The sequence below is a fragment of the Peromyscus eremicus genome, chromosome 3 (assembly GCF_949786415.1).
Source record: "Peromyscus eremicus chromosome 3, PerEre_H2_v1, whole genome shotgun sequence".
In the NCBI taxonomy this organism is placed as follows: domain Eukaryota; kingdom Metazoa; phylum Chordata; class Mammalia; order Rodentia; family Cricetidae; genus Peromyscus; species Peromyscus eremicus.
The window spans coordinates 102,084,230-102,225,294 of NC_081418.1; the positions used below are offsets into that span (position 1 = coordinate 102,084,230).

Below are 141,065 nucleotides of genomic sequence, written 5' to 3' on the forward strand. Positions count from 1 at the left end.
TATCTGACCCCTTCCTGCTCAAATGTCAGGGAGGGGGGTACAAGGGACTCGATTCTGTAGAGTTTGAGCTAGGTTCAATGTCACATGACTCCCCATCATCAAGACACATATTCCAACCTTGCTACCTATGTGACATCCTCTAAGACAGAAAACCTCAACCTCAGAACCCACCAGCCCTCCAAACTCCATCTAACTTTAGCCTGCCCATAAAGGAGCCTCTCCTCCCAGTAATACTCAGGCAGCCTGCCTACCAACCAGTGGCCCAAATGACCTGCCCTTTGTGCCCTCTCTGGACCCAATGAGAGGCTGGAGGAGGTGGCCCTGGGGCTGTCTATTCCCACCCTGCTTTCCCCTGACTGCCCAGTCACTTCGTGCTGGCCTCCACCTCAGTCTGCAGACATGTCCAGCCTCCAGGAACTGTGCTCTGGCCTGCCCCTACAACCCCTCCCTGAGAACCGGGGGCGCTGGGCTGGGGTGCCACACGCTCCGGTCAGGACTCCCGGCCTCAGCCCTGCAGAAGAGCAGGTAACAGCTGCTACCCAGTCCTCCAGGGCTCTGGGGCCCTTTGATGTCTTTTAGACAGTCAAGGTGTCTTCTCTCCACACCTCAGCTGCCCACCCTGTCCCCACCAGCTCCCAGAGAAGAGTGAGGGGATGTGTCAGGGTCTGTCACCTGATATTCTTCAGGTGAAGCCACCCTGGAGTTACCTTCGGCTTGGAATTGGGCTCCCCACTTCTGGGTGAGGTCACTGGGGCTCAAGGTCACCCAAACATTCTGTGGTGGTGTTGTAGCCACCTCTAGTGAGGAAGAGGAAGCGGCAGGGTGTGAAGTGGCCCTAGCTCAGCAGCTTCACATGAACCTTGCCCAGCCGCAAACACTGAGTAATTCTCATGTCCTCTGTACCAGTTTTCTGTTGTCCCTCCGCCAAAGCTCCCAGTGACTGCAGCTGTGTGGTCTCCATCAAGGACACAGCAGGGCCGGGAGGGATGACAGTTCAGGTAGGGCCTCACCTGATGGCTCTCTTTGCCCAAAGGATGTAGACCCAAGAACTTCCCAAGCTGTCAGGGGGAAACAAGTCCCTGAGCTGTGGCGGGGGGTCAGGGAGCTGCTTTTCTGAAGGACACAGAAGTATAGAAGGCTGAATGAGAACCCCCACACCCACCCTCAGCCAGAGACTGCTGTCCTGGGGGAGACCACCCCCAAGCTTTCTCCAAGCTGCCCACAGGCAGGAAGTATGCTTAGGAGCTGCTAGGGCCGGTTACTGGTGGACAGGAGCTGGGAGAGAGAGCAGGAAAGGAACTGAGGGTCTTAGAAAATGGGGTGGCGCCAGGAGATTCTACTGAGCTCCTGTCTCTGTTGTCATTAATGTTCCTCCCCCTTGGTCACCTCCCTGCTGACACCAGTGCCTTGACAATCAGCCGCAAGGGCCTCTGCTGACACCCTTGTGGCTGACAGTGATCAGCCTCCATGGTGTTTTGTGATGGCAGGAGGGCAGCCAGGAACTGAGAGATTGGGCCCCTTCAGTTTCATTCCTGAGTGTCACCATGTGTTTGAAGGATGTAGCACCCTGAAAGGAAAGGTGACTTGCAGATCTGGGGTGTTAGAGTAGGGAAGGGTTAAGTCTTCCCTCTGATATGGAGCCCCAAAACCAGTAACAGCTTCTCTTTCATTGACTTGCTTCCCATATGGGGTGTGTGTGTGTGTGTGTGTGTGTGTGTGTGTGTGTGTGTGTGTGTGTGTATGTGTCTTGTGTTTGTGTCTGCATGTCTCTGTGTGTGTCTGTGTGACTGTGTGTGTATGTCTGTGTGTGTGTCTGCACATCTCTGTGTGTGCTTGCACGTGTGAGTGTGCATGTTCCTGTGTGTGCCCATGTGTGTTCAGGTGTGCATATTTTGAGTTCTCCCTTGTTTCCACTACTACACACTATTCTGTTCTTTCATCATTTGGATGGACTGGGGGCTTTGTTCCCTGCTTTTCTTTGGCACTTCTCTATTTAAGTAAGAAGTGTTGCCTGTTACACTTAATCAGTGTACACTCAGCACAGGCTTGTTCAGCCTTCACGGTGTGTCTCACAACACGAGCAGTTCTGATGGAAGCACCTTCTCGTATACCCTGTGTGCAGTTTCTCTCAGGGTTCTTCTCCCCCAGATACAGCCTCATCCACTGCACTGTGCTGGGCACTAAATGCCACAGCTGAGCCCTTCACTATGGTGGGTCTGAATGCCTGTCTCTATTAACACACTATCCTGAGGGCCCTTCCCCATGGTGGGTCTGTCTTTGCCAACAAACCATCTGAGCTTGAGTGTGGGACTCCCTTGGATGATCTCTAGGTTCCAGCAACACCAGCATGTGTGTATTGAATCCATGAACAAGAACATTTGTTAAGAAGCCAACCCCATATCCTACAAGGGACCTAGGAGGACTTTTTGGCAGAGGTGACTGTGGCACTTGGACACGGTTTCTAGAAGGGAAAGGAGGCCCATTTGGAGATATGAGAAACAAGTGCATGGGAAGGCGGAGATGGACCTTCCAAAATGTGGAAATTGGAGGAGACCCCGTGCAAATAGAGCTGGGAGAAGAGCTGGGAGAGTCAGATGCAGCGTGACTGAGAAGACCCAGAATGCCAAGGCCACTGTGGGTGTCGCCAGACAGGCAGTGGGGACCCATGAAGGTTTTTGAATAGGGGCATGGCTTGGTGATTAACACAACCTCTCCCATGCCAGGATTGTATAAGCATTTCTGTAGGGACCCCAGGCAGCATGGGGCAGGGCAGAGGTCCATGAGCGTGGCAGGTGACAGTTCTGGGATCTAGCACTCACAGGGCCCATGGGTGAGCCCAACAGCATACTAACCATGCCAGTTCATTAGTACCTAGGAGGTGGGTTCTAATGTCACTCCCACTTTACAAAGACAGTCAGGGAAGAAGCAGAGTACACAGGTGCTGCTGGGAAAATTCTCTGTGCATACGGCTTTACCTCTAACATTACCTTCTCAAATCTACATGGCGCCGCCCCGACACTCAGCTTGGTCCTCACATCTCCTCTGATACTAGCTGTCCCTTGTCCTCTGACAAGGACCTTCATGATTATGGGATTTTCACTTGGATATTCTAGAACATTCCCAAGATCCCTAACCAAGTTATTTGTGAAAAGTGCCTTTCACCTTGTAAGGCAATGTGCAAGTAGGTGGATGCGAATGTGGACATGGTGGGGCCATTAGAGTGGCTACCATATCACTATACACACTGCCCAAGTCTGCCTGTCCCAGAACGCAGCCTCTGTACCATTTACCAAGGTAGGTGCCTCCCTGGTCTTACAGCGGCTTCTGCTTTCTTCCTCTGAGACTCCAGGGGCAGATGGGACCAAGAAGAGAAAGCTTGGTGTCTGCCTTCATATAAGGGGCCAGCAGCCATCAGGGAAGGCTTTCCAGAAGACAGAGCAGGTGTTCTCAGAGTGGCTGAACCAGTTTCTGAGTGGAGCAGAGGCAATCCAGGTGGGGAGGGAAAATGGACGACACAGAGGGCCTCAGGGCCCTTAACCCAGCCACCTCTCACCCCCTCCTCCCCAGCTGGCTCTGAAGAATGCTCTGCGCTACTTCCCACCCACTGTCCAGAAGCTGTTGGCCCAGGAGTTTGCCCAGGAGCTACGACAATTTGGACACATCTACATGTACCGGTTCTGCCCCAGCATTGAGATGAGGTGAGCCCTCGTGGGTGTCGCTTCAGATAAGGCTGTACAGAAGTCAGGAGCCTCAGGGAATCCACGGCTGAAGAGGAGGTCAGTCTGTATGAGCTGGGGAGGGACCTATGGAGGTAGCACAGTGAGTTGACACCCTTGTGCAGAGAAAGTAGATAGTGGGGTGTCTTTGGGGGGATCTGGAGCTGACCTGCCTGGCCAGAGGATGGGGTCCTTATCAGATAGGCCTCTGGCCTGCACCCCTAACCTGCATTCATTCCTGTTGACTCTGGAGCACAAAGTCTCTCTGGGACACTGTGTCTTGCTCTGCAGGGAGGAGCTGGCGAGAGGGAGATGGGGTGTGGTGTGGCTGTCGGTGACTTCAAATCTGTCATGTTCTCCATTGAAGTTCTTACACTGTGGCACGCACGGCATCATGGGAAGCTTTCTGACAGTACAGAGTGCTGGGCCTCACTGGACTTAAGGCTCAGCAGCCCTGAGGCAAAGCTAGGCATCTGCATTTTGAGTACTGCAGCTTGTGTCAGAGAGAACCATTGTTCTGAGCTTGCCAGAAACCCAGACTTGTTCTAAATGGCCCAGGAAGTCTTGTGTCCCCCTGAGACAGGAGCCACTGCCCTTCTGCCCCCGCACCCCCTGCACCCCCTGCCCCCTCCATGGAATTGCTGCCCAGGAGCGTTTGATGAGTGAATGAAAGAACAAATGACTAAGCGCCCAAAGGTAGAAGGCTCTGGAAAGCAGTCATTCTTTGGGGTCAGAGTCCTCCCAGGCGTGAAGTAGAGAGGCACAGTGACTGGAGTGGACTGGACTTCCCACTGTGGGCATGTGGGGACTCAAGATGGCTCTAGTGCTCCATTTCCCCCTGTGTTTCCAAGAACTGCTCTCAGGGGCCTTGTCAGCTCAGCCAGGGCAGCATCGTAGTGGGGTGGGAGGCCTGAGGGTTCCCTTGCCCCCTGATGCTGGACTTCCCCTTGCAGGGCCTACCCAATTGATCAGTACCCATGCCGGACACGAGCAGCTGCAGCCATCATGCACATGATTATGAACAATCTGGACCCCGCTGTGGCCCAGGTAATGGCAGGGAAACCGAGGCCAGCATAGTCCAGAAAAACATGACCTGAGATCCTGAGTAGTGTTAGTAAGCCTTCAACGCACTTACAAAGCTGGCATAAGACAGCCCCTGGACCTTTCTCTGTAGCTAAAGGGCAAAATCAAAAGCAAGAAACAAATATAAAATAGCAATATATTTATATAAATGCACCCATAATTTTAGCTTTCTAATGGCCACCTGAAAATAAACAGATTTAATAATAGTTACCATAGTGTCTCTTAACATTATTAGTGAGATTCCTTATCCTTTTACACGGAATCTTGACTTGGAAGATGTATTTCACTTGGGCAGCCATGCTCCGTAGCCAGCATGGCTGGTGGCTGCTGTGTGTCCCTTCAGGCTTCTTGCCTTGTCCCTATATGTCATTGCTTCTTTGAGTCTAGCTGCAGGTAGGGGCCCTGCTTCCCTCCGTCCACAGCCCCATCTCAGATGATGCCACATCTTCTCCAGTTTCCACAGGAGCTGGTGACCTATGGAGGAAATGGGCAGGTGTTCAGCAACTGGGCTCAGGTATGGTGGCCTGGAAGGCACTCGGTGGTCCATGGCTCTGCCTGATGCCTGATTCTTCAGCACTGGCAATCACCTGGAGATGCTTCACTTATAAGAAGGGGTAGAGTGGCATTATGGGATGTACCAGGATATCCTGGAGATTAAAGAGGATCTAGGCAAGCAAGGCCACTAAGATGGACCAATTGAGACCTGTAGAGATCCCTGGGTCTGGGTGTAGGGTACGGGGTCCATGTGGGTGCCAGTTGGCACTTACCGAGTCCTGCATGTGCACTGTCCGTCCAGTTCTGGCTGACCATGTCCTACTTGTCGAAGATGACAGAGGAACAGACTCTGGTCATGTACAGTGGACACCCGCTGGGCCTCTTCCCCAGCAGCCCTGGTGCCCCACGCCTGGTCATAACCAACGGGATGGTGAGTCTGAGGCGGCAGGCGTGAGGCCTGCCCAGGACTGGGCTTGGAAAGGGGATGCTGTGGGTGAGGAGGAGGTCCAGACGACACTGCACTGCTCACACTCGGTTCCTTCCTCTTCTAGGTCATTCCCAACTACTCCTCCAGGACAGAGTATGAGAAGCTGTTTGCATTGGGAGTGACTATGTAAGTCCCAGTGTCTGCTCACTGCTGTGGTGTCCACCTTTAGCTGCATTCCACAATAAGATAACATGGCTGTGTTAAGCCTGATTTCAGGAAATACTTACCACGTTGTAACAAAATTATTTCATTCTCACACAGCTGCACCCTGGGAGCTTGTGTAAATGCTTACTGTTCTTTATAGACACGGAGCCAAAGAAATATACAATTTAGGATTCCATTGTTACCAAAGATTTTGTTAAGTAATCCCAAACATACAGAAAATTAGCTCACAAATGAAAACATCACACAGCTGATTTAAGAAACACACACAAACACTTGTCCAGGTCTGGACCCTGTGCAGCTCAAAGAACTTTTATATGGTTAGAATAAGGTGATTTTATTAATGAAAAAAATTGAAAACAATTTTCAGGGAATACCACCAAAATCCTGTGGTAAAAGTACAATTGCTGAGGCCAGGCTTGGTGGCACATGCCTTCAGTCCCAGCATTCACAAAGGCAAAGGCAGGTGGATCTCTGTGAGTTCAAGGCCAGCCTTGTCTGTAATAACAAATTCCAGGACAGCCAGAGCTACATAATAGAGAGACCCTATGTCAAAACAAACAAACAAACCAAAACAAGTACAACTTCTCACTCTAGCATGTCTGTCTATCTGCCATTGATGCATCCACCAGCTTGTCTTTGGATGAACTTCAGAGTCCATTGCGGATATTGCTGGCTGGGATTTGATCTTTGTTTTGGGTCTCTTTTCCTTTTGAAAGTATATGTACAGTCATCCAACTGCTGATTTGAAATCAAATTCCACACTGACCAGATGCAGGCATTTTCTTGCTGTTGTCCACTGAACAGCAAGTGTGGTTACCATAGCCACCTACAACAGCGATTGCATGATGTGAACTATGGCAGGTTCTGTGCACATGTGGACTGTTTGACATGCAGAATTTACATATCAGAGGATTTAGGTGTCTTCTGGGGGCAGTGCCTTGGAACCTGCCCCTGGGAAGGATTTTGATGGATGATTCTCCCATGAGACACACTCATCCCTGTGCCCTGTGGAATGTGCTCAGACAAACTGTGCAGCCATGTGACATGACTCAGCCACGTGACATGACTTGTCAGGACAGGACCCTGTAGCCAACCTGAAGAGCTTCCAGGACACTGATAGGGCGTGAAAGCTTTCCATGTGCTGTAACGCTAACTCAGGCTCTGCATCTAAAGGTTTCATCAAATGTCATGGAAGGGGCTGCACTGAATAAGGAAAGCCTGTCCCACATGGGACCCCAGGGGACCGTGTCTCCTGTATCCTTCCATTCTTCATGCCCATGAACCCTGGGCTGGGGTCACCATTGTGGCAGCCTCTGCACTTGACCTTTCCCTGTTGACAATACAGTGTGGGGTCTGTGGAGCACCAACCGGGCAATTCACTCTCTTCTGTGGTATTCAGTGGCACCGCGACCTTTCTTGCAAGGTGTCCAGTCTTTAGCATGGTACAGAGGGTGTTCTGATGCTCACATCTTTGTGGACCTCTGGGATCATCACTCAGGGAAACACCACATAGAATGGAATCTGCAGAATGGGGAGCCAGCGACTTAGCCTCCAGGTGACAGTCCATAGTGTGACCACAGCACAACCTCACTACCACCACCAAGATGTGCCCTGGCTTTACCAGCCTTCTGAAATAGAACCCTTTAGTAGAGGGGGAAAAAAACAGGGCTTCAGAAAAACTAGCCGCTCTGTTGCTGGCTATAATTAGCCTCTGTGAGTCTTGCTGATGTTATTGGGTCTGGACATTTTTTCTGCTCCAGTGGAAGCAGCCTGGGGTCAGAGGGCATCCTGGCCCACTACTCCCTCACCATGGCCTTGGCATTGTCCCCACACTTCTGTTTCACAGGTGGGACTAAAAGTCCAAAATGGTAGAGCTATAGATGTCGGACCGTGTCTGGCTGTGGCTCTGAGGGTTTGCCACAGGGAGATGTGGGGCACCAATTGCAAAAGGATAGAAATTAGGTCTGGTGGCACATGCCTATCATCCCAGCCCCTTGGGAGGCTGAGGCAGGCTAAGGCCTGGCTGGAATACAGTGTGAGTTCAAAGCTAGCCTGGGCTAGCTAGTGAGAAAAAAAAATATGTTTTTCAAAGAGAAGCTGAGGCTGTAGCTCAGTGGTAGAGCTCTTGCCCAGCATGCATGGGGCCCTGGGTTCAATCCTCAGTACAGAGTAAAAGTAGGCAGTGTGGCAGAGATGGGAAAAGGTTTACTGTGTAAGGAAACTGAGAAGACCTGGACACCAAAACCTTCCTGCCATCAGGATGGCACAGGTAGCCATACAGGGAACATCCCGTGAGGGAGGGTGGGGAGCAGGCTTAGGCTGTTGGTTGAAGTGGTCAGCACTTTGGGCTGGGGGCAGGGGTGCCCCTAAAGGCTCCTGCTTCAGCTGCAGAAAGCTTTTGGTCCAGCAACTCTATACTGTAAGTTGGGTGTGCCATGCAGCCTTTTAGTTGAGACCCAAGGACCAGAGTCTATGCATCCCTGGGCCTGTGTCCTGTGCAGTCTTAGGATCTGGGCCTCGTCTAGACAGAGGGGACATTCATAGGTCCTGTCACAGTGGACTGTGTGAGAATTATCAAGTGACAGAGGTACAATCTGCAGGACTGGGATATTCCCATCATGCCTGGGATCTCAGTTCCAGAGCTCCATAGAAAGCTGACCCCACGGGGTTCACAGTGGGTTTCACCATCTCCAGATGAGCTCTTTTACGCCAACATTGTCCTCTTACATTTATGATACTTATGCAGTCTTTCAAGATAAGGAACATGGCCTCCTTTGTGTTTGCTTATCTTTTTGAGACAGGGTTTTGCTGGAAGCAAGAATCCATGATCTTTCTGCTTCAGCCTTCTGAGTGCTGAGATGATAAGTGTGTACCATGCCTGCATATCTCCATTTTTAGAAGAGAAAACAGAGGTTCTGGGTGGTCGGGTGTATTGTGTGGTTGTGTGGTAGACTTGATATTCACTCACAGGCTTGTGACAACACATCCTCTAGCCAGAGGAGAGAAGGGGCTGGGGAAAGCCACTGAGAGGCAGGGATCTAAGAGAAGAGATGATGACCCTGGCGTTGAGAAACATGCAGCAGAGGGTCTTGAGAGTCTCCTAGTCTTCAGCAAAGAGTGCAATTAAGCTAGCAGCAAATGCTACTGTCCCCATTACACTGCCCCAAACTGTTTGCTGATTATCCAGTGACAGCAATGGCCGCACTCAGGCAGTACTGATGACATCACTGGAATTTGTTTGTTTGTTTGTTTGTTTTTTGTTTTTTGAGACAGGGTGTCTCTGTGTAGTTTTGGTGACTGTCCTGGACCTCACTCTGTAGACCAGGCTGGCCTCGAACTCACAGAGATCCACCTGGCTCTGCCTCCCGAGTGCTGGGATTAAAGGCATGCACCACCGCCGCTCGGTGACATCACTGGAAATTTGACAACATCTATTAATATTAGATGACCTCGCAGCCTTCCTGCCTGCTTTCTGCCCTGTGGACAGAGTCCTCCCTCAGGTGGAGGGAGCTTATAGGAGGCCACGTCACGGCACTCACATAGAAAATCAGAGCCGACAGGCTTCCCGGAAGGGTGGAGAGAACCATTCCTTTGAATGTCATCTGCTGTGAAGCCATGGCCTGTGCTGATCTGGAAAAGACCCGAGGGCAGGCTGTGGGGGGCAAGCTACTAAAACAACACCTTCGGAATGGAGCCCCATACTCACGTAATTCAACAGCAGGCATCTCTCAGCATGGCAGCTGTGGATCTGGTGTGCACCACACAAGGATTCTCACAGACATGTGTTCGCTGCTACCACCTTGCCACGTACGTGTCCAGCACCACACCCAGTTTAGCTGCAGTAGGAAGATGCCTCACAGTTAAGCCTACTGGATGTCACCTGGATGGAGTCTTGCAGAACATGCTTTCTCACGCCCCAACGCCTTCCCTGGGTTGTGTGTGGCAGAAACACATCCTATCCTTTTTTTCTCACGCTGTTCTTACATCATAGTTCACTTCTCTCTTCCTCCACGTGTGGACATTTCAATGGCTTCAGACATTGGCCACTGTTGATAAATTTGCCATGAATGTCTTTGTGGGTGGCTGAATAGACACTAGCATGTGGCATGGGCATGCTGGCCCATGTTCAGTCTTGCTCCGCCGAGCCCAATCATCCCCATGATGATTTTTAAAAATTAATTGTATGACAGATTTTAGGGGAATAAAATCAGTTTGTAAAATACCAGGAGGCTCTAGCTTATTATATCCTTACCTTTTTATTCTTACTTTAACTTGTTAAATGTTTTGGTTAGAACACAGTGAAATAGGTTTCACTATGACATTTTTATACACGTATAAATATGTATTATGTACGTAATTTTCTTTAAGTTTTATTTTTACTTTATGTGTATGAGTGTTTTGCCTGTGTGGATGTCTGTGCACCCCACATGAATGCAGTGTCCAAGGCAAGAAGAGAGTGTTCAAGCCTCTAAAACTGGAACTATGGATAACTGTGAACTGCTATGTGGGTGCTGGGAACCAAACCTGGGTCCTCTGCAAGAACAGCCAGTGCTCCCAACCACTGAGCTTTCTCTCCAGCCCCATTATAGTGACTTCTTGCTCATCTTCCCGACTATTCCCTGATACCCCTCTCTCCCTCTTGCTAGACCCCTTTCTTCCCTAAGCAGCCCCCTTCTGCTTTCACGACACACACACTCTCATTTCCTCCCTTTTAGATCTCCTCCCCACCCCCATAGTCCTCTTTCTACTCAGCACACACACACACACACACACACTACATATAAGTGAAAATATGCGATGTTTGTCTTTCTGACTCTGACTCTGGCTTATTCTGGTTAACACAATGATCTCTAGTTCTAACGAAGGAGAATGTAGGAGAACATTTGAAGGTGGTTCAAGGTTTCATCTAAAGATCCTAAGCACTGCCCTTTTCTTCTCTGCTCAGGTATGGCCAGATGACAGCGGGCAGCTACTGCTACATTGGTCCCCAGGGAATTGTCCATGGCACAGTGGTGAGAGACGGGCACACATGATGAGTGGCGGGTCCCTGCAGGTGGATCTGCCAGGAGTGGACAATAAGCACCCTGCCTCCCCTGCCTACAGCTCACTGTGCTGAATGCTGGTCGGCGGTACCTGGGCATCGAGGACTTGGCAGGGAAGGTCTTCGTCACCTCCGGGCTCGGTGGGATGAGTGGGGCTCAAGCCAAGGCTGCAGCCATCGTTGGATGCATCGGAGTGATCGCAGAGGTGATCTGGGGAGCCTCCGCCTGTCCCTCCAAACTCTCTGATTCATTCATTCACTTCTCTGCTTGCTTGCTTTCCTCCCTCTCCATCTCCTTCTATCCTTTCCATCTCTGCCCTCCACACCTTTCCACTCTTCCCACACCCCACTCTCTTCTTGATTTCTTTTACCGAACCCCCTCACCTCCTCCACAAAGCCTTGTACTACCTCACTGGATGGGGCCCTGTGGCAACACACAGGTCCTGCTTGCACAGTGCCCACCACCCTCCATGTTCTATGCCCACTAACTTCCAGCCCACGGAGCTGTACTGGTGTATGTACAGCCATTGCTTCCGGGGTCCGGCCCCTTCCGATGAGGAACCTAGATGACAGAGAATAAATATTTGTGAATTGAATTAGTATAGAGCACCCCTCCCCCAGCTTTAGCAGCTGACATTGGATGGATGGAGGAGGCAGATAAGCCACTCCTTCACGGAGGTGTGCACAGGGGCCTTGCCCTAGTGATTCACATCTGTTCAGAAGATGCCAAGGTCAAGGAGGGAAGCAGGGGCAGCAGGAGGAAGGAGCTTTGAGCTAAGTCTTGGGGACATACCGTGTAACTGGGCTTAGTTGACACTGCCTGTGTCTTGCTTATGTCTGAGCTTTGCTAGAACTGTGCTGGGCTGCAGGTAACAGGCCATCTGTAGCCGCTTACGTAAATAGGAGTTTTATTTTTCTCATGTAGCTATCATGTAACTGACAGAGCCGGTATTGACTCAGCAGCTCAATGATGTCAGTGCTAGCTCCTCTAGATTCTTCTGGGTTTCTCTCACGGAGCTAAAAATCACTGCACCAGCCAGCCGTGCCATCCACATGCAAAGCAGGAAGAAGGGGAAGAGACGTGTCCGGTCTGGCTGACTATCTCAGTAGGAAAATCTTGTCTCGGAAGCTCCTTCTTTGCTCCCATTGGCTGTAGTGACTGCCCTGAGGCTGCATCATGAAAGTGGGCTGGGAGTGCATAGGGTGGCGCCTCTCAAGAGGTTGTTCAGGAGTGATGTGTGTAACGGATGGCCTGTGTCCTGTGACCTCAGGTTGACAAAGCTGCACTTGTAAAGCGCCACCGGCAAGGCTGGCTGATGGAGGTGACTGACAGCTTGGACCACTGCATTGTGAGACTCAGGTACAGTTGGCTGCACAGGACTCAGAGCACTTGACCCTGGGCATTGGAGGCAGGGGAGGAAGCATGGCTAGACCTGGTGTTCAGCCACACGTGCCGTCTAGAGGCTTCACTGGGGAAGCATCATGGGAGGGGTCTCTAGAGAGTCCATTTCCCAGGGATTACTGCTGCTGGCTTGTGGGCAGCCATGGGGCTCTGAACTTGAGACTCCTACATTCCCCTCCAAAATACTGGAATTGAGATGTGTGTACCGTGCCTGGCTTAATTATATTCATCCTCTTATCTATTTCTATTTCTCCAAATTATTTTGAAATCATCATTGGTAAATCCTACCACTTCCATGTCCTACCCCAGAAGTGAGTTCTATGAAGAGCTTATTAGGGTTGAGACACCCATTTTCCAGTAACCACTGCAGCTCAGCTCGACCAACTGGGACATTCCAGCATGTGTTTTTCCTTTTCTTGTATCATGGAGTATGAGAGAACATACCTCACCCTAGCACATGCCTCCAGGCCCACACTCACACAGACCCATGCAGGCCCACACTTACACAGACTCATACTCACACGTAGACCCACAGTTGCACACAGGCCCATACACACACACACACACACACACACACACACACACTCACACACACGCCATCAGTCACACACAGGCCCATAGTCACAGAGGCTCATACTCATACACAGGCTTCCAATCACACACAGGCCCACACACTCACATAACCCACTCTCACATGGTCCCACTCTCTCACACAAGCCCACACTTACACACAGGCCTAGGTGACCTCCTGTGTCTGTCACATCCGGCCAGCATTGAGCTCCCTGTGTATAGGCACAGCAGCTACATCCAGAACGGCTGAGGACAGGTGTGGGTCAGCTGATCTGCTCTTGTGTCCTTCTAGGGAAGCAAGGAAAAAGAAGGAGGTGCTCAGCCTTGGCTACCATGGCAACGTGGTGGATCTTTGGTAAGTGGAAATCGGTGGCTTGAGTCCCTCAGGGGTGCTAACCAAGGGCTTCCAAGCCACAAGCTCTGAACCTCAGCTCTGTCACTCCTAGGAAGGTCCTCATCCTCACCCAGACACACAGCCTTTCTGTCCATGCATGTTGCAAAGGAGAAAGTAGACACTACCTACAAGGTGTGGCCGGGGAGATATGGGCTGCAGTTTCAGCTGGCTGGCTCTCCCCAACCCATGCTTGCCTGCCCTGTTCTGACCACCCCACCACTTCCCCAGGGAGCGCCTGGTCCATGAACTGGACACCACGGGGGAGCTCTTGGTGGATCTCGGGTCGGACCAGACATCCTGTCACAACCCGTTCAATGGTGGCTACTACCCTGTGCAGCTTAGCTTCTCAGAGGCCCAGAGTCTCATGTCCTCCAACCCAGCTGCCTTCAAGCACCTGGTGCAGGAAAGGTGGGTGCAGGGCAGGACGGTGGAGCCTGCAGGATCCTAACCTGAGTCTCAGCTTCCTTCTTTCAGAGGGGATTGTGGCCACAGTACTTTTGGGAATGATGGGACAATCTGAATTGATATTTATCAAATCAAAAGCAGCTTGCATGTCTGTGCTGGGTACACACTGGAACACCCGCAGTACATTGGACCTCAGGGTCCAATGGAAAACTCTGGTTTAGAGGGCACTACAAGACAGGGGGTTTTGAGGGTTCAGGGTTTTAAGTAGACATGGGAATTAGTGGCGCTGGGAGGAGTCACAGTGAGCTAAAGGAGGTTGGTCCTAGAGGGGACTTTGCTGGCGCTGGGTTTAGAAGGCCTTGGGAAGTTTGATGAGGTGGGGCTGCGGAACTGGAGGGCAGGTCGGGGGCTGATCACCTGTTTGTTACAGCCTGAGGAGGCATGTCTCAGCCATCAACAGGTTGGCCCAGGAGAAGTTCTACTTTTGGGACTACGGTAACGCCTTCCTCTTGGAAGCTCAGAGAGCAGGTAGGCAGAGAGAGAGGCTGGCCAAGTGGTGTCTGGGGCCTGTGTGAGCATACCTGGGTAAACTGTTTTCTCCCCATTTCACACCCATAGCTCAGGGACATGGTCGCCCAGTGAGTACCCAAGAGATCTCACTGTGCCTTTACCCAGTTTTCCCTTCTTGAAGCTGGGCCGGCCAGGCAGCTGGGCCTCTCTGGGCCTCAACTTCTCCTTACATTTTAAAAATATAAAAGGCCCAGAGTCCGCAAAAGATTGACTCCTTCCCGGCCTTTTTTCACGGCCATTGGCAGGGCCACTTGCAGACCTAACGGGACGAGGTCCTCAGCGTGGTGCCTCTAGGGTTGACACTGAGTCTGTGGGCTCATATGTCTGTACCCTACACCTAGACCGCACAGATGGCAGTGTACCATCCAGGGCTGCACTCGGCTTTTTCTCCTCCTATTTTGCCTAAGGAAAGATCTTGAGACTCTGTTCCCAGCCTCTCCCAGGGCCCCTTGTTTAAGTCACTGTCTGTGTGGCCATGGATGCTCACACAGATGGACGACTCCACAGGAGCAGATGTAGAGAAGAAAGGAGCCAACAAGACCGAGTTCCGCTACCCCTCCTATGTCCAGCACATTATGGGGTGAGTGATGGAGGTTCCATTTTGGGGTGTCTAGTACCTTTTCTGCCCCCCTCAGGACTTAGGAGCTCCAACACTGATCACCACAGGGCTGTGTGCTGAGACCTCACCCAGCTGGGAAGTAGCCAAGCAGTGGTCACAGCATTTCCACATAGCACACAAGTGCAGAGGTGGCTTCTGCAGGGCCTCAGTGAGAGGACAGGGAACCAAGGGGCCTGGTGACCAAGGTCACTCCCTGTGCACACCACCCTGCCAGGTACCCACTCATTTTCCTAAATGATGTGGCCAGGAAGCTGTCCTTTGCATGATGATTCAATCCTGAAGACCAGGACCTACCGTGGCTTGAAGGCCTTGTGCCATCCGGCTGTTCAGGGCCAGTCTGAGCAGGGCCAGCACCCCAAGAGAAATGGGGAAGTAGGGGGACCCTGCAGGAACCAGAGCCAAGGTAGACCAATCAGGGAGTCTGGACTTTTAGACTCACAGGTCTCAGTGTGCACAGAGAAGGATGTAAGACATATCTGGATGGAGTCCAGAGAAGCAGAAGTTGCCTTCTGACCTTTACTGCTGTGGGTGGGAGCAGAGCCAAGGGTGGGCTGGGACACTGGGGTCCGGAGCGACTGGATTTTCCCCAGGGAAGAGAAGCAGGAAAGAGACAGCAGGGATAAACTCAGCTGTGCTTGGCAAGTATGGAGCTAGCATGGCCCAAGGCTATAGCATCCCTCTGTCCCACTTCAACTGCTGCAGAAGCTGAGTCACCAGGGAAGGCCAGGCCCAGTCTACACATTTACCTACTTTTCTCAACTATCTACTTTAGGTGGCTGGTTTTTATGTAGTCTTCCTAAGAGTAGTGTGAGAAAACATGTTTATCTTTGTCCCGTTTCCCTGCTTCTGACACTGGAGAAGTACAAGTTTAGAGATGAGAACAGAGGCCAAGGAGGAGGCAGACGAGCAAGGAGGTCCTCTAAGACTCTTTGCTTAGAGGCTGACAGTTTTGAGCTCATTCTGGATGCTGCCCATCTCCCCTAGGCATGCCTACATGCCACTCCCCAGCTCAGCAAGAAGGTACAGGCAGCCCAGGAAGTTGTGGCTAAAGAGACATTTGTCCTTGCAGGGACATATTCTCCCAGGGCTTTGGGCCCTTCCGTTGGGTATGCACATCAGGAGACCCCCAGGACCTGGCTGTCACCGATCATCTGGCCACATCTGTGCTGGAGAAAATCATTGATGATGGAGGTGATTCTTTTGGGTGGGTGGTACTCAAGAGCGGTTGGTCTCCCAAATCCCCTGCTTCTGTAGGATACCTGGTGGCTAGTGTCATATTCTGCATGAATCTCAGGACCACAGGTTGCTGCACAAGGGGACCTCAGGCACTTTCAGGTCTTGCTTTCTCAAAACTGTTCAGAGCATGAAGCCTATACACACACACACACACACACACACACACACACACACACACACACACACACATCGGGCTCTGCCCTCCAACCCTCTGCTCACCTCTGCCTCTGTCCCTGCTGGCTGCAAGGCACAAGGAACTTTAAGTCAGTTGGCTATCCGTCACTGTGACAAACACCTGAGTGAGCCAGCCTTCTTTTTAAATGGAGGAGGTTTTCTTTTGGCTCTTGGCTTCAAAGGCTTCCGCAGTGGTCAGTTGGCTCCACAGTTTTGGAGTGGAACATCCCTGGGAGCCAAAGGGAAGAGTAGCCCCAACATCTCCTTCAAGGCTACACCTCCAAAGATCTCACTTCCTTCCATCTCTTAAAAGTCCCATCATCCTCCAATAGTGCCCCAGGCTGGCAACCAAGCCCACAATCCCTGGGGTTTGCTGGATATTGATAAGCTGCTGGCCCTCTCTGACCCAGCCGCTCTCCTGCAGGTCCCGTTCTCCAGGAGTGGGGGAGGGAGTCACTGGAGCCTTGGCCTTGTTGGATGCATTTCAGGAACACTTCTCATTCACTTCGGCTGTCTTTTGTGAGCCTGCTACCCCCATTGGCACTCACCTAATGCTCAAGTTCTCTGAGCACTGGGCCCTTGAGCTCATCTTAATCATAGATGCAGAGGTTTGGTTCTGCCTCTTAGCTGGGTGACTGTGGTCTTCCTGTGTCTTCATGTCCCTGCTGCCTTCTTGAAGCACATTGTCCTTTCTAATGGACTTGACATTGTCAGTCAAGTACAAAGAGGAGGCCAGACCAAGTTGTAGGAAGTAGCTGTGGTTTTACACAGGGAAATCTGGTCCACTGCCTTCCCAGCTTCTCTAGCTTAGAACAGCTGCCTGTCCCTAAGCAGGACAGCTGGATGTCAGCTGGGTGGCTACCACCCAGTGCTCCGCAAGAAGCAGAGTGCTGTCACACCTACAGAGGTGATGACTAAGAATCCCCAGCACAGCCAGCGTCCAGCTACAATATGACCTGCTCTCACCGAGCAGGGACACTCTAGCCTGAGGAGCTTCCATCAGGCAGAGCAGACAGATGCCGAGGACCTCCAGGGCACAGACCACAGCACAGGGCCGTAGAGTAACAAGCAGTGATGGGGGCAAGAGCACCTTCACCCCAAACATGATGTTTAAAGTGCGAGTTTGTTTAAGTAAGATACCGATGTTCTCTGTGCTGTCCACTGAGTCTCGGCTCTCACCTTTACCAGTCTGCTCTCATGAGCTGCTCAGACGTGCTGTCACCATGGCCACCCTCCTCCTCTTGCCTCCTCCTCGGGTAGGCCAAGCACTCCCACTTTTGAACTTTCGTGCTGGATACTCCCTCTAGAATTCTGTTCCCACAGAGCTTCTCAGCACTGAGACCTCTGACCCATCACCCCAGTAACCAGCTCATCACACTCTTCTTCATAGCCAACTGTGGTTCTTGTTCCTGTGCCTGGCTTGGTGTCTGGTATACAACAGATACTCAATAGTTGTTCTTTGAGGGGTAAATGCATCAGGGATGGGCTGCACAGGCCCATACGTTAGGTGCACTGGTTCCTAGATTCAGGAAGGCTAGTGTAAGGGGAATCACCTGAGGTCTCCAGGTACCTGTGGCAAACATCCAGCAGAAAAGAGTTGGGGCCCCTAGCAGCAACTTCCAGGGCCTGAAATACCCCTCCCCTTTCTCCCTCCAGTGAAGGCATCTGTTAAGCTACAGTATATGGATAACATCCGCTGGATCCGGGAGGCTGCCAAGCACCAGCTGGTGAGAGCTTGACTTGGGGGAAGATGGGTACTGCAGAGTCATGAGGGAGGCTGAGCTGTGAAGAAATTGCCCAGAAACAAGGTGCAGGCATAGAGGTCTCAGCGCAGTCGCAGCTTGTCATGCCCTGACAAGGTGCAGACCCTGCATCCATGTGACTGTTGACAGCAGCACCGTGGTGGCCACCTTATCCAGGAAAAGGCTTGTAAAGGGATGTCTGGGTAGCAACAGGAGAAACTGGAAGCCTTAGACAGTATTGGTGGGGGTGTAAAGCAATGTAATCTAGCCAATCTATGCTATCTACACACCCAACAGGATCGGAACCGATTTCAGGGTGCTATAGGTACTGTAGATAAAATGCCAAGGCAATCCAAAGGGCTCTTGGCAGACAAATGGGTCAACAAAATGCCTCTCCTTACAAAGCAACAAGTAACGGCATTCCGCCAGTCACTGACACCGGGGTAAAACGGAAGGACATGATGTCAAGAGAGATAAGCCAAACACAGAAGGACAAACCCTTGCCAGATGCCACTCACATGCAGCCCCTAGAGTAGGCAAGTCATAAACAGGGAAGTAGCAGGGTGTGTTCCTGGGCTGGGGAGGGTGTGGGGAGTCAGTGTTTCATGAATACTGAGTTTTGGCTTGGGAGAATGAAAATGTCCTGCAGCTGGACGGTGGGGCCTGCTGCACAGCACTGCGAAGTGGTTCATGCCACCAAGCAGCATGTTGAAAAATGATTAAGGTAGTCAAATTTATGTTGTGTGTATATCTTAGCTAGGGTTTCTATTGCTGCGATGAAACACCATGACCAAACGCAGGTTGGGGAGGAAAGGGTTTATTTGGCTTACACTTCCACTAGTATTATAGTCCATCATTGAAGGAAGTCGAGACAGAAACTCAAACAGGGCAGGAACCTGGAGACAGGAGCTGATACAGAGGCTATGGAGGGGTGCTGCTGACTGGCTTGCTCATCATGGCTTGCTTAGCCTGCTTTCCCATAGAACCCAGGACCACCAGCCTAGAAATAGCACCCCCATCAATCACTAAGAAAATGCCTCACATCTGGATCTTTTGGAGGCATTTCTCAGTCGAGATTCCCCCCTTTCAGATCATTCTAGCTTGTGTCCAGTGGACATAAAACTAGCCAGGACCGTGTATTTTACTGATTTTTTTTTAATGAAGAGGATAAGAAGGGTGGCTTGGGACTCTGAAGCAGCAAACAAAGTCATCCTTCATCCAGTCAGTCCCCAAACAGTCTCTGGAGTTCCCGTGGTAGGTGAGAGCTCAGGCACCTGAGCTGGCTCTGTGACATTCTCAGCTGAACGCCCTGGGTGAGTGGCTCAGCCTCCACCTATGACATGGAGGCAGTGGTGCTGGATCTTCCAGTGGCCTCTGTGACCCTCCCTGGGCACAGCTCTGCCTGGCCCAGAGCTGAGCACACAGTGAAGGACACTGACACCGCCAGCAGAGGGACAGAGGGTTGGTCTGAAAAGGTGTCTGATGATAGAGCAGCTGCCAGGCCCTGGTTAGCGAGGACAGGAGGATGGAGGAAATTAAATAAAGAAGAAACATTTGGTCCACACATGACTATGCTAGCCAGCAGCTCCCGGGCCAGAGGTCTCAGGGCCAGGAGGGAACTGTCCCCATCTTGGCCCATTCCATCCTGGGGCCATATTTTTCATGTGTGCCTCCATAAAACCCCCATGTGCCAGCCACAGTCTCTAGGGGGCCCTGGGGCTGGGGACAGGGCAGAGGGAGTGCAGTAGACAGAATACACAGCCATCCTGAGAGGCGGGGGGAGGAGAGGCAGAGCTGCAGCAGAGATGCAACTGTCTGGGCCTGCTACAAGGGGTGGGTTCAAAGCCAGCAAGCAGAGCGTGCTGTCCGCCTTTGAGTGGAAATGGTCAAACGCTGCTTCAAGATGCTTTTCTCTCGAAGGCCGGCGATTCTTTTTATATACGACATTCTTGACAGACTTGGCACTGTGTTCACTGCCTTTCTCAGTGTTGTGACCGAATACCTGATGAGTACTCACTGAAGGGGAGAACATTTATTATGCATGGCTTGAGGGAGCAGTCCATCTCAGCTGCGAAGGTATAGTGACAGGTGTGTGAGGCAGCTGGTCACACTGCATCCCCAGTCAGAAAGCAGAGGGAGATGAACACTGGCCTTCAGCTTGCTTTCTGCTTTTCACGGTCACAGAGCCCAGCCCGGGAGATGGTGCTGCCCACCTTAAGGGTCCCCTCTTCAATTAGTCTTTCCTAAAACTCTTCCTAGGATACCACAGACGTGTTTCCATGGCCATTCTAAATCTGGTCAGATTCACAGTGAAGATTAACTACCACAAGCCATTTTATATCTGTTCTTCCTCATTTTTACCAAGAAATCTGAACACCTCACAACACTGATTCACACTTACAGAGGCCCCTGTAGTTCCTAAGGCCATTTGTGGGGCCGTTGCTAAACAGTGAGGATCCTGGCCCCACTGCCCAGGCCAGCTCTGAGCTCAGGAAGACATGAGTGACCCTGTCGCCTGTCCTTGACACTTTCTGCAGTTTAGGCCAGATCCTCAGGTAGGAGGAGCAGACACACGGCACTTTCTTTAAAGAAACTGTGATTTTTTTTTCAGCCCAGGCACTACCCACATTTGGGAAGGAGGCATTTTTTAAATTGCAGCAAGATACACATAAATATGCATAAATCTTATGATCCTCCTTTTAAGCATTTTCAGGGTGCAGCTCTAGAGTGTGGAGCACATTCGGTGCTGTCTGGCTGCCCTTGGCATCCATTTCTAGAACTTTCTCATCTTCCATCTGAAACTCTGTTTCTAGTAAACACTACCCTCCCTCCCCAGCCCTGGGTGCCCTAGGGCACCACACACACACACCCCACCCCCCACCGCCGCTGCCCTTAGCGCAGGGCAATGTTTGTCTATCCCAACTGGCTGGCTCCAGCTGGCATGTCTCAAGGTCTTTCTGTGCAGCATGAGTCAGAATCCTCTGTCTTCCCAAGGCTGGAATGTTACAGTTTGCCCTCTCTATCTGAGGTGAGGGGTTGGCTTCCACATCCCGGTGGATGCTGCAGCCCACTCAGATCCTTAGTACACATGACCTTGTGTTGGCACAGAACCGACGCAGGCCCTCCACATGCCTTTTATTGCTTTCTGGATGACTTGTTAGACCTAAGACAAGGTAGAAGCAATGTAAACATTAAATATTGAGTCACTTGGGAAATATTCGCATGCACATTCAATACAAGTGGGTTTTTTTTTCCTGAATGTTCTTTTTTCTTTCATGTGTTTATGTGTGATATGCATGTGTATATACATGTTTGCTCGTGTGGGGCACCTGCATGTGCTGATTCATGTACGTGTATGTCTGCGTTTGAGGCCAGAGATTGACACTGAGTAGCTTCCTTGATCACTTTCCACTTTTTATTTACTGAGGCGGGGTCTCTTGTTGAACCCAGGGCTTGCTCTCTAGCTCAGTAGGGTGCTCCAAGAATTCTGTCTCAGCCTGCTGAGCACCGAGATTACAGGTGGGCTGTCCAGCTTTTCCGTGGGTGCTGGGGATCTGAACTCTGGTCCTCATACTTTCACAAAAAACGTTTTATGCTCTAAAGTATCCCCTAACCCCTTTCTTGACCTTTTTTAAAGATGAGGTCTTACTATGCAGCCCTGGCTGCCCTGGAACTCACTATATAGCCCAGACTAACCTCAAACTCACAGAAATCGACTTGCCTCTGCTTCCTGAGTGCTGGGATGAAAGGTATGTGCCATCACACCCAGATTCCCTGAATGTTCTTGATCAGTAGCTAGTTGAATCTGCCAGGGCAGAAGCTGGAGGTACGGGCTCCATTCCGCCACGTGAATAGACCACCTTTGTCCTGTCCACGCTTTAGCTACTGGACATCTGTGCTGTTTCCGCATCTTGCTCTTGTGAATGATGCCACTGTACTCATGTCTATGCAGACACCTACCCCCGGGAATTCTGGATTAGTCTCTATTTGGTCCACACACCAAAATTATCTGCAGCCATCCCAAGTAGCATCCCAGTTGAGAACCACGGGGCTAAGAAATGACTCGTTTTCATTTCTGGAAGCTCACTGGCATTCCCTTCCAGATGTGCAATACAAGAGCATGAGATCCAAGTATCAACCTATAGGGAGGTACCCTTCTGTCTGGGCCTTAGTCTCCTCATCTGTGTGATCAAGCTCACGGCAAGAATGCAGCATCTTCCTGGAGACTCAGCTGTGGACTGTGGGGAGAGTACTCTCCGTAAGCCAGGCTTGATCAAGTCTCACACTGGTGGTACTGTGATAATGTGGAAAAGGCTCAAAGAGGCAGGGCCCACAATAGGAAACGTCCATGGTTCACATGGAGTCAGTCTCTGAGGGGTCCTTCAGGGATGGACCCTAAGGAAAAGGACGTAGAAGGGAATGAGATGGCCCAGACCTCATGAGAAGTCCATTTGTGGGCATGCAATGGCCCACCAGTGTGGTAGCTAACGGCACCTCAGCCAGGTAACATGGCTGTAGTATCACTCACATCTCTCCCATACCACCAGTTCTTGGATGCTTGCTTTTGCCTGAGGGGCTTTCTCTTTCTCTCCTCTGCAGGTGGTGGGCTCCCAGGCGAGGATCCTGTACTCAGACCAGAAAGGACGTGTGGCCATTGCTGTGGCCATTAACCAGGCCATCGCCAGTGGGAAGATCAAGGTGACGTAGCCTGTGTTGCTTCAGGGAGGCTTCATAAACACGTTATCACACAGGCCCTGCTTGGGCCTTCCTGACGGGGACTTCCTGCTCACGCCCCAGTCTGCCCTCCCCACCTCTCCAACCTTCTGAGAGCTGCTCACATCAGCACCCTGACCTTGCAGCAGGGAGATTCCACCCTCCCCTGGCTGAGTTCCTCTGCAGGGAGACGAGGTTCCCCAAAGGCCTTGGACTCTGTGGGGCAGATAAGCAGAGGGGCCTAGGGAAGAGCTGCTCCAGGAGCCAGGCCCTGCTTGAGAGGCAATGGGGAGGGAAGGAGAACATGGAGGGCCTAACATCCTCCCGGAGTCCCAGCCCTGATTGTACGTCACTGTGGTGGGGGAACTAGAGACAAAGACCGAGCAGGCTTGTTCAAACACAAGTCCCGACAGTGTCTCTTTTGCTGTGACCTGGGTCACTCTGACCTTGAGTTTTTCAATCTGTGGGAAGAATAGCATGCTGAAATGCCCAGTGTAGGTGTGAGGATCAAATGAATCACAGTCCACAGAAGTAACGCCACACATCTTTTCCGAGTTATCTTGTTCAGACTGTGACAAATGTCCCCAAGTTCGATTACTCTCCTCACACCTCTGGAGACCCAGAACCCTGAGCCTTGAAGAAGCCGGTTGCTCCTTTCCTTCTTGTTCTGGGTACTTGTGTCCTGTTGCTGGTGGCATTGCTCTGCCAGGAGTACTGGGAGTGCTACTCAGAGGTGAGGGTGAGCTAAAGAAAGGTGTGAAGTGTGGAAGGCCATCCCTGCAGATGGTTCAGGGTCAGAGCCCAGGGTTCAGGGTCAGAGCCCAGGGTAGCACCGGCAGCAAGAACAACAGCCTGAGCTCTTTGGGGTACTTCCCAGAATCCCACTGTGTGTGAGGGCTGCTGAGAAGCCCCTGCTGGTATCCATGCTAGCACTCTCCCTCTTTAGTTCATTGGATAATTTTGATAGAGTTCTACTGTGCTGGTGCCTTTCTTGGGACACAGCAGAGGGCAGGATGGACAAGGTCCCAGCTTTAGAGCTGGTCTAATGAAGGGGAGACTGATATTTAACTCCTGCATACGTAACTGCATAGCTCCTACATAACTGCTAGGAGATGTTTACAGGTGTCATGAGCCCTGGGAAAACATGAGCCAAGTGGTGAGGTAGAGATCCATGGTAGGTCAGGACAGACCTTCCTGAAGTTCTGGCATTTAACTGAACCCTGAATAAGCAGAGAGGCCAGAGAGCAATTTCCCTGCAGAGATGAAGTCATAGGCACAGCAGGACCTGCTCAAGAAAGACAAGAGCAGCTGGGGGGTTCTGCAGTGCCAAGGAGTCCTCAAGCCTCCCAGCAGGTTGCATCATATTTGGTGAGCCTCTGAAACTCCAAGAACCGCTGTGGACAGTTGAGAACTTTAGCTGTATCTCCTTCATTGTACACTTCGAAGAAGATGCCTGGGCCAGGGCTAGGAATAGCATTACCTCACTGGAGCCAAGTGGCAGTCCCCATGGGCTGTGGGAACCAAGGACCACACTTGACAACGCAGGTGCCAACATCTCTGGTGCCATCTTGCTAGCACAGAGTCCCCTCTACCCACTTTTTCCACTCCGACCTCATATGGCTCTGGGAAAAGCTTACTTTGATGATGGGACTGCTAGTCACAGCACGAGTGACCTGAGCCCACCTGCCCTCAGCCACACCTGCTGCACCTCCAGGGTTAGTGGCACTCCACCACATGGGTACAGGCAGGAAGGCCACCCACTGTGCATCCTGGGTCCCCAGGGGTCCTGAAATCTTTAGACTAGCAGGAGCACTATTGGCACAAGTGTGACTGATTTCACCATGTGGTCTTTGTCCTCACAGACACTGGCTGCACAAAAAGGACCCCAGCAATTACCTACTCCAGATAACCAAGGCCCAGGGAAGGGAGGTGACCTGCTTAACATCACACAAGGAGATTTGTCCATATCCCTGCTTCCCAGGTCACTAGAGGGCACTTCCTAGTTGTGCTTACCCACACCTACACCCACACACCTAAAGCTGTCTTCTAGCCCTTTCCCTCACTGCAAAGGCTCAAGAATCAAACTTCCTAAGGGTGGAGCCCAGACTATATATAGCATGTATAGACTTACACCCCAGCTCACCAGCTTTCAAGCTCTTTGGTGTAGGCCAAGTCCCTTAGCCCTTCCTTGCCTCAGTCATCTTGCCTATGAAGTGAGCATGTTAGCAGTCCTGTTATCTGGGTAGAGTTTTGGTGAAGACCTATGCTCTCACGCTAGTGTATCACACCAATGCTACCTGATACACAGGAGCCCACTAGCAGCTGCAGATGCTTCTTGCTAGAGTGTTTAGCAGGACTTTCTTTGGACCCAAAGAATGTGAGATACATCTGTATCTCCCAAATAATGACATGGAAATTTCTTATTAATTATGAAAGCTTGGCCTTAGCTTAGGCTTGTTCCCAACTAGCTCTTAAAACTTAAATTAACTCATATATAGTAATCTATGTTCTGCCATGTGGCTTGTTACCTCTGCTCTGTACCATGCATCCTACTTCCTCCACATCTGGTTGGCAAATCCCCTGCCTCTCAGATTCTTTCCAGTGTTCCTATCTTTGCCCAGAAGTTCCACCTATCCTCTCTCGCCTAGCTATTGGCTGTTCAGCTCTTTGTTAAACCAATCAGAAGATGCCTTGGCAGAGACACATCTTCACAGTGTACAAAATCATTATCCTACAACATTTCCCCCTTTTTGTCTAAATAAAAATGAAAGGTTTTGGCTTTAACACAGTAAAACTATATATAGCAAGAACAAGTATCAGGTAAAAATTATATTCACAATGTCCAATCCATTTGTATTTGACAACTTTGGAGAAAGTATTTTATTATCTATCCTATCTTGGTGAGTCCAAAGTCTTATACTTAAACCACTTTCTATCATAACTTGTATTACCAACCTAAAAATATCCTTTTAGACCTCAAAATTTTTTCTTAGATAAGCAACTTAAGCTTTTATGTCTCTCAATCTTTATAAAATTTACATCTCTTTTATGTTTCTTTTTGAATTTGGTAACAAGGAAAACTGTAAAACTATAACTATCTAGTCTTCAACTCCCATCAGAGACCTGATAAAGATGAAATATTACCTGAGTAAACAGGAAATACAGAGCAAACAACTTGCAAAACTATAGAAATGATAGAGACAGCCGGCTTCCTGGACAGTCACCCAGTGTTCCTCTGTAATGTTGGGGCATCTATCTTCCACCTACAGACATAGAATATCTGACCAACTTTTCCATGAAGCAGGAATTTTGAAGGACTGTCCTACCTGTCTTGGCAAAGTTTGAAAGTCATCTTCTTTTGTGTCTTGCTTGTCCAGTTTGGACAGTCATACTGTCAGCAGTAGAGGCAAGGGCAGTTTCTTACCCAGTGGCAAACTGTAGATGTAATTCAGTGTAGATGTAGCCAATGGTTTTCTCAGACAGAAAACACAGAGCCGATTCAGAGAAGAAAGCCAAGAGGTCAGAGCCAAGCGCCTCACCCTTCCTGATTCAGGGATCCTCCTCAGCCAAGAGAGCTCTCCGAAAGAGGAGCCCTCCTTCCTGTGTGTCTGTCTCTATAGTCTCTCTATTCTGGCTTCTGATTGGTTGTAAACCCAATCATGTGACTGCCTCATCACTGCCTGTATGTACCGCCCTCTAGGTCCTTAAAGGCGTATACCACCACTGCCACACACTTGCTATGGCTCTAATAGCTCTGACCCCAGGCAACTTTATTTATTAAAATACTACCACAGCAAACTTTGCCACAAATGAAAGCAAACTCCATATAGAGGTTCTTCAATGCCCATTGTCTTCTCTCAGGTAGATTGGTGCTGTCAGGAGCAGATGAATCTCACAGTCATGAAAAGCCTTATGTTATTAAACATCTTAAATGTCATATTCTGTAGGTCTCTGAAGTGTTTGAAGACCACCTATCTACCTAAAATATATCTGTTTGACCTTGAAAACATATCAAACATGACTACAAGTCATGACTATTAACCTGCATTTCTTAATTATCCTAAATAGTTTGTAATAATAGCTTTCAAGGACTAGAACTCTACATTTTTAAATGAGTTGCATAGACATAATACCTTAAACAAAAGTAGAAACATATATACAGTATGTTATAACAAAAAATAGCCTTAAATTTGTATCAATATACAAAAATCCATACCAATGTAAAATATTTGAGATTAGTAATTGCTTTTTAGTTTAAAAATTGATGCAATAATCTACGCTTTTATCCTATCATTCCTAAGAGTGGGTCTATCTCCAAGGGGAAAGAATTCAAACGGTACCTGGAGTAGCCCCACTTTCATCCTCTGCCTCATGCCAGCAAGCCTGGTAGACACTACTGACTGATATACCCTTCCCTGTCCCCTGCAGGCACCAGTGGTCCTGAGCCGTGATCACCATGACGTGAGTGGCACTGACAGCCCCTTTAGAGAGACTTCCAATATTTATGACGGTTCTGCCTTCTGTGCAGGTGAGGAAAACGAAAGGATTGTTGTCACTTAATATTAGCCGGCTAAGGAGATGCACATCCATAGTCCCAGCACCTCTGGCAGCTGAGTGGGACTGGGAGCTTGAGCTTAAGAATTAGAAGCAGCCTGGGTAACACAGAGAGACCTCATCTCAAAGGGAGGAAGTAGATTCCCTGTCTTCCAGGTTCTGGGCTGTAGGCTTTCTTCCTCCTCCTTCCCCTCCTCCTCCTTCTCTTCCTCCTCCTCCTCTTCCTCACCTAGCACCAGGGAAAGCCTAGGTTCCCTGATCTCTGTGAGAACTGGGGATGGGGGGATGGAGGTGGATAAAGAGCTAAAGAGGAAGCTGCAGCCTTATGCCTCCAGGGTGGTGAAGCAGCAACAGTCACAGACCGACTCACACCTGTCCCTCAACATGTTAGAGGCTTAGAAGAAAACCAGCTGGGGCTCTGCTTCCCCATGGGTGCCTGGTTCCATAGTTTGTTGGGCAGATGGCTGCCCTGTAATGATGGGCTCTGCCCTGGTGCAGCAAAACAGCTGAGGAGAGCCAGAACTGGGCCTGAAATAGTGAGGACCGACTAATTACTTGTAGCCAATGGAGAAGCCCGGTACCGCAGCCAAAGCACCGTCCCCCAGCAAAGGAAGCCAGAGGCTCTGCATCGGGAAAACACATACATGTACCTGTAGGACAACACCTCACAACTGAGCATGCTCAGACAGAGCCCATGCAGCTTCATACACTGCCCCTTCAAAAAAAAATGTTGGACAAAAATGCCTCCTGGGTAGAGGAGTGTGATAATAAGCAAAATTTTCTCTAAGTCATCTAAAAGAGTTGAGCTAGAATGACTTCTGGGTTTCTCTGGAAAGTCTTATCTGAAGCAAAAGTACTTCTTGGAGGAGGGCTAACAGTATTTAAAGGGACAGCACACCCACTGTGCAGAGGTGATCACCTCTCAAATACCTGTCCAGCGGCCAACATGGAGACCTCACTTCTCTGGTGGAGGCAAGAAGCATCTTTTATCTGCAATCTCTGCCCTAGGCATGAATGTGCATTCAGTGCCAGAGAATGTGGCTGTAGGGAAGGCTAATAGGCATAACTGGGCTTCATCAGTTTCCCTTACTTCCTCTGTTTATAGACCCCGCCCCCCACGTCTCTGTTCCCCACTTGCCCAATGTCACAGTGTTCTTCAGTCCCAAGAAACAGCATGTGTCTGTCTGGCCCTCAGACCCCCTGGGAATGACAGCTCATGCTTGCCCTGTTTCTGCAGACATGGCCGTGCAGAACTTCGTGGGAGATGCCTGTCGTGGTGCCACCTGGGTTGCACTTCACAACGGAGGGGGTGTAGGCTGGTAAGAAGACATCGGAGAGCAAGCTGTGCACTGATGTGGAGACGTGGGGACCTCTTGGGACAGGGACAGGTCCAGGGACCCGGGGTTCTTGGACTTAGATCCCTGGCCATTTGTTCTATTGAGGGCTTTATGCAAATGCATTCTTCATGTGAACTGGGAGCCAGAGGGCCAGTATGTTGGGGTGTGGAGGATGGAGGAACAGAGAGGACACTTCCATAAAGCAATTCCAGCAGTTTGGCCCATACCTATCATATAGGACACAAAGGCCAGCATGAGCAACAGCCATGTTGGTTTCCACATTCCCTTTCCCACCTTAACGATCTCACTTGAAAGAATGGGAGCCCATGGTTGCCAGGACAGCAGGTTCTAGGCTCCCCACTCTCCCCAGCTCACAGCTATGTTCACACAGGTCACTTTCCAGTCAGCACCAGGGCAGGGTCATTAAGGCCTCCATGATGGCCTCTATATTAGTCGTCTTTTTATTACTCTAGCTTGTACAGAGGAAAGGCTTACCTGGTTCACAGCATCACAGGTTGCAGTCCATAGTCAGTTGGTCACACTGTTTTTAGACAGCACAGCATGACAGGAGCCTCTAGGGATGGGGGCAGAACCATTCATTTGTGACAGGGAAAATAAGAAGAAACCAGGATCCCTTATGATCCTGCAAGGGCACTTCCTCAATGATCGGAAGACCTCCCATGAGGCCTCATTCATTAAAATTTCCACTACCTCCCTGAAGGGAACATTTAAGATCCAACTATAGGGGTTTCATTCTGACTGGCATTGGGCATTCCTCTGTGGCTAAGAGCATTAACTCAGATTCATCAGACATGGAATATCCAGCAACATTTGCTGACCCCTTTCCATCTTCCCTCTCACAGAACCAGACAGAACATAGGCTTTACAGAGGAAGTTTGCCTCTGCTGGGGAGTTTCCTGTCTGGAATCTCCAGAGTAGGCCAAAGCTGGAGCCCTGGCTGCTCTGAGCAGCTAAGGGCACTATGGTCTCAGAGAGGGAGAAGACCTCTGAGCCAGTATGGGCTGGATCCCAGCAGGCCTCTGTCTTGATGAGCCAAGTCCCTCTGTTAACCGGCTTCCCAGAGCATTCAGATGACTGGCTGGGCCTCATGCCCACCAAGGCTGGCATTCCAAGCTGCAGCCCTGTCAGGTGGCTTTAATTAGTGGAAAATGTGACCATAGTGCATGTCCTGGCTGGAGAAGAACAAGACAAGAGTTCCCTGGGTATGGGGTGCCTGGGAGGGGACGACTGTGACTGTAAAAAAGACTGAAGTTTGTCCAAAGCCTCACAAGACCAAATAAATCAGCAGGCAGCCTAGGGATTCAGTAGGGGGGATGTGGGAAGCCCCGGGTTCTAACATTATTGCAGAAAGGGTTGAGGAACCTGGCTCACGCTGTTGCTTCTCCAAGGACAAGCCACACCCAGTTCTGTGGCTTTAGTGTCTTCCTCATTTGACAGGAATCTATTTTTCTGAGTTGTTTGTCCTCAGGCTTCTTGACTTACTTCTTCACTTCCTGGACAGTCTACCGGTGCCCTGGGGAATGGCTCTTCTCTGTGCAAGGTCGTCACCCACAGCTGTGTGCATGGGTACATTCCATTTTAGCGTACTCCACGGTCCCTCTTTTGGAGCGTCTGCTTGATGATCTCTTTTGTGCTTGTGTGTCCACTGGCCATGCTTAGTGAGAGCACCAGCTGGCTTCAGCTCCATGTGCTCCAGGCTGTGTCTGCAGGGCAGGGCCATTTGGCCGAGTCACTGAGTGGGAGAGATTGTTGTACCTTAGCAAAGACTTCTCTGGGCTATTTCTATAGGAAAGGGTTGCAAGGGGGTAGACTTTATGTGTCACAGAATCATTTCAGAGACCAGGTGAGTCAACTCAGGCAGACTCCGGGCAGTCAATGCATCTGGGCAACTAGCAGCCCACATGGGCATGGCAGCTTCCAGGCAGCCTTCGGTGTGCCCATTCACTCTTCATGGCCACTTCAGAGGGGCCTGAGAAGCAACCTCCCTCCCTTCTCACAGCACGTCCCAGACCAGAGTGTAGCTCAGTAACAGAGCACTCGTCTAGCATGTACAAAGCCCTGGGTACAACGAGAAAGACTGCTTCCCGTTCTGGTGGGTAAGCAGGCATCACGCAGAGGGTGATACAGAGAGGGTCTCGGAGGTTTACGTGAAGTGGACAAGACCAGCTCAGAAGCCAGGATGTCGCCATTCTGTGCTGCTGACCACATGGCTCTGTGATGTAGAGTCCAGTGTGACAAGCCACACACACACACACACACACACACACACACCAATGCTGATATCTTTTCAAGCCAATGCCTGAAGCCTTGCACGATGCCTGCTCCAAGAAAGTCAACACAGGGAGTGAGCTGGGAACCTCTTTGTCTCTTGCAGGGGCGAGGTGATCAATGGGGGATTTGGCCTTGTGCTGGATGGGTCTGCACAGGCTGAGCAGAAAGCCAGGATGATGCTCAGCTGGGATGTCTCCAATGGTGTAAGTCCCCTGGAACTCCTCAGCTTCTCACTGTCTCCCCTCCTCCATGGCTCTGCCTCCAGGTTGGAAGTCTGGGCTAGAGTTCTGGCCCTTCCCTAGTAAGGGCCTCTACTGTCTTTCTAGCCCTTTTCTGCTCCCTCTTTTTTTAAAGATTTATTTATTTTTATTTGATTTTATGTGTGAGTGTTTTGCCAGCATGTATACACACTCTGTGTGTGCCTGGTGTCCTGAGAGGTCAGAAGAAGGCATCAGAGCCCTTGGAACTGGAGATACTGATGGTTGTGAGCCACCATGTGGGTGCTGGGAACTGAACCTAGGTCCTCTAGAAGAGCAGCCAGTGCTCTTAACTGCTGAGCCATCTCTCCAGGCCCCAGGACTCCCTTTTCACCACCCCTTCCCAACTATTTCCACACTTTCCTTTGGGTCTCCTTGTCTCTGGTCTCATTCTGAAGTCTAGCCTCTGTAAATGCAGCTAGACCCTGGCAGGCTCAGCCCTTCCTCCTGAAGCACCCCCTATACTGGTATTGAGGCCTTACTCTTTGGGGGTTGGGATGGAACCCAGGGCCCCAGGCATGTTGGCCTCTGTCATTTTGCTGTGCCTTGGCCTCATGATCTCCCTTTTAAGGCTCATCTTTCCCTGCTTCGTGTTGCTGTCTGGGTGGCCTTTGCCCATGTCAGGCAGGTGCTATACCCCAGCTACACCAGCCCTCACTGTCACCTTCGAAGGCAGCCAAAGAGCATATGTCAGAATCCAGATGGGCCTTTCATCCTGCAACTATGACCCATCTTTGCAGTAACACAGCATCCTGAGAGGGAAAGGGGGCAGATTCCTCCCCCAAACCACATCACAGATAGCCCAGAAGGGTCGACCTGAGGTCAGAGGTCAGGTAATGATGAGGAAAGGTATATAGGGTGTGAGCAAACCGAAGAGGGATTCCAGAGCAAAGGACCAGAGTGAAGACAGTAGCTCTGGATGACTGAGGTTGCACCCAGAGGCAGGGAGAAGGGAGGGTCCTCTGGTAGGGCCACTCACCAAGAACCACTAAACTTCAGCACTTTAACAGGGGGTAGGGGGTGGAGGGGAGCTACATCCTGGCACTAGGAGTTGGAGTGAGCCAAGATGGGGTTTCCTCCCAGGAGACCTCACTGTCAGTGGTGTGGATATAGGCCAGGGGTGGCTTGGGGATGGTGGGTGGCAGCTAGATGAGGAGGTGCCATGGCCACCATTTAGGACAGACCAGGCATAAGAGAGGAAGCGGGCTAGGGAGGGATCACATAGCCGATGATGAAGATTCTGAAGGGGGAGAGGATGGATGCTAGGGATGAGCTTGTTCTATCCAGGGAGTGCCCTCTATAAACGCCAGGTCATTCTTAGAGGTGGGGATAGGGCTGGGTAGAATAATAACTGCTTTCAGATTGAAAAGAGGGTAAGTCAGTTACATGTTCCAGGGAAGAGAGCAGGGATTCTAAGCCTGGCAGATACAAAGGAGGCTCTGAAATCCCCAAGTAGAAGAGGACATGGAGTTTGGGAGCCAGGATGCCATGTGGAGAGCCCAGTGGTGCTGACACCAGTGCTGTCTGCTCGGCTTCCGCAGGTGGCGCGGCGCTGCTGGTCTGGGAACCCCAAGGCCTATGAGATCATCTGCCAGACAATGCAGGAGAACAGTGGCCTGGTGGTGACACTTCCCCACGAGGTGGTAGATGAACGAGTGCTACAGCAGGCCCTGCGGCCCTGAGAAGAGCCAGGGTCCGCTTGACCTCCTCCTTCCCACTGCCCTCCCCTCTCAGATCACCGCCCTCCTCCCGCACTGCACCCCTACATAGCTCCCCTAATGTCCCACACGGTGAACCACAGCGGCCTATCAAGGTGGAAGCCCTCGGCTTTGACCAGTGGATTGAGAGCCCTCCCATGACGACAGTAGGACACATCTTGTTTACGGGCAGGTCCTTAAGACTGCAGTAGAGTGGACTCCAGCTTAGATGGTCAAGCTGGCACCAGCCTCCCAGGATTCTGTGACCTTCTCAAAGTGTTGTTCAGTCTCCTGTCCATCACCGTCCCCACACTGCTTTCCTAGCTATCCTCCCATCCCTTGTCTGTGCCATCACTTCTGGTTCTTCAGAGAACCAGGGATGGGTACACAAAGTGCCCACACCAGGTCCCTGATACTGAGGAGTATGGGGAGGAGAGAGACAGGAAATAAAGAATAACGGAGAGGCGAGTGCATGGCGTAAACTGGGCTAGCGGGAGTGGGTAGCACAGTGTCTGAGGCAAAATGGCCCGGTGCTGGGACATGTGGAGAGAAGACACTTTCCAGGTCAGCTGTGTGAACCTGAAAAACAGAACCAACCACTTCCTGAGGTCCCTGGGTGTCTGTTTGGGAACTGGAATCCTGCAGGAGTTGCATTGGCCTAAAGCTGGGATCTTGCACCCTTCCCAGACCAACCAACCAGATCTACACCAGACTTGCCTCTGGAGCAGGGGCCCTGGCAAAGAGAATTGGGTAGCTGTGCTTCCTTGGGCCTGCCTCTGAAGTTGCTACTACTTTATAGTGCCTCCTACCTCCCAACCCCCAGCTTCAGGGCCCTCCCACCACGCTGTTCCCTGTGCCCTCTCTTCAATTCTCCCCAGGCCCCTTGATGTGTTTACTATGGGCTTGTTGTCCCCTACACTGAGTCAGGGCTAAAAGGAAAACCTAAAGGTGGATGAGAGAAAAGAAGAGAAAGAAAGACCCCTGAGACCACTGGCCTGGCCCTAGATAAGTTGTGCTGCTGTGGAAATATCTGCCATGTTTGGCTCATACTGACATAGGACCAGACAGAAGGAACCTTTTGTCTTCCCTAGAGTGTCACAGGAAGGACATGAGGGTCCTCCAGCAACCCCTGTCCAGGATAGACCACGATGCCCTGCTGTGGGAGCAGGACTGAGAGATTTGGGTGTGCATAGTCCTACTTCACTGTCATGAGCAACTATGATCTTATTTAGACTTAAGGAGACACCGGGCCTTAGGCAAATGTAATTAAGTCTGATACAAACACAAAAGGATGTTTTATTATGATGTTACCATAATCGAATATGCAAGGCAATTAACAAAGAGAAAAGCGTTTTTTTTTGGCTGACAGTTCTGGAGGTCTCTACCAAAGATCAAGAAGTTATATTGCTTTGGGCTTCTGGCAACAGTGCCAAATGGCAACATCAGGGGGCACATGGCAGAACAAAATGCTTACACTACGAGCCAGGAGGCTAAGAGGGAAGTTTGGACCCAAGCCCTACAATCCCTCAAGGGCCTGTTCCCAATGACCTAAAGACCTCCCACTAGCTCTGCCGCTAAAATTCCACCACTTCCCAAGATCCCCTCTGAATAAGACGAGCCACAGCAGAGGTCAACACTTGCTTCCTGTTCTCTTGGTCTGTGTTTCTTGCATAAAATAAAAATTTTCCTAAATCCAAAAAGTAAGTGTAGAGCCAGACATCCTTCAGTGAGGGGCCAGGGCCTCTCAGCCTCAGTTTCTAAATATGCCCTGCACAGCCATAATGCCTGGATCTCTGTTGAGAGGTACCCTTGGTTTTCCTTTATTCTCCAATATCACAGCAGGGAATCAGGCAGAGGCTGGCACTGGAGTAGCGCCCTCCACACCCATACCCTGTGTGTGCTGTTGTCATGTGGAGCCCCAGCCTTTCCCTGCAGAGGAACTTTCCTGCACTGTGAAGGGTACAGCAGGTAACAGTCAGCACAAGCGGCTGGCCCTTGTCTTCCGAGAGAATGGATACCTCATGTGGCACATCCAGCATTTGGATGTGGTTAGTGTGACCAGGAAGCTGAATTGTAAATTTTGACATTTTAATTCATTTAAAGTAAATTTAGTTCTAGTTCATATAAGAGTAACTGAAATATAATGAGATTATAAGTATAGCCTGGGGCTATTCTGTTTTTTTTTTTTCTCCTAAAAGCCGGGAATATGTTTATTTATAAAAATGCAATCCTTATAAGACATTGGGGGAGGCTCAGTGGTAGAACATATACTTAGTACACACACACACACACACACACACACACACACACACACACACACACTAGTATATACACACACTAAAATAAAATAAAATTTAGCTGGACAGATAAATACATATGACAGCCTTCAAAAACAACAAGCCACCATCTTGTGATGAGATACTGAAATGTGCCTACCAACACAGTAGTATGGATAGTCAGGGCTCAGCGGTGTGCAGTAGCCCTATCCTGGCTGGCCTCCTCTGTTGCCTGTGGGGCCAGTTTTGCTCATATTCCTCACCAGGTTCCCTGCCTCCATTCTCAGCCTAATTGCACTCCTGGGGAGATCCTTGCAAAGTGCAAGAACAGCGTGTCATACCTCTGCCTGAAAACCACAGTGGCTTCTCTGATCCTCGCTGGAGCCAGGACTTGAGCACCCCAACCTGGAAGGGCTAACAGAGAAAGTGTTCCTCAGAGACAGTCCAGCAGAAGGTAGAAGGAACACCGGGTCTGGAGGGTTAGAGAAACCAGAGGAGAATGAGTAGTGCAGGTCAGCAAGATGAGTCCTTGCAAACCCAGGAGGATGAATCCACCCCATAATAGATGTCCTAAAAGCTACTGAGACACTCTTGAAACAGCAGAGAACATAGAATAACGTCTACATGCTATCCGCTGCTTTTCAATACATCTTCTTTTTTATTTTATTGTAGTAAAACACAACAAAGTTTACTATCCCATCCACTTTCCAGGCTGCAACACAGTTATCCGAAGCATTCCATGATGCAATGCAGCAGTCCCCACCACCCAGGTCTAGGGGCTTGTCATCACCCCAAGCTGACACTGTCCCCTCCCTGCTGTCTTCCTATGTATCATGTGCTCCAGAGGCCTCACAGATGGAGACTCACATAGTGCGTGTCCTTCTGTGGCTGGCTTACTCACCCAGGGTCATGTCCTAGGGTCTATCCACGTGGCAGCATGTAGCAGAACACCCTTCCATGCTAAGGCTGAGTAAGACTGCACTGGACCACATTTGCTTAGCCATTCAGCCACCGAGGGACGGACTCCTGGGCTGCTATGAATGTTGCTGTGGGCACAAGTGTGTGTGTGTGTGTGTGTGTGTGTGTGTGTGTGTGTGTGTGTGTGTCTACCCGAGGTCCTGCTTTCAGCTCTTTCGCACCCAGAACTCTAACTATTGGATCACATGATAATTCTATGTTTTTAAGGAGCTATCAAAACATTTTCCATAGTAGAAAAATAATTTCTAATCTAGAATTTAATTTCTAAACTACTTGCTTGTGATCTAAAACAAATCAACTAAGGTCAGTGAGATAGATCAGTGCTTAAAGGCACCTGCTACCAAGCCTGACGAACTGAGTTCAACCCCCAGAACCTACATGATGGAAAGATTCAACTGACTGCTGTGTCCTCTGACCCCCATATACCATAACACAACACACACACACACACACACACACACACACACACACACACACACACAACTAATTAACCATAAACTCAATAGTGCCAAAGGGAACCTAGGGTATACTCAAAGCCCTTCTCCCCACCCCACAACAGAAGTGGCATCAAGGATCTTTCTGGAAATTTTTTTTCAGAGTATGTATGCATATGCACAGATATGCAATGTTCTTTCCATACAAACAAATGGGATCTTCCTATTTCTGCGTTGACTTTTAAACGTTTTTTTAACTGAAACATACATGAGTCATTGCTGTCAAGTTTATTGTTAGTAGTTTTTGTATATCAGAAGTGCTGTTTAATCAGCACCTCTAATGCAAAACTTTTTGCTCCATAGAGAAGCCATCACTATTATAAACTAGTCCTAATTCCCCATCTCCCTGTAGCCACCAGTGGCCACTAATCTACTGTCTGACAGACTTAGCTCTTCTGGACATTTCATATACACGACATTATCATAAGACAGCTTTCATAAATTTTTCATAGGTTTGGGCATGATAAATTTGCAATATTTTATGCTATAGTTCAAAAATGTTCCACTGTATGAACACATATTCATCTGATGATGAAAAATTGGGTTGTTTCCCCTGGGGAGTTGTGATAACTGAGGCTACTATGAATATTCATGTGTGGACATATTTCCATCCCTCTTGGAGTAGATACAAGGGGAGGGGCATAGTCTTGCATATTAAGGGATAGGCTGGTGGGAAGTGGGATAAATCGGGTGTGGGTGCAAAGGGCAGGTTGGCAAGGTTTTAATAGTATTTACACTTTCAGAAGATTAAATCCTGCTCTGCAGAAAACAGGGTGGGGATGGGGGGCGGTTGGGTGAAGGGAGGTTGAGGACTGACCCCTTAGTTATTTGAGAATGTAGGAGTGAAATGGGTTTGAATTTGGGTGGTGATGACAGAAATGGAGGGACTCCAGATAAACCCGTAGGGCAGAAGTGGGGCAGCCGACTCCAGGGAACAACTACCAACGTAGTAGGCTCACACTGTCAAGGCAACAAGGGAATGCCCTTGGTGGCATAGACAGGGATCCATTCAGGACATGCTTCGGAGCAAGTCAGGTTTGTAGTCCAGTAGTACCAGGTAGATGTGCACTTCAGCAAGGTCATAGAGAAGATGTCAAGCAAAGCGGAGTTCAAAGCCTGACTGCAAGTTCTAGGCCATATGGCCCCCAGATAAACTGGACATCTGTTTCCTCACACCTGGCAATCACAGATTGAATTAGCTCATATTTTCAAAGCACAGAAGGCTGGAGGAACGCTGACGAGGTGCGACTAGCTTCCATGCCTTTGCGCTACCCAGATGCAAAAGGAGGGGCTGAAGACCCTCTTCTCTCAATCTGGGACTCACACCAAAGTACACAGAAGTTGGAGGCCCCGCCCCTGCCCCTCCCCCGGAGCCCTCGTGACTACAGTCCCGGCAGCCCTCGCGCGCCACGCCCACGGCTCTTGCGCACGCGCAGCTGGAGATGCGACTCGGGGCCGTACTCTCCGCGGAGCTTTGACAGAGACTCCCAGAGGGGTGGTGGGGCGGACCCTTGGTGTCGCGCGCATGCCTGGCAGGGCCGGGCCGCTCTTCTCCTGAGGCTGTGGCCCGGACGCCTCAGCTGGGCCTAAGATGGACCTCCCGGCCGTGCTCGCCGCCCCGGTCGCGCGCGGAGACCAACATGGCGGTGGCCCAAGCCGACTTCGCCGCGGCGCGGGGCCATCCCTCGGTGCGGGCCCCGGGCGCCGCCGCCTGCTGCTGCTCAGGGGCCCGGAAGATGGCGGGCCCGGGCCGCGTCAGGAGGAGGCCCCGGGGCCGAGCCCGCCGCCTTCCGAGGACGGCGGCGACTCCTTCGTGGTACTGCTGGAAGTGCCGCGCGCCGCGGCCGACGCCCACGGACAGGAGGAGGCCGAACCCGGCCCCTGCGCGAGCCCCCCGGAGCAGGTCCCGGCCGCCGCCCCCGGCGCGGCTCTGGCGGGCACCGTCACCATCCACAACCAGGACCTCCTGGTGCGCTTCGATCGCGGCGTCTTCACGCTGGCCGCTGCGCCCGCGCCAGCTGCCCCGAGCCTGCATCCCGCGACTACCCCAGGCCCGGAGCCCTCGAGCGCCTGTGTGTCCCGCCGCGGGCCGGCGGCCGCCAGCGCTGCCTCTCCAGCCTACCGCTGTCCGGAGCCGCAGTGCGCGCTGAGCTTCGCCAAGAAGCACCAGTTGAAGGTGCACCTGCTGACGCACGGCAGCCTCCAGGGCCGGCGGCCCTTCAAGTGCCCGCTGGATGGCTGCGGCTGGGCCTTCACCACCTCCTACAAGCTCAAGCGACACCTGCAGTCGCACGACAAGCTGCGGCCCTTTGGCTGCCCGGTGGGCGGCTGCGGCAAGAAGTTCACCACAGTGTACAACCTCAAGGCGCACATGAAGGGCCACGAGCAGGAGAGCCTGTTCAAGTGCGAGGTGTGCGCCGAGCGCTTCCCCACACACGCCAAGCTCAACTCCCACCAGCGCAGCCACTTCGAGCCCGAGCGCCCCTACAAGTGTGATTTCCCCGGTGAGCGGGAGCCGCGGAGCTGCGGGGGCGGGCGGGACCCGACGGTGTCTGGATCGGGGGTCAAGCTCTGTTGTTGTTGTTGTTGTTGTTGTTTGGGCAGGGTTTACCGGGGATGCCCTAATCTAAGTGAGAAGCGTGCAAAAAAACACTCCCGTGTTTGTGTTCACGTTCCTTTCAGGTAGTTAGATGTGAAACCTTGGGTTCCTACAGCGAAGTGGCATGCATAGTCACAGCTGCCCCTGGGGGAGGCCACGAGCCCTTTGTTAAGATGCTTTCTATGAAAGTGACCACTTCTTCTCAGAGTTGAGTTGAGTCGGGACTTTATTTTTCTCAATCTACTCAAGTACATGAGATGAGTCAGAGATCCAAGACTATAAGGCCAAATATGCCACCTTAAATTACTGAGGGAATTACAGTGCTTCTCTGGACCTTCTCCAGCCTCTGTGGAAGCCCCACGGATTAGCGGACACAGAGCCCCCAGGGATACCTCATGCTTTAAATAAGACCTCTGTCCTTCCCAGTATTATCCAGGGTGATGCTCCTTCACCAGAATGAGCCTCTGCCCCCACCATCAGGTGTGTAGCACATCTGTTTTTGTGTCTTTCATACTTTATTTTTGTCAGACTTCTTAGTTTCTGGGATCATGTCTATTCTCTTCTATACTGTTAGCCAGCACCTAGCATGCACATTAACATGTATACACATTCTGTTCTCTTAATAACATGCGTTATTATAGAGTATGCTCATATGTAGGATTTAGCAACAGATTCTAGTATTGTATTCTTACATGCCCACAGACTATCTGATACAGTCTGATTGAACACCTGCAATCATTTCCTGATGTGAGAATGGTGTCTGCAGGCCTCACCCTGGTGAAGGTAGCATCATTCTGTGTGTGTTGTACTGTGTGAAGGACAGGGATTCACTTCAAAGCATCAGGTGCCCCATCAGTTGGGCTTTCCATAGAAGCTGGGAGAGGGACTGGGGGAGCACCATTAAGTGTCCAGTCGAGGGATTCTTTTGACAACATGGGCCAGAAAGTGGTGGTGGGAATGGTAGAGGGCTTCAGGTAAAAGATCGCAGAGGGAGGAAGAAAGAGCATGGCTATTGATTGGGGGTGATGAGGGCTTTTGCTAAGGCAGAGAATGCTAATGTTCAATTACATCCTAAGTAGCAAAGGGAACAGACTGAAGCTAACTAAGGAAGAGGACTTTTGGATGGGGCAGAGATTCCCTAGGCTGCTACTTTTATTCAGGGTTGTGCAGTGCTTTACAGTCTAATGATAGCATTTTAGGGACTCTGAGGAAGAGCTGCAACAGAGATAGCTCCTAAACATTTTCAGCTTTTTATTTTCCACCCTGTTTGAGCACCAGACATTTTTGTCAAAGAAGTGTTGATGTAGGAATTGCTGAGGTGTAAGTTGCTTGGGCTGGTATGGTGGGGTGGGGTGGGACTATGAGGATGGAAGTGAAGTTGACAAGGACCTGAGGAAATAAGTAAAAGAAAAAGAGACCAGATGATAAATGTGGGGCTGCCAGTTGGAGAGGCTGGAGGAAATTGAAAAGTGTGGGGGATGCAGTATCCTCCAGTGGGATAGAAAATCTTAGCTAGCAGGATGGTTGCAGCCTGCAAAGCTGTGGGAGACTAACTCTTGATCGTTAGTGTTTTTTGTCCGGCTGATTTCTTGGGTTTCACTCAGACAGCATTGCCAGCTGGGTTTGTGGAAGACATGCCTAGTTTATGCAGAATTGGCTACAGAACTGGCTGGCCAAGGCTGTGTTTGGAGGACATCCTCTTAATCACTTGTGTCATCTCCACATAACACTGGGGCAGGTGGCCTGTGTGTGCTACCCCTACTGTAGCTTCTAGAAAGCCAAATATTGGTGGACAGGGCTTTGCAGAAATGGTTTCCGAGTCATGTCTTTCCTTGTCTGCTCATTGTGAATGTGCCCCAGGCTGTAGACAATGTAAGCTGTACTGTGTGCTTTGTCGTCCTATGATCTAAGTTTCTGCTTCCTTCATTCAGGCTGTGAGAAGACTTTCATCACAGTGAGTGCCCTGTTTTCCCATAACCGAGCCCACTTCAGGGAACAAGAGCTCTTTTCCTGCTCCTTTCCTGGATGCAATAAACAATATGACAAAGCCTGCCGACTGAAAATTCACCTGCGAAGTCATACAGGTACGAGCTGGAGGGTGCACCACAGGGTGGACCCACCATACTTTGTGGTAGCTATTGTGTTCATAGTCATGCTGTGTCATTTTTTCCTTTTACAAGGTGAAAGACCATTTATTTGTGACTCAGACAGTTGTGGTTGGACCTTCACTAGTATGTCCAAACTTCTAAGGCACAAAAGGTAAATTTTACATTTTGTTATTTATGTTCTGAAAGCACATGAAGTGTGTGTCACAGAACACTTTGAGTTATGTTCAGATTTCAAGCTATTTAAAATGAAGCTCAGTGTCAATGTTTTAGAAACTCAGAAAACTGTAAAAAAGGCACTAAGAACCTCCTCACTTGACAACAGTTGTTTCCTGTTAGGCTTGGTTTGGTTGACTTAGCATACTGTCAATACAATTACATTTGTTTCCTGTTAGATGTTGTAAAAATACTTTTCTTCATGTTATTACTAACTTTTGGTAGTGATAATGACAACTTGGGGTCTGTGTACCCGTAATGTTTAATATGTTGTCTCATTCCATCTTGGTCACAGCTGCAACGTTGGTATGTTACACATACTAAGGGGATAGATGACCTGTGTCTGTTTGCGTAACTGGGATCTGAGGTGCTCAGAATGAAAACAATACTTAGAAAAAGACAGACTTTATAAATTGACTTAAGAGAATTCTTTCCCACTGCTGCCAAGTTCCGTGTGTGTGTGTGTGTGTGTGTGTGTGTGTGTGTGTGTGTGTGTGTCTGTCTGTCTGTCTGTCTGTCTGTCTGTCTTCTGGCCATCTGTGGCTTGGAAAGCACATTGACTATAGATACTTCTAAACAATTTAGATTGCTTCATTTACTCCTTTGGGACTCATCCTTTCCTAGATTGTTGTAGCACTAATTGTTCTGTGTCTGGCTCTGGGGCCACCTTAATTATCAAAGTAGAATTTCTGACTGTGGGGCAGCTAAACAAACCCTTTGTGGACATTCTGAAATGCATTAATTATTCTGATGGAGAGAGCATGCTGTTTTTGTGTCTAAAGCCTCATATTTGTGAGTCTGTGAGTAGTAATTGTTCCTTCACTTTTGTTTCAGGAAACATGACGATGACCGGAGGTTCACCTGCCCTGTGGAAGGCTGTGGCAAGTCATTCACTAGAGCAGAGCATCTAAAGGGCCACAGTATCACCCACCTGGGAACAAAGCCATTCGAGTGCCCTGTGGAAGGTAGCATTTAAAATGGTGCTTTAGCTGTAGACAAAGTGCTACACCAGCACTCATGTTGAGCTATAAGTTTGATTTGCAGAAGCACTAAGATAATTGCCAGTTACAGCATTGTGTTTATTGGGTTAGTTGAAAGTACGTGCACACTGTGTAAGGAGTGTATTGGAAGAAGTACAGGTTTGCCTTCTGCTCTGCCACTTAATCTGAGGTTCTAGTTCCACTACCTGTTCAACGTGATGATTATGAGGAATGGGTGAAGTGAGGAGAAGAATGCTTCTTTATATGTGGTCTGGCACATAGCTTGGGTTCACTAAATGACAAATAACTAGTCTTATTGCACCTGGACCAAAATAAAGTCTGTCTGATTTTTTATAAGGGTATTTATGAGACTTTGTCTTAGTTACGGTTTCTATTGCTGTGATATAACACTGTGACCAAAAGCAACTTGGAGTGTATTTCAGCTTATACTTCTGTGTTACAGTCCATCATCAAAGAAAGTCAGGGCAGGAACTCAAAGAAAGGACCTGGAAGCAGAAGCTGATGTAGAGGCCATGGAGGAGTTCTGGTTACTGGCTTGCTTCCATGGCTTGCTCAGCTGGCTTTCATGCACCCAGGACCTTAGGCCCAGGAGTAGTACCACCCACAGTGAGTTTAGCCCTGCCACATCAATCATCAATCAAGAAAATACCTCATAGATATGCCTACAGACCAATCTTACAGAGATACTTTTCTCAATTGAAGTTCCTTCTTTCAAAAAGACTCTAGCTTGTGTCAAGTTGACATAAAACTAGCCAGCACAGGCTTTTTTCTTTAAATGTTGAAAGTGTAATTTATTTGCCAAAAATTTGTATGGCCCATTCAAGACAACCCTGCTGTTCACTAAGGAAGGAGTAGTCCAGGGTGAGTCAGAAGGGCCCTAAATTAGATGGCCTGACCTAAATCTGTGGACTTTAGTTATCTTAGTTGGAGAAGGATGATAAAGGCCACTTAAAGCCAACAACAGTTCTTACAACATACTGAATATAATACAGATGATATGATCAAGTTCTCCCTCTTACCAGCCTAACAGCTGTGAGTATGGGCAGGTAAATAGGAACACACAAGCTGCTGTGAGATGTCCGAACTTCATCCATACTGCTCTTGGGGGAGTGTGAATGTCCTGGTCAGCTTGAAGAAGAGCTAGCCAGACATTAAAGGGTGGCTGTTGGAAGCAGAAAGACCAGCAGAAAGAATCCACAGGGCAAGAGCAAGGTCTCTTGGAGCCAAAGCCCAGTCTGGTCTTTGGAGAGGCACCGCAGTCATCCTGGGCTGAGGGCTGGCAGAACAAAGGAAGAGAATCCCAGCAACAGCAAAGACAGAAGTCAGAGCATGCTGTAATGATTTGGACTTGGATGAGGGAGGCACAGTAGTTGAGATCAGTGTCTCAGCTGAGATTTGGATGGGAAAAGAGTTTGGTCATATGGTACATAAAATGATAAAATGTACCTTCAGCTTGGCCTAAGGTACTCAGAAAGCAGACTGTGTGTCTGCTGCTGGCTTAAAGAATAGGCTGGACTACAAAGGAAGCAGGTGGCATGCAGGTCCTTGCTTAGACCCTGCAAGTGGATGGAATTCTCAAGCAATTGAAAGTGTGAATTCTGGATTCAAGTCCTGAGTCTTCCACTTGCATGGCTCGGAGAAGTCCTGGAATGAGCAGCTTAAGCTCTGTGTCTCTTTTTCTTACCCAAAAGTAAATAAACCCTCATAGGGTTCTTGTAAAGATTCAACTAATTAAAACTTTAAGATTCATAAAAGCATTGATACTTGTCAATTCTGATGATTGTAGTGATTGCTGTTAGGTAGAGTTTTGTTTTCTATTTAAGCCCAGGTGGAGAGCCACATATGGTGGTAGAACTGGAAAGGCTGACCTGGTGGGAGCTCTAAAGGCAGGGAGGGTGCTGAGCCAGAAGGATGTCTGTGGAGGGCCAGCTCAGCTCAGAATACGGAGGCCCACTAGTGTCATTTGGTGTTGGTGGGCAAATTTTGGTAGAGTAACTCAGGCAGAGCTGCTGAGCAGGAGGCAGGGGACTGCTTATTTTCACAGCTCTTCTGGAGGTGATTGGGGAAGAAGAAAGGGCAGAAGTTCACTGTTAAAGAGAGAGCATTTGTTTGTAAAGTTCTCAAGGAGCTTTGAGCCATTAAGATAATGAGCCTCAGCAGAGAGAAGAGTGACAGGGTTTGGTCAAGGCCTCTGCACCAGGCAGTGGAGCCTGCCTGGTACAGAGAGTCCAGAACCCCTTCTTACTGGACTAAGTGAAGCCAGGCCCTGTGTTGAGAGTGACATCAGGCACATCCTCAGGGTGGTGGGTAGTGCCAGTGCCCAGGACCTCCAAGTGGGCTCTTTAAGGAAAAATTGAGCCATATAAGTAAGGGCCCTGGCCGTCTCTGTATAGTTTAGGACTTAACTTCATTCTCACATGAAAGTTCAAACATGTTTTTAGACAAGCTCTAAGCCTGTTCCTTATCTTGACCTCATGTATCTCATTTTACAGACAAGGAAAAGCTGCTCTGCAGAGGGCCAGAAGTTTATCTTTGGCCATGGAGCAAATGAGGGTTGCATGCAGACAGCCTTAGCTGGGCAGCTACCTGCACTTTTACATCCTTCTGCTCCAAGGCCTGGCCCTATCACTCACCAGGGCAGAGTCACCCACTGCACCTTGTTCAGGCACCGGTGCTCAGTCTTCTCAGAAGCTGTTTCTACAGCATTCATTATTTCAGTGCTGATCTTGCTCTGCCATTTATTCTGACTTACTACCTACGTGCCAGCCAACTCACAAGCCTCTGGACTCAACTCTGCCTCCCCTTTCTGGGTCTGTGAAGGGCAGTAAAACAACATGACAGGCAGTCAGAGATAAAGGGAAGGCAATTGTAAATATGTGTTCCTCCAGCACTTGAATCCAGATCTGATGTGTGAGTTGAATGTATAAGCTGGGAATGCTATCTCTGGCTCACTTGTACCTGTGACTTAGAGACATTTGCTCAGTTTCTGGGCTGCACAGAGGTGAAATGGGTGGGGTTATCTGTGGTCATGTGTTGAGATAGTTCCAACCCTTAGAACTGTAGGATTGCTTTTTTTTTTTTTTTAATAGCTTAATAGAGGTGATTAGTATATATTTTTGCGACTGAACTTTGACTTAACTTGGAGCTGTGGATAGAAGAAACAGGCCAGAGTGAACTCAATCAGGTCACATGTCTTAGACTGACTAACTCATGGTCTTCGTATTACTTTATAATTTTTCCTTTATCCCTTGTGTTCCTCCTTAGGTATTTGTTATATGTCACTTGTCAGTGGCCAGTGCTTGGGAACATAGTGTTATGCTTTGTGTTCGTCAGGGTTCTCTAAAGGAAGAGAACTGCCAGAATGAATATATATATATATATATATATATATATATATATATATATATATATATATATATATATATATAAAGGGGGCTTATTAGAGTGGCTTACAGGCTGTAGACCAGCTAGTCTCAACAGTGGTTGTCTCCCAGAAGAAAGTTCAAGAATCTAATTGTTCAGTCCACAAGGCTGGATGACTCAGTTAGTCATCAGTATACATTGGAATCTCAAAGAAGACTCTAATGCCAGTGAAGGGATGCCAGGGCAGCAGGATAGATAAGCTTTCCAGCAAGAGTGAGGGCAAGCAGGCAAAAAACAAAAGCTTTTATCTTCTATGTCCTTTTATATAGGCTGCCACCAGAAGGGGTGGCCCAGATTTAGGGTGAGTCTTCTGACCTTAAATCAAGAAATATCCCTCACAAATATTTAGTTAATTCCAGATGTAGTCAAGTTGACAACCAAAGTTAGCCATCACAGATTCACTCCTTGTCAACTTGATATACAATCATATTTCCTTATGTCATTAAGATATGTTTCATTTCCAAGTGAAACCAATAGCCAGATCATAATTACTACTAACATGATGTAACTATCCCACTAAAACTGCAAACACATTATATATCTTAGAATAAGTGGCAGTAAGTAGAAAAGTACATTCTTTTAGTATCTTGTAACTTACATATGATAACCACTGACACCTCAATTGGTGTTATATAACATGATAAAGAAATCTAGGAAAGAAAACACAAATATCTTTACAATACATTCTTAACAAAACGTGACAGAAACACATGTCAATTATCATCAGTTTTGCAACTGGTCACGTGGCCTTAGTTAGTAGTTATAGCTACCTTCCTCTATTGCCTATTTGTATTTCTTCCACCCTCAACAAGCACCTCATTAGGTCTTGTTTTTGTTGTTGTTGTTTTATTGTTTTTGTTTTCTTTTTTTTTTATTCTTTTTTTTTTTTTTTAAAGATTTATTTTATTATGTATGCACTCTTCTTCCTGCAGGCCAGAAGAGGGCACCAGATCTCACTACAGAGGGTTGGGAGCCACCATGTGGTTGCTGGGAATTGAACTCAGGACCTCTGGAAGAACAGCCAGTGCTCTTAACCTCTGAGCCATCTCTCCAGCCCTTTTTTTTATTCTTAAATGACCTTTATTCTTGAAAAATCTGAGCCCTTGGTCATCCTGCATGGATTGGATTGTAATTTCCCATTGACTTAATTTCTGTCTTAGTTAGGAGTTACTATTGCTGTAATGAAACACTATGTAATGAAATAGCAACTAGGGGGTGAAAGGATTTATTTGGCTTACATATCCTGAATATGTTACATAGTCTATTGAAGAAAGACAAGGAAAGACCTCAAGTTGGGCAGGAACCTGGAGATAGGAGCTGATGAAGAGGCCATAGAGGAGTTCTGCTTACTGGCTTGCTCCTCACAGTTTGTTAGCTTGCTTTCGTATAGCACCCAGGACCACCAACCCAGAGTAATACCACCCACAATGGTCTGGACCCTCCCCCATCAATCACTAATTAAGAAAATGCTTGACAGGTTTACCTATAGCCTGATCTTGTGGAGGTATTTTCTTATGTGATTCCCTCCTTTCAGATTATTCTAGCTTGTATCAAGTTGACATAAAACTAGTTAGCATATGATTCTTTTTTTTTTTAAGATTTATTTATTTATTATGTATATACAGTGTTCTGTCTGCATGTATCCCTGCAGGCCAGAAGAGGGCACCAGATCTCATTACAGATGGTTGTGAGCCACCATGTGGTTGCTGGGAATTGAACTCAGGACCTCTGGAAGAGCAGCCAGTGCTCTTATCTCTGAGCCATCTCTCCAGCCCCCAGCATATGATTCTTAATTACTATTGTTGGGGGTGGGAGCTTCATGTGCTACAGTGGGTCACAGTGTATATGTGGAGGTCTGAGGACAACTTTGTAGAGTTGGTTCCTTCCTCCCACCTTTATGTGAGTTCCAGAAATCAAACTCGGGTCACCAGACTTGGCTGGCAAACACCTTCCTTTTTGAGTTGTCTTACCAGTCCATAATGTCATTTCTGATGAACTTAGGAAGTATTGTTGATCATCCTCAGGTATAACTCTGGTTCCCCTCTGTGTTCCAGGGTGCTGTGCCAGGTTCTCAGCTCGAAGCAGTCTGTACATTCATTCTAAGAAACACCTGCAGGATGTGGGTGCTCCGAAAAGCCGCTGCCCAGTGTCCAGCTGCAACCGACTCTTCACCTCTAAGCACAGCATGAAGGCGCACATGGTGCGGCAGCACAGCCGGCGCCAAGGTCTGTGACTGTGACCCCGGAGAGCTGCGAAAATGCATGTGCCTGAGCATGAGAGAACAGGGATGGTGTCTCTCCCTCTCCACTCTCAGTCATGTGTAACCATGAAGTTGGAGCTGTGGGTTATCACACAGCCATGGGACCTTTGCGCTCTTTCTCTTCTGCTACTTGCATCTACCACAGCCCCTTTGTACCTGTTCTGCCCTTGCCTGTGAAGTTCTTCCCTTCAGATGTGCCATCACCTTGCGCGCTTCCCTGACACATGTGCTCTAAGCCTGTCTGCAACTGGGCCCTTTGCCCTGTACCTGCATCCTCTGAGTTTGTTTTGTAATATCCACTGTTCCTGAGCCCTGAATCCTATCTCTTCCTCTTGGTCTTAGGGGACAGTAGATCCTACACAGAGGACTGTGTTCTAAAGGCAGGCAGGAAACCCTCCAAACCCAGAGCAGAGTTGTGTCTCAGGAATGGGCTAGGCTATGAGAGAGGCATCATGATAGTGGTGAAGGGCATGTGGAGGGCAGGATGCTGAACATGTAGGACCTGACATTCAGCATCTGTGGTACCACACTTAGAAACCTGCCCCTCTAGGTCTTACCTACAATTGCAGGCAGGACATCAAGAATGTAGGAAAGACGGCAGTGGCTGTGTCTCTCTAGTGCATTCTCAGAGACAATTTTCTCTGGGATGAGAAATTTCTCTGCTGTTGGTGAGGTAACTGGTGGAGGCCATACATATTTCTAACCAGTTTACTCTCACTATGACCTATGAAGCAGACAATAGCATTTAGCTTTTTCCCAATTGGAATCCTAAGCAGGGACAGATCTTTGAGCCATGTTTCCCTGAGCTTTGAAAAAAGAAGGAAGGCGATACTATGAGCCACTCTCGGTTCACACACCTATTGCAGAAGTCTGAGCAGCTGGATTGGTGAAGGTTTGTGTTCTTTATCTGGTCTCTTCTCTTGGGAGAGGCAGTTGCTTACTCTGTCCTTTGGATCTCAGGCGCTGTGACCTTAGACCACAGCAGTTGCTCTCTTGCTAGTCTCCTACTTAATGTCAGAGGGTGTCATCTTTCCTCCCAGAGGCTCTCAACCATTATCCCTCTCTCCAGCTCTGAGCTGGTGCTGTGTGACCCCACAAGCCTCAGCGTGACATTCCTTCTTCAACTGTATCTCTCTTTCCCTAAGCTAGCTAATTCAGGCTATGTCACAGGAGTTTTCCCTAAACTCTGGATGAGTGAGAGGCCCTCTTAGCAGGCCCATGTTTATGGTGTACATTGACTGACTCATGTATCATTCATCCTGCCCATTGTTAGTAGAGGACCAGGCACTCAAGGCTGCCTGATGACTGCCAGCTTGTGTTCAGTTCACCTCACAATGGTCCTGCTGCTGCAGAAAGACTTGTCAAGGGCACACCAAAAGGAAGTGCTCAAGCCAGGATCTTTGTTGGGATCTATCTACCTCCCAAAGCCACAATTCTAACCATTAGCACTATGTGCTTGTGTTTAGTCAGTGATTTTTCTCTTGTGTATCCATTTACACCAGGTCTGTGGTTGACATTTGTGGAACTAATAAAATGTTAGGTAGGAGATTTTTGAGTAAGTTAGCATCTTTCTCCCATCAAAATCACTCACCACAAAGAACATGATCATCAAGATGTATGTTTGTTTGCTTGTTTTTAATTTTGAGAAAGAAACAGGTTTCCTGTTCACTTTCTAGAAAGAATCACTCCCATTTCCTCTCAGAATGTTGTATTGGTACTAAGATACTGTTGAAGAAACTTTCTGATAGGACAACTAAAGAGAGATTCTGACTTTGGTTTCTGTTCTCATGTCTAAACTAGATGTCTTTTGTGGGCTTGAGTTAAAAATGCGTGGTGGCGAATGCCTTTAATCCTAGCACTTGGGAGGCAGAAACAGGCAGATCTCCTGAGTTCAAGGCCAGGCTGGTCTGCTACACAAAGGAATTCTGTCTCGAAAAAACAAAAACAACAACAAAAGTTCAGTATGCACTGTGACCTGGCCTTCATGGTTAGAAAGTACGCATTTGTGGTTAACGTGTAGTTGATGTGGAAGAAGCAGAGCTGAGAGCTCCTTCCTTTGCTTCAGGCGCTGGGGCAGTTCAGAAGCTGCAGTGAGGTAGGTAAGAGGTCCTGTTGTCTGAGCTCCATGCATCTGCCTAACCCTGGAGTTTTCAACCCAGCCCAGACAGCCAGTTTTACTCCTTGATTAACCGCGAAGGACTCAAACCATCTTCTGGATGACAGCAGATGTGGAGCAGGGCACAGAATTTGACATGACTGGAGATGACTGAAGCTAATTTCAAAAATAACCCCAGAGCCAGAGTTGGTCTCAGAGCTGACTTATGGAGGCTTCATGCTGTGGGGTGGATTGAAAGAAACCTTGGTTAGCTAGTGCAGTATAGGAGGAAGGGTAGGCTTTGGAACACAAGACAGCTTGAAGACGTTGTCAAGTCAGCCCTTCCTTTGGTGTCTGCTGTTCACTGTGTGCCAGCATTAGGTCTTTCTTTACCCTGGTAGCAAGGTCTAGTGAAAGGGTAGGCAGTGTTGCTTCAGGGGGTGTCTGCTAGTATCTCAAACAGAAAGAAGATTTCTCAGTCTGATATGATAGTAACTGGAATATCCATTGCTTTTGCAGATCTTGTACCTCAGCTGGAAGCTCCAAGTTCTCTCACACCCAGCAGTGAACTGAGTAGCCCAGGCCAAAGTGAGCTCACCAACATAGATCTAGCAGCACTTTTCTCTGATACACCTGCTAACAGTGGCAGTTCAACAGCTGGGTCGGATGAAGCCCTGAACTCCGGGATCCTCACCATTGATGTCTCTTCTGTAAGCTCCTCTCTGGGAGGGAATCTCCCTTCTAATAACAACTCCTTAGGGCCCATGGACCCCCTGGTTCTGGTGACCCACAGTGATATGCCTCCGAGTTTGGACAGTCCTCTTGTTCTTGGGACATCAGCCACAGTTCTTCAACCAGGCAGTTTCAGTACAGATGATTCTCAGGCCATGAGCACAGGAGCAGTAGGCTGTCTGGTGGCTCTGCCTGTGAGGAACTTGGGTCAAGACCCACCAGCTTTGACTCCCAGCAATAACTTAACAGCACCTGACACCACACCAACCTCTTCAGACACTGCCCAAGAAACTGCCAGAGTCCCAGATCTGCTGGTACCAATAAAAGTGGAACAAGACTTACCTCCTGTCCCAGATGTGGTCCCAGGGCAGGAAGAAAGCCACGAGCCATCCCAGTCTATACTGTCCAGCTCTACAGAGAGGCCAGGGGCTCAAAAGGACTCAGAGCTCAGTGCTGGCACTGGCAGCCTCTACTTGGTATGAAGCACTCTATTCCGTCACCACCACTAGCTCACTCCCCTAATGCACCTTGGATCATGTTTGGGATGAATCCTGTCTATGCAGACGGTTCTTTCTGGTGTGCAGCAGGACAGATGGAACCTGGGCAATAGTCTGGAAGCCTGACTTTGACCTTGATTCTGGAATTGACATTCTTACAGCTTTGTACAAATGACTTAACCTATCTGAGCCTTAAATCCTCAGTTATTTCTAAAATAAGGGGTTTGGGCTACATTGTTTCTAAGGTTCTTTACAGTTCTGTGATTTTATAGTTTTCTTGAGAAAACTTGAGGCATTTCCTACTATTGAAATGTTCACCTTCATGCTTTTCACATAGTGACGAGTCCTAGAAGAGCAATGTTGGCATCAGTCTTCTTAAGTTCTTCAGTGAGAACTTAAAAGCTACGTCAGGATATTTTTATTAGAATTAAACAATGGTTCCTGAGCCTTCATTCTTGAAGGATTATAACAATACTCCAATTTTGAGGCTGGACAGTTACTGTACTCTATATTTATATCAATTATACCTTTAATATAATCTAATTTAAAGTAACTTAAATATTCCTAGAGAGAGTCTGACTTTCCTCAGTCTATGATGGAAATTGATCATATAAGTTTCTTTGTAATGCTGGTTGAATTTCCTTTTGACGTTGATCATGTTAAGATTCATGCATCTTACCTTACTACGAGCATCTTACCTTACTACGAGCGTGAGGGTACCTAGTAACCAACCTGCTGGAGCTGTTTTGCATTTCTCTCAATGTGAGAGCAGCACAGTCTGGTGTCTGGCTTGTTGGTGGCAGAGCTACACTTGCCAGCATCTGCTTAGGCTGCCACAGCAGTTGCTAAGAGTAGCAGGTGACTTGACAGGGACTGGAGAGAACCACAGGTCAGAGTGTGGGAAGCCTGTCCCTGACGCTCTGTGCCTCCCTGTGTCTCAGAGCCTAGCTGTGGGTGGAGATGGAGGAGCCAGCAGAGCTTGGGCTTGCCCCTTGTTTGTTCTCTTGCTAGCTGTGTGGCATTGGGCTCCCTTGCTTCTCTGAGTGGGAATGGTGTTGTGAATGGGTTTCTGTATGCCATGAGCTGTAGAGGGCTGGTAGAGGCCTGGTTTCCTTTGCTCCTTGTAGTTTTAAGAATGAAACTTTTTCTTACTAAATGTTCACAAATTTTTAAATATCCTATTTGAATACTGTTTCTGTGGCACCTCAGTAAGTTTGCTGAATTCAGTGACACTTTCTATATTGTCATATGACAGTGTGGCACTTGCTGCCAACACTACCCAGGGCTCTTATGATATAACCCTGGCATCAAGAAGACTCATGTTTTAGGGAGCAGGGCAGTGTGCAGCTCTTAACAGCCTCTCTAAAATATTTTAATGCATTTAGATCTTGGAGGAATGACCTTCACTGTTCCAGATGATGAAGTGCATTTTCCTGTGCTAACAGTCGAGCGTGTGGTTTCCCGCGTGCCTTTGCTGGTGACTGATTCCTGGAGCTCTGATACATTCCCAAGGCAGGCTTAGGATGGTTCTCTAGTCCCCTTGCTACCCTCCCTCTGCTGTTTAGATCAAGCAACTGACACACTTTTCTTTGGTCCCAGGAAAGTGGGGGCTCAGCAAGAACTGATTACCGAGCCATTCAACTAGTCAAGAAAAAAAAGCAGAAAGGAACTGGGAGCGATGAAGGTGAGGCCGAGTGTGCTGCAGTGCTGGTGGGCAAGGGACTAAGGTCTCTTGTGTCACAGTCACAGGCAGAGAAAGCACACAGAACAGTTGTTTCTGTGTTCTTTGTCTTCTATGTTCAAAATGCCCTTTTATCGATTCCTTAGCTTTATGTAAACTTAGAAAACAGGTAGTAACCAAATTCCCAGCATGTCTGAACATGCTTGACAGGTCTAAAGAGGCTCTGGGAAAGTCAAGGGTTCACAGTGTCAGTTCTGGAAGGCTACTGAATAAATGAGCCGAGCTGGCCAGGTATCAGGAAAGCAGGAGGGTGGCTGGATGCTGAGTTGGGCCTGGTCTTGTGGAAACCAAGGGACAGAACGGCCATTGACTCTAGGGCAGCTGTGTGAAGGCAGCCTATGCACAGCAGTCTCTGAATCAGCCTGAACTTTTCAGAGCAGCAGCTCATGTGAATGGGAAAACGAAACAAAGCAGTATCACATGGGCCAGTCCAGTCTGGTCTCGCATGCTGCCTCTTCTGCACATGGGTTGAAGGTAAAGTGCTGAAAGGAGACTAGTGAATCCTGTTTAATGTCAGCAGAGCTCTTTGGTGATCTCAGGCACCCATCGTTCATCTTTACATTTACTCACACTTACTTGGTGCAATTTTACGTCTTTGCTCTTATGTCGTACCTCCAATTTAAAGTAACAGTTCTCTTCAAGCAGATGTTTCCCTCTGTGCCTCTCAGTGTCACTTGTGACTTAGAAAGGACAGTTCTGTGGCTCAAGAATCTGGAACTTGTAGTGTAAAACTTGCAGGGAAAATAAAAGAAAGGAGAAGTGGAGGTCTGTAGAAAAAAATTACCATATGCAAGCCAAATTCATTAAGAAAGTCAGACATCTTTATTGAGCCAGTTGTGTTGGAGGAAAGGGGGTGCTTCAGACTTCAGGTACAGACTGGGGCGATATCTACTGAGATAGTTATTTGGTTATCATTTGTAATATGACATTTTAAAAATTAAAGACACTTTAAAAGTCTCTTTTAAAACTGACGGTTTTTCCTTAATATCAGTATTTGGCAAATGTTAAGGTTTTAGTTGTCTAAACTGTCGTGCCTACTGCTGACACCTTTTGGCGTCAGAATCCACAGAGGAGCAGAGGCTGTGCTTGGCAGCTACTCTTGTGGTTTAGAGCCACAGCGCTCTCTCTCCTACTCTTTCCCACGTTTGGTGGAGTGTTGTATGGGTTGGTCTGTCCTGTGAGCTCAGGTGGCTTTTGCAGCTTGCCTCACTGATGTAGTTGACACTTCTCTCATTGCTATGTGTTCCCCTAAATTAGCTATTACATCTTGAGGCTTGATCTGATTGAGTCTTTTGGGGAGAGGAGAGTTAGTGAAACTCTTTGAGGTCGTGCTGGGTTCTTTGTGGAGTCCCCTGAACTATTTCATAGCAACCTTTAGTGGCTGACACCTAGCACCATTAGATTCCTGGGGTCTGCAGAGAAAGTGATAATATTTCTACCTTCCTCTTATTAGCCAGGACATTTATCTAAAGAGTGGCTTCTTGTCCTTCACTCTGAGATATAATCGATAGGAGAAAGTTGGGGTGCTTAATTCTGCATCAGGTTTCTGTGAGTAGTTTCTGGCCACTTTCTCTGATGATCACAGCATTTCATGTCCTCATTTTAAATATTTTATAGACTTTGAAGGGAAATAGTATTGTGGCATCCACAAGGTATCTGGGTTTTGTGGGTGAGAAGAAAGAAAATGTCTCTGCCAGGGTGAAGGATTACCTTCTGCTACCTACTTGTCTTTCTTAAAAAAACACTCTTGAAATCCTGTGACCAGCCAGGAGGGAGTCCATGTATAGTCCCTGCCTTTAAATCGTCCTTGCAGCCAACCGTGCTTCTCCTAACATGTACTGTAACTTCAGACTATCAGACTCTTTCTACCTCAGGTGGCTGTGACAATACGTCCTGTCACCATCATGTTCACAGCTGTAACATGTCACCCAGCCACTCCTTGAAGCCTCTCCATAGCCCTGGTGAGTCTGTCACTGACAGCTTCTGCTGTCACAGTCATGGGAGGCTCGCTCTCAGCAGGTGTTCACTAGGTCCCTTCTCTGCCTGGGCAAACCAGACTCCCACCTGGGCTCTGTTGTCACGTCTTCCTAGTCTGCAGCCATGTCAGGGCCTCGGCCCTTGGCCCTCCCTTGCCTATCATGATGCTTTTGAAGAGTATAGTTCCTTGCTCTGCAGACTCTCCATGTGCATTTCCTGAAGCTGCCTTTTGATTAGACTGAGGTTCAGGTCTTTTAGAGCTGGAGTTAATGTGCCCTCCTTGTGCATTGTGCTGGGTACAAATGTATTTTTTTTTAACATGGATTGCTAGCAAAGATGCTGTTGACCAGCTTTCTACTTTCTATAAACATCCTATTTTTTCCCCTTGTAGTTGTAAATATTTAATTTGACATAGATATTTTGCAGTTGTGTGCCCCCAAGTATACTCTTAGCTTCAGGCATTCTTTGGAGCTCATAGCCCACTGAAAGCTCTTGTACTTAGTCAGTGTTGTGCAGTGAAAGGACTGGGTCAGACCAAGAGCAGGGTCCATGTGATGAGGACAGTGTGAACTTTTTCCAACGCTGGTGACCAGAAGAACTCACCTGAAGCATGCTACCTACAGTGCTTATTGGGACTCACTTATGTAAGACCCAGCCCCTCCAGAGATAGGGCTGGTAGTTTGTGACCCAGGACTATACTATACATCACATTGTTAGCATTGACTCTTTGAAGTGGTTTAAGGACCCCAGGGAAACAAGAACATACTTCCTTTTTTGTTTTTAATTTTGTGAGGGGGGCGGTTCTTGGCTTGTTTGTATGTTCCTGTACCACGCCTGTGCCTGGTACCCTCAGGGGCCAAAAGATGGCATTAGATGCCCTGGAACTGAGTTACAGGTGGTTATGAGCTGGCATATGGGTACTAGGAATCAAACCATGGTCCTCTGCAAGAGCAGCCTGTGCTTTTAACTACAGAGCTATTTTTCATTTATCCAGGAAGCAAGAACATACTTACAGATGGGACATTCTAGGGCTCGTAGGTCATCTTCCAGGAGCTCAGTGAGCCTAATTGTTTACCATGTGCTGCAGATACCATTTCTCATGTTCTCCACAGATAGCAATAGACAGTGAGTTTTGACTATGATAATGTGACCCTGATGTGCAGGTAATTTGTATTTCCTGTAGGTGTTTAAAAAGTAGAGTTCTTTACAGACATGAGTTCACCCTTCCCTCTCACCGGTACACTCCATCACTTTCAGTCTAGACTCAGAGGTCTATGCCTTAGGTTATTCCCAGTATCAGGTTATAGTATGATTAGCATTGACTTTGTTGCTCTGAGTATCCTAGCTGTGGCCATTGGGAGATCCTGCAAGTAGATTCTTGTGCTCTTCCAATGTACCCTATCCCGAACTAATCTTACCCAGTATTTGTCCCAGCCTGCAGTCAATTGATTCTCCAGAGAACCCTGGTTCCTTTACTGGAGACTGATATTTACAACCAGGATGTGAGTCCAAGACTGTGCTGGCTGCTGGTGAGCTGTATGCACTAGGTTCTCAGTGGCCAGTGCTAGGAAATATTTGTAAATATCATTTTAATCAATCTGTGTTCTCTATGCAGAATGTTAGGATTTTTTTTAAGGTATGTACACAGTATTTCACACTCCTTGTTACTATATTGGTATTTATCAGTAAAACATTCCTCTACATGGATCAGCTCAGACTAAGTGGCTTCACGCCAGGTAGGGTTGTGCTGGTATCTTGGCACCAAGTCTGAGGGGGAAATTTAGATTTCTGAGGTGTCTGCATTTTGACATTGTGATGAGAGAATATGAATTGTATTTAAGTCTGAGCACAGAAGTCCCAGTATGACTACACCATTGTGGAGTCCAGACTTTAACAAACAGAAAGACATCATTGCTGTAGATGTTAGGCCCACACTGCATGTGCATTCTCAGAAAATATGTAGTCTGAAATCTAAGGCTCCTTCCAGTATGCTGCTGTTGAGAATAGACATCCAAGAACACTGCTGGTATCTTCAGCTCAAGCATTTAGCTGTTCCTAACAAAATCGCCAGTGTAAGAATTCTCAGTGAGAATACCTTTGGAAAGGGAAGGTCATTACGAGAGATTGAACGTAGGTCCTTGCACATAGTAAGCAGTGAGCAGTGGCTTTAAGGGCAGGGAAAGGGGAGCAGGCATGGTGCTAATTAGAAGGAACAGTAAACAACAAGGCATGTGTGGCCAAAACCCGAAGGCATCTGTGTGACTGTGAAAGCATAAACAACTCTTAAGTGCATTGCCAGGAGACAAAGATTGAATACATCTAAGCAAAGCACACCCTTAGGGAATGTATGGGAAGGCAAGCAGTGACTCAGAACAAACCCCACAGCAGGGATAGCATTAGCATGGAGAGGTGGTTGTCCATGTGTGGCCCACAGCAGAGCTAAAGATCGTTTATTCTGAAAGCTCAGATTTCAAGTAGCACAAAATGAACTCTGATAGAAACCTAGGGGAGAGGATGAGTAAAGGCCTATCAGTATTGAAAATGACTCATTTAGCTTGTTTGCAGACTGAGCAGAAACAGTGAAGCTGTGAAGGATGTTTAGCCATGGGATTAATGAAGTTAATTTACTAGATTCTAGTCTACATCCAGTATTTGTAGAAATAATATATGAAATGAGGAGTGAAGAAAATTACAACTAACCTCTTCATAGGGAAAAGGTCTTGACAGGACTTTGTTTTCTAACCATTTGTATAAATTACAAAGTAAAATTCACTTGAAAACCAAAATAAAGCCTGAGCAGTTGGGTAGCAGAAGAAAAAAAAAATGCCTAATTGCAACAGAAAGTGATAGCCATGGAGTTTCTGGTTTGATCCCTTGAACAGTAGCAGCACTTGCTTGGGTCTCTTGTGGAGATTACATGAGACTATAAGGCACTTGGAGTATAAGCTAATGATGACTGTTGCTGCGAATGAACCAGGGATGTGGCTGAAAGATAAGTACAGATGTGTGCACAAGCAGCCTCCTCTTAAGAAAAGGAAGCACTAGGTGTTTTTAAAAAAAAAAAAAAAAAAAAAAAAAAAAAAAAAAAAACAAAACGCATAACAACCAGTCCTGTGTAACCATCTGTTCAGGTTGAAACTTTTGGCTTGGGTGGAACAAAGTATATTCTTAAATGTGCACAGCTCTCCAGGCCATTTGTTTCTAAATCTGCACTTGAACCAAGAAAAACAGCAAAAGAAAGTTGCACTCTCAGTGGAAACAGAAATAAATGTATCACACACAGTGTGATAATACATTATAGTACTTGCAACAGCACTTCATTCTGAAAGACAGATGTGAACACTGTAACATGAAAAAAGTACATGCATCAGTCTATTGTGCAATTGGCTACACACCTTACTCTACCTAGGATATGGACAGCAAGGGCTGTCACCACACAATAGCCATAGAAGCTCCCTTAAAAATACTAGATACAACGTTCTAAACAGCGTCCTGAGCATCTTGTATTTACTATATGCTGACTAAACAGTGCTTGGAGACTACCTAATAGTAGCTCTGTTAATGAGTCAGTCACAGTCAGAGGCCAGTGAAGAGCCCTACTGTTTTCTCGACAGGTATGTGTGTGCACGGCTGTCCCATACTTATCACTCCCTTATTTCCTTGAGACAGGGCCTCTCACTGAACCTGGAGCTAGCCCTCTGTCTTCTAGCTAGGCTCAGCAATTGTTTCTGTGCCTTCCTCTCCTACCATTTCTAGGGTTACCGGCATGCTCAGGCATGCCCAGCTTGTTGATGTTGGCTCTGGAGATGTAAACTTGGACCCAAGTGCTATATAGCAAGCGCTCCTAGCCACTGAGCCATCTCTCCAGCCCTCAACAGATCTTAAGTTGTATTTCTTTAAAAATTAATAGGCATCACTGGGGAAAATAGAAATTTCATAATGATTTCTGCTGAGTGTGATGTCATACCTGTCATTACAAGTACTCAAGTGAGGACAGGGGTTCAGAGTTGTCCTCAGCTACCTGGTGAGTTTGCGCCTAGCAGCCAGCACCCACCCAGTGCTGTGCTCCAAGGGCATTCTCCAGGTGTGCCCAGGTCATTTGGGAGTCATTCCTACCCCTGTTCTTGCCATAGTGTTCATGTTCTTCTGGAGGGTCTTGCCTTGGAAATAAGCCAAAAATGGAACTAAGGTGGATTCTTTGGAGGAAATGTGATCATGTATAGATGACCTCACTATTAGTTGAAAAGCCCAAGAGATTCAGCTAAAAAATTTGTAAAAGTTATTTAGTGTCCAGTTAAAAAAGAAATGTCTGCCATCTGGAGTTCTCTAAAGGACATCAGTAGGCAGTGAGGAAATGTGGTTCCAGGGTCACAGCAGCCCCTCAGGAGGAAATTTCACAAGCAGGCAGGTATTCTCTTACATGGAGGAGACAACAGAAATTAGCTGTAAGGCAGAGTTGGGTTGCTCCCTGGTGGTGTGGCCTCTTTCCTTCCCATACACCATGGAAAGGTGAGCAGTGTGTTGAGCGGAATGGAAGTACCTGATGAGCAAAGACTGAGTAAATCAAATGCTGAGATTAACGAAGATCGATCCAGGAAGGGATCTGAGAAGGGCTGCAGTTCTCAATAGGGGAAATGGGAAGGCATCAGCAAAGAGAAAACCTGGAGATGAGAAGGAACCACGGGGATGGAAACAAGTGGCAAACAGTCTAGGAAGGGCCTGAGGCTGCAGTGTGGTTGGCCTGTCCCAAGAGAAGTCAGACTGACCTCACTGGAATGTGACGAGGGAGAGAGCGGAGGCACTAAGGTGACCTAGCTGTCACCCCTTGTAAGCCACGGTCACACCTCTGGTCTTTACTGAGAGGGGAAAACAGAGGGTCAAAGGGACATGATATATTGAAAGGCCATCCAACCTGCTCTTTTGACAATAAACTGGCGGATGTCATGCATGGGAGGAAACAAGAACAGCTAGGGACTTCTTTGCCCATCCAGCTGAAGCAAGAATGGCTGGGGTCAGTGATGGCCAAACAGTGAGAGGGATTTGGGGCCTGTCTTGAAGTAGGAGCCTCTAGAACTGGGTGTGAAGAAAGGAGTGTTACAGGCCCAACACTTACCTCACAGAGTGGTGGCACTGTTCGCTTGAAAGTCCAAGAAGGCTTGAGGACCGAATGAACCTCCAGGTGAGAATGCTCAAGAAAGCAAGGGAAATGTCTAGAGACTACACTATAGATGCTCAAGTCTGTCACATGTCTACCACGGTAGCCCAGCAGGGAAAGAATGCTGGTGTATCCTGGGCAGAGTCACTAACCAGAGCACAGGACACAGAAACAGCTAGGGCCTGATCCATCCTTGCACGTGGCAGAGGTGACCCTGTATACTTCTACCAACTGACTGCTGCCCTTTGTGGATTTCAGGTGGTTTAGGGCTTTTGAAAAGCTGTAACAACAGCCAGTACTTACTGCACTCTGCTCTACCTGCTGTAACAGAAGGACCTGTTTGGTCCCCACAGTCACCTTGGCAGGCTAGGCAGGGAGGCGGTTCTTCACATGTTACACATGTGTGGCAAGAAGCCCAAGGAACAGAGGTGTGGTAAGCACATCTTGTCAGCAGGTTTGACCAGAACCACATCTGCTGAGAACTAAAGATGGCAAGGCAGATGAGCACCGCTATGAGCAAGTGTTTGCAGAGGACTGCTAGAGCGGCTGCATAGGCATCCAGGGAGGCCCTCTGGAAGGTGGCCTGGTGTGTCTACAGGGTCACTGGCGATGATTCCAGAGGGAAAAAACAAAACTAGTAATGAGTACATGTGCAGCTGCACCTTACTGTCTAGCTTATGAAGATACCAGGAGTTGATGTAAAGGAACCGTCTGCTAGCTACTGTCCTACCAGAATTGTTGATAAGAGAATACTTACAACTCAAATGGCTGTCAACAAAGCTGTACACTTTGTGAATGCTTTTGGTAAGTCAGTCTATAAGAAACGATGGATGTATGGATAGACAACATTTGTGTATATACTTACATAGAAACGGAAGTTAGGTAAGACATGCCCATGAATGGATAGTGCCTCCCCACCCCCACCCCACTCCCGGGTGTGAAGATTGTGAATATTATACTGTGGTCATTTCTACTTTTTGTATTTGAGAATACATCAATTTTGTGATTTTAAAAACTGAAGTTAAAACTGTCACATTAAAATAGCGAGCAGTAGAGTAGCCATTCCTCCTTGTGAAGCTTTCCCAGGCTCTGTGGTGTCACTAGTACACGGAGATACATGATTCCCTTCCCAAAGAGGCAGGAGAAAGAAGCCAGGGTGGACGTGTGCTTTCCACTCCACTGCTTTGATAGTCCTGGGGTGACCTACTGGTCCTAGCAAAGCCTAGCCTGTGGCCGGAGAGCTATGTGGCTGTGCCATGTACATGTAGCCAAAATGCTCGAGTGAGTTACTGGCTAAGTTGAGGCTTGAGTCAGTGATCTTATCTCCATAGTAATGTTTTCACTTTAAAACAAATACCTTGGGCATGTGTATGACAGGTTTCCTTCCCTCTTCCTTTGGCTGCTGTCATGAATGGAGAAGGGGCTCATTGAATGAAGAGGTTTGCTGTCAGCCCAGGAGTCACATTGCTGTCACTTCTCTTTCTAGGAGAGAATTTAGTGACATCCTTACAAGTCCCTGGAAGTTGAAGTACAAAGCACTAGTTGGGTTTGGATTCCATGGGGATGTCATTTAGGAGCTTTGTCCCACCTTATGGGCCACACACACACCTAGAGCATGCAGGCCTATGGTTGAGGTGGCTTTTGGGAACCAAAGTGGAGTGTAGACTTTACACTGTCACCACATGGTCTGTCCATTAGCCCAGGTGTCTCTGCTTCAGCTGTACCTAGTCTCCTTTGTGTGTCCAAGGTTGGTAAAGAGCCTTCAGGCAGTGTGGCCTTTGAGGGCTGTTGAATCGCTGCTCTCTACAGGACCCTGGCTGTAAACAATCTTGGGTGGGCTCTGATCATCTCTGTTCTGAATCTGAGCTCTTTCATTCTCCTGAGCACAACTTTGGCGGGTGGCTTCATGGGAGATCATTTGAGGCAGGGAAAGACAATAGCCCTGAACTCTGCCACACCGCTAGAGATGAGTCCATAGTCCCAACCTCTGGACTCTCCTTTAGCATCATGAGTCTGTTCATTTCCATCTGTCATTTTCATTTCTATGCATATTTGTGCTTTTCTAGTTTGTTAGGCTGCTTCCCTGCTGGGACAGTCTGTATCCCAGTTCAGTTGTCCCTTTATTCTTGTCTCCCTTCATTGCTCTTGGTGATTGAGGAGGAAAGCAGCCCTTGATGGCAGGTTCCCAACCTTACCCTAAAAACAGCATCATCTTTACCACACACATTATCAGGGAGATGATTGATAGAGCCAACAGGTGCCCCAATTCTGCATAGGTCCAAAGGCAGGTGTGACTCGGGTACACCATCTAATATCTCACCTCATAGTCCCCTTCTGTGTGAGGAGGCCTGGGTTCATTGGATGAGTGTGATGTTTCTGCAGGAATTCTTGTAAAACAGTTGAGCATAGACTGAAAGGTGCTGGAATAGCTGTAAATGTATATTCTGTTCACATCCATTTTCCATTCATTTAACATTTTTGCTGGAGCAAAATAGGGCTCCTGGTGTGTGGTGCAGCAAACAGCCACTGACCTCCAGGATAGAGTGCTCTCCTGTGCTCAGGCCTTGCTTTGTAGTCAAGACCTTTGGCCTTCGTGTCCTTAGAGACTATTACCCGGGCTCCCCCGGTAGCACCTGGAACCTGATCCTGAGATCACAGATATGAGGCTCAGGTGGGTGGGAACCGGGCTGGCTGCCGTTGTATGGCAGGAGCTAGCTCCCTTGTCTGTCTCTTTGCACTATTGCTCTTCTAGACTCTGGTGACACCATTTTTTCCTGGTCCCTTCCCTTTGGTAGGGGTAGTCCCTTACTGCTATGGCCACTCTGGATGTTTGCTTCTCAGTGGCTAGAGCCACTGTACTCATGTGGCTGCCTGCCATGCCACCTTCAGCTGTGGTCAGCGTCTTCAGAGTCTGTCTTTGTCCCCATTGTTGTCTCCACACTGCTGGTGGTGGGAGCAGGGTACGTTGTAAAGGGTCTCATTATGTCACCCAGGCTGGTCCCAAACTATCCTGTCTCTCAAATGCTGGATCTAGTGGTATGAAGCACTGTCAGCTACCACTGCATTTTGATGGTAGGTTTGCAAGCCATCCATTGGGAGCTCTAGGGGAAGTGTCACTGTACCACATGATAAAGATGCAGTAAATACCTGCTAAATGAGTAATAAAACATACACAGATCAGTAGCCATGGAACACATTTCAAATAGTTACATTTAGTGCACATATAAAATACCCCTCGTATTAAAGCCTGACAGAGGTGTCATATCTAAGGCTTTCTGTGTACCTGGCCTGGTTCTGAGCCATTGTGTTGTGTCTATTACCCAACCCTAGTCCTCTCTAAAACTCTGAAAGGTATAGGTCCTGTTATCCCCATTTCTGGATGACAGTCTTGGAACATGGAACAGTAATCGCTAATGAGGATCACTACAAGGACTAGAACCCAAGGCAGACCGGCCTCAGGATTTCCCGAACCTATAGGCCATGTACTACTATGTCTGCCCTCCTTCAGGTGAAGTGGACTGTGGGGAGTAGATAAGGCTCACCTAGAGCTTCAAGGGGCTCCTGGTTAGTTAGACAACCTGTCAGCATGATTGACCATGTCAAAGATGGGAAAACCAAGGTGCCTCTACAAACAAAAGGTTGGTAACAGTCACAGTCTTTCAGGCCTTAATCAACTGAGAACCCAAGAGGTCCCCCTAATAATAGTGCCATCACCATTTTTATTAGAGAGCAGTGAAATCAGTCCCCTCAAAATCTAGGAAAGACATCAAACCAGCATCGTGGCAGTATTTGACTCTGGTGGGAGGTTTGCAGAGGTTGGTGAAGAGGGACATGGTGATTACTTATTGCGATGTTGTCATTGAACTTGGAAAGCCCATAGGCTTTAGCACAAAGCATGAATAGTCTGAAGAGGCCTGTGGGAACTAGTGGTACTGTGATGGGTCACTCAGCTCATTGCTTTTTTGTTAAACAGGAAGAAGATAGTGGAAAAAAAAATAGATGGTAATGATAAAAACAAAAGTGAGCCGTTCCAGGGCCACTGGTGACAAGTCCAGGCAGGGGAAGGCCTGCCAGATTTTTGGCAGGAAACATTCAAGTCATGTTGATTGGCATATTTTGCTCAGTTCCTTTAAAAATCTCAAATTCCAACAACCAAAAAGTTAAAAATCCACCTGTCAGTTTTAAGTTCACTGGGAAGGATAAATAAGGAAATCATATAAGTAGGCAAAGGAAAGGGTAAGCCAGTGTGAGCACCTGGCTTAACAAGGTGGGTATCCAGTGTGACTGGGATTGGCTTCTCTGGAAACATGGATTCCTTACACTCTTTCCCTTGTAACTACTGCACTGAAAAACAGCAAACCTTAGGACATGCAGTGTAGGTAGTACACAAACACACACACACACACACACACACACACACACACACACACACACACACACACACCTTCAGGTTTATCCATATTTTTATGCCAAGGAAGCATGCTGGGTTAATAAGAAACTTAAAAGCATACAAGTTCACACGTGTATAGTTCTGGAGCTGAGTGAGATAATGTGCATTTTCAAGAAGTGATAGGAAGCTTTTTGCCCCACCCCTGATCTGCTAAGAACAGAGAGAGCAGTTAGGCAGGAAAACTGCATAAGCCATCAGGGATTTTGGACAGACCCTAGCAGATGAGTTGAAATTGTAGTGGAACCACCTCTATGAGAACTCACCTGCAATGAGAGAGAGCTCGGTGTCTGCTTCCAACATGGGCTCTCCTCACCTTGTCCATCAACCTGGTTAATATTTGCACTTTAAGAAAGGGTTCTTCAGCCTGCCCTCCCACCACCCCCGCCCAAGAAAGCAAGCTGTGGGAGAAGCAAAGGGAAGCGCTGTGCCTGTGGCCCCAGGTGTCATACCAGTCACAAACATGATCACAGCACACTCAGAACACCACCTTCACAGGTGCTGGTGACCTTCAGAAGTGAACCATGGCCTTGCAGAGGGCCATGGGATTTTTTTGGTTTGATTTGGTTTGGTTTTTCAAGCCAGTGCTTCTCTGTATAACAACTCCAGTTGTCCTGGATCTCGCTTTGTAGACCAGGCTGGCCCCAAACTCAACAGAGATCCGCCTGTCTCTGCCTCCCAAGTGCTGGGATTAAAGGCGTGCACCATCACTGATGGGTCTCCATGTTTTAAAAAATATAAATAAAAATAAAAAAAATTAAAAACTTGCTGCAGCTAGAAGGCTGGGCTGAGTGGCAGAGCCAGCTGCTGTAGCACACCTTTGTGTGCAGAGTTCCAAACCTTCTGAGTCCTCCGCCTGCCAGGAGCTGTGGGAGTTTAGGGACGTGGCCCTCAGAGAAGGAGCACCTTGATTCAGGTTCTGTCAGGCAAAAAGATTACAATAGATTTGGTAAGTTTTCCACTAAAATCTGGTGGGTTTGTCTGTTTTACCTCTTGCCTCATGAAAATCCTTTGGAACAATTTTCAAGTCAGTGAAGCTGTATAGGATGATGGGAACCATGAAGCTTCTTCCTCGCGAGTCCTTAGTCAGGGCCAGAGCCCAGCCAGGGAAGCATGTGTTATGTTAGATGTGCTGTTTTTATCTGCTTTGTTTTAGGAACCTCTGAATCTGCTCGTGGGAAAGTGAAAGGCGGCACGGCCAACCCTCCTCATGTCCACTCAGACCAGCACAGCTGTTTTTGTGGAAACCTCATGGTACCCGGTGGAGGTCTGCCAGTGCCAGCCCCTGTGGCTGGGCTGCAGTGTGTCCAGATCCCTATTCTGCAGGTAGGAACCACCCACGTGGATGTTAAGGTCTGCAGGGGCAGGATGGTGGAAGGGTGGCCACTGCCCTCTCAGTAAACTGTCCTAAGTCCTGTGTCCTGTCCCAGCCATCTTAATAACCCCAGCCTCTCTCTTCTTCCCAGCCTGTCTCACTGCATCTGTGCAAGCCCTTGCCTTTGTTAGGACTGACGTATCAGGTTTGTGGCACTGTGTTACCCTGTGTCTAGTCCCCTCAACCTGGCCCATCTTCCCCACATCCCTTGGAGGTGCAATGGCTTGTGCCTCTGTCCTGCCAAGGCCTACTTGAGACCATTGTGTGCAGGCTGGAGGCATCAGAGACTGCCCAAGCTGGCCGTGTGTAAGCTTCACAGCTGCTGGTATTTATGCTGCCCCACCTCTACCCGGACTCTGCTATAAGCTCTCTTTAGACTGTTCTGGCCATGCTTCTGGGCACCACTCCCTGCACACCAGCTGATGCAGGCTTTCATGTGAAAACGATGGGGCCTCTTTGATTCTCTGCTTTCTCGTTGGTCACTGAAGATAAGGTTCAGCCACCTCTTTGGGGGCTCAGCAGACCTGTATTTGACAGCCATCTATGGGAACTCACTGCCAAGTCACTCAGCAGCCCCATACATACCTGCAGTCCCAGGATGACCTCTAAGGAGGTGAATGGGGAAGGGAGGGGGTTGGAGGCTGAGATTCTGGCCCAGTCACACACACCTACATGTTGCACACCACTTAGGGCTACGGATGAAACTTCAGCAGGCCAGTGCAAACGTAGCTGTCAGAGACTTGGGGTGGAGCTGTTCCTGTTACTTCAGAGAGCTTAGAGACAGGCAAGGTCCATCTGGGAGAGGACCATGAAGGAAAGATGAGTCCGGGGTAGGGTTGTGAGGGGCCTACAGGGCTCAGATAAATGGGGTACAGGTGGCAAAGACTGGCCTGGAGAAATAGGCAATGAAAGGGTTCTAGACCAAAAAAGAAGCAGGTGAGGGTTTGGTGGGCAGAGACTCAGGCTTATGTGTAGAAAGGAGCTGAAAATCATGCGCCTCCCTCCCAGTTTGACCCAATGGTAGAACAGCTTGGAACTGTGAACGAGATCAAGGACTCCCTAGAGATAGGGACAGTGAAAGGAGTGGGAGGCCTGTCCTGAAGGAGCACAGCCACAGTGTGCAGGTCAGCTTGCAGAAGGCACTCCAGGGCTAAGGGTATAGGGTGAAGAGACTGTAGGAAAGCTGTCACCACAGGTAGAAAAAGAGCCCACTGGAAAGAGCATGCACCAGGGTATAAATCTTTACCTGTCCTTTGGCAGCTAATGTTGTCTTGGGCAAGTGGCTTTAGCCCACAGCCTCAATATTGTTGTCCTGAGATGGAAACAGTAGTACTTAGAAGGTCCTTGGGGCAGTGGGAGGATGGAGGGTGCTCAGTTTGGGAGTGGTATGCAGCTCTAACTGAATGTGCACATGAGAAAGCAAAACCATTCTTCCCTGACTTGCTTCCGGGGACCTGACAGCCTCCTCATCTCGGAGCCATCTGCTCTCAGGCCTGTTTGGCCCGTGGGTAACAGAGAACAGAGAAGAGACCTCCCCATGAGCTTGAGGAAGTACTAGTGCACCCATGCAGAATTTAGGACACCTTAGGAGGAGGGGTGCTTTTGGGACTGGGGGTAGTTTTTGAGTGTTGAAGTAATAAACATAGGGAGTCTGGTTGCAGAAGATTCCAGACTAAAATGAACCTTGGGCTGGGTTCAAAGTGAGAGGGATGGAGAGGCCAGTGCTCCTGCTTCCTGATTACCAGTGTGTGATGGTTCTTGATGTTGCCTCCCCAGGATGACCCCTCAGGTGAAGGAGGCTTGCCACTAGCCCTCAGCCCACAGCGTTCTGCCTTCCACCCCTACTTCACCGTGGATCTGCCTGTCTACGTCCTCCAGGTCTGGGTGCCTACAGTTCTTCCTCTTCTCAGTCGAACTCATCCCAGGTTTCCCATGTCAGGAGACTGTGGCATGGGTTAGCAGCTGCCATAAGCCTGCCCTGGAAGCACATTGGGTTGGTGGTGTGAAAAGATAGTCAGGACCACAGCTTTAGATAAGGCTTGGTTGACACTACAGTGTCTGCTTGTAGACCCGGTGAAGCCTAGTTTGCCTGTGACCACTACACACTCCAGTTCTAAATTCTCCATAAATGAGCTGCACCCACATGAGTTCAGTAGCTATGTAGTGAGTGGTTAAGCTGAGAGTAGGTAGCCACCAATGCAGCTCTAGGTCTGAATGGAAGTCACTTTTCAGGCTGCCAGCCTACCTCAGAAATGTCAGTTCTACTGTCCTAAGCCCCTCAGAAGACTGTCCTAAAGAAAGGAAATCTGAGCCAGATTGACTTAGGTGGCACCCAGTAATCAGGATACAAAGGCTGGAGAACTGCACATTTGAGGCCACTTGGGCCACACAGCAAGACCCTGTCTCTAACAGACACAGAAAGGGAGGAAGAAGATGTGGAGTGGTGGGGAAGAGAGCAAGAGGCAATGAGAGAGGGAAGGTGAGTTACAAACGGCTGGCGATCTCAGACCTGCCCACTGCAGCTTAGAGTCTATAATACCAAAGTAGGAGTGCTGGGTTCTAGCAGGAGAGTGATGGGTACCACCCATCACCATCTCCCTCCCTAGGTGAGCTGCCTACTGCGTGTGGGATATAAGAAGAGACGATCTCGGTTTTTTTGGTTTTTTGGTATTTTTTTTTTTACAGCAAAGTACATGGGTGCTTGAATATATGTGGACCCCTCAGTGGGCCTAGAAAAAAAAATCTGGGAAAATGTAATGGCTTTTAGTTTTGTGAGTGTTTGGTTGTTTGGTTGGTTGTTTTTTGAGACAGGGTCTCACTATGTAGCCATGACTGGCTGGCCTGGAACTCACAGAGATCTGCCTGTCTCTGCCTTCCTGGGATTAAAAGAATGTGCCACCGTACGAAGCACATTGTTCTTTGAAGGGACAGAAGATGTGGAATAGGTCTCTACTGTGCCTCCCCCTCTCTTTCCACCCCACCCCTCCTCAACTTTCTGCTTGGTTTTGCAGGAGGTGCTTCCAGCATCTGGAGGTTCTGCTGGGCTGGAGACTATGCAGGCACCAGGAAGTACCATCAACCTGCAGGACCTTCAGTGACAGCAGCCTGAGCAAACAAGGACCATGTTCCAGGCTGCACTTCAAGACCTCAGATGACAATGGTGTGGGCAGGGAGACCTCACTTGACTTTTGCTCAGCAGTCCAGCCCGATTCTTTGAGACTTTGGGGTACATGTAGTGAAAGTGCTTTCATTCTGTTCTACCAAGAGCCAGTCTGGGCCATATACTCTTTGAAACTGCCTCCACAGTGAGATAGTCACCATGTCCATGCAATGCTTGTGCATTCCAGCCCTTCCCAGGTCCCCTTGGGCCTGAGCTGGGTAGCACTTGTTGCATCAGAAGATCCCTGCAGGAAGTGGGTGGAGCATGGCTCCCTGCTCAGGTACATCTCTGTACTAAGTCTGGACAGGGCCTTCAAGTGTAGTGTGTTAGCATTCTGCCTGAGACATCTAGAAGTTTGGTTCTTTTCTGAGAGCTTGTGTGACAGACTGCTTCGCATCTGCTGGGCTGGTGTTAGTGGGTGTGTTGGTTTCACTACACTGTATGCCATGATGAAGCCAAATTCGGGCTGAGCTTTAGCAGTTTACACAGGCAGCTAGTCTGAAAGGTGATTGGGGTGGCCTGGCGCCCACCAATGGCCTGCTAGTAGGCCCTCTTCCTAGACTGACAGTGTGGCTCATAGTTTGGGAACGAAGAGTTCAGACTTTTAAAGTAATTTTTCTAAACTCTGTATTTGGGATTCTTGGTAAATAGTGACTTGTCTTTAGTCTCTAAAGTGAGGTTCTGAATGCTGTATGTTATGTATAGGGCTGGAACATAGGTGTGTTTTATGGTTGAGATTGAAGATAAGCATATTATGTGGCCTTGGCCTTGTGTGTTTTCAGAGTGATTCTGTCTTCCCAGAAGAGACGGTTGCCTTGCACATATTTATTTGTTAGTTAAGACTGGACACAGGGTCACTCAGAAATGCATTTTTCTTGGGCCTTTTGGAGTGTGTGCTTATTCAGATACTGGTTTGGTTCTGCCCCGTCTGAGTTGCTTTGTTTCTTGGATTCGGGGAGGGCCCTGAGTTTGGGCATGAGTCCTCTCTGGATGGCTCTGTGGTGCCATCTGCCTAGGTGCTGCTCCCTACAAGGGGATTATAAATCCTACTTGAGAAGGTCTCCTACTTTCCACAGGTCTCCCCTGCATCACAGGCCAAAGTTTAGGGGTCAAACATGCCCACCTGTCATCAGGGCCCACCCCACTCCATGGGTAGCCTGGTACCACTGTCACCTGCCTCAAGAGCCCACCTCACAGAGAAGCTTCCTTCTCCCACAGCCTCCAGTGTGTGTCTGCCAAGTGATGGGATGGGCTGTCATGTTCTAAGCACTGGAGCTTCCTGCTGCCATGGGCCCAACTCTTAGTACAAATGAATAAAAGTGTTTGTATGTCATGTACCGAAAGTTTTCCTCTGGTTTCATTCAAGGTACTGTGCATGGTGCCGAGATTCTTGCCCCTTCTGCCCAGCGGGCCACAGATTCTTTTGTCTCCAAGGGCCAGCAACACCCTGCCCTCCTCAGGGACAGGTTTTGGGCTTCTCTCCAAGCAGCTATTTCTGATGGGAACCAGGATGTTCTGTTCCCCAAACACATGCTTTGGGTGAAATGACAAAAGAGGGCTTCCCAGAGGCTTCCTTCAACAGGCCATTCAGACACCCAAGAGACGTGACTTTATTTCCTGTTTGTAGGGAGGCTGACAGGAGAGCATAAGATGGAGTTAGGGACCCATCAGGCTCACAGTTCCTGCCTTCACTAACTACTGACCTCTTCCTGAGCCCTCAGCCAGCTCTGCTGCTAAGTGAAGAAGAAGAGCATCTCCTCCTTGTCCTTGTCCATCGGCACGTGCTCGGATACCTCCTTTATTTTGATGACTGGTGGACGGGAGCGGCTTACCAATCTCCTGCCTCTCTGCAGGGGCAATAAATATGGTGAGCCTATGCTGGCTGTGGAGATGCCATGCTGCCCATGTCCCCTTATAAGGTTCAGGAAGTGGCCAGCAAAGCCTGGTCATACAGACCAGCCACTCAAGGGTGGTACTGACTAAAGGGACCTGGAGTGTGGATCAGCCTAGCAGTCACCATGCCAGCTCCATGGAGCACACTTTTTTGAAGGGCAAGAGCTGAAGTATTTCCTAGCTCAGGGCTTCCACAGGAGAGATCCTGCAATGTGACAGAAAACCTTAGAGGTCGGCCTCTAAAAGTCAGTGGTCACTCTTAAGGCCCAGCCCCACAACCTTCAGCTCTCTTAGGCTGTCTGTTCTGTGTCCAACAACAGCCCTTGACTGATGCTCCTAACCAAGCCTAGCTCCTCCATGCTGTTTGTCACATGTACTATGTTGAACTAAATCATGTGATATGACACTTTCTGCCAGCCCCCCAAAACTTAGCTATTTCCTTTGTTCTTCGATTTGCTTGGGGAAGTTCTGTGAAGGCTGCTCTCTAAAGAGGCTCCTTTGCCCTGCCAGCCCTCTGGTGGTAGCATGTGTTTGCTCTTTCTTCCCCTCTGCCCCCCAACCCCTTCTTTTTTTTTTTTTTTTTTTTTTTTTTTTGTTTTTCGAGACAGGGTTTCTCTGTGTAGCTTTGCGCCTTTCCTGGAACTCACTTTGGAGACCAGGCTGGCCTCAAACTCACAGAGATCTGCCTGGCTCTGCCTCCTGAGTGCTGGGATTAAAGGCGTGCGCCACCACTGCCCAGCCCCAACCCCTTCTTAATGAAGCTCCTCTCCAGGAAAGAAAAGCCTCCCCTCCCCACTAAGGCCCTGTTAGGTTTAGATCTCCATATATTGTCCTGTTTCTGTCTAAGGCTCTCCTTGCCATCTGAGTCCTGATCATGGCCTGGAAGCCCTTTCTCCTAATGAGCTGCATCTTCTGAAGGAAATTATGTGTCAGCTTTCTTTCTGGACTAAGCACAGGGATGTTTAGTAGTATCTTACTATTAACAGTGTTCCTCTGTCCCAAGCAATGAAGTGGGCAGCCATGTTTTATGGATGCCCACCAGCTCCTTTGTCTCTCAGGGGCCATGCTTGACTCCAGACCTGCTTTCAGGGGCAGACTTTCTGCTTTCACTTTCAAAAGGCACAAGGCTGCCACCGTGCATTTTCTGTGGGGTGAGAGCTTGAGACCCAGAAGACACAGGCCTCTCAACCGGCAGCCACTTGACCTACGGTCTGTCTGGGGGGTGGACAGAGCAACAGGCCCCTGAAACTGGGTGTTGGTGTGAGTTCTGTGGCTAAGCAGCTGCACCTGGCAGGGGTATTATGAATAGTGCATCTGGGAGATTGGTCCTGGTGAGGTCAACTCTAGGGCGGGGGCACTCGAAGTGCCTGGCTTTGAAGACTGCTCCACTCCAGCTCGGCACTGCAAACTGTCTGTTTCTTCAGCAGGGTGATTTGCCTTCAGAGAAGCCTTGGAGCTTGGGCTGGAGAGCCTAGGAGCTATACCCTCCAGTGGCCCTGGCCCCACCCCTCACCTTCTTTTTGATTTCAGCTTGGGCCCTGGCTCGAGCCCGCTGCAGACGCTCCTCCTGCATCTCCTTCTGCAGCCTGGCCTTCTCCTCACGCATCCTGAAGACAAGAGGTGGCTTACAGGGACCAGGGCCTGGGAGGAATCTCGCCTTTTCCCACTCAGGCTCCAGGTCAGTCCATGCCCTCCCACATGTAGAAAATGCCACCTCTGCCCTTCCTGTCAGTCCTGGGCAAATCAGCCAAGGCTTGCAGGGGAAGGCAGATAGGGCTATGTAGATGCCATGGTGGCCTTGAGGGTGACCTAAGGTTCAGAGCACACCCGTCAGAATGCATGTTTCCCTAGATCCACATCTAGGTCTTCAGTCCCTGTGCCCACAGTCCAACACCCTGGCACCTAGCTAGGACATTAGTCTTAGTGCAGGTGCTGGGGCCCCAGAGGAGATGGCCCCGTGTTGGGAGAGACAGACAGACTCGGCAGATAGTTGTGTCCCATGACCCTGCCCTTTGGGACCCACAGAGGCCTGGCTTCACATCACTGAGTCCTGAGCCTGTCTCTCTGGTCAGGAGACTCAAAAGGGTGGACTCTGACTAGAGTGCCCTGTACCCAAGCCAGGGCTGCAGTCAAAGAAGGTTGGGCACGATGGCTTACCTCATGCGCCGCTCCCTCTCCTTGGCCTTCTCAGCCTGCTCGATCTTGACCTGGGGTATTCGCTCCAGATTCTCTAGCAGCTCATCCAGCTGGTGCTCGACCACGGTCAGCATCTGCACTGTGCCCAGGTTGGCCTCCTGGTGCGTGCCCACACATTTCCGGTACACGTCCATCACCTTGAGGTTAAGGCTCTCCAGCAACTTGTCCTGGGGACAGTCGGCCAGCGGTGTGGCATGGCTGCAGGCCCTTGCTCACCCTCACACGATAGCCTGCCTACACCAGCAGTCATAGCTGGCCAGCCAGAATGGAACAGCCACATTGTGGGCTCACAGAGAAGGGTGGAACAATGGTACCTGATTCTCTTAGCCAGAATAGCCCTGGTGTTCCTATGGTCACACCTGACTCATCTCACATCCCAGCCCTTCCCCCAGCTTCCTCAGCAAGCCCATTGAGGCCCTTGCTACGGGCCACAGGAATATAAGAACTCAGCTGGTTATGGCAAAGTCACTACCTGAAGGGATCAAGGAATTCCTTCAGAGGAAGCCAAATCCCAGGGAGTATTTGGTGTTATTTGGCTTGTTATATATCAGCTGTCTTCTGTTATGAAAATCATGTGTGCCTTCATAGTTTTCCCAACTGATTTTTTTTTTCCCTAAGAACTGCTAACAGTGTGGACTGATCACTCTTTGGACGTATATATTCAAGGTATTTGGAGAACAGCCTCAGGAAAGACTTCCTTCCCCCCAGCCCATCCGTTTCTCCCCTTTCAGCACTGGAATCAGATATCTCCCTTAGCCACATTCAAGGACTAACAGAAAATAACAGTCCAGACCATCACATGCTAGTCTCCTGATTTAAGGTAAATTCCACAAGGAGACACAGCCTAGGTCAGGTGGACCCTAAGTAATAGCTTTACACAACTTAGCTTGGACCCTCCTTTCTTACAGCCTTACTAACTTCATAGACCCCTAACTTCTTACCTAACCACTCCTAGGAATATAGATTGAGCACATAAATTTCCTTTTTGATACACTAACTGATATTAGCTCTCAGCTGACCTCCTCCCTTAACCACTCCATTTTCAGGTTGTAGAAGAAAGCCTGACAATCACTGCCTGAGGAAACTCTTACCGGCCTTTATGACCTTACAGGAATTCAGGCCTGGTGACCTGACTGGAGGGAAGGATTGTGATTGTTTAGGTATATAACTGTAAAGCTAGAGACTGAATGGTGAATTAAAGCTAATGGACTAAAGAGCTCGGTGTGCTGAGATTCTATTTCCCGAAAATAGTTCTCACCATTCATAGTTTTCTCTCCTGGGCCCCTGGGAGAAGGCTGGTCCTTCTAATATTATACAAGATGCATTGACCCCAACTCCCCACAGGACCACATTCTGTGAGGCCTAAGGTAGATGAACTCATCCCTCTCTGAGCCTGTCTGCCATTCAGAAAACAGGTAGCAACTGCCATATGAGTGTTGAGTGGGTATTAATGAGCAGCAGCAGGTAAAAAGGCTTGGTCAGGCCTGGCCACAGCCAGCACCCAGTAGCTCTTGGCCAGGCAGGAGCCAGGCCCCTGGCCTGGTGTCTGTCACACAAGGCACTGGACAGTACTGGACAGAACTAAAACCTGAGTGAGTAATTATTTCTGTGTTTGCGTGCTGAGCTCCGGGTCCCGGTCCCTACAGTCAAGCATCTGGAAAGCAGTGCAGGCAGCTGAGAAGGAACGGGCAAGCAGACCCCTGGGGCACATGCCACACCAAGCACCCAGAGCATAGGAAGTGGGCAGGGCCGGAGCTGGGCCTGGGCCCTGCCCTGAGACACTCCTGTCCCTACCTGCTGGTCACCCTTATACTCCCCGAAGTGGAAGACACGGGCTTTGAGCTGCAGCTCTGCTGCTGACTCCTCCTCCTTGGAGATTGATATCATCATGGTGGTGATCCACTGCTTCAGCAGGTTGACCTCCCTGTCCCTGCAGGGTCAGACAGTTCCCTCAGCACCAGGGCTCCCACTAGGCATGACCTAGTAGGTATGTCCTGAGGCCATAGGCCTTGAAGAGTGGAGGTTCTGCCCATCCAGGTGAAACTCCAGGACAGTGCAGAAAGGGGTGTTACCCACCCTTTGCACCTGATGTCAGTGGAAAAGCCACTAATCTCTTGTCTTTAACAGCATTAGCTTGTAGGATCTTGTTATGTTTACTAAATTGAAATTCCTTTCTATTCCTAATTTGTGAGCCATGGTGTCGTTTAACACACTGTTGGGATTATTGTCATTTCTCCCTTAAATGTGTGAATGTGTGTGTGTGGGGTGTGTGTGTGTGTGTGTGTGTGTGTGTGTGTGTGTGTTGAGATAGGGGTCTTCACTGCCTGGGGCTTGCTAATGAGCTAGGCTTGCTGGCCAGCAAATCCCAAGGGTCCCCTGTCCTTTCCTTCCCAAACCATAGTTATAAATGCATACCATGATGCCTGGGAGAGAGAGAGAGAGAGAGAGAGAGAGAGAGAGAGAGAGAGAGAGAGAGAGAGAGTGTTCTGGGAATCAAACACAGGTCCTCCTTGCAAAGCAAACACTTTACTGACTCAGCTACCCCCTTAAACCTTTAAATGTTCTGTAGAGTTATCTGTTACCCCAGCTGGTTCTATGGCTCTTTTGATAAATTGTTATTCATTCACTTTCTTTAATCATTTTCTCTTTCTCACAAGCTGTTTTCTGATTTTTTTTTTTCCCTAAGAAAGGGTGGTTGAGTTCATGGGCTGTGACTCAGAAACCACATGTGGGTGTTCCTGGGGATAGCTGCTGCCTTTCGCCTGTGTCCTGCTGGGAGCATGGATAGCTGTGTTGAGGGAGAGCAGGTCCTCTGGGACTCTGAGAGGTTCCTGGCCTCTCTCCAGAATATCTCCTTGTGTCTCCAGCCCTTGCCAGGGTTCCAGAAAACAGTTTTGCCTAACAGCAGGTAGTTCCACTTCATTCTGGAGGTAGCCATGCTGGACCAGTAAGGGGAGCTGTGAGGAACATGGCTCCCTGTCTGGACATTGAAGTCTCAGCTGGGTCAGGGCCTATGCCCTGGCTGTTTCTATTGCCTGAGCTGTCTTTCCTGTGCCTCTGGGTGACTGGCTCCTCCCTGTTCCCCGCAGAGCCCTGGGCCACACTCTGCTTTCTTACCTGCCCCTCTCAGCTGATGTCACCTGCCCCTCACATCACTCACCCTGTCTTCTTCCTAGCATGTACATTTCCTACCAGTCAATGGATGGGTCTGTCTGCCCTCTACTGCCATCCAGCATAAGCTCCCGTGGGCAGGCCCAGCCTGACCCTTGCAGGCCTTGGGCCCACCCAGAAAAGTTGCTCAGAGTTTAGGGACTTGGTAGATGAGCCTGAACAATACCCCCGACCCAGTACCCCAGCCTAACCTTCCCTACTGTGCCCCCTTGGGCTCTGGAATGGGCCAGCAGAGGAAACTGGGATGGGATGGCTGGTTGGCACACCCTGTAGTGGGGATTATGGGTCTGAGTGTCCAGTGAGCTCCAGGTGTGAGTGAGACCAGCTCCTGCCTCCCTTGCTGCCTATACCTAGGGCTTGGGTTTCCCTAGGATCTTTCCAGAGCCCTGGTCCCTTGCTGTGCTAGACAGACTTTGGCAGACCTGTCTTCCCGGGCCTCACCCATCCCAGACTGGCTCCAACCTGTCGGGGGCCCTATGCCTTCCCACACAGCTGCACTTCGGCTGCCCGGTGCCCACCCGAATGCTGCAGGTCCCCCTCAAGGCAGTCTTCCTTCCCTCCCAGCCTGGGGGCCGGAGGTGTAGTGTGAGGACCTCTAATACTTCCCCATAACCCAAGTGTCTTGAAGACCAGCTTCCAGCCCCTTCCCAACCACGCCTGCCTCAGGGCCCTAGGGTATGGTGGCCTTCCACATGGCAGGGCTGGTTTCCCAGGCCTGGGTTAGTGGCAGAAGGGCTGAATGGGAGGTCCTCAGTACTACCTTCTGACTGAAGGTGGCTCCCAGGTCCTGGTATCTACCCAGACACAAGGAAGGGGACAACTGACAGTGCAGGGGGGGGGGGGGGGCAGGAGAGGCAGGGGGCGCCATGGCAACCTACATGCGGATCTGGGTGTTTTTCAGAGTGACATTCAGATCATCCAAGGTCTCCTCCATCTCCTGTGTGTTCTGAATCAACGACAGGTTCTGTTCCTCTAGCTGTGTGAAGACGTCCAGGAGCTGCTGGGGCTCAGTGAAGTACAGCGCCAGCTCCTGTGAGGGGTAGGCAGAGAGGGTGCTGTACAGGACAGGGCCTGGGGGGGGCAGTCTAGAGTACTTGGTGGGGGCGGGGCAAGAGGGGCAAGAGCCCAGTCACAGACCTCCCCATCGCTGTCAGTGTCGTCTTGTGATGGCAGCGTAGAGCTTGACCTGAGGACAGACAGTGAGATCAGAGCTCCTGGACCAGTCTAGGACACAAGTGGCAAGGAGGGGGGTCAAAGGATTAAAGACATGGATGGAGTGTGTTCCCTACCCCTCCCTTCTCCCACACTGCCGAGATGTAGCACCGTCGGGGTCCCACAGCCAAGAAACACTCAAAATGTAGTTAGTCCTCAGTCTCCAATAGAAGAAGACTACCTTCCCTTGGTCCACTAGGTTACTCTGTCCTGATCTCTCAGCCCTCTCTCTAGGTGCAGGGCCTCTTGTATCCTCACTTCCATTGTACCTACCTTCCTACTTACCATTCATTTCCCGAGTGCCCTCTGTGGGACCGCCTGGATTGGGTCTAGGTATCTGCCCCACTCATAGCCACTGGGCATACCCAGCTCTTCCCAGATGACGCCAAGCAGCACCACACAGGCCAGACTCTGTCCTGAGACAGCTCCCAGGAGTACAGAGCGGCTGCACAGCCTCACCACTGTATGGAGCCCACCTCCACATGCTTCCCAGCCCTTCCCAGTGGCCCCTCCCCACTCCAGCTGGGCTGTGAACTGGGGGACAGGTGAGGTCAACTTCCTGCCAGATGCCCAGGAATCTAAGGTGGAGATGCAAATATCCAGGTGCATTGCACTCCAGGAGCAAAGAAGGTTGCCTGTGCCTCACCACTGCACCTTCTGGGGCCAGTGTTACAGATGAGGAATGTGGAGGTACTCAGCTCAGCCACTGCTCAAGAAACTGCAGGAGACTGCGGAGCCCTGCTGCTCCTCCAAAGGGATATGGTCTTCACAGCTGTGACCTTGTGCAGCTCACAATCCATCCAGTTGTGTTCACCTAGCTCCCAGCTTTTTTGTTTTGTTTTGTTTTTTGAGACAGGGTTTCTCTGTATAGCCCTGGCTGTCCTGGAACTCACTCTGTAGACCAAGCTGACCTCAAACTCACAGAGATCTGCCTGCCTCTGCCTCCTGAGTGCTGGGATTAAAGGCATGCAATACTACCACCCAGCCGGTTCCCAGCTTCTTAAACTGTGGGTCCCAACTCCACATGGGGTTGTGAAGCTCAATGTGAGAATTACGAAAAAAAAATTGGGCAACAGTGAAAAGTCTCCTAACCTGCAATGACCAGAAATTAATTAAAAGTCAAACAAGTATAACTAATCTGGGGTGTTTTGGACAGTGCTCACCCATGTTGCATTGTGAATTCACTCAGACTTGGTTCTGAGCACACACATGTGCACTTCGCTGTTCCACCATATACCACCAACAATTCTGCCTGGAACACCTTGGCTCAGATCTGAGGCTCAGGCTCAAGACTACATTGAAAACTGCAGGGTTTTTACTGTGCATCCAGATACTACTTGGCCCAACAGTGACCCTGTAGTATTTTTCCAATATTCTGGGGCTCTGACATATGGGGCCTTGCTTACCCTCCCAGCATAGCCTACAGACAGGAAAAGTTACCCCTAGCATGAGTCTTCCAGTGAGGAACAACCCCTCCAGCCCCACCCCACTCCTCTTTATTATGCTGTCACACTGGGGCTACTCACTACCTCAGTCACCCCAGGGTGAGAACCAGATGCCTGGGGCAGCCCTGTGGAGTGACCCTCAGCTGTTTTCCCTCTCCTCCCCCTACCCCAGGGCCACATGAGATTCCTTGCCCCTCCCCTGTGACCCTGCCAGCCTGGCTGTCTCCTTGAGTGACCTCTGCTTCTCCCCTCCCCCCCCCCCCCAGACCACTCACAGTCTGGAGTCCAGTTCACTGTACAGACTGGGCTGGCTGGGCTGGCTGGGCTGGCCGACATGCGGGAAGCTCTGAGTGCTGGATGGGACCTGCCCAGACCGTGTGAGTTTTAAGGGCTTCTTCAAGCTCTGAACCTCTAGGGGGAGAGGGGGGCGGGGAGGAAAAGGTTTGTGTGTGCCCCTGGCAGGAGTGTGGGTCCCCTCTGGACTGGGGCAGCCATACCTTTCCACAGCAAGGCTGTCTTGCTCTTGATGCCAGACCCTACAGGAAGCCGAAGAGAACCCCATGTGACCACTGCTGGACCCAGACTTCCCGAGGTAATTGAGGCTCTCAGCCCAGGAGGAAGGGAGGAAGGGAAACACTTGGGAGGAGAGCCCTTGTCTTGACCGGAAAGCCCGTGTCCCTGTGGGAAGACTGGAGCTAAGCTCCTGGGTGTTCAAAGTGGGTACTTCTATGTGTGGACCCAGCCATGAAAGAAAGGACCAGATGGGGCCCTATACATCCAGGGTTCCTTCAAGCTGGGTGCACGCTCTCTGCACCACTATCAGGGCCCACCCTTGGAGGACACCCTTCTCTTTGCCTCACCTTTGTCCCCTAATAAGGCGACCGTGCTGGTGTCCTTGACGAACTCCCCGGGCTCCTTGGCCTTTTTGAGAGCCAGGCGCTTCTCCTCCTGCTCTTCCAACCACTCCTTGGGCGACAGCTTGTACAGGAAATCCTTGTAGATCTTGTAATGTTGCAAAGTGTCTTCAAATTTGGAGATTTCACTAGGCCCAGGGAGGGACACAGAAAGTTAGGCAGTGTCCACCACCAAGCCCTAGCTGGGAGCAGCTGGGAAGGGACCCTGCCCTGCAGGGACGAGAACAGTCAGGATTTCCTGAGCTACAGTAACCTTACACGGTCCTCATCCATGAGGACCCTGCCTGCTGCTCTCAGCCTGAGCCACAACGGTCCTGTGTCCTGATGACGTGGCCTAATGAGAGTCACTGGGTCTCAGCTTCATCAACACCCATAAAACACAGCCTCCTACAGAGGCTTTTGTGGTCCTAAGTGGCCCATGGCTCCAGTGAAGTGACAGGGAAAGGTGTCCCCTGTACTCTACCTTTTGATGGTCATGATCTGGGCCGTGAGTTCCCGGATCTCAATGATCTTCTCCACCTTGATCTTGGTCTCTTTCTCAGCCCTGGGGGAGGGGGAACCAGGAGGCCAATCATGGATCATTAAAGACCAATCAGAAATGGATGAAGCCATGGCCTTGGCCTCAGGCACAGGCCAGGTAGGAGGCTAGGGGGGCAGCCAGGGGTCATGACTGTAGGTTGAGATCAGGACCTGGCTAGGGCTCAAGGTTCCAGGTCCAGGTAAAATTAGACTGGACCTGGTCCGGGATATGGGTTTTCACTGGCAAGGTCACAAGGGCCTGAAGGCTCACAGTCTCATGGCCTGCACTGAGCTGCGGTCATTCTCCCTGAGGAATTCATCAAACAAGGTTGCGTCCTTCTCCAGGAACTTCTCCGCCCTCTCCAGCCTGTTCTCCTCCCGGGTTGCCAGCATTTCTAGCCGCTGGATTTCATTGCGCTTCATTGACAGGGCATACTGTGGGCCAGCAGAGCAAGCATGAAGGGACTCAGCTGGGCCAGAGCCAAGCTACAGACCCTTGACTGGATATAGACGTTCCCACCTGAAGGAGGAACATGTTTCGCTTCTGTTCCAAGTAGTCATTCAATGTTTCAGGTATCCCCTTCCTTTCTGCAACAAGACTCAGAAGGTGAGTAAGGGAGAGAAGCTGGAGCCCAGGTTGGAATTGGGCACCCAAGACAGTCCACAGAGGAGGCTGGGGTGCTGCTGCCTACCCAGGGTGTTACCGTGGTGATGGGTCTGAAAAGGGGAGAAAAGGTTCCCTCAACATGGAGCCAACCCTCCACATCTGTGGGGGTCTGTTTCCTTGGAGTCAACCAACAGATCAGAAATACATGGAAGAGACTCACATTTGTACTACAGAATGAATTCCTTTGTCCCTACAAACACTTGTCTACATAGAATGTATATTGAACCCACAATGTACAGATCTATGAATGACTCAGAGAATACAGGGGAGCATAAATACACTGTGGGTTCTGATACCAAGGGAGCTCCAGGAACTTGTCCCCTGGGATGCTGAGAGGTGACTGCTAGGCTCCACCTAGTTGGTGACTGTCTGGCTTGGACCTCTCTTACTATAGCGTCCCCACAACTCATGAGGTTGGCACAGTTAGAGGAGTCCAGTGCTGGCCATGTCCTATCAAAAGCTGTAGTGTCACCAAGATGACCAAGACCTGGAAGGCAAATTTCAGATGAGGCCTCCTCGCTGGAGTTGGACTTGCCCATTGCCTGTGACTGGCTGATTGTTGGGTGGACCTAAGCCTCTGCATGCTGAGCTTGCCTCCACCCTAGCATACCATGCAGTCTCCATGGGATCAGCATGTTCTGGAACTGTGGCCCATCAAGGCAGAGCTCTTCAAGGTATGTAGTGTCAGACAGAGGGAGTGCCTTTCTTAATCACCCCTTATTCCCGCTCCTGCACAAGGTAGAGGTGCTGTACCTTGGGTCATGGCCAGCTTCCAGGCAGTGTTGTTGCGGAAGGCGTGCAGCTGCCGGGACTCAGCAATCAGCTCCTGGTCCTCCATCTCCTCTTCTAGCTGCAGCTCCCGGCGCAGGCTAATGTGCTTGGCAGACACCTTGGATGAGTAGGTCATCTTCTGGTGCACCCTCAGCATCTTTTTTTGTTCACGTTCCTGTCGGGGTGACAGGCAGTCAATGGGATCCGAGTGCTTGTCAGATGCATGTCTCCAGTGCCTCCTGACCAATGCTAGAGGCTGAAGGGGCCCACACATAGGGAGAACACACACACACACACACACACACACACACACACACACACACACACACACCCCTGTGCTAAGCACTCTGTTGTTGGTACTCTTAGAGAGGCTGTAGGCTCTTGCAAACAGCCTCTGGGGTTGAACAGGTCAATGACCACCTGAGGATGGGACCCGGGAGGGGCAGCTATACCAAACACAGGTGCCAGTTCAATGTGCATTTTCCAGAAGGTAGTACCCCATGGTACTGCCAGGCTTGGAAACAGAAATACCCAATCCTGCATCCAAGAAGAGGAAGGCTCCAGGTGAAGGCCAGAGAGAGGCCTGCCTGTGGGTTTTCCATCCCTTCTCTGTGGCTGAGCAAGTATGTCAACTGGGCACCACCTTTCAGAGCCCCAAGCTGCCAGGTCTCATTCTGGAGCTGGGCATGGGTCACAGGCTTGTTCCAGTTTCAACACAGAGGCTGAAGGATGTCTTCCACCCAGTGCCCTACTGATGCTGCCATGGGGCCCTGCCACCCTGAAAACAGCAGGTGCTGAGCCTGAATCAGGGGACACAGGCTGTTGGGTCAGGCCAGAAGAAAAGAGGGGTGCGGCAGGTGGAGGAGGGGTGCGGCAGGTGGAGGAGGGGTGCGGCAGGTGGAGGAGGGGTGCGGCAGGTGGAGGAGGGGTGCAGCAGGTGGAGGAGGGTGCAGCAGGTGGAGGAGGGGGTGCAGCAGGAGGAGGAGGGGTGCAGCAGGTGGAGGTGGAGGAGGGATGCAGCAGGTGGAGGAGGGGTGCAGCAGGTGGAGGAGGGGTGCGGCAGGTGGAGGAGGGGTGCAGCAGGTGGAGGAGGGGTGCGGCAGGTGGAGGAGGGGTGCAGCAGGTGGAGGAGGGGTGCAGCAGGTGGAGGAGGGGCGCAGCAGGTGGAGGAGGGGCGCAGCAGGTGGAGGAGGGGGTGCAGCAGGTGGACTGCTTGCTTTGTCTGGGCTTGTTCTGCTGTTGTGCTGGGGCTGCGGGATCCAGAGCTGCCCTGGCTCCAGGTCATGTGGCTAAAACAAGAGGCAACAAGCTGGGATGCAGGTAAGACAGGGGTTGGAGCACTCCCTGTGGGATTCCAGGCAGGGGAGAGGTCCAGAAGAGGGGACTTGTGAGGTGTGAGACAGGCCTTGAGGGACAAGAAGAATGCTGGGAGAGAATGGCGTTCTGCACAAGGGGAAGGGGAAGAGTGAGCAACTGAGGAAGCCACCTGACTAAAGCCCAGAGACAGTGAAGATGGAATCATGGGACAGGTTAGAGGTGGGAGAGCCGGGCAGTGTCTGCACTTGATTTTGTAGGGAAAGTGAGCTAATGATTGCTCTGGTCTGTGTGTGAGCTGAAGAGGGAAGCATTTACCTGAGACAGCAGGAACAGAGAGCAGGGATGCTTCTCAGAAGAGGCTACCCCAGGCCCAGATACTTACTACAATGGCTTTATCCCGCTCCTGCTCTCTGAACAAGAAGAAATCCACATCCCCTGACATGTGGAAAGGGTTACTTGAGGGGTCAGATATAGTCACATTCCCTGCAAAAGGAAAAAAACAGCCTGTGTCTCAGGGGTCCCCGTTACCTTCTACCCACCATGAGACACACAGCATCTCTGAGTGCTCTTCAATCCAACCACACCTGAAGTTTTCTCCTGAGTCCTTAAGCCCCATTAACTTTCCTCTGTGGTTTAATCGGGGGGGGGGGGGGGGGGGGCTGGGCTCCTGCCTGGCATCTGTCTCACCCATCTGCCTTTATCCTGGTGTGAAAATCCCAACAAGGCCCCTTTCACAGAGAAGGGAAGCCAGAGCCTCTTGGACAAAGTGATAGAACTGGACAGGTTTCCTACGGGTAGGGCAAGTGGGGTGCAGGCCAGGCCAACTCCTGGAGGTCCCAAGGAGACTGTCAGAAATCCATCCAGGGAAGCAGAGGCAGGTCCCAAGTCGGGACTCGTGATGGTCTACTTCTGAACCCCAGGTCATGCCTTTCTCCTCTACACTGATTCAGATCCTACTGTGGACACCAGTGGACACCTAGTGTGAGATCCAAGGGTCCAGGAAGTCAGAGGGGTGAATGACACACAGGGTCCCCTGGGTCCCCATCAGTATGAAACTCCAGGATAGCTCTGGAAGGTAAGAAGGGTTCTAGTGTGGTAAAGGCTGTTAGAGACCTCTGAGAGAGGTCTGTGTAAAGTAGCTATGTGTCTGCTTTCAAAGAGACATTGTCCACATGGAGTTTTGGACAATGGGGTGTGAGTCAGAAGCATTGGATGGGGCTTCTGGGATGGTCTTTTCCTTCTGAGGCTGAGGTAATGAGAGGGTAGTGTTTGATTTTGTTGATTGATGTGGGAAGACTCGGCCCACCATGGGCAGCTCCATTCCTTGGGTTTGGGAACCTGGACTGAACAAGAGTGGAGAAAGTACGCTGAGCACCAGGCTTGCATGCCTGCATTCATTCCTCTCTGCTTTTGGCTGGCAGTTTTCAGTTCCTGCCGCCTTGGCTTCCCTACTATGAGGGACTGTGACCTGGAGCCATGAGCTAAAATAAGCCCTCTCTCCCCTGCATTACTTTGGGGAGTAGGTATTTTATCACAGCAACAGAAAACTAGGGCTGGAAGTTTTTCTTATTAGGTTCCTTTCTTCCTGCCTTGAGTCAAACACAGTTGGGCACATCAGCCCTTCCATGACCATAAGACAATCTTGTATTTGAAAATTCTGGTGAGACAGAAAGACTTAGGACCTGGTCACCCAGATGCTTTTCTCAGGGTTTTGAAGTTCAGATCTGACTCGTTTCCCACCAATTATCCCCACTACCAACCCTCCTTGTGTTTCTGTTGAGTTCTGTCCAACAGGAAGAGAAATACCCCCCTCCCCGCTGCACCCTGGAGGCCAGCCTGACGCACCTGACACAAGGGGTCAGGCCTCGCCTCCGCCTACCCTGCTCAGGGAAACTACCTTTGCTTTTCTTTGGAGGTTTCTTTTTGTCTTCAACGAAGGAAGAGGAGCTGTTTATGAACTCCAGGCTGTCTTCTGGTGAGACACAAAAGCAAGAGCCACAGCAATGACCCCCCCAGCCCTGAGAGCTGTGGGCACACAGCAAGGGTGGTGCTGGCTTCCAGACGCACAGGGCACAGCTTAGCCATCTCTCTGCACCTCCAGGTCTACAAGGGAGGTGAGGATGCTACTTTGCTGAGACGTAAGACTGTGAGGAAGTGGCCATGAGCATCCTTCCCTTCTGTCAGCCCCCTTGATATCTCCCTGTGAACAACATGGCCCTGACTCCTCCCATGGCAGAATGGAAATGTCAATATCCCATTCCTTGGAAGGCCCCACCCCCTTCCACCTGAAAAGGGATCTGCTAACCTGGCCCTGTGACCAAGAAACCTAAGGTGAAGGTCATCTCTTTCTTCAGGTGACTTCAGACAGTGAAGTCCAGCTGCTTTACTGACGTTGTTACCTGACACCCACAGCAAAAAGCCTTGTGGCACCTCCCAAGACAGCCACCTGGAGCCCCAAACCCTCCCAGAGGAACCAGAAGAGAGCAGAACTGAGCTGTGGGGTAAGTCAGGGATGGCTGTGGTCCCCAGTGCCCTGGGTTGGAGGAAGTCAGCCTTGAACAGTCCTAGACGGAAGGTGAGGGGGCCACCAAGCCTGTCAGACCAGCAGGAACACTCAATCTGAAGTCTGGGGTCCTGAAGGATTGAGTACTTTATTTTGTTTGTGCTCTAACAAATAAAGCTTTCCTGGAGATCAGAGGGCACTAGTTAACCATAGAGGCCAGGTAGTGGTGGCACACACCTCTAATGCCAGCACTTGGGAGGAGGAAGTAGGAAGGTCATGAGTTCAAGGCCACTCTGGGCTACACAAGATTGAACCAGTCTAAAAGAGAAACAGAGCCAGGTGGTGGTGGCAGTACATACCATTAATCCCAGCACTCAGGAGGTGGAGACAGGAATATAAGGCAGGTACAGACAGATCCCGACCATTCAGTCTGAGGATCCATGAGATAGGATCCTCATCCATTCAGTCAGAGGATTCATAGATTGTAAGAACTCTCTGGTGGCTGGCTGCTATCCAACTCCAGGTTTTCATTGATTAAGATTAATTAGAATTACACTTCAGAGTACAGTCTCACTGCAGGCAAAGGAAGGGGCAGCTGGGGAGTGAGGCATCCTGGATGCCCCAGAGCTCCCTCGTGCCAAATTATCCTGTTGCCTAGAATCTATGGGAAACTTTCCTGGTAGTAAAATTTAAGACACTAAAAACTAAACACTAACCATAAACACAACAAAGTGAACCAAAACCAAGTCAAAATTGTACTTCAAATCTCCATTCTTAATTGAAAAGGAAAGGCATATACATTGTCAAAAATTTTCAATGTTGCAGTGTGAGAAGCATCCTCACCCATTCTTTCTGCTAAACAGAGTCTCCTTGTGTGTCCTAGGCTGGCATCAGACCCAGAAGGTGCTGTATCTCTAGTTTATTTAAATATATCTCCTGTATATCTAGGTAACTCTGGTTTCTCTAGATATAGCTTCTATATCTCTAATCTGTATCTCAAGTTTATCTAAATATGTTTCCTGTATCTCTAGTTTACCTAGATATAGCCTCTGTGTCTCTAAACTAAGGGCTGGAGAGTTCAGCAGTTAAGAGCATCAGCTGCTCTTGTAGAGGACCCAGGTTCAATTCTCAGCACCCACATGGTGGCTAACTACAATCCCAAGAGATCTGACACCCTCTTCTGTCCTCTGAGGGCACCAGGCACACATGTGTACATACAAGCAGGCAAAACACCCAAACACACAGAGTACCTGAATTTGAGGAGGGAGGGAGGGAAGGGGTGGATCAGGGTGAATACGATCAAAATACATTCTCATTTTAAAAAATACAATTTTAAAGGTTATAGAGATAGCTTGAGAGTTAAGAGTGATCCTTGCTCTTTGCCATCTGAAACTCCAGCTCCAAGGGAAACTCTCTTCTGGCCTCCCAGACACTTGCACATATGTGACAAATAAATAAAAATAGATACTTTTAAAAGCAAAATATATTTTGTGCATACACAGACATCTCTTCTGACTACATGCTGTAGCATAGCTGGATCTTGAGGACCTGATGCTAAGTGGAAAAACTTGTCATAAATGCAGCCAGCCTCCATGATGGATGGAATGAATGCAGGTCAGACCCCAGAATTGCTTTGGGACTGTCATCAGTGATAAACAGGCCTTTGTTGAAGCATTATTTCTAAGAAACATTCTAGCACCCACTAGTTTAAGGTGAAGGACCCTGTAAGACAGCTAAAGCCCACAGCAGACTTCCTTACCTGCCCACACTATACCCCCATTTTTGTTTTTGTTATATATAGTTTTACAATGTTAAAGTTAAAACCTTCCATTTTTAATTGAACAAAAAAGGGGAAATGTGGAATATTCCTTTATACTGTGTGAATATTTGTCACTGTGATTGGTTTAATAAAAAAGCTGACTGGCCAATAGCTGGACAGGTAGAGATTAGGCAGGACTGGTAGACGAAAAGAAAGCATGAAGAGGAGGAGGAATCTCAGGAGTATGAGATGTAGAGGAAATAGGAGATGAACTTGATGTACTGAAAAAAGGTAATAAGCAATGTGGCAGAGCATAGATAAGAAATAATGGGTTAATTTAAAATTTAAGAGTTAGCTAGTAACAAGCCTAAGCTATTGGCCGAGCATTTATAATCAATAAACCTCACTTTGGTTATTTGGGAACTGTCTGGCAGGGCAGAAGAGTCTGCCTACACATCTTCTTCCATAAACAGGCGTTTCATGTTGGTACTTGGAACTGGAGAGACAGCTTCATTTTGAATGATAAAGGGTAGAGCTGGATGACAGGGTTGACTGTGTAGTTGCACTTGCATTTAATTGGTTAAGAATGTCTATTTTATGTGTCTTTTACTGCCATTTAAAGTATCATCCACGTGACTCACACACACCTAGCTGACTGAACCAGCCCCTCACTGGACCCTGGGAGTATTTTCAGTCTTTTGCCATTTCCCAACTTTGTAATGGGTTCTCTGGATCACCAAGGCTAGTACTATTGCCATGTTGTACAAACAACCATTTGGGGAAGTTCTGCTTGGCCTGCCAACAAAAGACCATCATAGCTGGGCCTGTTGGGGGAAGGGAAAGGTCATGGGACCCTCACCAGAGTATCCAACCACCCCTCCCAATCAGCTTTATACAGTTCTGCCCTAATGGTGTGTAGTCTTGGGTCTTGGGAGAAGAGGCCTCTATCTATGTGACTATAGGAAAGCCATCATCTCTGCTGAGTAAGACTTTCTAGTGTGGCCTTTGGGGAAACCACCCACACTCCTATAAATAATCCCTCACTTATAACAGTGGTTCTCAATCTCTCTAATGCTACAACATTTTAATATGTTCCTCATGTTGTGGTGACACCCAACCACAAAATTATTTTTTGTGGCTACTTCATAACTGTAATTTTGCTACTATTATGAACTACAATGTAAATATCTGTGTTTTCCAATGGTCTTAGGCAACCATTGCAAAAGGGTCATTCAACCCCCCCAGGGGGTCTAGACCCACAGGTTGAGAACCACTACTCTATAAGGAAGCCCTGTAAACTTACTGGTTCCAGGTGGACTTTAGTGGAATCATACCTCAGTTTGATGTTGGTGACCTCGGGATGGGGGAGTAGACATTGTTTATGTCTCTCTCTGGGAAGGAATTTTAGTAACAAGATACTATCAGATAATGGCCAGGTCCTTGACATGCAATTTCTGTTTTGTTTGATCCCAGGAGTGTGAGGACATGCATGGCAGGGGTTGGGACATGAACGTATATGCATAGGATATGCTATGGTGCCCTAAGGAACAGCAAAACCTGGGCTCTGCCTCAGCCCCTGGTGCCCAGATTTGGTGTGTCATCTGAACATGTCTGCAAACAGCTCCCAGTGGAGAGGTGTGCAGACAGAACAGCTCGCTCTCCAACACCCAGGCTATACTGAGACACTGGAGCACGTGGGGTGAGGGTGGGGTCACATACCAGGATCCAGGCTCCCTGTCTTTGTCTCCACTCCACGCCCTGTTTCACACATCTTCCTTGGGATGGATCTAGGACTAGAATCGCTTTGAGATGTCAACTTGGTTCTGAGAAGAGCTGCCAGACTGCTTTCTTGGTAGCTGTAGCTTCCCTGCTCCCGGTCCTTGGTGACACCGTCTCCTGCTTTTGTCATTCACCAACAAGCGGCCTAATCCTTGTGAAGTGGCATCTCATCTGGGGTTTGACTTTGATGTCCCTGTTGTGAAGGTCTTAGTGGCTATTATTTGCCCACTTGGGGATGGGTTCTTTACGGTTTGTGGTTAAGCTTTAGGGGTTCTTTCTAAATTATGGCTTTTAATACCCTATCAAAGACTTCAGGGAAAGAGAGATGGCTCAGCAGTTAAGAGCACTGACTGATATTCCAGAGGACTCAGGTTCAATTCCTAGGCCGTCCAGTGTCTGATCATGCCAGGATAAAAAAATATAAAAATTCTTTTCAAAATGTCAGATCAATGTCTAACTGTCCCAGAGAGGGTTACAGAGCAAGAGCCAGTGAGGCTGAGGGAGTGGCCTGCTCTGTGCAGCCCTCAGCCACCAGATGTTCTATCAGCAATTAACCTGGCCCAGGTGTCTAGAAGATAAGGTCACTTCGGCCTCCCTGACACATGAAGTTCCATCAGAAACAAGCCACCCCTCCAGGGGTTGCTATGCTACCAGGCTCCCTGGAACTGATAATAGTGTGTGTGTGTGTGTGTGTGTGTGTGTGTGTGTGTGACAGGTGTGAGAGCCAAAGTTACATTTTAAGTTTTGATTACTATGCCTTAGAAAGCCATGAAACAAAAATGAATGCCTCTGATCTGCAAGCCCTTTGCCCAAGGACAGACAGTTCCTGAAATGCTGGAGGCTGTTGTTTATGGGAGATAACAAGTCACGTGTTTTCACTCCTCTAAACAAGTTTGTTTGACCCATCTGCACAGATGTGCTTGATCACATCTGGGTGGGAGGTTCACAGGCAGAAACTATGTCAGGGTATACGCTTGCCCCTGATTGGACCTGATGGGAGATGCAATGGATTATGGGTTTTTCTTAGCCATACTTGATTTTGGGCCATTTCCCAGGAACCTGGGTATGGACCTGGCCAGAGCCCATCCACCTGTTCAGTATTTAATTAAAACTTGCTTCAAATTTGGCTTTAAACTGTGATAATAGTCTTATTCTCAATAGGTGGGATTAACATTTTCTAGAGGCCCCAGCGAGATTCAGACCACCACCCAAATTCTGAAGCTGGACCTTCACTCCAGAACTCTGGGGCTGAAGGGCAACTTCAGGAGGCACTTGCCTTGTTCCAAGGCTCCAAGGCTCCAAGGCTGCCTTCAGGTTCTGGACTGTCTTAGTGACCTGCCATGCTGAGAAATGCAACAAGCATCTATGGAGGCCTCCGGGTGAGTCATAGTCTGGTTCTGTTTTGTGGGACCCTTATTTGGGACATGGAGGGGGTTCGATTGGACCCCACTATTCCCCCATCTGGCCATAGCAAGATGTCACCCACCCATCTGGTTCTGGTTCCTGGGGAAAGTTCTGTCTGTCTCTTTCTCGAGAAAATTGTGTATGCTTGGTTTTTTTGGAAAGTTTTGTGTCTCTGTGCTTTCTGGTGTGTCCATAAGTTTTGTTGCAAGCAAAGAACTGAGACAAAACTGGATTGGATATTTTTGCTGTCTCTGCTGCCGACAGCAGCCAGTCACCACTGATGGATGCCATGGCTGCATTTATGACCAGGGCTCAGAATTTGTCTCTGAGTTCTCAGGTCACTGGATTCAGGTTAGTAGGAGTTCAGATACCTTTTGGGTGTGGATAACATTAAAGTTGTTTTATGCTGGTTTTCTTGATTGGAAAGCTGGCTCTGGAGTTGGATTACGGCCCTCCCTTCACTAGATCCAGGCATATTTAAAAGTTTCCTTTATGCTGCCATGTCTGTTGAATCACCCAGCAGAGAGACGGGGAACAGAAAGCAAAGCAGAACTGTGGTGATATAATATGTATCCTAATAAAAGTTGTCTGAAGATCAGAAAGACAAAGGAACAAGCCACAGCTCACCTCGCCAACTCCATATATCTTCTGACTGAATGTCTCTGAATCCTCACCCAAAAGGCTCCAGCTAAAAGAGCCTCTAGCTGAAAGGCTTCGGCTGAAAAGCATTTAGTTCCTGTGTCCTCATGCCTTATATACCTTTCTCTGTCCAGCCACCACTTCCTGGGATTAAAGGCCTGTGTGCTTCCCAGTACTGGGATTAAAGGTGTGTGCCACCACTGCCTGGCCCTGTTTTCTCTCCTAGACTGAGTCAATCTCATGTAGTCCAGGGTGGCTTTAAACTCACAGAGATACAGACAGATCTCTGCCTCCTGAGTGCAAGGATTAAAGGTGTGTGTCACCACTACCTGGCATCTATGTTTAATCTAGTGGCTTGTTCTGTTCTCTGATCTTAAGGCAAATTTTATTAAGGTACACAATATATTACCACACAGAACAGCCAAAAGAATTAGACTTGGTTTATGTGAACATTCAGTATCTGGAGATTTATAAGTTTACTTTGTTGGATATGGTTAAAAATCTGTAAAATCTATGAAAAAAAAGTTGAAACTAGTAATACTGGGAGTTGATAGTTAAAAATCTATGGAAGGGTAATTTTAAAGAAACCATGTGGCATGGTTCCATTTTGGATTGCCACCATCTTTAGGCAGTCACATGGCTGGCAGCCATCTTTGGTAGGGTTGGAGAGGGTGGATGTCATGTGACTTCACCATCTTTGGGCAGCCACATAGCTGGCAGTCATCTTTGCTGGGTTGGCTAAAATGGATGTCATGTGACTTAGTCATCTTTATTAAAGGTGATCATGTGGGGTGGGCCTACCAAGGAGGAAACAACAGGTATCCAAGATATATTGGATTAGGATAAATTTTTGTGTGATTCCTGTCCTGTCCTGAAAACAAGATTTGTAAAAAAAAAAATAGGACTTACAAACAATGCTTGTTTAACAAGGTATTAAAGCTGCACCTCCAGGCTTTTATATGCAAGAATGTACCTTGCTCTGGCAGCTAAACTTTGTAATTTAAGAGTCACTCAGGTGGTAATGGTTTTAAAGACATGAAGGATCATGGGGAACAGCTGAGGCTTGCAAATGTGTGGCAAGGCTGGAGTTCCCAAAGACAGCCCAGTTGCAGTGGAACCTGAGCAGTTTGGGAAATGCTGGTGCCGTAGAATAGTCACTAGAAGCATCAGCCACATTGAAATGGAGCCAGCTGGGATCTAGAAGGCGGGCTATGTTTCTGCTGCCAAGGGTGGGGCCAAAGAGGTGATCCAAGCCTCTCAAGAAACCCAAAAGGATTGGAATGAATTCCAGATATTGAGCTTTGGATTATTTGCACTATTGGAGCTTGGTTTTGCCTTATGCAGAATGTGGTTATGCCCTGTTTTCTCCCTTTTGAAGTAAAAAAGAGTACTTTATTTTTGATATTGCAGGAACATTTGAACCTTCCTGGGCCCTGACAACAATGTCCTAGTTTCAGCAGGAAGTAGTTACAGAAGAGAGTACATCACCCCTTGTCCCCCAGCAGGCTGGAATGTTCAATCAAAAGAAAACTCCCTGGCATAGGGGGCAAAATAGTGCCTATTGGCATACCAGGAAAGGTATACCTTCAAAACCAAGTAGACCCAGATCTAGCAACTGGAAGAGTCATTAGTTGAAATAGTTCTATAGTATGATAGGGCACTCAACTCACTCTATGTAAAACAGAGAGGTTATTGTACAGCTTTAAGAGGAAATAGTTATTTCTATATAAATCATTCAGGAATCAGTAGAAATAAGCTGGCTGTGCTCAGAAAAAAAAAATTGCAAAAAAGGGGGACCTGAGATGAACTGGTCCCCATTCTCATTTCCAGGTCCCTTCCAGATAGTAACTCTATCAGCCATCACAGGGCCTTTGGTCATTCTGCTTCTGCTAATTGCTCTTGGCTCTTGCATCATTGATGATTTAACTAAATGATAATTCCTGTCTGGGTACCATTAAGATGATGGTTATTAGATCCCAATATAAACAGGTACCCATCACAGAGTCAAGGATTGACTCAAGATACAACTCAAGGAGGGATGTGAACACCAAAGTTACATTTTAAGTTTTGATTACTGTACCTTAGTGATCCATGAAACAAAAATGCCTCTGATCTGCAAGCCCCTTGCCCAAGGACAGACAGTTCCTGAAATGCTGGGGGCTGTTGTTTATGGAGATAACAAGCCACATGGTTTTCACTCCCCTAAACAAGTTTGTTTGACCATCTGCACCAGATGTGCTTGATCATATGTGGGTGGGAGGTTGACAGGCAGGAACTATGTCAGGATGTATACTTGCCACTGATTGGACCTGGTGGCAAATACAATGAATTATGGGTTTTCCTTCTTAAGCCACTGCAAACTGTGACTCAGGGCCATTTCCTGGGAACCTGGGTATGAACCTGCCAGTGCCATCCACCTGGCCAGTATTAAAGTTTGCTTCAGATTTGGCTTTAAATTGTGGTAGTGGTCTTACTCTCGATCTATTGGATTAACACAAGGTTTCCTCTGTGTAGCTTTGGCTGTCCTGGAACTAGCTCTGTAGACCAGGCTGACCTTGAACCACAGAGATCCACCTGCCCCTGCTTCCCAGATGCTGGTTGAGTGCCCAGCTGTCCTCTTCATCAAGCTATGTCCTGGAAAGCTATACACATCTGACTAGAGCCCATAGTTTAAAATGGGATGTTCAGGGAGGCATCATTCAAAAAGTAAATAGATGTCCAGACTCCTCAAGGGCTCAAGGAGGGAGGTGCCACAGTGGAACCCAGGACAGGAGCATCCCAAAGGCCTGGTGAGATGGGTGGGTTAGACACTCTCCAGGAGGCCTGATAACCCGAGTTTGATCCCCAGAACCCACACAATGGAAGGAGAGAGCTGATGCACCCAAACTGTTCTCCGACCTTTATACACACACACCAGGATTCATACATACACACACATACACACACACACACACACACACACACACACACACACACACACATGTGATTTCTTTTAAAAATCCATGGCCTGCCTCTGAAGTCTCTGGGGCATGCACCCAAATTCATCACCTTTTATTACAACTCATCCTCAACTCTTGTTAACTTCCAAACTGTGATGGTTAGTTTTATATCAACTTGACACAAGCTAGAATCATCAGAAAAGGCTCAATTGAGAAAAACCTTTGTAAGATCAGGCTGTAGGCAAGCCTATGGGGCATTTTCTTAACTAGTGATAGACAGGGGAGGGCCCATCCCATTGTGGGTGGTGCTATCCCTGGATTGGTGATCCTGGGTTCTGTAAGAAAGCAGGCTGAGCAAGCCATGAGGAGCAAGCCAGTAAGCAGCACTCCCCCATGGCCTCTGCCTCAGCTCCTGCCTCCAGGTTCCTGCCCTTTATGAATTTCTGCCCTCAGTACTTTTGATGATGAACTTTATATGGAACTGTGAGGGAACTATAAACCCCTTCCTCCTAAGTTGCTTTGGACATGGTGTTTCGTCACAGCAATAGTGACCCTAGGGAAAACAGCAAGTGAGGTAATGGATCTTAGAGGAGAACCTACTACCAACACTTTACTATAGTGGGTAGCTGTTCCAGCTTTGCCCTGGAAGTACTACCCCCATTGATGAGGTAGCTGTGGCTTGTTCTATCTCTCTGATCTTCCAATTCACCCCAATAACTGGCTCAGGTTTGATTTTATTAATAAGAACTTTTAAGATTCCTGCTACATCTGGCGCCCAATGTTTGTGGTACGAATTAATGAAAAAGCTGCTTGCCTGTGGCCTTGTGGGCCCCAGCTCAGGCCCAAGCTATACTCGGCCAGTTGTGGTGGCACACACTGGTTGGATTTACTAAAGAAGGCAGAGGCAGGATCCCAAGTTTGAGGCCAACCTAGGAGAAGCTTCGGCCGGGGCTGAGCCACAAACAGTGGTGGGACCATGGAGGCAGTGGCTGCTACTCCGAGCTGCTGGCTGCTTCTTATCGTGTTGGTGACTGCGGTGATGCTGCTATCTGGGACAAAGGGTTTACTACTGCTTGTTCAGAGAAGAATTGCCAAGACCATCGTGTTACAAGAAAGCATCAACAAAGGTCAGTTTGGAAATGTTTGGCAAGACAAATGGTGGGGAGAAAATGCGGTGAAGATTTTCTCTTCTAGTGAAGAATGTTCATGGTTCCGAGAGACAGACATTCATCAGACTGTGATTGCTCCAAACCACAGAGGAGGCACAAAAAAAAAAAAAAAAAAAAAAAAAAAGTCTACAGGGAACCATGACTACACCTCACACTACGGAAAGATCAACTTTGGACTACAAACTGCTCAGGACAATTTTGAGATGGCTAGCTGAGATGATCCAGCCTACTTGAACAAAGACTTGAAACAAGCCCTGTACTTTCTCATTATGCAGCGACTGGACAAATGATACAGGACTTGACATTTAACCAAAAATTTTCTTTTCAGGATCCCCTAAAGATGGAAGTAATTTTAAGAAAACAACGCCCACATTCCCAAGAGGTGGGATAGGAAGTTTTTGGTCGTTTGAGTTATGGATATTGTCATTGTTTATGATGGTTGGTTACAAGTCATTAATTGTTAATGGTCAAGAGAAAAAGCTGAACATGGAGATTAGATTCAGAATTTTTGTTTAAAAAAGAAAAAAGAGAATATAGATTTGAGGTAGATCATTGAAATCTACTCTGAGAAAAAAGATAAAGAAATAAGAGGATAAATGGGTAGATCACTGAATCTACACTAAAAAGAAAAAGGAGAAGATATAAAAATGACAAAAGGTAGATTACCGAATCTATTATGAAAAGAAAAAAGAGAGAATATAAATATGATTTTAAAAAGGAACTACTTGTTTTAAATAAGATAAGTAATGAAAATTTTTTTGTCCGAGTTTATCAAATGTTACTGGACTGGACATTGTTAATATATATAATGGATTTTTTTGCCTGAATCTGTCAAATGTTAATGGACTAGACATCGTTAATGTAATCTTGACTGTGTATATTGTATATACTTATTGGATAGTTTTTCTTGTATTAGTTATAAGCCTTTTTAAATTTTAGACAAAAAAGGGGAAATGTGGTGGTATTGTGTTCCCCAAAATATTGTGTATCCTAATAAACTTATCTGGGGTCAGAGACAGAACAGCCACTAGATACAAAGGCTAGAAAATGGTGGCACTCACACCTTTAATCCTAGGACTTAAGAGGTAGAAATCCCTCTGGATCTCTGTGAGTTCAAGGCCACATTGGAAACGGCCAGGCATGGTAACACATGCCTTTAATCCAAGAAAGCGAGCCTTTAATCCCAGGGAGTGGTGGTAGAAAGCAGAAAGATATATAAGGTGTGAAGACCAGAAACAAGAAGCATTTTGGCTGGTTAAGCATTTGGCTGGTTAAGCATTCAGGCTTTTGAGCAGCACAGTTCAGCGGAGAGCCATTTGGATACGAGGACTCAGAGGCCTCCAGTCTGAGGAAACAAGACCAGCTGAGGATCCAGCGAGGTGAGGTAGCTGTGGCTTGTTCTGGTTCTCTGATCTTCCAGTTCACCCCAATAACTGGCTCAGGTTTGATTTTATTAATAAGAACTTTTAAGATTTCTGCTACACATTGAGGCTTCCTGTAACTGTCATGCTTATGAGGTGGGGCCGAGAGAGAAGCCCTTAAGACCTGAGATCTGGATGTGCCAGCTCTCTTGGTTCCTGGATCCTGGATCCTGAAGATAGATCGAGCAGAGTTCTCCAGAGAACACCGCTGGACTGAAGGACACCTTTCCCGGACCCTGTAACCTATCCCTTTACTTGTAAGTTACCCCACAAAATAAACCTCCCTTTTAACTACGTGGAGCTGCCTTAATACTTCCATCAATACTTTACTAAAACGGTGACATTCCTAAGTCTAGATACACTCTAAAAACAGCTTTCACCCTTGTCGAAGTCATTTCTCTTTGCAACAGAAAACCACAACCAGTCCCAATGCAGAGAACAAGTGGTTGTGGAGTGTCCAGCTCTAAACACACCTATAAAACAACCACTGCACTTATAAGGCTTAGGGAACATGGAGGGAGAGGGGCAGGAGGATCCTAAGAGCTGGAGTATGGAGAAAGGTTCTGTGAGATTGTGCATCCTAGAAATGACTTGTGATACCACGAGAACATGGCTACCTAAGCAAGACCTGAATAATGACACCACCAGTGGATGTGCTAACATGAGGTGGCAGGGCTGGGAACTCACAGGGCCTCAACCCTAGACAAAGAACGACAGGCAACCAAGGAAGGCTGAGAACAGGAGAAATAGTCTTCCATGGGAATGAGCTCCTAATTGGTTAGTCAAGATCATGTGGTCAGCCCTGAAATCATATACAAGCAACACTAGATTGAGCAAGGTGTGTGTGTGTGTGTGTGTGTGTGTGTATGTGTGTGTGTGTGTGTGTGTGTGTGTGTGTGTGTATGTGTGTGTGTTTTTCAGAACAGGATTTCTATATTGCCCTGGCTGTCCTGGAACTCACTCTGTAGACCAGGCTGGCCTCAAACTCATAGAGATCCACCTGCCTTTGCCTCCAAAGTTCTGGGATCAAAGGCATGTGCCACCACCACCTGACGTTTATTTTTAAAAACACCATCCGAGGGCCAGCAGTACCCAGACACTGGGAGAATGGCTTCCTGTCCTATCTAAGGAGCAGAGTAGAGTTGGTGGAACAGGAATAGAGTCCCCAAAGAGGGAGGGCTGCTTACTGCTGCCTCCCCCAAACTCAAAAGCACCTCCTATGTCTTATCTCCCCTGTATCACCAGCACAGTGGCTGACACCAGCAGGGGCCTAGTACAGATGAGTGAAACAGCTAAGGTCTCACAGTTGACCCCGTGCACAGGATAGTGTGAGCTGTATATGCGGATGGCCAGCTTTGTCTGCAGTGGCTACAGGGCTGACTTTGGATGGCTAGTGAACTGGATAGTTTTCTGTGAACTTGACACAAGCTAGAATCATCTTGAGAAGAGGGAACCTCAACTGAGAAATTGCTTCCATAAGACCTGGCTTACAGGCTGTATGGCATTTTCTTAATTAGTTACTGGTGTGGGAGGGCCCAGCCCATTGTGGGTGATACCACTCTAGGAAGGTGGTCCGGGGTGCTATAAGAAAGCAGGCTGAACAAGCCAAAGAAAGCAAGCCAGTAAGCAGCACTCCCCCATGGCCTCTGCATCAGTTCCTGCCTCCAGGTTCCTGCCCTGCTTGGGTTCCTGCCCTGACTTACCTCAGTGATGGACTGTACCCGGAAGTGTAAGGCTCCTCCACAACTTGCTTTTGGTCATGGTGCTTATCACAGCAGTAAACCTTCTAACCGAGGCAGCCAGGTTGCAGCTCCCAAGATGCAATGAGCTCTCTGAAGGCCAGGTTCCTCTGAACTGCCTCATGAAGCTGTTGTCCCCAGCCCTGCCCACAAGGGAAGGCCTGCCCATTTGACACCTACCTGGTGTTCATGACTGAGGCTCTTTACAGAGCCTCTTACAACCCGGCTTCCAGGAAAATGAAGTTGACCATTTAGTCAAACGGTCTCTATCCTGGCGGTCAGGTTCTGGGCTAGATATCCTCCTCAGTCATGTGTCCCTGAATGGGACCTACACTGAGGCTGGATGCTGAGGTCTTGTGAGCCAGTAGGCTGGTCCTTCACTCCCAGCCTCTACAGGAAGCTACGGCCTGCTCTGGGCTCCCTCTGACCTCCCGGCTGGCTTCGGCAAGCCAATCCCAGGTCTGGCTGGCAGGTCTGGTTTTGCCACACACTCACCAACCCTCAAGTTTCTCAAGTTTATCACCTGCTGTTTTGCCTCAGTGCTACCGGGTGCCCCCAACTAAGCACCCCCACCCCAGGGCCCCTCTCCAGGGGGTTGATTATGCTCTCCCATCTTCTTGTGGTAGCAGAGTTTTCTTGTACTTTCCTGTGTTGAGAGGTGACATCATCTATTTTATTATTAAATGTTCTCAGACAAGAGAAAGGAGGAGAGAGAGATAGTCAATATGGAGGTGGGGGGCTCTAAGTATCCTTGTGGGAGCAAGAATGTATACTAGTTCATTTTTGGGAAATACACAACGTGGCTATTGTTGGCAGCTGGTGATAAAGCACATTCCGCTCACACTGTGGGATTTCGAATCAGCTAGAAAATATTAAATGTCTCCAGTGTTCTTAAGATAGCTTTTTGCAACAGGGTCTCACTATGTAACCCAGGCTGGCCCAAACTTACAATCCTCTTGCCTGATTGTCCCAGTGCTGGTTTTACAGGTATGCACCACCACTCCTGGGGATGCTCAGTGTGGGGGTCATGGAAAAAGCAGGGTGCAGACGGGCATTTTTATTGTGTGCTTGAAAGGACATGCTGTAGGCCCAAGTTTCTGCTTGGATGTGCACAGAGCTTGCTTGGAGGTGTCTCTGTGCATCCCACGGGGTCTGGAGAGAGGTTGGGGGTAGACTTTCAAATAGGTGTGTGGGGGAGTGAAAGTATGCTTTTGAAGTTTGACTTGCCCTGAAAACACATTAAGTTGGGATTTAAAAGCTGAAGGGAACAGAGACTGCAGGGATGATGGCGTTGTCCCCCTTACAGCCTTCTTAGATGCCACCCAGTGTGAGCACCTGATAGCATGCATGCCATTTAGCCTGAGAAGGGACATTTCACCCATACTGGGCCCAGCCAGCCCACCTCCTCCAGGCTCAGCCTAGCAACCACAGCAGAAAAAAAGCTGAGAGGCTTGTTTTGTGGTGCCATCTCTCCTGACCTGCAACCGTCAGAAGTCTGTATCTCCACAGCACCTCAGAATGTGGCCTTGTTTGAAAATAAGGTCATTGCAGACATGTTTACTAAAGTTGAGGACATTCTGACATCAGCCCACGTCCACTGTGCTAATAAAAGGGACCCTGGAGCACAGACACACGGGAGGAGCACTACAGAAGTGTGAAGGCAGAATCGGGTGGTACCCTCAAAGCCAAAGGCAGAGGGCGTGGGTCATACTCTCCCGGTACATCAGAAGGCACCAGCCCTGTACACCTTCCTATCAATCATGGCTGCCAAAGCTGGGCAACGGCTTCTACTCTTTAAACCATGCAGTCCCTGGTGGCTCTGCATCACAGCAGCGGTAAGAAACTCATACATGGTGCTGATTTAGAACTACCTAGCCCCCGAGTGAGTTCACACCTTACTGTCCCAGGCTCCAGGGTTCCTTTTGACCTCTGGAAGTTCCCACCCAGCTCAGTACTTACTGTCATTGACTATTTTCACAGGGAACATAGAGGAATGTGCCTTGGACATCATGGCTGAGAACCAACCGGTGTGCAAAGCTTGGCCTTAGCTGAAGGAGATTCTCGCCTGGGAAGTGACACAGTACTTGAGTGGGTGGTCTCCCACACCCACAGCCCTCCTCGACCCTGCGTGGCTGACAGTAGCTTGCATTTCCACTACGTGGCCTATCCAGGTTTGGTGGGATCCACTGTCCCCCTCCTGAGTAAAGCTCAGCTGCCAGGGTCCTCCTGTTTTTAGAACACACCAGCTTTGGTCTGCCTGGGGCCTCTCGCCTAGCTGAGGTTGGGGGTGGGGTAAGGTTGGGGGTGGAGGCTTCTCCCTTTAAATCCAGGCTCAGATGTCATCCTGAGAGACCTTCCTGCACCAGTGCATGTAATGACCTTTCATTTTCTTCTTTATGGGGTCAAGTGGTTACCACTTAAAAGGCTTTTATTGCCCATTTCTCCCAGAATGCAAGCTGCATGAAAACAAGGCCTGTGTTCCACCTGTCAGAGTTCCTGACCATGTCTTGGGCATCCTTCAAATAGAAATGAGTTAGTTTTCCTGTTTGCAGAGGCTCAGCCAGAGTTCCACACCATCGCCAGGAAGGGCTGGCGGTGGAGCCCAGGGTAGCTTGCAGTTTGAGCCATCCCTGCCTCAGTCCCTTTGGAAGAGGAAACACCACCCAGGAATCCAGCCTCCTAACACCCTGAACTCCTCCTACCACGCCATGGCCTGGGGGCAAGAATGCAGCAACAAGGCAAAGGATGGCTGCTTAAATTAGGCCTGTCATAAAAGAAGTGGAAAGGAGCAAGGAGGGGCTCAGAGCCTTGCAAGGGGCCCAGCTAAGGTGCTGGATCTCGGGCCCGCGCCCCATGGCCACCCCGCCTGGAGCACCCACCAGCTGCGCGCAGCCTGCTCGCTCCGAAGACTCAGTCCGCAGTTCTCGAGTCTTCTGGTCCTGAACTGCGTTTACAACGCCAAGGCAACCATTCTCACAAGAGCTGTGATGTCACAAAGCCCCGGAGGCGGGCCCGGGCACACTTGGCGGGCAGGCGCAGAGTCCTTGTGCAGGACTGGAGCAGCTGAAGGGCAAACGAGACCGAGACCAGGAGGGAACAACGACCAGGAGCGGAGCCAAGTCCGGGTCGTTGCGGCCCGGACACAGGGTGTGTCCGCCCGGCGCAGCAGCCCCTCCCACCCCCAGATTCTCCTGCCCACCCTTAAGGAGTTTGCTGCAGCTGGGGCACACCCAACAGCCTGGCTCCTCGGGGAATATTTAGGGATCTTCGGAGTTGGGGCGGGAGTCTAGGGTTGTCCTCTACAACAGGCCAGGAATGTGCCAAAGATAATCCCCCTTAGCTCCTGGCTCTACCCAGAGTCGCTGGCGCCACCCGTTGGGTGGAAAGATCTTGGCAGGAAGGCCAGGCATGGGATTGCAGAGGTGGCTTCTGGAGTTTGGTGGGTCGGGGATCACCAAAGAGGACAGTATCCTGCAGGGCAGTCCAGCCATGGGGGAGCCAGGCAGAGAGTGTTGTTGGCCCTGCATGCGGTTTGTGTGTAGGTGGGTTTTTTGGGCACCTGGTGTTAAATACCCCTTGGAAGCAAGTGGCTCCCTGCACCCTGGTGCTGGAGGCCCTTGCACCGTCGTCTAGAATCTCCAACTTTCTGGCCTCAGCTTCCTTTCACTCTGTCAGAAAAGCTGGACAAATCTCTCTCTCTCTCTCTCTCTCTCTCTCTCTCTCTCTCTCTCTCTCTCTCTCTCTCTCTCACACACACACACACACACACACACACACAAAAAAAAAAAAAAAAAAAAACTGCACCAGATTTGAGGCTCAGCAAACCAAGAGATGCACTTATTAATTCACCCATTCAAGCAAATATGTCAGGAATGGTTTGTCTTTTAAACCACGAGGCTTTTAGGAATCTAGAAAAATAAGCCACCCAAAAAGAAGAAGACAAACGAGGGTGCTACCGGTCCTGGTGTCAGCACGCTTGTCCTGAGTCCCCCGTGAACCCTCACAGGGTGTTTCCTGTACACCAGGTACCGCTCAATACACTTGGCACAAATCCACCATTCAGTGCTCACTGCCACCCGGATTAATAGGTTCGGTTCTGAACCACCCCCCCCCCCTCCTCAGCATGAGGAGCCAGTGTGACCCCCTCAGTTCCTGGAAGAAAGCCACACCTGTGTTAAACATTCCAAAGCCAAAGTGATTGATACAACCTCAATGATTGTAGAGAGTTGGAATGCTGCAGGGCTACAGGCAGATTATCTCAGGTAATATAACCCCTCGAGACCTTTTGTTGTGTTTTTCCAGACAGGGTTTCCCTGTGTAATAGTCCTGGCTGTCCTGGAACTGGCTTTGTAGACCAGGCTGGCCTTGAACTCACAGAGATCAGCTTGCCTCTGCCTCCCAAGTGCTGGGATTAAAGGCATGCACCCCCACCATCCAGGGAAACAGCCATTTTTAGTTGTTGGTTTGTTTTTGTTTTGTTTTTTGAGACAAGGTTTCTCTCTGTAGTTTTGGTGCCTTTCCTGGATCTCACTCTGTAGACCAGGCTGGCCTCAAACCCACAGAGATCCGCCTGCCTCTGCCTCCCGAGTGCTGGGATTAAAGGCATGTGCCACCACCCGGCGAAACAGCCATTTATTGAACACATTTGTGATTGATGGAACATTCTTGTGACTGTTAAATAATCCTTTTTGGAATGTTCGGACCCCTACCTTCCATCAGACAGCATCTAAGGCCTACAGCAGAGACCCACCCCCTTAGTTGTAGCCTGAATCTGTGTTCCTCTGGAGTAGCCATTCATATTTGGCTACAGAGTAAATTCTTTTTCCCTGTGAGCCAGAGCTGGTTTCCTATCAACACCCCGGAGGGAGGACAGTTAACCAGACACACCCTGTCTCCCACCAGCTTCCTTTTTGATCTTATTCAAAACAATGACTGTGTAGGAGATCCCAGAAGCCTGCAAGTGTGCTTGGTAACGATGCTAAGTTCTCTGCTGTGACTCTTGGTTGTTCAAAAGGTTAGAAAGAAAATCACCTAGAAGATGTGGCCCGACATGGAAATTTAAAACAAATTTTTGTTTTTACTTAGTGCGGGGAGGCACACGTGTAGAGGTCAGAGGACAACTTACAGGAGTCAGGTTTTCTCCTACCCTGTGGGTTCCTGGGCTCAAACTCAGGTCAGCAGGCTTCATGACAAGTGTCTTTGCCTGCTGAGATATCTCTCCATCCCTGATTTGGATCTTTTTTTTTTTTTCCGAGACACATTTTCTCCATGTAGTTTTGGTGCCTGTCCTGGATCTCACTCTATCCACCAGACTGGCCTTGAACTCACAGAGATCCACCTGGCTCTGTCTCCCGAGAGGTGGGATTAAAGACGTGTGCCACTGCCACCCGGCCTGATTTGCAATTTTTAATCTTAGCCTAACATCATTTGCCGACAAAAAGCTTATTTCAAAAGTTAGATGGACTAAGGGGGTGATGGAAGGCTGGGCAGATGTGTGGTAAGGCCACCACAGCTGTCCTTGCACAGCCCTCTGTGGGGGCCTGGACGCCCCTACAAAGTTCTTTTCAAAGATGTGTATGTCTAAAGTTTGAAATTTTTTCACAGTGAAATGTTTTTGGAGAAGCTAACGCTCTTTCTAAAGGGAAGCTGACCTATTTCCCTCCTAGAAAGGTGTACCAGCCCATGGTCTTGAGGACAGAGAAGAGGAATTGGCCAATAAGCAACTGCAGGCGAAGAAGGCATTGTGAACTCCCAGACCCCGCCCCAAGAGGGCCAGGACACCAGGCATAGGATGAGGGAATCAGGAGAGAGCCCAAAACTGGCCACAAATGTATCCTGTCAGGGCCACCACTGACCTGAGGTGGCTCTGGCTTCCATGGTAGGAGATTTGGCTTGGGGAAGGGGACATAGGACACCTCCACATGGAAAAGGTCTCACAGGTCTACCAAAATGGCAGGTAGTCTCCCACTACCTCCAAGGAGGGCAGATTTTGCATCTTCTCTATGATCCTGGTTTTGTCACAGACATTTCAGAAATTGCATGTCTTGGCAACTTCCTATGGGATGATAGGGTGGGGTGGGGGAATGTTACCCTGCTGGCAAGTTCCTACCTGGTACTCAGGGGCCACTTTGGAGTGGCCCAAATAAGCTCACACTGAGACTGACCCCCCTAGCAGGTGGTAGTGGCCCATACCTTGCTCTGGCCCATCATTGCTCTGGCCCATACCTTGCTCTGGCCCATACCTTGCTATGGCCCATACCTTGCTCTGGCCCATCATTGCCTGCCTCCATCTATCAGACATTTCCTTGGCCTTCCTGCCTGCTGGTGACCTGCTAGGTCCAGTGGGTAGGAGAAGGGGAGCCAGCCATGTCCTGTCACTCTGTACCTTGTGGCATCTCTGGCTTCTCCAGCATCAGCTGCTCTGAATCTCCCACAGCCCAGCCACTCCCTCTTCAATCTTCACTGACCCCTCCAGTGTGAAAGTGATACCCTGTGTTAAACTCCCAGGGGACTGGTTTCTAAGTCAGGAGCCCATTGGATGGAGGCAGAATAGCTTGGTGGCCAGAGGAGGAGACTGTGGCATTCATCAGGGCTCATTCTAAGCTGTTCTGCATATGACTGTGCAACCTGGTGTAAGTTCTGGCTCGGTTTTCTCATCTCTAAAATGGGAATAATATAAAGGCTGCGTGTTTAGCACAAAGACACCATCTAACAGGACCTCAAGTAAAGCTTATCTGCCAATACAATGTGATGCCATGGTCTGAGAGGTGTGTCTGGTTAAAGGAGGTCCCTGTGTAAGCCTGCTGCATAGACTGACCTGTGGAGCATCCCAGCTTAGCCGCAGTTATTTCAATGAGGAAGCTAAGAATCAGAGATATGAAGTCATTTGCCCAAGGCTACACAGCTGATAGGGGGCAGACTGGGACTCTAGCCCAGCTTGTTAGTGAGAGCCCTGTGTCTCTTCCCCAAGCCGAAGAGAGGCAGGCTCTTCAGCTGGGTTGGGGAAAGCCTTGGGACTTCCAGTTAAAGATGAGCCTGTTCATCACTCAGCATTCCTCCCCTGACCCATCTAGGGTGGTCAGCCTCACAGGCCTGACCTATCACCCAGGTGACTCTGGTCCCCAGATATGCTGTTCTGCTCAGCCTACCTCCTAGATGTCTGGAAGCTTAATGGAACAGAATAGAATATTCTCGCGACTTCCCAACTTCAGGACTAGAGTGCCACCTTCCAAAGGTCAAATGTCAAGTCCTAGAATGCTCATGTGGAGTTTCTTCCTGCTCAGAGGTTGTATGCTTTGGGATAAGGCTGTGCTTTGTGGCAAACTGGGGCTGCACATGGGAGGCATGACTGCTGTCCGAGGCATCTGCACTCGGCTGAAGACCTCAAACACACACAACTCTTCTCTGTGTTTCAGAGGAAAGCTGTGCAGGCCTGAAAGAACCTGAGGACACGCCACCCCACCTCACGTCCAGCACGTGTCCCTACCCCAGTGCCGTGATGGCCCTCTGATCTTGCTTTCCATCTGCTTGCTTTCCATCCCGAGCAAGCTGACTAATGGAGTTGCTCTCCTGCCCATTCAGACAGATCATTCGATCAGACTCTGGGAAACAAGTAGTCTGAGCTTTGCCATCCACATCCCAAGCAACAGAGCTGCTGTGCTCGTGGGATCACAACCTCTAAGTGGGTCTCTGAACCTAGCTAGAGTGAGATTCTGCTGGCTTTGGGCTCCCGGATGGGGTAGCTGGGATAGCACCATTGTGACCAGTTTAAGGATAAATGGGCTCTAAACAGGCAGATGGGGAAGTTGAGGAGGATGAGGAGCAGAGAAGAGCAAGCCCAAGCCCAAGGAACACACATGCCTAGGGAGGGCTGGATGGATGTTGGGGAAGGAGGTGGTTTGAATGAAAACGGTCAGCATATAGGCTCACAGGGGGTGGTACTGTCAGGAGGTGTGGCCTTGTGGAAGGAAGTGGGTCTCTGAGAGTGGCCTTGGAGTTTCAGACGCTTATAGACTGAATTTTCTCTGGTCCTGCCTTGCCCAGCAGTCCAGACGAATCTCTCCCAGCCATGGTTCCACCGCCACTTATAAAACAATTACTCAGAGACTTATTTTAATTACAAATTGTTTGGCCTTTGGCCCAGCTTATATTGGCTAGCTCTTTCAACTTAATTCAACCCGTTCCTATTAATGTATCGCCACGTGTTCCGTGGCTTTGCCTGGGTTGCATTACATCTTGCTTCCCTGGGCAGCTCTCAGTGTCTCTCCTGACTCTGCCCTTATCTCTCTGTCTCTGCTTGGATTTCCTGCCTGCCTCTACGCTGCCTTGCCATAGGCCAAAGCAGCTTTATTTATCAGCCAATGAGAGCAACACATATTCACAGCATACAGAAAGACATCCCACAGCAGAAGCCCAAGCCAGGCCCAGTGTGATTCTCTCTTCCTGCTGCCTGCAGATCCAGATATAGAACTCTCAGCTCCTTCTCCAGCACCATGTCTGCCTGCATGCCACCATGCTTCCCACCATGATCACAATAGACTAAACCTCTGAACCTGAAAGCCAACCCCGATTAAAAGTTTTCTTTAAAAATGACTATGGTTGACTAGGCTTTGGTGGCACATGCCTTTAATCCCAGCACTTGGGAGGCAAAGGCAGGGGGATCTCAGTATTTTCAAGGCCAGCCTGGTCTACAGAGCAAGTTCCAGAACAACCAGAACTGTTACCCAGGGAAACCCTGTCTTGAAAAACGAAAGAAAAAAAAAAAAAAGAGTGGCCATGGTCATGGTGTCTCGTCACAGCAACAGAAACCCTGACTAAAATGGGGAGCATGTGCTGAGGGCAGTGGCGATGGGGGGCGGTGCTGACCAGGTCACAGTGGATGCAGTCCAGAGGCAACCAGAAGGTGAGCTTTCCCTGCTCTCCACAGAGCACAGGCTGACAAGGTCACTGTCTGACACAATTTCACCTTCAGCTTCAGGAAGATTGGAGGAGAGGGCAAGACAACGGTGGAGAAGAGGGTGGAAAGCAATGGCCACTGCTGAGCAGGAAACACTAGTGACGTAGATGAAGTGGGAGGGGGAGGGGTGCTTGGTACTCCTTTGGAAGGACAGGTGGGCTGGGGGCAGGGAAGGCGTGGTGCCCAGGCTGGACTTGCTGCCGTAGGGGAACTGGTGGAAGTGTGCAGAGGTGAGGAGCGTCGTGGGCTCACTGGCTCTCAAGCTCAATCGTGTGAAGGCTGAGCCTGGAGTCCCCCTGAGCTGACCCCTCCATGATGCCCGAACATGGAAGGATAGTGTTACTATATTCTAGTTGTTAATGGACATAGGATCGTTTCTAGAGTGATGAAAATGTTCGGGAAATAGATGGTGGTGACTTGTCAACTCCCTGACAGAGAGAGTGCATGCACCTCATGTGGCATCGAGGGCTTTGAATGTGAAAAAAAAAAAAAAGGCAAACTGTGTCTGCAGATGCTGAGGCACGCAGTGAGATACACTGGAAAGACCTCAGAGGGTAGTCTTGGGGTCCCCCAGGGCTGGGGGGGGGATGGGGAAGGAGATGAATGGCGACCACTATCTCAACAGTCTTGGCCATGGCACCATTTTGCTGCCTTATGGCTGTTGCTGGCAGAGGTGAACCTGGGTCCCATGTTCTTCCCTGAGCTCTGGACCAGACTGGGTTCTCTAAGCCAAACCAGGGACTACTTCAGAGGCAGAGAGTCAAGGCTTGAGGCACAAAGCAGTGGAGTGAGGAGGTTACATGGTGGCCTTGAACAGAGGTGAGAGATGGCTTGAGGATGGGCTGTGCTCTGTGGGGAAGGAGGTGAGACTAACTCAGGAAGAGAAGGGAGGATGTGTAAGAAGGAGGAGAGGGAGGAGGAAGGCAAGATGGGGCTCTGATGGGAGGAAGAAGGGTGGGAGATTGGTGGCAGGCCCTGTGCCCGTGGAAGAGAGAGCCACTGCCTGACGGCTCCTCCGCAGCGCAGGGTGGCATGATCTTAACAAGGCGTATCACTGAGGGTGCCTTAACCTTTTGATTTAAGAACTGTCCCTGCTAGCAAGGACTCTGACAAGAGGGAAATGTCACCTCACACGGTGGGGACCACAGCAGACCACTTCCCAGCACATCTCCTTAGCTAAAAATAATAATAATAGTTTCCAGCCTGTCCAGACTGGACATGGTGTAGAAAGACAGAACTGAGCCTGGGGAACCTGACCCTCGGGATGCTGGTGAGGGGACCTGACCCTCGAGATGCTGGTGAGGGGACCTGACCCTGGGGATGCTGGTGAGGGGACCTGACCCTGGGGATGCTGGTGAGGGGACCTGACCCTCGGGATGCTGGTGAGGGGATCTGACCCTGGGGATGCTGGTGAGGGGACCTGACCCTGGGGATGCTGGTGAGGGGACCTGACCCTCGGGATGCTGGTGAGGGGATCTGACCCTCGGGATGCTGGTGAGGGGATCTGACCCTGGGGATGCTGGTGAGGGGACCTGACCCTCGGGATGCTGGTGAGGGGATCTGACCCTGGGGATGCTGGTGAGGGGACCTGACCCTGGGGATGCTGGTGAGGGGACCTGACCCTGGGGATGCTGGTGAGGGGATCTGACCCTCGGGATGCTGGTGAGGGGCTGGGCACCCAAGTTCACGGTGAGAAGGAAGTGGGAGATTTTGATCAGCTGCACTGTGTCTGCTACACAGCAGAGACAGGGTCTGTGAGCCCGGGGACAGGGTGCTTGTTCAAGGCTCACCCTAAGAGCAGCCCAGAGGAGCACAGCACAGGCTCTGCCTTGGGCAGTGAAGGAACCACCCTGCACATGTACATACAGCAGAACAGTATTTCTGCATGGTGGGATCACAGCCATTATTTCCCCCTAGTTGTACTTTTTCTTACAATGAAGCTGTAGAAATGCATTCTTCTGTCATAAAATAAGCAAGTAGCAGCAGTTCCTCAGTGACTCATTGCCTCGTGCTGTAGTGGCTGAGGCAGTCTCAAGGGTCTGGGTTGTCTGCCCTCAGCCCCTCCACACTCTGGGCTCCAGAGCCTACCAAGTATGAGGCTTTATCCAGCCCCTGAGTCCTCCTTCCTGCTCCTTCCCAGCCTAAGATGTTGATGGCTCAGCCTGGGCGTCCCTCACTCCAAAGTCCATGTTAATATGTCCTCAGTGTAACCCCAAAGCAGTGGTCACCCTCCACCAGGGCCTCTGTGGTGATTCTCATGAGGACAGGAGCCACCAGGTAACCATGGGCTCAGTGTGCCTTGGTATAGGATCCAGGACATGGACACTGGTATAGGATCCAGGACATGGACACTGGTATAGGATCCAGGACATGGACACTGGTATAGGATCCAGGACATGGACACTGCAGCCTGAAGGGCTCTGTCAAGATGGCCAAAGCTACTGAGGATTGCTGAATATGTTTCTCTCTGATTGTTTTCAGATAGAGTTTTACTATGTAGCCCAGGCTGGTCTGGAACTTCTTGGGTAAATCAAGCCCATAATCTTGTAATCCTCCTGCCTCAGTCTAGAATTGAAGCTGTGTACCACTATATCTGGCTGTGTACATGTGGCTTTGGATGAAGCACCCTTCTTACTAACCTTTCTTGCTCACCCTGGTAGTCCCTAGGGAGATATATTTACATGAAAGAGGAAAATCCAGGCGGAGGGATGAATGGATGGGCGGGTGTGAAGAGAATTCCACACGAGTAGGTGGGTGGATGGTGTGTGGATGGGTGAGTGGAATATGGAAAGGTGGGTAAGTGGCTCTGTGGATGGATTTATCTTGTGTGGGTAGGTGTGGCGTGCATGTGGTGTGCCGAATGATGGCTTAGGAATAGAGCCACAGATGGAGCAATGTCTAAACTCACCACCAGGTGTCGCCCTGTGCTAGCTAGAGTCCTGGGCCCCGTGAATGAAAATCCCTGCCCAAAAGGGATTTACAAAAAAGGAACCTTTTGTACCCACCAGGTGAAAGGTTCCCAGTGACGCAGACTTGTAAACAAGTTGCGGAGACTGGAGCTGGAGACCCACGTCAAGGGAGACCATGCAAACATGCATTGACCTTGCTCTGCTCACGCTGGCGTCCCTGGGGGAAGGACAGGTGGGGCCAGCAGCAAAGTTCACAGGCCACAGTGTCCACACTGCACCTTCTTTGGTTAGCTGTGGAAATCTGCAGAGGTGTGGCAAGGTTGAGAGCCTCAGGGCTACTCTCACCCATCCCCCACCAACCCTCCTCCCCTACCCCATCCCTCATCCAAACACCCTCTTCTACCCTGCCTGATTCCAAACTTTCAGGGAATTCTAAACTCAGAAGGCAGTGTCACCCCAGCCCAGTCACACATGACCATCATCAGACCCCAGTTTATTCTAGATCCCATTCAGGCTCACATTTACGGCCAGACTTCTCTAGATTTCCAGGTGGAAAAACATCACACCTCAGAGATCCAACAAGGCTGATTGGCTGATTAGAATTGCATAGATGTGGAGATGTCCAGAGCCAAGTTATCTTGGGCTGTCTTTGGGCCCCTTAAGTCGTTCCTTGCCCATTTCTTGTCTAACTTAGCATCCTTGTGAGTACCATATTAAATTGTTTTGGATATATTAACAAACCATGCTAGCTTCCAATGACCCAAAAGCTAAGAATGTCATCAGATAGCATCTGCATCCCAGAGCAGTCCTTTGCTCTGACTCACCTACCTAATGTTTCTACTACCAAAGTATTTGAACAGTGCCTGGACTTACTATTTCCTTTGTTCTGTTACTATAAATGTGACTCTTACTGCACTGGAGTGTAGTACTTGGGGAACCTGAGTCTGGATTCCTGGGCCATGGCTGCTCATGTTTTGCTCTAGAATAAACTGTCTGCTTCCTATGAGGTGAGGGCTGGGTTTTGGATGACAGTATAAAAAGCCCCAGTGATACAGAAGTGATCGTCGTCGTCTACAAGTGGCCGGCCACCCCTGTTCACCAGCTGCTGTTTCTGCTCCAGAGCCTCAGAGAACCCACTCCTGAGCAGAGGGTAGACTTGGTCCCACAGGTGATTTCTTCATCGCCATCTTCCTGTGAGGTGCTGCTCTGACCTTGGTCACCGAGCTTAGTCTCCTGTAGCCTCTGGAACACATTCCATTCCACATCCCTGGAGCTCAGGTTGGCCCTCAAACTCACAGCCATCCTCCTGTTTCAGCTTCCCAACAGCTTTGGTGTGAGCCACCAAGCCTCGCTTTCTTTTGGTTGTTTCTTTTGAAGTATTTCCTCATTCTTTTCTCTCTGTCTTTTTTTTTTTACTTAAATACCTTTTTCATTTTACATACCAACCACAGTTCTCCTCCTTCCCCTTCTCCTGCTCCCCCTACCAATTCCTCCCCCTCCCCCATCCACTCCTCAGAGAGGATAAGGCCTCCTTTGAGGAGTCAACAAAGTCTGGCATACCAAATTGAGACAGGACCAAGCCCCTGCCCCCTGAATCAAGGCTGAGCAAAGTATCCCACCATAGGGAATGGGCTCCAAAAAGCCAGTTCATGCACCAGGGATAAATCCTGGTCCCACTGCCAGGGGCCCCACAAACTGCCCAAGCCACACAACTGTCACCCACATTCAGAAGACCTACTTCGGTTCCATGCATCTTCCCCAGCTGTCAGTCCAGAGTCCATGAGCTCCCACTAGCTCGGATCAGCTGTCTCCATGGTTTTCCCCATCATGATCTTGACCTACTCCTTGCTCATATATCCCTCCTCCCTCTCTTTGACTGGACTCCAGGAGCTTGGCCCAGTGCTTAGATGTGGATCTCTGCATCTGCTTCCATCAGTTACTGGATGAAGGTTCTATGGTGACAATTAGTCACCAATCTGATTATAGGGGAAGGCCAGTTCAGGCACCCTCTTTGCTATTGCTAAAAATCTAAACTGGGGTCATCCTTGTGGATTCCTGGGAAATTATCTAACTTTACCCCAGTTTACCCAGGAGATCTTACACCTGTCAGAATGGCTAAGATAAAAAAACACTGATGACAGCTTATGTTGCAAAAATGTGAAATAAGGGGAACACTCCTCCACTGCTGGTGGGAGTGCAAATTTGTACAGCCGCTTTGGGAATCAGTATGGCAACTTCTCAGAAAATTAAGAATCAATCTATCTCAAGAACTAGCAATACCACTTTTGGGCATATACCCAAAAGATGCTCAATCATACCACAAGGACAAATGCTCAACTATGTTCATAGCAGCATTATTCACAATAGCCAGAAACTAGAAACAACCTAGATGTCCCTCAAGCAAAGACTGGATAAAGAAAATGTGACACATTTACACAATGGAGTATTACTCAGCGGTAAAAAAAACAATGACATCATGAAATTTGCAGGCAAATGGATGGAACTAGAAAAAATCATCCTGAGTGAGGTAACCCAGACCCAGAGAGAGAAACATGGTATGTACTCACTCATAAGTGGATATTAGATATAAAGCAAAGAATAACCAGGCTACAGTCCACAACCCCAGAGAAACTAGGTAACAAGGAGGACCCTAAGAGGGACACGCGTGGATCGCCCTAGGAAGGGGAAATAGATATTTCATCATTTTTCAAAGGAGGGTGCTTACACTTTGGTTCCTGGGTTTATCTGGTTTAGTTCCTGCCTCAGGACACAAGGGGAAAGCTCTTCTGGTCAACCCTGTTCCTACTCATCAGCCTTCCAGCACCGTCCACACAGGGTACGGAGTGCAGCCTTGACTGCCTTACCAGCCATGGCACCTTCTGGAATGTCCTTGGAGAAATTTCCTTTTGCTTCTCTTGAGGTTAAACACTCCCCTTGCCACGTTTTTTTTTTTTTTCAGGTTTCCCCTCCAGTTTTATTATGAAATATACAGTTCTATAGACTATATAAATATACACACATACATTTGAAAGGATAGGAATTTATTTGTGTATGGTGTGTGTGCACATGTGTGTGCCTGTGCACTCGAGGACAGAGGCACATACGGTGTCCTTTTCTCTCACTCACTGCCTTGATACAGGGTCTTCCACTGAACCTGAAGCTGGGCTGGTGGCTAATGAGCCCCAGCGACAATCCCGTCTCCAACCCCGAAAGTGTAGGGCTTACAGGTGCAAGCAGCCACACACCAGCTTACACTATGGGTACTGGACATAATTACGGTCCTCACTCTGGTGCGGCCAATACATCCATCCACCAGACCACCTCTCCAGTACCAGCAATAATAATAATAATAATAATAATAATAATAATAATTGTTATTTTATTAATTGATTTTATTATTGTTTTATTGTTATTTACAGAACAAGTACCTCAGTTGAGATTCAGAATAATTTTCATGTCTTAGCTTCAGCTAGGGTGTGCCTCAGTGGCAGAGCACTCTCATGGTATGAGAGCAAGGCCCTGGGTTCCATCTGAACTCCACAGAAGAATAAGAGCCCTGCATCCATCCCACCAGGACACAGCCACAAGGGTGCTGAGTATTCCTCGACAGTACTTTGTTTAGTTCTGGGGCCACTTTGTTTGCTGGGCATTGTGAATCACAGCCCCAGCGGGAGCATGTGGCTTGTGTGGCTTCACTGCTGCTGGGTGACTGTAGGAAGCCAGCACAGGGTATTTATCCATCTTACCCCTGGGAACATTTATTCTGTGCCACTTGCCTTTCGCGAGCAGTACACGTCTCTATGCACGGATAGGCGCTGCTTGCACACGCTCACTGCCACACTTGTTGCTCGTGGCACGTCCATGAGTTCGTGTCTCTAGATTATGTCACGCTGCTTTCCCAATCCATTGTGCCAACTACACTCCCCAGCAGGCGAATTAAGGTCCCTTTGAGGCATTTCCTTGATGCTTTGGAACACAGTCCTCTAAGCATGACAGCAATTAGCATCTTTGGAGCAGCTGTGACTACTGGCAAGTGGTCCTCAGGACTGGGCCTGTTGACTTGCCCTGTAAAAAGCAGTAGTGGAGAGGTGGTCACATTTCATCTGATGCTCAAGTCACAGCATCTGGGGCGCTGGGTGGACTGCATACATGGAGGTGGAAGGTTGACTGATGAGGGGACTCCTAGCAGGCAGTGGTCGGGAAATCCTCACCCATGCTGGAATGGGACACTTCCATGATGAAGCTGTTTGAGGTGGTCACCCACGCTCCTGTCAACAACCCCTCACCTACGCTCTTGTAAATAAGCCAAATAAACCCATTGGCCCAGTATTGGTGAAATTATTAAGGTCACTCCACATAGTTAAAAGGGAGGTTTATTTTGTGGGGTAACTTACAAGTGAAGGGAGAGGTAACAGGGTCTGGGAAAGGTGTGGCACAGTCCGGCAATGTTCTCTGGAGAACTCTGCTCAGTCTACCTCCAGCATCCAGGGTCCAGGAACCAAGAGAGCCAGTGCATCTGGATCTCGGATCTTCAGGGTCCTCCCTTGGCCCTGCCTTGTAGGCGTGACAGTTACCGAAGCCTTAATGGGGGTTGGAACTTCCAGATCAAAGCTGGAATGGCTACCCACTAAAGCCCACCAAGCTAGACTTAAGTAGAATCATACTTTAGTATGAGTTTTTTTGAGACAGGGTCTCGTGGAGCCCAGGCTGGCCTGGAATTCATTATGTAGCTGAGGGTGGCCTTGAGACCCTGCTCCTCCTGCCTCTGCCTCCCTTGTGCCTCTGATGCCGCTGTGTGCTGCCCCCGACACCGTGGCTTCAGTGTGGCTTTAACTCGCTTGCCACCATGGACAGTGAGGACCGATATCTTCTCAAGTGCTGACTGGCTTTCAGTTTTCTTCTGTGACATGTCACTGGCTGTCCTTCCTGCACGCCTGCCTCTGCCTGTCCCTGGTTATCTGCAATCCATGCCTTGTGGATATCTGTTCTGTGTCAGGTACCTTCATTACCCTGAACCTTTGCAGATGAATCCTTCGTGCTTTTGTCTTATCCCACCTGGAAAGCAGTTCTGCATAAATCAAGGTGGGAATTTAATTTTCCATCTTCTCTATCTAGATAACCAATTGCCACACAATCATTATTTTAAAAGTCTGCCATCTGGGCCAGAGATGGCTTGGTTTTTAAAGTTCTTGCTGTACCAGTGTGAAACCCTGGGCTTGAGTCTCCAGAACCCACATAAAAAGCCAGGCACTGGGGAGGTGAAGATAGGTGGATCCTTGGAGTCTGCCAGCCAGCCAGCGTAGCTGAACTGTTGAGCTCCAGGTTCAGTGAGAAACTCTGTCTCGAAAAGCTAAGTTGAGCCCAGCAGTGGTGGCACATGTCCTTAATCCCAGCACTGGTGAGGCAGAGGCAGGCAGATCTCTCTGAGTTCGAGGCCAGCTTGATCTACAAAGTGAGTTCCATAGCAGCCAGAGCTGTTACACAGAGAAACCCTGTCTAGAAAAAACAACAACAAAGCCGGGCAGTGGTGGCGCACGCCTTTAATCCCAGCACTCGGGAGGCAGAGCCAGGTGGATCTCTATGAATTCGAGGCCAGCCTGGTCTACAGAGTGAGTTCCAGGAAAGGCGCAAAGCTACACAGAGAAACCCTGTCTCGAAAAACCAAAAAAAAAAAAAAAAAAAAAAAGAAAGAAAAGAAAAGAAAAAAAAAAGAAACAATAATAATAATGATGATGACTATAATAGTTTTATATAATATGTAATTATATAAATTATATTATCTCTTCTATTATTAAATTATATATTAAATGTTATTATAATTATAATATAATTATAAATATTATATAATTATATAATAATAATGATAATAATTATATTATTAGAAGAGTGATTGAGGAAGATATCTAGTGTCAGTGTCTGGCCTTCACATGTGCACACACACACACACACACACACACACAAATAAATGTGAAAGAATAAAACAGCCAAAGCAGTATATCCAGCCTCATATGCTTTCCTGGGATCTTGCTGCTCTGTGTCAGGACGCAGAGACTATTTATTTCTAGTCCCTTGATCCTGGGTGGGTTTCCAGGCTGCCTGGATCAATAAATAGGATATGGCCTGATTCTCAAGGCTGGACCATTAAAATTGACATAGCCTCTTCCCAGGGCTCTCTAGGGTGCTTGGAAAACAGCCTCTAGGACGTGGGGAGGTCTGGTTGTATAGAGGACCCATGTATGGGTGCCCCAGCTAAGATCTCAGCTCACTGGGAATCAGCATGGATTCCCAGATAGGTGAATGAGCAATCTCTCAGATAACTCCAGCATCTAACCTTCATATTACCCCTGATGATGTCATGTGGTATAAGAGCAGTGCTCCCCCCCCACACAGACTCTAACCAAGCAGAAGAGTGGAGAACACAATAGATGTTGCCACTGTTACAGTTGCTAAGCTCCAGGATGTTTGTGAAGCAGTGAACATGGTTGGGATGCCCCTCTTCACACCAGCTTCTATGTAAGTAGACCCAGGGCAAACACCTGTGGCTAGATCGTGCCTGCACCTAAAGAGATCAATGTATTCTTATCTAACTTTAGTGCTTCTATAATCTCAGGCTGGGAGTGCAGTCCAGTGGTAGAGCACTTGCCTACCTCTATAAGCAGTTGATAAAATGTAGCAAAGAATGAGTAGCCCCCACATCTCCAAGTGTCCTGACATCTGGACACTTAGCTAGCCCTCAGCTTACTGTCTGGTTGTCTGAAAGGTGGGCATTCTGGTGGGTTTCCAGCCCTGGGAAGCTTGGCTGAATAAGGAGGACACGGCTAGTGAAATGAGGGTGACGAGGATGTGACAGCAGTGGCCTGAAATACCTTTGTGCTCTGGCCTGCTCACACCTGACCCGTGCCCGTGTGGAACTGGTCCAACCCAGAGGTTGCCGGCAAGGAAATGCTTTCCTCCTGAGCCAGGAGCAAAGCAAGGGCTTCACAAATGTTTGCGGAGCTCACCCGGGAGCCAAGATCCTGGAATCTCGTGGTCAGGGCTCACAATTAAATAGGGGACTCCAGACTACAGAACACAGGCAGCCTGGTGACCTCAGCAAAACGCTTGTCACTGGGCAGCCCACGGTCAACTGTGTGAGGGGGCCCCAGAGGAGGTGAGGGACATCCTAGTCTCCAAGGGCAGAGCTGCAGCTTGCCTGTCTCCCAGACCCTGCTCTACCATGACCCCATGGGTCCCAGACTGAGCAGGCTGGCTTAGCCTTGGTCACCACTGGGAAAGACTGCTTGAGCACTCAGCTCACGACAGCAAGTGCAGCCGGGAACAAAAGATGCCAAATCCTCCCAGAGGAACTTTCTCACGGAGGGAGGCCCAGGGGACAGTGCAGCAGCGGGCTAGTGGGCAGCAGGCCAGGCCAGAGAGACTGGGGCCTGCAGAAAAGCTGCTGCCTAGAGGGGGAGGGGTGGGCTGGGGCTCGTTTTCAATGAATGGTCAGGCGAGCCTGGGAGACGGAGTCCTCCTGCGGGAGCAGGGGCCTCCAGTCAGCAGGGACATCTCTGACCTAGACGAAGGAATGGTGAGAGATTAGTGGGTTTTCACAGAGCAGGCAAAGGAGCGTGGCTCCCCCTGGTCAGTCACTGTGGGGCCCTTGCATCTCCAGGCGTGCTGGTTCCTCGCAGCGGAACAGGAGTTCGCTTTACCGTGGAAGGGTCCTGTGGGTCCAGACGCGGCTGCAACGGTCCAAGCGGTGGACCTGTCAACATTACCCACCATGGTAGGTTTAGCTCAGAGCTTGTCGGGTCTCAGTCCCATGACCATGATCGGGATGCCTTCTCACAGGGCCAGGGTTTTTCTTCTCTACTCCACGAGTGAAGGAACTGGGGTCCAGAGAGGCCAAATGTTAATTCTCTAAGGTAACCAATCTCTGCACAGAGTCTGTGTGAATGGAGACACGTTCCTAAATTGCCCTACATCCCAAATGCCCAGTGTCTTAGAGACCTGTAATACAGCTCCATGTCGGTTCTCCAGGGACATTCTTCCCCTCTCCACTGACCTCTCCTGCCTGTGACCCGTCCATTTCCAGAGCAGCCTTGCTTGTTCCAAGTTCCCCAAGCCAGTGTTCCACTGGACAGTGCTGTGTGGGCAGCTACCCTCCCTCCCCCACATTCCCAGAAGATAAGGTGAAGATGGGGGGTGGGGCTTCCCTGGCCCACCTGAACTCATTCTTCCCTGGAGGAGCTATGGGGCAGCCCATAGTCAGACTAACCTCTACTCACCTCTGTCAGCTCACCTTCCTGATAGAGGCCCGGGGTTCTATTTTATTTATGGTTTCTTATAGGGCGGGCATTATGACCTTCCTTTTTAAGAGCCTGGGCTCTGGTTTCCAACAACGTGGGTTCACATCTTGACTCTGTAGTCTTCTACCTGTGTGGCCTAGGGTGAGTTAATTAACCTTTCTGTGCTATCTCTTTACCTGGCAATTTGAGTTGATGCTCCTTAAGCACTTGGAGCAGAGCTACTGGAATGAGCAATGATCCTGCTAAGGACCCTGGTGAGGAGCCACCTTGAGGCTGCCCTCCCTAAAATGTCCTTAGCACATGGTAGACACCCCTGCCACTGGCTTTCTGGGTCTACCCACTTCTTCCAAGTTCTTCTCCTGGTGAGTCAGCTTGAGAGATTTTCAAGGCTGTACCACGTCATTACCCAGAAGTCTCTGCGCACCTTGAGTTACATCCTCCCTGGAGCCTACAAGGTCCAGCATACTCTGTTCTAACTGTCCTTGGGCTGCTCGAGGCCACACTAGCCTATCCTCTACTTCTTAATCATACCAGACTCACTGCCCCAGAACTTTTGCTCTGACTATTGCCTCCTCTCAACCTCTCTTTCAAGACTTCTGCCACCTTCCAGACAAGTCTTCTCCTGTGAACATGTTTGGAGTCATTGTCCACATCACGTCCCTATCCCAGTTCCCCAGTACTGTCTCATGTCTCTTGTCTCTTGCGTCCCTTCTGACATCACGTGTCCCTGGCTGTCTGAGATGCATGGAGGTAACCCTGCTTCTTACCTTCTGTGTAACTCTTTCAAGAGTAGACATGGTTGCCTGCTACATTCTCTGATGGTACAGATGCCCCTACAGTCTGTGGCATGGCACAGGCTGAAGTGGGAGCACCCTATGCTATCACTCCGTGATGCAGATGCCCTGCCCTCTAACAGCATCTCTGGGGTAGGGCTGAGTACCACTCAACTGCCTTGGGATTGGACCTGAAACAGGACCACATTTGACAGACAGTGGGGTGAGGTGGAGTCTCACCCCAGACACTTCCCTGCAGACACATGCCCCAGCGCAGACACTGCATGTCACAAACCTCACTTTCTTTAGATCTCTTGGTGCTCAAGACTCCAGATATTTCTGATCTCTCTAAAGTGGCAAAATGCCCAAGGCTGTGTAAGAAATACCTTGAATCAGCCAGAGGCGTGGAAGGGAGCCCAAGTCAGACAGAGACCAGGTGAGGGACCGTTTCCAGGTGGTTGCAGACATCTGGGTTCTAGAGAAGATAGCTGAGGTTGGCCAAAGAGGCTTGCAGTTAGTTACCCCTTGAAGAGTGGGGGGCCAGCCCTGCCCTGCGCCAGGACTGTAAGAGGAATGGGAGCTGGCTGGGGACCCAGTGCATTCTGATACTACTCAGGCAGAAGAGTCAGGAACCATTTTACTCACTTCTGTCTCAGGGACCCTCACATCAAGACTCATGAATCAATGGAGACAGGGTTCCATGTTCCATACTGTAGACAAAGCTGACCTTCAACTCACAGAGACCCTGCAGCTGCAGCCTCCTGAGTTCTAGAATTACAGGTAGGACCCCTCTGACCTGGTCTCTGCTCTCTCCACTCCTGCCAGATGCATCAAAATCTTTTTTTTTTTTTTGAAAATAAATATATTTTATTCTTTTTTTTTGTTTTTTTATTTTTTTATTTTTTTTTTAATTTTTATTTTGCAATAAAATTCAGTTCTACATATCAGCCACAGATTCCCTTGTTCTCCCCCCTTCCCCCCTCACCTTCCCCCCAGCCCGCCCCCCATTCCAATCTCCTCCAGGGCAAAGCCTTCCCCACAGACTGAGATCAACCTGGTGGACTCAGTCCAGGTAGGTCCAGTCCCCTCCTCCCAGGCCGAGCCAAGGGACCCTGCATAGGCCCCAGGTTTCAAACAGCCAACTCATGCAATGAGCACAGGACCCGGTGCCACTGCCTGGATACCTCCCAAACAGATCAGGCCAATCAACTGTCTCACCCATTCAGAGGGCCTGATCCAGTTGGTGACCCCTCAGCCATTGGTTCATATTTCATGTGTTTCCGTCTTGCTGTGTGGTCTTCTCGAGGGGGCACTCACTGCCTCTTTGCAGCAGCGAAGGCATCACCAGCAGGAGGCGCTGGTGAGGTAGGTGTGGATCCTCCCACAAAGCAGCTACCCAGGAGTGGCCTGAATACCCAAGCAGGACAGCCTCACTAATGGGGACAAGCAAGACATGTCACAGTCACTGGGTCTTAAAATGGGGGTCCAGGGAGATTGGTCAGCCTATGCAGGTCTGGAAATCTGTGTTTGATTCCTGGAATCCATGTAAAGATGGAAGTAGAGGGCTGGCTGCATAAAGTTCTCTGACCTCTGACCTCCACCTGTGCATCACCTGCACCTGTGCATCACCTCCACCTGTGCATCACCTCTACCTGTGCATCACCTGCACCTGTGCATCACCTCCACCTGTGCATCATAGCATGCTTGTGCATCCTCCCCCTTAATAATAACAGTAAATTTGTTTGTTTGTGGTTTTTGTTTGGTTTGGTTTGGTTTTTTAAGACAGGGTTTCTCTGTGTAGCTTTGGAGCCTGTCCTGGAACTCGCTCTATAGACCAGGCTGGCCTCGAACTCACGGAGATCCGCCTGCCTCTGCCTCCTGAGTACTAGGATTAAAGGCGTGCGCCACTACTGCCTGGCTTTGTTTGTGTTTTTTGAGACAGGGTCTCTCTGTGTAGCCCTAGCTGACCTGCAATTCATTCTGTAGACCAGGCTGGTCTCAAACTCAGATCTGCCTGCCTCTGGCCCACCCCCGACCCCTAGTGCTGGGATTAAAGGCTTGCACCGCCACCACCACCTGGCAATGGTAAATTTTTTTTAATGCATGCACTTTTAGGCCCAGCATCTCTAGGGAACAGTCCCTGTGGTAGCCTTAGCAGTATGGGCAGAGAAGATGGCCTTTTCTTGTGTGCCCACTCATGACAGACTGAGTGACTCTGAGTCTCATATAACCATTCCTGCTCTGGAAGCCAGCTCATGTGTCACCATCCTGGCAGCTGGAGCGCTGGCAGGGTCCTCTGGTGCCCACGGTGAGCCGCTGCTGCTCCCTGGTGTCCTCCTCAGGCTCCGCCCACACTGGCGGAGGCTTCCTCCTTTGAGCCAGCCTTGCCTAAGGACCTTTGCGCAGCCTAGGCTCCTAGCCAGGACTCCTTGCTGGACCCTCCACCTGGCTAGGCGCTTGAATCTTTTAGAGCTCTACACAAGGTCCGTTCTAGGAAACACCGGTCACGTTCTGTCCTACCCTGTCTGCCTGTCTATATTACAGCCATGCCCATCCTGACAGACAGGGCTAAGCATATGGCAGGACTTGAGAGCTGTGCTGGCCTGCTAGGCTGTCCTCTTTCCAGGCTTTGGGGCAGGGCCTTACATGTGGTTCTATCAAACCTGTCTCCTCCACCTGTCTTTGTCAAATACCCCAATCCCCACGTCCAAACATTGATCAGTGGGGTGCCGACCCAAGTACCCCTCTCTTTGGCCTCATCTCTGGTTGCTGATTCCTGTTCCCGACCTCAACAGTCTTCGCCATCACCTTGCAAGGCCTGATACAACTCAATCTGACAGCTACAGCTGAGCATCCAGGTGACAAGTCTGTCCTGGAAGCAGAGGAGCTTGTTCCTGTCTACAGTCTGGACTGTGTCCCTGCACATGTCCCTGTTCCTCTGTGCCCTTTAGACTCCCAGTCCCTTGTCTGAGACCTGGGGAGAGACACACCTGCTCTGTAGCATGTGGTACAGCCTGAGAGCATGAGAGAAAAGCCTCTTTCTGGGGAGGCCGGTGCTCACTGCCCTGACTGTGGAGAACTGACAACACACACACACACACACACACACACACACACACACACACACACACACACCGTCTCATGCTGGCCTGGGACACTGAATCCTCAATGCCTCTGGCTCAGGCTGTGTGGTCAGCAGAGGGCCCCTCCCTTCATGCGGGTGGGAACTACCTAGAGGTCCCACACATTCTAAGGCAATATCAGAGGGGAAGCCAAGCAAGCCAGGCATGTCCAGTCTGTACAGGTGAGATCCTGACTTTGGCCTGAGGTGGGATAAAATTCCAACTACTCGGAAGAGGTTTCATCACCTCATCTCTGGGGAGTGAGGGAGGCCAGTACCTTGAGGGAGGACAATGGGACCAAACACACACAGGACCTTGATGCAGAGGGATTTTTTCCTAAGCAGATGCCAAAGGCAGAATCCATGGCTGTATTTAGCTTTAGAAATGTAAACAAACTCTGCTATTTCAAAAGCATGTTGGACACAGACAAGACTGGGTTTAAGTATCTTTCCCAAGCAACTAATTCATACCCCTTACCCTTTGGTAAGAGAAAGGTCTGAATACCAGATCTGCAAGGGGGTGCACACAGCCACTCTCTAGGGACCCACAATGTTAGTCAAGGGCAAATGAGCATCCAGTAATTATAGGATTGCGGAGTAACACATTGACATGTTTTCACTTGTCAGATTGGCAATCAGCTGTCACTTTTTATCAAGTGATGACCCCGAGAGTTGACATGGACTCAAGGAAGGAGGCCTGGGAGCCCACTGGGGCAGGGACCCACAGGACTAGAAATCCCAGAGAGTAATTGGGACACAAATATCACAATGAAAAACACCCTTGGTTCACCATCCTGTTCTTTAAATTCACCTTCAAGAAATAGGATTGAGGCTGGGAATGTGATTGAGAGTGTTTGCCAGCCTACCACGTGGAAAGCCTTGGGTTCCATCCCAGCACTGTATAAACTGGGCATGATGGTTCACACCTGTAATCCCAGCACTGAGGTGGTAGAGGTCACCCAAGGTCATCCTTGGCCACACCATGAGAGGAAAAGGCCAGTCTGAGCTACAGTGGACATCATCTCAAGAGAAAGGGGTGGGTAGGTGGGAGACAGAGACTCTTAAAGGAAGGCAGGAAAGAGGTTGGGAGGGTCAGGAAGGCGCTAGGGTGGAGCTCAGAACTTATGCTTAAGGTGAGGCGACCCTGGATTCCATTCCCGGTGCACCCCCTATCCCAAAGTAAGATAAATTTACAGAAACGTACACACCAAAAGTATTTATTGCAATTGATGTTGCGTTTGCTGTGCTGGGCACTGGACACAGGGGTTCACACACGCAGGGCAGCAGCCCTGACACTCAGCACCGGCCTCAGCTCTTCCTGTATTTTTCATTTTGAGACAGGGTCCCACGAAGTTACCTAAGGTGACCCTGAACTCACTCTGTAGGTCAGGCTGTAGCCTCTGCACTGTTGGGGTGACAAGCCCATGCCTCCAGGCCTGCTTTTTATTACAGCTGTGTATGTGATAGTAAAATTGAATTTTCTAAATTGGACTTAAGGGATCACTTTTAACTTCCAGTAGTTCATGGCACATTTCAAATAACTAATGGTGAGGATTTGGAATGCTCCTGGCCCAAAGAAACAGTAGGCGTCTGAGGCCGTACGTGGTAAGAGCGCCGCAAATAAACCAACAATATGTCACTCATCTGCACAGACCTGCTGACATCACCTTGCACTTGATAAATGAATAATTACCACATAGCAAAAAAAAAAAAATATCTACTTAAAGATAGGTCTACAACTAAGTTAATGAATCTACTTCCAGAGGCAACTAGACTAGAAGTTATGTCAAGATTTATTTTTATTTTTGATGTATGGGTGCTTTGCCTGCATGTACATTTTTTGACAAAGCCCAGGCTGACCTCTCACTGATCAGCCTCTGGACGACATGATTTCAGGTGTGTGGCACCAGGCAGGGCAATATTACTTTTACACTCATTAAAAAAAGACTATTTTAAAATAACATACTGTTATACAATTTTTTTTTTAAAAAGTAAAACCGTTCTATTTTGATTATATTTTTAAGTACTACGTGTCCATTGTAGGAGGATCCAGAAATGTGAGCGGATGTGCTAGAGAGATGCCTCACGCTCTGAGTTCTCCGTGTGAGCATTGGTTAACGTCACTGGCGCTCATGTTGCTGAACCTCACATTTTTTTTGTTTTTTTTTTTCTTTAGACTGCGTAAAGTTTTGTCTCATGGTTTTTCTTTCTTTTCTTCCCCCCCCCCATCTCTCTTTCTCTTTTGAGACAAGATCTTGTTAGTAGCCCTGGCTGGCCTTGAGCTCATAGCAATCCTTCTGCCTCAGCGTCCTGCTTACTGAGATTACAGGCATGAGCTCCCAGGCCAGGATCACATTTTTTTTTCCACTTTAAGCTTCATAAAATAGTCTTTTTAAATTTTGAATTAAGTTGACACATAAGATTGGAGATGAAGCCCTGAATTCCATCCCTGGTGCTTTAAAACAAGACAAAAAAAATCAGTTTGAGGTGACAAGCAATATTCTACTGTCCAGATGGGCCATAGTCAATGATCAGGGTTTTGTTGTTATTTGTTTTGTTTTTTGTTTTTTGATGAGCTTCTAATATTTCTCAAATGGCAGAAAAAAACACGTTTGCTGGAAATCTGACAGAACACCTGGTCACTTCTTCAAGTTGGTTCCTGAGTGTAGACCTGTGGCAGCTATGTACACAGCATTGGTGGGTTGTGGAGACGCCAGTTTAACCTGGTTCCAGTGTTGCAAGTTTAAAAGAGTTAGCTAGAAGAAGCATTTCTGGCTTTGTGTTTCTTCAACCAGGAATGAGGTTAAAATCTCCCTGAGCAAGAAGCAACCTGCACACCCTGTTCCTCCTCTCCTGGGCCAGCATTGGAGCTCCCCCTAGGATCTGAGAGGCGGCTAGTGTAGGGCTGGGAGGGGGAGCTGCCATCTCCAGATCTCCAGGGCCCCCTCTTCGACCACACCAGGCCACCCCTCAGTTCCTTGTGAACTGCTGTTGCTAAAATTCTTTCCCCAGAGACGGAACCATCTGCTGTACCTCTTAAGGTCCCTGCAACAAACGGAGGGGTGGTGGGACCAGAGTTCACTTTGGGGAACCAGTGACCTTTGGCTTACTTACAGAGTACAGCTGAGGGGTCATGGCAGGAGCGTGAGTGACCTGAAAGCAGCCACACCTTAGAGGTGTCTGTTGGGTGTATCTAATTTTAAAGGTCTGCAGCTATCAGGGATGATGATTCCCCAGTGACTACGTAGATGGAGGCCCGCCCCCAATCCTTCCCACCTATGTACTCCAGCCCCTCCCCAGGCCACTTACCACTTAGGGCAGAATTGCATATAGCTAGCCGGGAGGTGTGGCTGGCTACTCGGGCAAGGGTCCCATGACCCTCCCCACCCTCCTCCTGTGAGGCAGCATCAACAGTCAGCAGGTCCAGCTGTGGTGATCTTTTGCAAGCTGGCATGGCTGATTTGGTGACGACGGTAGCACTTCGTCTCTGCTGGGCTCACAGAACAGGTGGCCTAGACAAGATGGGTGGGAAGTTCAGCCTGAGCTTGGTCTGACAGACATGTGTTAAATCTCGCTTCAGTCAGGCAGAGGAGACTCACTGTCACCAGGTGAGGCCCATGCTATGCGACTGGGGCCTGGAGGTGGCATTTGGATCCATCTTCACTTCTGACCCTGACTTCAGCTCCTCCCCAGTAGGTCAAGCAGGTCTGGGTCCAAGAATCTTCTCCTGTCACCTACATGGCACTGCCATATGAGTCCTCAGGCAGACCTTGCCGTTCAGGCTTTGGGCTGAGTTTTCACGGTGCCATCACACTTTACCCAGACAGGAATTCACTCCTGTTCTGGTGGTACCAGCTCCTCCTATGGACTCTTACATCCCTGCCTGTGGGACAGCACCAACCTCCTAGGGACGCTGAGTGGGGAGAAGTGAGGCAGAATTCGTCAAGCGTTGGGACCAAGCTGGCACCCAGGACACACCTGTGTTGGCTCTTGCCCTGTGCCTGGCATACAAAGACTTCTCAGGAAAGTGACCGACTGTATCAGCTGGGAAGTCATACAAGCTCCTCAGATACAACTCAGAGGCTCTGTCAATGTGTTTCCTGCCTACTGCCTCCTGTCTGCCTCTGCCCGCACAGCTCACTGAGCCACACAGCTCCATCGTCTACCTTCTCCAGAGTGGAAGATAAAGAAGGGTTTCTCTACTGCAGGCCACTTCACTGCACTGCTGCTCTTCAATGTGCAGCACACCCCACGAGGCTGGCTGTGCAATGACTAGGAAACAGACTTGGTCACTCATGTGCAGACCCTCCTCGGCCACAACAGGATCCTGTCCTGACAAACTCACCAAAGTCGAAAATGTATTGACTACACCTAATATAGCGAGCAGCCTCACTCAGCAGCATTGCGCAGCACCCTATACACAGCGCCTGTATCCAGTACCCTGCACACAACACCCTGCAGCATCTGCACCAAAGTACCCTATACACAGTTTCTGTACCCTGCACATAGCAGCCTGCACACAGCACCTTGCATAAATCACCCTGTACACAACCCCTGCACCTAATCCCCTGCACTCACAGCCTCTGGCAAGCAGTGGATTGGGAGCTGTGGTCACTGCTGCTGCCCAATACCAAAGGAACACCCGTCTACAGTTCAGCAGCCTGGGGAAAGGTCCAAAGTCAAAGCTCCATTAGGTGCCACACTCAAGCCATCCCAAGCCAAGAACCCGAAGTCAAATCCTTAAGCGTCAGAGACTGCTGGTCGCCATTAGCCATTTGAAACACACAGTCAAAGCAATGTTGGTTTAAACATGCTGATGTCTCTGCCATTCTCCTGAGAGCCCACCTGCTGAAGCAGATGCATTGTGGGGAGCTGTCTAGAGTCTTCTATCCCCGCCTCCCTCCCCAGACTACGGCCAGAGAGTTCCCCTTGTCCCCACCTCTGAAGAAGCATGAAGAGGCTAACCCAGAGCTTCCGCCCTCACTTCTGCAGGGCCCTCTGCCAGCTACAGGGGCACAGGGAGACCCAGTCTTTCTTTGGGGGTCCTTCTGTGGAAAACTAGAAGTTCAGAGAAAAGGAGAACAAGCCGGATTGGCAATGCCCACTACGAGAGACAAGGATTAATTAATGAACACGCTAATTAATGGATCGTTACAAACCCAGAGAAATGCTTAGAAAAAGAAGTACTGGCTATAAAGGAGGTCGGGGAAATGTGAACTCTGACCTAAGGATTGTAGAGGTAAGTGGGAAAAGGAAGTAGTGATGCAAAGGGCCTGTGGTCAGCAGAAGTGGAGCACACTCCAGGCCCTTAAGAAGTTGTACAGAGGGGCTGGAGAGATGGCTCAGGGGTTAAGAGCACTGGCTGTTCTTCCAGAGGTCCTGAGTTCAATTCCCAGCAACCACATGGTGGTTCACAACCATCTGTAATGAGATCTGATGCCCTCTTCTGACCTGCAAGCATGCATGTAGGCAGAACACTGTATACATAATAAATAAATAAAAAAGAAGTTGTACAGAGGTCTTGGGTTCAGTTCCCAGCACCCACATGGATGTTCACAACCATCTGTAACTCCAGTTTCAGGGAATTGGATGTCTACTTCCAGCCTCGTGGGCACTGCATGCACCTGGTGCATAGACATACATGCAAGCAGAACACCCATCCATGTAAAATAAAAATAAATCTTTACAATAAATTAGTCTAGTTGCCTATAGAAGCAGATTCATTAACTTGGTTGTAAACCTATTCTTTTTTAGTGTATATTTTACTTTTATTTACTAGGTGGTAATCATGCATTTATCAAGTACAAGGTGATGTCAGCAGGTGGATGCAGATGAGAGGCATATGGCCTTAGACACCTACTGTTTATCAGACATAGGGTAGTTGTAGTCTCTGAGACTGGCTTACAAGGAGGAGCTGTGGCCCCAACTAAAAAACTTCTACTTGGTTCCAGGGGCTTTTCTAAGGTTTGGTGTGTAATTCACTTAATCCCTAAGCCAGCCACAGAGTGGCTCCCTGTATCAGTTCTGTCTTCAGAGAAGTAGATGCCCTGGGGGAAGGACTTGTGGGAGTTTACAGGTAGATGTCTGGGAGACGCAGTGTCAAGGAACTGTAGCGGAACAGAGACAGCCAGGATGCAGGGCTGGTAGACAGGAGGCCTCTGTCTGCAGTGTGGCCTGGACAGTACTGGGCAGGGAGCCCCGGCATTGCAGCTCCATCAGCTGTGTGGGATTCCTGCACCCAGTGGGACAGCCAGGCAGCACCCAAGCTCTGTTCCCAGCTGGGAAGCTAGGAGAGATGGTGTGGGAGCCATAGGTGGGTCTCTAGAGGCTCTGATTGACAGTACTCCCATAGCCCTCTGCACAGGGGATCTAAATGAGTTTCCTCCATGGTCCAGACACCTCGGGGGCATCCTCATTTTCAGATAGGAATGGAGGAATGGAAGGGATGCAACTTGCCTGAATCTCAGGAACAGACTCCCCAGACCCTTGTTTCACTGTCCATATCAACTCCCTCCTTGAGGTGGGGCAAGAGGTCTAATGGCCAGGATGCAACTGCACAGAGCCTTGAACACCAGGGTAACTTGGGCAGGGGCTTGTTTTGTGGTTGTAGGCTAAAAGCTCCCAGCCACAAGGACCCTTGGGCTGCTGACCCATGGGGGTCATGTGGGGGTGGGGGCAGGCAGTGTGCAACGTGGCCTCAACCTCCCTTGGGTAACTGGACTGGAGTTACTGAAAATGGCTCCAGGTGAAGCAGTTCGAGGAGAGCTGTGTACTCAAGGTACCCGAGGGCCATGAGCTGAATGATGTCTCTCCCAATGCTTACGCCATGGCGCTAACCTCCAGACCTCCAGAAAGCCTGTGTTCTGGAGACAGGGCTTTTAAAGATGGAATTAAATCAAAACAAAGCCACTGAGGTGAAATCCTTAGAAGAGACCAAGACGTAGACAAACACAGGGAAGGCCATGTAGGAACTGGGCGGGAAGAGGGCTATGTCTCCAAGCCAAGGAAGAAGGTCTTGGAACACCTTCTCTGTGACGCCTTGTCCTGGACTTGCAGCTTCATGCCTGTTCATGCTGTGATGAAGTGAGCTAGCTGCCTGAGAAGCAGGCATCCCACGCAAGGCAAGCCCTGGCCAGCACCCCATGAGACTCTTGCTGAGCCCACCTACATTGATCCAGAGGTCTGCCTCTGCAGGAAGAAGCCAGCTGAGAAGGCAGCAGGATGGGTGCCCTGTTGTCAGCAGCTGGAGGGAGCGAGGGAGGAAGGGCTGAAGGTCTTGGGGTGCAGCTGGATCTGGGGACATGTGCATGGGAGAGAAGTTGAAGTTAGGCTAACCAGGAGAATGGCAATCCAAGATATATGTCCTTCATTTTATTATTTGTGAGTGTGTGTGCCGGCACGTGTGTGCTGGGAGATCAAACCCAGGCCCTACAAGTTAGGCAAGAACTCTATCTCCAGTTCAAATCCATGATCTTTTTTGTTTTTATTTTTGTTTTTCGAGACAGGGTTTCTCTGTGTAGCTTTGGAGCCTGTCCTGGAACTCACTCTGTAGACCAGGTTAGCCTCGAACTGACAGAGATCCGCCTGCCTCTGCCTCCCAAGTGCTGGGATTAAAGGTGTGCGCCACCATCGGGCTTGTGGAAGAGATAGGCAATAACATATAAGTAAAAAAACAAAAAACCAGAAAACCAGAACTATGAAAAAAGATGAACCAAGGCCAGAGATCAGAGAGCAGCGCAGACACTGTTTCAGACCAGGTGACCAAGCAAGTCATGGGCTAAAGTGACATTTGAGTAGAGGTCTGAACAGGAGAGAACTAATCATGGAGATATCTCAGGAAAGAAGGAAATAATAGAAGAATATGTTTTCTTATTAAAAGGATATACCTCTGAGTCTGGGGCTCAGTAGTAGAGCACTTACCTTGAATGCATGATGCCCCAGATTCAATAGTAACTACTAAGGGGAGGAAAGTGTAGCAATTCTAAAGCGGGAATTAAAAAAAGGATCTAAAACCAAATATACCTTGATAAAATATGTGAAATCTGGTGAGAAAAATATCAACATCCCCAAAAGGACCCAGTACCAGGCAGTTTTACAGGCAAAGCCATATGATACTCAAATAACATACTTTATATCCATTTTATTTCTTTTAAAAGGCAATGTAAGTTTTTCTATTAAAGGGATATTTAAAATTAAAATACATGATGCTAGAGAGATGGTTCAGAGTTTAAAAGCATAGGTTGTGCTTGCAGAGGACCTGGATTTGATTCCCAGCATCCATGTGGTGATTCACAACCATCTGTAACTTCAGTTCCAGGGATCTGGCACCCTCTTCTGGTGCACATACAGAACAATCATACACATAAGATATAAGTAAATCAAGCTGGGCGGAGGTGGCACATACCTTTAATCCCAGCACTCAGGAGGCAGAGCCAGGCAGATCTCTGTGAGTTCGAGGCCAGCCTGGGCTACAGAGTGAGTTCCAGAAAAGGCTCCAAAGATACACAGAGAAGCCCTGTCTCAAAAAAAAAAACAAAAACAAATATATATATGTTGGGGTTTTTTTTAATTAAGCTTTTAAAAATGAGGTTGAGCTAGGAGGTTACCAAGACCAGCCTGGGATCCACAGCAATACCTTTTTTCAAACAAAGACAAACAAAAACCAAAATCCCTGCACATTTGCAGAAATATAAGTCATTCCAATGCCAAAAGATTGTTCTCAAAGTTTAACAGACTCCCAGAGACTACCACCTTGGCACTCTCTCTGGCCTTTTCTAGGAGGCATTTCTTTGAAGGGAGGGCACATGGGATATTTCTGCTGCTGTGAGAACTCTGCCCTACCCAGGTCTCCCGTGAGTTCCTACTGCCTGGTTCTTTTCCTTCAAGCAGGGAGAGCTTGTCTAGCAAGCCTGAGGCCCTGGTGTCAGGCTCCAACTCTGAAAATAAATAAGTCCTTCCTGCTGTACTTGGGGAGTTTTTCTGTCTAGGTGGTGGGAGAAGAGTGTACAGCAGCTCACAGAGGCCTTTGGGTGGTCAGGATCCCTGCATCCTCTTCCCTCAAACAACAGGAATGCCTTGCACCCAGACTCTGATCCCGGCCATGCACTATGATGCACATGGAGAGATATCTAGACTCGGGGTGGAGAGCTAAAGCTGGCATGGGACTTGACTGCTGTCTGAGGATGAATGGACTGCCAGGCCCTGCTGTGGAAGGAAGCGGAAAGGGAGCACAGCAGACATTAGAGCACACTCTGGAAACTCTAGAAGGTTCTGTGCGAGGTTTTGTTTTTGTTTTCGTTTTTTTGTATCTTATAAGAAAATTGTTCTGATTTCCCCAAGGACCAATTGTTCCCAGTTTAGGGTAAGTCCCCGAAACCCCATTTAATTTATTTTCTATGTGTGTGTGTGTGTGTGTGTGTGTGTGTGTGTGTGTGTGTGTGTTATGAGTATATGTGTTGGGGGGCACAAATCACATACAGAGGCCTGAAGCTGACATTTGATGTCTTTCTCCAGCTCTCGCCACTTTATTCATTGAGGCAGGGTCTCTCGCTGAACCTGGAGTTCACCGATTCCATCTATTCCGGCAGCCTCGGCTCCCTGTGTCCTGAAATTATAGGCTTTTATATGGTGCTGGGGATGCAAACTCTGGTTCTAAATACATAGAAATCTCTGTCTCTGCAGCTTACATTCTCTGTAGGAGACAAGAGCACACAGAATAAAATGAAAATTTTAATAAATTAGAAGATAGTAAGTATCCAGGACCGTTTAACTGGATAGGAAAACAGGGGGAGGGAGAGGCAGGGCAAATGCAGGCTCTCCTTGAAGGTATCACTTCAGTAAAACCTGAGGGAGCGAGCCACGTTGAGTGTTGGTGTAAGAGCACACCCAGGCAGAGGGAACAGCATATGCAAAGGTCCTGAAATTGTGCCTGGTAAGTTGGAGGCCATGTGATTGGAGTAACATGAGCAAGAAGGGGGCAGGGATGGAATGAAAGGGACCCAAAAGAGACTGAAGAAGACGGAGACAGTTTGGGTTATACGTACTTCCTGGGAGTGCATCGGGATCCTCCGGAAGGTTCTGAAGCAAGGGGGCCTAATCTGACTTGGGCAGGATGCCCTAGGCTGGTCATGGGTTCCTGGACAGCTGGGGCATCTTCTCTGGGGCCAAGGCTGCTCAGCTACACCTTTGCTGTCGAGCTTTTGACCTTTGGCTTCACTTCTCCCTAGGGGGTGCGAGGCATTGGACAGAGAGTGTGAGGAATGCAGAGCCCAGTGTAGGCAGTGCTATGGAGAAGTATGCTGGCCCAGCCTGACCCTGCCCTGTGCTGACAAGATGGGATCAATCAACTTTACAGACTAGCCAACTCCACCTGCTTTGCTTGCTAGCCCTGGCTGCGGAATGCCCCAGCCACAGAGAGTACCTACTAAGATCAGAAAGTTGATGAGTGTCTTGAAACAAGCACAGGCTCCCTCAAGTGCTCTGGCTAAGACTCATTTGAACTGATGGGTCCTGGGCACTGATCTGGAGGGCCTCAGATCCTTCATTAAGGGGGCCCAGAACCGCTAGCTACAAATTCTAGCTCCAGCACAGACGGGCGGCTGGGAGAAGCAGGGGGAACGGCTAGCCACCTACCAGTGCCAGGTAAAAAGTGCCACGAAGAAGGCCTGTCCAAATGTCCTAGGTGTCTGTAAGGAAGCCCCCTGGGCAGACACACCTAGCTTTGCCTGGTTAGGAAGGCTTATGCTCTCTTTCAGCGGGTTTCTTCACACTGGCTGGGGAGCCAGGCATAGTGTGGGTTAAAGGGCACAGCAGGGTACCCAGCACCCTCGCTCACGTGTTTTCTAGGGCTTCACTTTCCTCATTAAGCCGGTGCAAAAGCAGCCCAGGATGGCTTGCGATTGAAGTCTGAGACTCCTTCTGCAGATCGGGAGCACCCTGCAGTCTTTGGGGAGGCGCTTGCACTATCACAAGCCTCCGCGGACAGTCAGTCCCAGAAGCCGAGGGCAGCGCAGCGAGCGCGCATTCCTGTGGGTAACCATGACCGCTGGAGAAAAGACCAGATATATTTTTACAAATGGTCCCTTTAGACACGGTCCCTGCTAGATCCGGCCTTGATCGGGATGCGGAGGGGGCTGCGGGGACGACGGAGCTCCCACGTGGACTGCATTTCAGGATTGTGCGGGCTTTCCGTGGGTCCTTAGGCCCGTCTCACGTGCGCACCGGAGGACTGAGTGCGAGTCCACGCAGAGGCCCGGGAGCGCGTGGGCCGCGGGAGGGCGCGGCCGGGGCGGGGCGGGGCGCGTGACGCGCGGCGCTAGCCAATGGGGCGCGCGCCCGAGGCCGAGCCTCCTGCGAGCCTTCGCGGCGCCCGCGGCGTCACGTGAGCGGTCGGAGAGCGCGGCGAGCGGCGAGCGGCGAGCGCCCAGCTCGGCCGCAGGGAGCGCGGGCTGCGGCCAGGAGCGCTGGACGCGCGGCCGCATACGGAGCCAGGCCGCACGCGCGAGGCCGCGCCAGGCGACGCCGAGTCCAGGTGGGAGACGCTCGGGGTACCGTGGCCCTTTGGGTCCGCCCGGGAGATCGGGGCCGTCCCCTGGCGCGCGCTGTTCGAGTGGCGCGCAGGGGCCCGAGGAATGCGGGAACCCCCGTGTGAGAGCGCGGGGCCCGCGGAGGGCGAACCCCATGTGCGCAACTCCTGCCCGTGGAGCCCACGCGCGCCCATGGCACTTCTGGACCTGCGCTCCCATATGGCGGCGCCTGGCGGGGCCTGGCGACCAAGGGGTGGAGAGGTTACTGTCGGTCATAGCAGCAGTGGCCTAAGAGGGGACGCGGAGGGGGCACTGGGCGGAAGGTAAGGTGCTCTCCGAAACCGTGCATAGGAATCTGGCCCACCTCCTTCCCCACGTACTCCACACCCACGGGTGGGCACCCACGCGCGGGCACCTGGCGGACACCCGCACGGCTGCACTGCGCCCCGCACACGCAATCACACGACACAAACTCACACCCATTTGCGCGCACCCGCAGCGTTCCTGCGCTTATGCTCCGATTCCCCACGCAGAGTCCCCAGGCCCCTTTGACCAAACATTACCGGTGAGATGGCTGAGGGTAGCAGCTGCGGAGCAGGGCAGGCCACCCCTCTTGGAAACCCTCTCGCCAGCAGGGTACAGGGCCTGTTTTCTCCCACGGTAAGCGAAGGTGAAATCCCAAATGTTTGATTGAGTCCTTCAGATGTTTCCCCCCGACCGTGAGGCGCCCCCACCACACTACAGGTGCGAGAATGGCCGAAACTTTGGGGCCTTCGGACTGCTCAGGGAGGGGACTCTTATTTTGAAGAGCAGCCCCCATTCGCCACCCCCGTGATTTGCACGCTGACCCAATGGCTAGCCCTTGGCCGGCTCTCGGCTTGTTATCAATTACATGTTGTTCCTACAGCCGCTGTGTCCCCGGGAGGATAAACAGCAGGCCTGGCCGGCTAAGAGAGGGGGCGGAGTCCAGCGGCCGGCCAGGGACCGTGCCCAGAACCGGGTGCCCCCTCCCCCTGCACGCAGCCTGCGCCTCTGGCTGCGCCACGTGCTGCTGTTTTTCAGGACCGGCTTGAGCACTGGCACTCAGGCTGTCAGTCCTGAGTCCTCCGTGCCTCAGTATCCCGTGGTTGCTCAGTTCTGTTTTAAGATCCTGTTGACTGGCTGGGGCCACTCCACTCCTGGATTCTGGAATCACTCAGCAAAGACTAGGGCTGTTTTTTGACTCTAGATCTAGACGTGTACTGAAGTCAGAACTTCTTGTATGCTGGTGGGGACGCAAAGCATAGACAGGTCTCACAGTGGTGCCTGCTGTGAAGAATATAATCCTGGGTGATTTGCCCAAGGGAAAGTGACTTCTGAGTTGAGATCTAAAGAATGAGCTCCCACCTGGAATGCTAGGAGAGTCAGGACTTCCAAAGAGGTCCGGGCTCTGTTAGTGCAGGTGAGCCAGGCCTGAGTAGTTGGAGAGGCAGCATGTGGGCGGTGAGGATTCGGGTGCTCTGGGCCCTGGACACATTTTAGTGAGGGAGGGAGATTCTTCCGTGTAGTTCCATTTTGCCATCATCCATTTGTACCTGTTCTGTCTTTCTTGCTTCCCTTCCATGTTCCAGTGGGATCTCACGGAGCTGCCCTTGAACTCATGATCCCCTGGCTGTCTCCTGGGTGCTGGGATTACAAGCATCAGCCACTATGCCTACAGCACCACTGTTTATTTTTATAGCAGACCTTGGTTTCTATCCTTATAAAAATCAAGCCTGGAGACCACCATCACACTTGAAAACAGTGTGAGCGCTCAGTGTTGTAGTGTGTGGAGCTGTGATCCTGTTTCATTTCAGGAGATTTTAGGTGGTCCTGTTCTAGGTCCTGGGACACCATGTGCATTTGCTTGACTATTCAGACCCTAAGAAGTGCTCAGTACACATGAGCTCTTTGGGTGTGTGCGCGGCCTAGGCGCCAGGTCACACTGGCGGCACCCAGATGTGCACACAGAGAAGTTGTGCCTGAGGTCACGCAGCTGATAGCTGCAGACAAGGTGTGTGTGCCCAGCTCCTTTGCCCTTCACATTGTCTGTCAATTTATTCCTTCCCAGCACCTGCTTTAGTAAAGAGTGTGTTTTTAAAGCACACTCCCGGTTTTAAATCCTCAGCTGAGTGTTTAAACCCAGATGGCCTCCTGGTAAGACTGCTCTGGGGCTCAGATCTTGCCTCTATTCCCTGGAGCAAGAGAGAAACTTAGAGAGCACTGAGGCATAGAACAGTTGGGGAAACTGAGGCACAGGAGAGCAAAATGACTCTGGCCTCTTGGCTGCTGGGCAGTACCAAGTGCCAGGATGTGGCGTGGGCCTGGAGACAGATGGACAGGATGTGGGTACAGAGACTCTGTACTCTACATTTCTGGGTATTCTTCGCTAGTCTTGATAATCACACAGCCAGCCATGGTCACTGGGCGGGGACAAAGGTCCAGAGAGGTGGCCCCATCACAGTCAGATACTGTTGACTCTCCTTGGACGCCAGACCTAGCATGGGATGTTGCTTCAGAGGACACAGCTTTCTCCTCTCTCCTTTCTATCCACATTCTCTGAGCCCTTCTTGGGTACCTGGTGTGGTGCTGAGTGCTGGGGACAGGGCAGAGTGTGCTGCCAAGCGGGGACACAGACATCTGCTGAGCTTCCCCAAGTCGGTGAGTGTCCCAGACAGGAGAGCTGGGGTCGGGGGCAGGACAGGAGGCTCCGTTCCCACACACTGGCCAAGGGCAAATGTCACCCCCTCATCCTGCCCAAAGGTTGCGAGGTCCCAGGAAGTTATCCGCGGGCTGGGCTCTCAGACCTTCTGTGGCCTCATGGCCAACAAGGGTTGGGCCTTGTCCATCATGGTGGGAAAGTGTTAGGCGTCATGGAGGGAGTGCTCTGCTCAAATATGTGTTACCTCTCTTGGTCATGGAAGAGAAAAGTGGGCGCTGGACAGTCTGGGAACTAGACTGGAAGTTTGTGGGCAAACACAGTGAAGGCAGGCAGGCACTTAATAGCCTTTAACTGTTTTTCCCCTGACAACTATAACCACCAGGCTAAAGCTCAGGCAGCTCAGATAAACGTGTGTCCCATCCAGTTCTGGGAACACTGTGCTTGCATTCACAGAAGTTCATTTTTGAAAATCTGAAGTGAACATCTAACAAGCAGCCTGTGTTTTTATTTGCTCAATCTGGCAATCCCCAGGAGCATGGGCTCAGAGTGCCAATGGCCATTTTCCTTCCCACCCCCTCTCTGACTCCAGGCAGGGAGCAGAGGTTAGGGTCCTGCCACTTGCTGGGCCTCCCTGCCCTGGTCTCCTCTCCTCCCTGGACTCAGCTGTTCACAGACAAGAGCATTCCTTGTCTTATTCTTTTCCAGGATCGTTCTGGAAAATGTTTGAAACCAGAAGTGCCCTGGGTTGTGCAACGGGCCTGGAGAGGGCTCTTTTGCAAACAGGGTGATGCAATTTCTGAAAACACACTCGCCGGCCCCATTCTCCTTTGGGATGGAAGCAGGGTCTGGATATTGGGCCACGGGAGGCCTTAGGCAGGCAGCTGAGGGTGGGGTCGCAAGGCTCTGGTGAGCATGCAGTCCTTCTAACCAGACCCCCTTGTTCCCTCTGCAGCCACCGCAGGCTCGGCCAAGCCAGCATGGTGGACCACTTGCTTCCAGTGGACGAGACCTTCTCGTCACCAAAATGCCCAGTGGGGTACCTGGGTGATAGGCTGGCCAGCCGGCGGCCATACCACATGTTGCCCTCTCCCATCTCTGAGGATGACAGCGATGTCTCCAGCCCCTGCTCTTGTGCCAGCCCTGACTCGCAAGCCTTCTGTTCCTGCTACAGCGCAGGTCCAGGCCCTGAGACCCAGGACAGCATCTTGGATTTCCTTCTGTCCCAGGCCACGCTGGGCAGTGGTGGTGGCAGTGGAGGTGTTGGAGATAGCAGTGGCCCTGTAACCTGGGGATCATGGAGGAGAGCCTCTGTGCCTGTGAAGGGGGAACATTTCTGCTTCCCTGAATTCCTGTCAGGAGACCCTGATGACGTCCCCAGGCCTTTCCAGCCTACCCTGGAGGAGATTGAAGAATTCTTGGAAGAGAACATGGAGGCTGAGGTCAAGGAGGCTCCAGAGGGCTGCAGCAGGGACCTGGAGGCCTGTGGCCAGCTCTCAGCTGGGCCACACCGGAGCCACCTCCATCCAGAGTCTGGTGGGAGAGAGCGCTGTACCCCACCACCAGGTGGCACCAGCGGGGGTGGTGCCCAGAGTGCGAGTGAGGGGCCAGCACGGGATGGCCCCATGCCGGTGCTGCTGCAGATCCAGCCTGTTGCTGTGAAACAGGAGGCAGGTGCGGGGCCAGCCTCCCCAGGGCAGGCCCCGGAGAGCGTCAAGGTCGCCCAGCTCCTGGTCAACATCCAGGGGCAGACCTTTGCACTTCTGCCTCAAGTGGTACCATCCTCCAACTTGAACCTGCCCTCCAAGTTCGTGCGCATCGCACCTGTGCCCATCGCTGCCAAACCTATTGGTTCGGGATCCCTAGGGCCCGGCCCCGCTGGCCTCCTTGTGGGCCAGAAGTTCCCCAAGAACCCAGCAGCAGAACTTCTCAAAATGCACAAATGCACTTTCCCCGGCTGCAGCAAGATGTACACCAAGAGCAGCCACCTCAAGGCCCACCTGCGCCGGCACACAGGCGAGAAGCCCTTCGCCTGCACCTGGCCGGGCTGCGGCTGGAGGTCAGTATCCATGGACAGGCTGGGCGACAAGCTAGTAGGCACATCTGTGCTCGTTTGGGTGTGTTGCCAAGGCCCCTTTCTCCATTAGATAAGGTGGATTAGGAAGGGAGCAAGGGATGGGCAAGGGGCAGAGTCAGAGCTGGCACAGTTGTTGGAGACTTCCTTGTCCCACTCAGTGGTGACTAAAGCCGGAAGCCACCTGGTCTCCGGTTTCTTTAAAGACCAGGTAAGTCTCGCTTGGGCTTATGCTATGTGGGGGTCTCTCAGGCTGGGATGGAAGATGAAGGGCTGGGCTGAAGCAGAAGGAAGCTCAGCTGAGTTTGGTGGCACAGAGGCCAGAGGCCCATTCAGGTCTCACAGCATCCTTGGGGTAAGTACCACCATCACACCCATGACATTTCTGGTCAGGCACATGGAAGCTCTGACTGGCCAAGGACCACCCATGCCACAGTACTCTGTGAGTGGAATGTGAGCCCGAGACTTGAACTAGAAAATTGTACTTCCTCCAGCCAAGGGATGAGCATTGCTCACTAATGTGGGCTGAGCTTTGCCTTGTTTCTTCCCTGGGGACCTGGAGGTGTGTTTGGGAAGTCATAGGGAGCAGCCAAAAGGAAGGACAGATGGCTACCATGTGGGGTCAAAGGTGGCAGAATCCTTTAGACTTCTGCTCCACACAACAGGGTGGTGTCCAGCTCTCTAGGGCAAAGAGCCTCATCCAGACTGCTCAGATGTGATGCCAGGGACCATGGAATCCTGGTGTCACCCTGTCCTAGCCCTGGGTGATGCTCGTTGTCTTCAGGGAGCTGGTGGCCTACAGAAGCTCATATACATGCTCAGGGTGCTACAGCCAGATGGAAGATGCTCTGGCCTTGGTGGATAGGGTGTGCGGCAGCAGCACCATCCCATCTTGTCTTCCTGTGGGTCAGGTGAGGTTCACGGCTCATCTCTGTGCACAGAGCTGACAGAGCCTCCTCAATGAATGCCTGTGGTGTATGGGCCTGCCTGTGTGTTGTGTGATAGATGTGCCGTGTACCTGGTGTGGGGTGGCACACAGGGGTAGTCACAGAGGTGGAGTTCTGAGCTAGCCTTTGGTTCTGAGTTAGTGGTGCTGGCCCCAGGGCAGGGGCTGGCCTGCTGAGACTGAGCATGGGGGCGGCAGGGAGGGTATGTGTGTGTGTGTGTGTGTGTGTGTGTGTGTGTGTGTGTGTGTGACAATGGCAGTACTTCCCTTCCAGCACCAAATTGGCCAGCAAAGGAACTTTCTCAGTCAGTGTCTTGGGTTGTGGAGGCCCTTCCTAAAAGGTGTCACTGTCTTCTCATACCTGGTCAGGTACTGGGCTCCCTAGATCTGCTGTCTCCACCTCTCTGAGCCACATGCTTTAGTGAGTGGACCCAGCAAGAGAAGCCTAGGAGAGACCTGGCGGGGGTGTTGCCTGAGGAAGGAGAGAGCAATGGACCCTGTTTGGAGGAGGCAGTGGGACAGGGGCCTTGAGCCCTCCCTGGGGTTGCTACTGACTTCCAGTTTCCTGTCTGGCCCTTTTTGTTCCTGGAGTCCAGAGCTAATGTCGGGGTCTCACTGCCCTCTTTTCATAATGAACTCTGTTTCCCGCAGTCTATGCAGGAGAACCTCAAAGGTGTCCTGCCTGGGACACTGGCAGGTGTTGGCACTCACAGGGACTGCGCACGGGCAAGTCACTGAGTAGAGCCTTCACCCAGCAGTCCTGGCGCCATGGGCTTGCTTGCCCCAGCAAGTGCTACTTGCTCACCCAGACTAGTCCTGCCCGTTTGAGTGGCATCTCCCGAGGGGAAGAGGCCAG

General features: G+C 49.6%; 4 protein-coding genes and 1 long non-coding RNA gene across 7 annotated transcripts in view; 4 read left to right on the forward strand and 1 right to left on the reverse strand.

The window, feature by feature from the left end:
• The first annotated feature begins 399 nt into the window (after positions 1-399).
• On the forward strand, positions 400-32,995 carry Uroc1 (urocanate hydratase 1). Its single transcript, XM_059256794.1, has 20 exons — positions 400-525; positions 3,568-3,698; positions 4,670-4,763; positions 5,254-5,313; positions 5,596-5,724; positions 5,846-5,907; positions 10,892-10,958; positions 11,050-11,193; positions 12,259-12,347; positions 13,252-13,314; positions 13,582-13,761; positions 14,189-14,286; positions 14,836-14,908; positions 16,017-16,138; positions 18,014-18,084; positions 22,699-22,797; positions 27,241-27,340; positions 28,604-28,685; positions 31,099-31,198; positions 32,794-32,995. Exons 1-20 carry the CDS (start codon positions 400-402, stop codon positions 32,932-32,934), a joined length of 2,031 nt encoding a protein of 676 aa, XP_059112777.1. The 3' UTR covers positions 32,935-32,995.
• A 5,139-nt stretch (positions 32,996-38,134) lies between these two features.
• On the forward strand, positions 38,135-70,817 carry Zxdc (ZXD family zinc finger C). 2 transcript variants are annotated; one of them, XM_059258179.1, is made up of 11 exons: positions 38,135-39,201; positions 41,228-41,380; positions 41,477-41,555; positions 42,452-42,582; positions 48,096-48,266; positions 50,916-51,604; positions 53,225-53,309; positions 66,102-66,271; positions 66,412-66,465; positions 68,097-68,198; positions 69,332-70,817. In XM_059258179.1, the coding sequence occupies exons 1-11, from the start codon at positions 38,289-38,291 to the stop codon at positions 69,416-69,418; spliced, it is 2,634 nt and encodes an 877-aa protein (XP_059114162.1). In that variant the 5' UTR covers positions 38,135-38,288; the 3' UTR covers positions 69,419-70,817. The 2 variants fall into 2 exon arrangements, with proteins under 2 accessions (XP_059114162.1, XP_059114163.1); XM_059258180.1 differs by lacking the exon at positions 66,412-66,465.
• Positions 70,818-71,050: 233 nt separating this feature from the next.
• Positions 71,051-101,905, reverse strand: Cfap100 (cilia and flagella associated protein 100). Of its 2 annotated transcripts, XM_059258181.1 has the most exons (17): positions 101,817-101,905; positions 100,897-101,002; positions 85,483-85,557; positions 83,968-84,068; positions 82,251-82,443; positions 81,351-81,418; positions 81,102-81,265; positions 80,775-80,855; positions 80,258-80,439; positions 79,895-79,933; positions 79,673-79,808; positions 77,878-77,926; positions 77,619-77,770; positions 75,364-75,499; positions 73,531-73,736; positions 72,887-72,980; positions 71,051-71,327 (listed from the first exon to the last, which is right to left on the reverse strand). In XM_059258181.1, exons 2-17 carry the CDS (start codon positions 100,946-100,948, stop codon positions 71,214-71,216), a joined length of 1,842 nt encoding a protein of 613 aa, XP_059114164.1. In that variant the 5' UTR covers positions 100,949-101,002; positions 101,817-101,905; the 3' UTR covers positions 71,051-71,213. The 2 variants fall into 2 exon arrangements, with proteins under 2 accessions (XP_059114164.1, XP_059114165.1); XM_059258182.1 differs by lacking the exons at positions 100,897-101,002; positions 101,817-101,905 and adding an exon at positions 98,902-98,942.
• On the forward strand, positions 79,102-83,120 carry LOC131907191 (uncharacterized). Its single transcript, XR_009378325.1, has 3 exons — positions 79,102-79,774; positions 79,931-79,989; positions 81,260-83,120. It is a non-coding gene; the product is annotated as an uncharacterized LOC131907191 (long non-coding RNA).
• Positions 101,906-134,419: 32,514 nt separating the features above from the next.
• Positions 134,420-141,065, forward strand: part of Klf15 (KLF transcription factor 15) — a 12,586-nt gene continuing 5,940 nt past the window's right edge. Inside the window, exons 1-2 of the mRNA XM_059258184.1 lie at positions 134,420-134,517; positions 138,145-139,248. Coding sequence (XP_059114167.1) covers positions 138,170-139,248 — 1,079 coding nt within the window. The 5' untranslated portion in view covers positions 134,420-134,517; positions 138,145-138,169. The remainder of the gene's footprint in view (positions 134,518-138,144; positions 139,249-141,065) is intronic.

Bases quoted from the DNA above. Each gene is read 5' to 3' on its own strand.
- Uroc1 (XM_059256794.1), top strand. From the start codon at position 400: ATGTCCAGCCTCCAGGAACTGTGCTCTGGCCTGCCCCTACAACCCCTC. The intron at 5,908-10,891 runs GTAAGTCCCAGT...TTCTCTGCTCAG, and splicing joins TTTGCATTGGGAGTGACTAT to GTATGGCCAGATGACAGCGG. The intron at 13,315-13,581 runs GTAAGTGGAAAT...CCACTTCCCCAG, and splicing joins GGCAACGTGGTGGATCTTTG to GGAGCGCCTGGTCCATGAAC.
- Zxdc (XM_059258179.1), top strand. From the start codon at position 38,289: ATGGACCTCCCGGCCGTGCTCGCCGCCCCGGTCGCGCGCGGAGACCAA. The intron at 39,202-41,227 runs GTGAGCGGGAGC...TCCTTCATTCAG, and splicing joins CTACAAGTGTGATTTCCCCG to GCTGTGAGAAGACTTTCATC. The intron at 48,267-50,915 runs GTCTGTGACTGT...TTGCTTTTGCAG, and splicing joins GCAGCACAGCCGGCGCCAAG to ATCTTGTACCTCAGCTGGAA.
- Cfap100 (XM_059258181.1), bottom strand. From the start codon at position 100,948: ATGATGTCCAAGGCACATTCCTCTATGTTCCCTGTGAAAATAGTCAAT. The intron at 85,558-100,896 runs GTAAGTACTGAG...GTGTCTCACCAG, and splicing joins TGTGAAAATAGTCAATGACA to AAGACAGCCTGGAGTTCATA. The intron at 81,266-81,350 runs GTGGGAACGTCT...GCTGGCCCACAG, and splicing joins GAAACATGTTCCTCCTTCAG to TATGCCCTGTCAATGAAGCG.